The sequence below is a fragment of the Saccopteryx bilineata genome, chromosome 5 (genome assembly GCF_036850765.1).
Source record: "Saccopteryx bilineata isolate mSacBil1 chromosome 5, mSacBil1_pri_phased_curated, whole genome shotgun sequence".
In the NCBI taxonomy this organism is placed as follows: Eukaryota; Metazoa; Chordata; class Mammalia; order Chiroptera; family Emballonuridae; genus Saccopteryx; species Saccopteryx bilineata.
Genome location: NC_089494.1, coordinates 219,838,189 through 219,982,367, shown reverse-complemented (window position 1 = coordinate 219,982,367; position 144,179 = coordinate 219,838,189).

Genomic DNA, 144,179 nt, shown 5'->3' with positions numbered 1-144,179 from the left:
TCTCTCTCTCTCTTTATTTTGTGTAAACTAACTATTTTAATTCCAGGGAAACATTGTAGTGTTATCTTTTGGAGGCATTTAAAATGTCACTGAAATTCACCAGTGTGTTTGAAATAATACAGATAAGTCAAACTAAGTGACAACAGTGGACAGCTCAGTCCTATTCTGACAATGGAATTGTATGATGACTGCTGCCTGGCTGGCATTCACAGATTATAAAACACATTGATTGTTAAGGCACAACAGAATGATGACATACAATAAAATGTGAAAAAAATGTGTTTTAAAACTGATAAAATTCTGCATATAATTGTATGTGTTTATTATTTATTTAACGTCTGCCTTATGGCTACACTGAAAACCATGTGGCTTTTGTGAACCATTTGATTTCTTTTTTTTTTTTTTTTTGAGTTTCTTTTTTTTTTTTTTTTTAAATAATTTTATTTTTTTAATGGGGTGACATCAATAAATCAGGATACATATATTCAAAGATAACAAGACCAGGGTATATTGTCATTCAATTATGAGGCATACCCGTCACCCAAAGTCAGATTGTCCTCTGTCACCTTCTATCTTGTTTTCTTTGTGCCCCTCCCCCTTTCCCTCTCCCATTCCCCCCTCCCCCCCGTAACCACCACACTCTTATCAATGTCTCTTAGTTTCACTTTTATGTCCCACCTACGTATGGAATAATGCAGTTCCTGGTTTTTTCTGATTTACTTATTTCGCTTCGTATCATGTTATCTAGATCCCACCATTTTGCTGTAAATGTTCCAATGTCATCATTTCTTATGGCTGAGTAGTATTCCATAGTGTATATGTGCCACATCTTCTTTATCCAGTCATCTATTGACGGGCTTTTTGGTTGTTTCCATGTCCTGGCCACTGTGAACAATGCTGCAATAAACATGGGGCTGCATGTGTCTTTACGTATCAATGTTTCTGAGTTTTTGGGGTATATACCCAGTAGAGGGATTGCTGGGTCATAAGGTAGTTCTATTTTCAGTTTTTTGAGGAACCACCATACTTTCTTCCATAATGGTTGTACTACTTTACATTCCCACCAACAGTGTATGAGGGTTCCTTTTTCTCCACAGCCTCTCCAACATTTGCTATTACCTGTCTTGCTAATAATAGCTAATCGAACAGGTGTGAGGTGGTATCTCATTGCTGTTTTGATTTGCATTTCTCTAATAGCTAAAGAAGATGAGCATCTTTTCATATATCTGTTGGCCATTTGTATTTCTTCCTGGGAGAAGTGTCTGTTCATATCCTCTTCCCATTTTTTTATGGGATTGTTTGTTTGTTTGTTGTTGAGTTTTATGAGTTCTTTGTATATTTTGAATATTAGGCCCTTATCTGAGCTGTTGTTTGAAAATATCATTTCCCATTTAGTTGGCTTTCTGTTTATTTTGTTATCAGTTTCTCTTGCTGAGCAAAAACTCCTTAGTCTGATGTAGTCCCATTCATTAATTTTTGCCTTCACTTCTCTTGCCATTGGAGTCAAATTCATAAAATGCTCTTTAAAACCCAGGTCCATGAGTTGAGTACCTATGTCTTCTTCTATGTACTTAATTGTTTCAGGTCTTATGTTTAGATCTTTGATCCATTTTGAGTTAATTTTAGTACAGGGGGACAAACTGTAGTCCAAGAACCATTTGATTTCTAACAACTAAAGCACTTTCTGTTATTTAGGCTGTGTTCATAAATATCAGTTAGATAAACAAATACACTCAACATTTCTAAGTACTTAGTGATAAGATTCAAGCTGGTGTTTTTCTTTTCAAAGGTACAAAAAAATGGTGGCTGTTTTTAGCTAATGTGTTGACCCATACCTGTGTGGCTGACCTTGAATAACAGAGGTTACTTAAGTCGGTGCCACCAAGCCAGAGAAAAAAGTCTTTTAGTCCCACTGAAGCTTACCTCAAAGGGAGCAGAATATATTGGTTGTTGGGAGATCTTTTCCTCACTGTATTTACTCAGCAAAGCGTACAAGCTGTGACTTTAATCCTCAAAGACAAGCTATGCGTCACATAGGTGCAAAGCATTAGAGCAAGAAGGTTTACCACATACTTTTAGTGTCGAGCACTCACTGATGTATTAAATCAGCAGCTAAAAATCATCGTTTCACTTAATGTTGAGATTAGTTGTATTCAGGACCAAAAGAAAAGCACAGTAGATAGCTACCGTATTTACCGTACTTCCCCATGTATAAGACGCACATTTTTTCAATAAATTTGGGGTCTGAAAACTGGGTGTATCTTCTACAGTGGTTGTAGAAGTGTGGCATTTCAAATGCCATAGATGGAACTGAGGACAAGGTGATATAAGAAGACAGTGATTCGTCATCAGACACAGATGAGGACAAGCTAATGGATGGGAGTTTTGACAGTGATGAGGAGTTGTATGAGTTTTATGATGACTAAAACTTGAGTTCAACAACTTTATATAATACATTTTTTTTCATATTTTGGGCCCCAAAATTAAAGTGTATCTTATACATGGGAGAATCTTATACTTGGAGAAATACAGTATGTAGCCTGTTATCAGTTAGAGGGTCGCCTCCTCCTCTCCTCTAACGCCTGATTTTAAATCATGTCTGATTTATTAATATATAAGCCCTACCCATGGAAGTTGCCTTCAGAAGTCAGCATATTCAGTCACAGAGGATTTGTAAACATTTACTAATGAATAGATAAATAGAAGGGGGTTTCAATTTCTATGGAAATATTGCTTCTATTTTAAGAGGGCAGAAGAAACCTTGAATAAAATTATTTACAGAAACCCTGTATCCAAAGGTTAAAGTCAGTAAAGAAAACTTGCAAGTGGGGTGCTTTGTTGTGGAGAATCTGGCAACTAAAGGGTGTAATAAGAACTTGGAATACCAGAGACATTTCAGGATGTTAAAGGAATGAAGATCAAGAAATAATTTATTTTTATATTTATTAATTTATTTTAGAGAGAGAGAGAGAAGCATTTATTTGTTGTTCCACTTAGTTGCACATTCATTTGTTGCTTCCTGTATGTGCCCTGACTGGGGATTAAACCCACAACCTTGTCATTTATGGATGATGTTCTAACCCCAAATTATTTTAACTCTGGAAACAGCAGCAAGCACACTGGTGAAGTATCAAGGAATGTAGGGGAAACATACTTAAAAAGAGGCAAGGTGTTTGAAGCCAAACTAGGTCTAAAATATAGATTTATTTATTCATTCAAAAAATGCTTTCTTAAGTACTTTCAATATCTCACAGGAAAAAAAAAAAAGAGAGAGACAAAAATCCCTGCCCTTTTTAGAGCTAATGTTATAGCAGATTTACTGAGAACTTACTGCTTTTAAAATGGTATAAGGGCAGCAATATGTGAGTTATTACTACGTTGACTTGAGTCAGAGAAACCTATCAGACAGGAAGAGGCACGACCTCAGGGAAGAACCTGGGCTGGTGCCCAGGGGAAAGCCTGGATCCAAGGAAGTATTAAGAGATCCCTGTTAAACTTCAGACATGAAATTAAATAATTAAAACTCTTGGGCTAATCATTTATTGAGGAAAGAGAGACATTAACATGGTAAGAAAAAAAAATTAGGATAGATTTGTAAGAAGCCTGTGAAAATAGTACTGATGTAGCAACATCCTTCAATAGTACACATAGGTGGTTAGGACTCTAAGGAAAGGCAAAGGGAACATAAAATACACTGAAAGGAAATGAGGCAGCACATTACCAGATGAAGTTTAATCCTGGGTTTGTTACTCATTTGAATCTTAACGATAACTTAAAAAATAACATCTTGATCTAAAAGCAAAGAATGAGAATTAAAAAAAGAAAGTACACTTAGGAGAGAAGAAAAAGGAAAACTTATGAAGATTAAAATCTGATGAGCCTGACTAAAAGAAGAAACAACAGAAGGAAACCGAACACTAGGGGGATATTCCATTAAAGCAGAAGAAGGAATTAGCAAAACAGAATGTGTCTGCCACTGCTGAAGTACTAGAAGTTATTCAAGGTATTGAAAATGGAAATTTTGTCAAAAGGACAATTTTTGAGGTAAGTTTATGGTCCCCTTCAGAATTTCAAGGCACATGTTTCAGAAGGACCAGATGTACTTTTGATTGAGGATTCTGCTGATACTAATTTTCCAGTTAGGAAAAAATATAGTGAGGAGAAACTTTCTTTTAGTAGGCAGGTTTCACAGGGCTAAACAATTTGCTGAGAAAGAAGCAATAGTAAATGGGTTAAAATTCCTGATGGGAAAGCAGGGAATTTACCAAGTAAGACAAGGGACTCTGGGCATCGCCAGTGCAGACATCCACATTTTACATAAAGAACAGGTCATCACAAATGTTAATTGCCAAAAAGGAAGTCAGAAAGAATTGGTTGATCCATCCCACCTTCCTTACCCCCTGATATAAGGTAAACATGGTGACATATTAACCTCTTGTTCTATCCATTGATATTAAACTTACAGGTTGTATGCTCCATCAGTCTGCACAGGCTATTTGGCATCCAGATGAAATGACACTAAGAAGATGTTCCCTTTATTCATAGTATCTTGGTGGTCTGGACCTTCTTCAATAACAGGAAACTTTGGCAACTTTAGTATAGAATACGGACAACACTAAGAATGCACATCACTTAAAATACATGAGAATTTCTTGTATTCTCTAAATTTTGTGAGTATGGGTCTAGTATAGCAATGTCATGTCCTTGTATTTACTAAAGATTCTTTAGATACAATAGTATATACATATAATAATAATAATAATAATAATTTTATTGATCATTTTTAGTATGTGCCAAGCACTGTTGTTTTAAGGTCTTTATTTATCATCTAAAATATAAATAGATTAGAGTTTAATTAATTTAACTTTAAAGCCTGAAAGAGCTTTTTTTCATTCCTGGGAAACTGAATTGAGAGGACAAGTACCTGGGATTCCACGAGACCCATTTTGGCAGAGAATGATCAGAGGAAGAACCGGAGGATGGTAATATTGGGATTGATTTCCTGAAACTTTAGTAATTTTGAAGTGGAACTAAATTTTAGGCTTTAATTTCTTCTTGGAATTCGATAAAGGGGAGAGAAATGAGTAGTATTTCAATGTTAGACATTTATATAGTTGTGTTACTTGAGGTGTATTTTTGCCATCACTGAGCTGATTACCAAATATCAAGTCAATTTTTATCAGTCTTTGTGACAAGATATAATATTTAGGTAGGAATTATTCTAGAAAGCAATTTAACTTTTACTTCATTGGCCTGAGGGAGTACTGTGGAATTGAAATTAATTTTGCATAATATTTTGACTTAACCTAATATTTTATTAAGGCAAAAGCTAACCCCACAATCAAGTAGCCCCAGGATGATATTCAAAAATGCATGTCTCTGGTACAGGGCAATTATATTAGGAAGTGACAGCAGGACAACCTGAGAGAATAAGGGTCTCCTCCACCCAGAGGCACAGCCACACACGGCCTTTAATTATTAAGGGTTAATTGTTAGGACCCATAGGTTAAAAAAAATAAAATATGGGGAATACTCAAGTTTAACTTATTTCCCTACCAATTTATTTCCTGGAGAAATCATTTATTCCAGTCCCTGGGAGAGAACAAAATTGTGAAGTTAATTTGTGCTTTTCTTCTACCCTCCCAAATCTTCCCTTGCTAATTGCCTAAAGCAATTTAAGAAAAAACAAATTGATCATCATAATTTTTGTTGAGAACTGAGTTTCATTTACTAGTGTTTTTGAGTGTTGGCAATTTTGATGTATTATGTTGTGGTTTTGTGAATGTTTATGAGTCTCCACTTATTTTAGTTTATTTTAAAATTTACCTCTATTTTGTACTTTTTCTATTCAATATTAAGTAAATTATTCATACAATATTTGTAACATAAAAAACTTGGGCCAATTTTAATACCAAAGAGTGAGGTTTTAGTTGGAAAACCCAAAATAACTATCGCTAGTATTCTGAGTAGAGCAACTTTAATAACTGTGTCTTGGACAGAACACGTTAAATATTCCGCAATTGATGGAATGCTTAAGTGAAATATGATAGTGTGTGCCCCCCCCCAAAAAAAACTTAAACATAGAATAGAATTTAAAAATTTAAACATCAGATTTTAGAAGTGGTGGTGTCTAGACACATAACAGTATCTGGTGCATATGATTTTTCTATGACTTTTTTTTCATTTATTTATATTATATCTATTATGAACTATGTATTGCATCTGTGATAAGAAAAACTTATAATTAATCTAAAAATAAAATTTAATATAAAGGGAAAATAAGTGGGTTTGGGGAATCTTGGTGATTTATACTTCAAAATTAGAATTCATTATAAACTAATTATTTCCCTTCTGCTGGCTTGACTATGTTTTTACTTGATGCTTAGATGTGAAAAACATTTAATACGTTCCAATTAATTTCCTCTTGTTGGACATTTAATTTTACTCCTCGATTAAACCCATATTATTAAATATTGAAGCTGTGCCAAATTATTTTCAGCTAACACACTGGGCAATTGCAATGTATAACTATATAATTGAAACAAAAAATGTTTAAATTAATTAAATTAGAATATAATTAAATATAGCTATCTGTGCTTATATCTTAACTCTGCAGAATGCTATTTTATCTTGCTATTTTGATTCCATTTTAGGAACTTATGTCTTAAGTCACTAATAATAAATATTGATTATAATAATAACCATAATAATATTTGACACCAAATCAGTTGGTCTTTCTTAAAACACATGAGTTTTCTCTAGTATTTAATAGTGCTGAAATCTTCTTGTAACTTTATCACTTTGATATGGTTCTATAATATTATGCTTTTTCTTTAATATCTCTAGTTATCTTACAAAATTGGTATTTTTAAAAAAATTTATTGAACTTACTGGGGTCACATTGATTAATAAAAGTGTATAGGTTTCAAGTGCACAATTCTATATAACATCATCTGTGTAATGTATTTTGTGTTTACTACCCTAAGTCAAGTCTTATTTTATTTTATTTTTGTGTGACAGAGAGAGAGAGAGACAGACAGACAAAGAGAGGGACAGATAGGGACAAACAGACAGGAAGGGATGAGAAGCATCAACTCTTTGTTGCGGCATCTCGGTAGTTCATTGATTATTTTCTCATATGTGCCTTGACTGGGAGGCTACAGTAGACTGAGTAACCCCTTGCTCAAGTCAGTGACCTTAGGTCCAAGCTTGTGAGCTGTGCTCAAACCAGATGAAACTGTGCTCAAGCTTGCAACCTCGGGGTTTCGAACTTGGGTCCTCTGTGTCCCAGTCTGATGCTCTATCCACTGCGCCACTGCCTGGTCAGGCAGTCAAGTTTTATCCATCATCATTTATACCTTCTTTTGCAGTTGTTCTTTTCTTCTGCTATAGACACCACTTCTTTTCGTTTCTTCTCCTTATTTCCACCTTTTCTCTTTTTCCACTTGCTATTTCCTTTTTTACTTTTTACTTCTCTCATCTTCTACTCTTACATTTTTTTCTGATTTTCTTCTTTTTTATTTTTTTCTCTTATTATTCTTTTTCCTCATGCTTCTTTTTCTTTTAAATGAAGTCAATCCTGTAGTTCTTAATCTTAATTCTGTGTGAATTTTCTCCACATTAGTGAATTTCTAAGTGTGGTTCAAGGATGTCTGGGGAAGGGGAGGGAGTCTCCATTCCCTAACTAAGTATTTGTGTGAGGTAGATTTTCTGCATGTACTTCAACTGAAACAACACATCACAAAAGACCCTTAAAGTCTGTGAATGTTTTACCCTCAGTGGATTAATTTAAGGATTTTGAGTTGTGGAGATTATTCAGGGGACTCCAATGTTTCACAAGTATCTTTATAAGAAGGAAGCACAAAGGTTAGAATCAGAGAAGATATGAAGATGGGATCACAGGCTAAAGTGATTTTGCCAAGAGTTGAGGACCTCTTACAACTAGACTTCTGATTTCCTATTTCAGATTCTGATCACCAGAACAGGAAATGAATACATTTTTATTATTTTAAGCCAGTAGGTTTGTAATAATTATTTATTACAATAGCAATCAGAAAAGAACACAAGATCTGTGTCAGGCTGGTGGTTGAGGAGCTATAAAGGTTGTAGGTCTCCCTTCCTCCCTCAGAGTGAGAGTGCTTTGGATATAAAAATGAAATTGGAAATTATTACTACTATTATTTTTATTTTGTTTTTGTCCAAATAATTTGAAATGTAACCTTTATTATATATTTAAATTTCATATGTACTTAAATGTATTTCCGAATTTCCCATTTAATCACACTAGTCTATTTTGTATTTGTACTTTGGTAGCACGCCGTTTTTCTTTTTTATTTATTTATTTATTTATTTATTTATTTATTTATTTATTTATTTTTTGTATTTTTTGGAAACGGGGAGAGACAGTCAGACTCCCGCATGTACCCGACTGGGATCCACCCAGCACGCCCACCAAGGGGCGATGCTCTGCCCATCAGGGGCGTCGCTCTGTTGAGACCAGAGCCACTCTAGCACCTGAGGCAGAGGCCAAGGAGCCATCCCCAGCGCCCGGGCCATCTTTGCTCCAATGGAGCCTCGGCTGTGGGAGGGGAAGAGAGAGACAGAGAGGAAGGAGAGGGGGAAGGGTGGAGAAGGAGAGGGGAAGTGGTGGAGAAGCAGATGGGTGCTTCTCCTGTGTGCCCTGGCCGGGAATCAAACCAAGGACTTCTGCATGCCAGGCCGACGCTCTACCATTGAGCCAACCGGCCAGGGCCTGGTAGCACGCCATTTTAATTGTAAAGGTCTTACTGTATGCTTTAATTTATAGTAGGACTAATTACCTTTTCTAGTTTTTCTTTATTTAGTGTTTTCATGACTATATTTATATGCTTTTCTAATGAATTTTAAGACAAAATTTTTTACTCTATGAATTATTTTTAAGAGTTCCCCAGTTGACTCTGAAAATCAGAAAAATTTAAGAACAATTGACCAAGCCACAGGTGAGAATTAAAGGGTGGGTATATTTTGACAGTTTAGAGAAAGGTAGCTTGAATCTGTAGCAGTTGTAAATTTAAGCTATCAGTAAATAATTATTTGTAATTCGCATAATGATAATTGTTTTTAAAATCCACTTTTGGACAATTGCTTTAGGAGGTTTTTTTAATTTTAATAATCTGTACTAAAATTGAACAACTATAGCTGTAGTAATTGTCTAGCATATTATGTGAGAAAAATATAAAAGTTAATGCTGTTTACTAAACTATTGAGAATAATTTTCCATAAGCACAATCTTGTTTTCTTTCTTTCATCTCTTTAATCATTTTTTTAATCTCTTCAATTTTTAAGACTATTGATATATAATAATAAATTGAAAATGTTACTTTATTTCACTTGCAGGGATAAGAAATTCATAGCAGATGCAAAATTATTTTAAAAAGCATGGTCTTTGGGGTAAAAAAGAATTCCATTTAAAGGAAATCCCAGGTTCAAAATTCTCCAGTGGCTTCCTATCACATTCAAAAATATTCCAAATTTCTCAACATGGCCTGCGTTTGGACCTTGGCTACCACTCTGATCTCATCTCTCATACCTTTTTTGCTGCACCCTCTTCCCAGGAACCTCAAAGGCTTCCTTGCTTTCCTCAGGTCATGAGATGGCCTCAGTTTCTTACATTTGTTTCTCTTTTAACTCATTATCACACAGTTCACTTTTTTCTTTATTGGTATCTCTGCTCAAATATTAATTCCAAAGATAGAGTGTCAACGAAGGGAGACCAGTGAGGACTATTGTCGCTGGTTCAGGCAGATTATTGTGGCAAACATATGTGCATACATAGATGGAGTGTAAATGGCATGGCCAATTTGGAAAACTTTTAGCAATATTTACTAAAGCTAAATATATGTGTGTCACAGGACCCAGCCATTGTACTTCTAATTACCTACCCAAGATAAATGAACGAGTTTGTACATCAAAAAGTACCTACACGAATGCTAGAAGCAGCTTTATTCATAAGTGCTTTCAAACTGGAAATAACCCAACAGTCTCTCAATGGAAAGAATAAATAAATTGTGGTATGTTTCCAATGAAAAGTTTAGAATATAATTGTATTTCTTTTTTTTCTCAATCTGGAATAAAATGAAAAAATGAAATACATAACACATACCAACATGAATTAATCTTACAGATCTAATGTTGGCTGAGTAATACTGTATTGAATATATGTATCATATCTTCTTTTTTTATATCTTTTAAATTTTATTATTTATTTATTTAATATATTTTTAGAGTGATGCAGGAAGAGAGAGACAGGAACATCTAGCCATTCTTGTATGTGCCCTGACCGGGGACTCTAACTGGTAACTTCTGTGCCATGGGGAAGCTGAAACCAACAAAGCTATCCAGTCAAAGTTTAATTGATTTATTGATTTTTTTTCTTTTTTTTAGAAAGACTAAGAGAGGAAGGCAGAGAGAAGGGAGGAGGAAGAGAAGCATTCATTTGTTGTTCTACTCAGTTGTGCATTCATTGGTTGCTTCCCATGGTGTGCCCTGATCTGGGATCAAACCCATAAATAACATTGTCATTTCAGGTCAATGCTCTAAACTGAGCTAACCAGCCAAGAATATACCATATCTTCTTTATCTAATCACCTTTTGATGGGCATTGGGTTGCTTCCATATCTTGACTACTGTAAATAATGCTGTGATGAACATGAGGGTGCATATATATTTTTGTATTAGTGTCTTAAATTTCTTCAGAAAAATACCCAGCAGAGAATTTGATGAATCATAAGGTAGACATTCTTTAAAAATTATAATGACAAATCAAGTATCATATCCAAATAACTAATAATAAATTAAATATGATTAAACATCCAGTTAGTATTTACATTTCCTCATTATTTAAAAACACACCATTTATGTTTTTGTTTTTGTTTTTTATAATTTTATTTTTTTAATGGGGTGACATCAATAAATCAGGATACATATATTCAAAGATAACAAGTCCAGGTTATCTTGTCGTTCAATTATGTTGCATACCCACCACCCAAAGTCAGATTGTCCTCCGTCACCCTCTATCTTGTTCTCTCTGTGCCCCTCCCCCTCCCCCTCCCCCATTCCCCCCTCCCCCCCGTAACCACCACACTCTTATCAGTGTCTCTTAGTTTCACTATTATGTCCCACCTACGTATGGAATAATACAGTTCCTGTTTTTTTCTGATTTACTTATTTTGCTTCGTATCATGTTATCAAGATCCCACCATTTTGCTGTAAATGTTCCGATGTCATCATTTCTTATGGCTGAGTAGTATTCCATAGTGTATATGTGCCACATCTTCTTTATCCAGTCATCTATTGATGGGCTTTTTGGTTGTTTCCATGTCCTGGCCACTGTGAACAATGCTGCAATAAACATGGGGCTGCATGTGTCTTTACGTATCAATGTTTCTGAGTTTTGGGGATATATACCCAGTAGAGGGATTGCTGGGTCATAAGGTAGTTCTATTTTCAGTTTTTTGAGGAACCACCATACTTTCTTCCATAATGGTTGTACTACTTTACATTCCCACCAACAGTGTATGAGGGTTCCTTTTTCTCCACAGCCTCTCCAACATTTGCTATTACCTGACTTGCTAATAACAGCTAATCGAACAGGTGTGAGGTGGTATCTCATTGCCGTTTTGATTTGCATTTCTCTAATAGCTGAAGAAGATGAGCATCTTTTCATATATCTGTTGGCCATTTGTATTTCTTCCTGGGAGAAGTGTCTATTCATATCCTCTTCCCATTTTTTTATTGGATTGTTTGTTTGTTTGTTGTTGAGTTTTATGAGTTCTTTGTATATTTTGGATATTAAGCCCTTATCTGAGCTGTTGTTTGAAAATATCATTTCCCATTTAGTTGGCTTTCTGTTTATTTTGTTATCAGTTTCTCTTGCTGAGCAAAAACTTCTTAGTCTGATGTAGTCCCATTCATTAATTTTTGCCTTCACTTCTCTTGCCATTGGAGTCAAATTCATAAAATGCTCTTTAAAACCCAGGTCCATGAGTTGAGTACCTATGTCTTCTTCTATGTACTTAATTGTTTCAGGTCTTATGTTTAGATCTTTGATCCATTTTGAGTTAATTTTTGTACAGGGGGAGAGACTGTAGTCCAGTTTCATTCTTTTGAATGTGGCTTTCCAGTTTTCCCAGCACCATTTATTGAAGAGGCTTTCTTTTCTCCATTGTGTGTTGTTGGCCCCTTTATCAAAAATTATTTGACTATATATATGTGGTTTTATTTGTGGACTTTCTATTCTGTTCCATTGGTCTGAGTGTCTATTTTTCTGCCAATACCATGCTGTTTTGATTGTCGTGGCCCTATAATAGAGTTTGAAGTCAGGTATTGTTATGCCCCCAGCTTCATTCTTTTTCTTTAGGATTGCTTTGGCTATTCGAGGTTTTTTATAGTTCCATATAAATCTGATGATTTTTTGCTCTATTTATTTAAAAAATGTCATTGGAAGTTTGATGGGAATTGCATTAAATTTGTATATTGCTTTGGGTAATATAGCCATCTTGATTATATTTATTCTTCCTAGCCAAGAACAAGGTATATTCTTCCATCTCATTATATCTTTTTCAATTTCCCTTAACAATGGTTTATAGTTTTCATTATATAAGTCCTTTACATTCTTTGTTATGTTTATTCCTAAGTATTTTATTTTTTTTGTTGCAATCGTGAAGGGGATTATTCTTTTGAGTTCCTTCTCAGTTGTTTCATTGTTGGCATATAGAAAGGCTATTGACTTCTGTATGTTAATTTTGTATCCTGCGACCTTACTGTATTGGCTTATTGTTTCTAAAAGTCTTTTTGTGGATTCTTTGGGGTTTTCGATGTATAGGATCATATCATCTGCAAAAAGTGATACCTTTACTTCTTCTTTTCCGATATGGATGCCTTTTATTTCTTTGTCTTGTCTGATTGCTCTGGCTAGAACCTCTAGTACCACATTAAATAAGAGTGGAGAGAGTGGACAACCCTGTCTTGTTCCTGATTTAAGGGGGAAAGCCTTCAGTTTAGTGCTATTTAATATGATGTTAGCTGATGGTTTATCATATATGGCCTTTATCATGTTGAGATATTTTCCTTCTATACCCATTTTGTTGAGAGTCTTAAACATAAAATTGTGTTGTATTTTATCAAAAGCCTTTTCTGCATCTATTGATAAGATCATGTGGTTTTTGTTCTTTGTTTTGTTGATATGGTGTATCACGTTAACCGTTTTACGTATGTTGAACCATCCTTGAGATTCTGGGATGAATCCCACTTGATCATGATGTATTATTTTTTTAATATGTTGTTGTATTCGATTTGCTAGTATTTTGTTTAGTATTTTAGCATCTGTATTCATTAGAGATATTGGTCTGTAGTTTTCTTTTTTTGTGCCATCCTTGCCTGGTTTTGGTATGAGGGTTATGTTGGCCTCATAAAATGTGTTTGGAAGTATTGCTTCTTCTTCAATTTTTTGGAAGACTTTGAGTAGAATAGGAACCAAGTCTTCTTTGAATGTTTGATAAAATTCGCTGGTATAGCCGTCAGGGCCTGGACTTTTATTTTTGGGGAGGTTTTTAATGGTTTTTTCTATTTCTTCTCTACTGATAGGTCTGTTTAGGCTTTCTGCTTCTTCTTGACTCAGTCTAGGAAGGTTGTATTTTTCTAGGAATTTATCCATTTCTTCTAGGTTGTTGCATTTAGTGGCATAAAGTTTTTCATAGTATTCTACAATAATTCTTTGTATATCTACGGTGTCCGTGGTGATTTCTCCTCTTTCATTTTGGATTTTGTTTATATGAGATCTTTCTCTTTTTTCCTTGGTAAGTCTTGCCAAGGGTTTGTCAATTTTGTTGATCTTTTCAAACAACCAGCTCCTTGTTCTATTAATTTTTTCTATAGTTTTTCTGTTCTCTAATTCATTTATTTCTGCTCTGATTTTTATTATCTCCTTTCTTCGGCTGGTTTTGGGTTGTCTTTGTTCTTCTTTTTCTAGTTCCTTAAGATGAGAAGTTAAGTGGTTCACTTGGGCTCTCTCTTGTTTGTTCATATATGCCTGAAGCGATATGAACTTCCCTCTTATCACTGCTTTTGCTGCATCCCATACATTCTGATATGTCGTATTGTCATTTTCATTAGTCTGTATATATCTTTTGATCTCTGCACTTATTTCTTCTTTGACCCATTCATTTTTTAAAAGTATGTTGTTTAGTTTCCACATTTTTGTGGGATTTTTTTCCTCTTTTTTGCAGTTGAATTCTAGTTTCAAGGCTTTATGATCAGAAAATATGCTTGGTACAACTTCAATTTTTCTGAATTTGCTGATGTTGTTTTTGTGGCCCAACATATGGTCAATTCTTGAGAATGATCCATGTACACTGGAGAAAAATGTATACTCAGTCACTTTGGGATGAAATGTCCTGTAGATGTCTATCATATCCAGGTGCTCTAGTGTTGTTTAAGGCCACTATGTCTTTGTTGATTCTCTGTTTCGATGACCAATCTAGAGCCGTCAGTGGTGTATTGAGGTCTCCAAGTATGATTGTATTTTTGTCAGTTTTTGTTTTAAGGTCAATAAATAGCTGTCTTATATATTTTGGTGCTCCTTGGTTTGGTGCATATATATTAAGAATTGTTATGTCTTCTTGATTCAGTGTCCCCTTAGCCATTATGAAATGGCCATTTTTGTCTCTGAGTACTTTTCCTGTCTTGTAGTCAGCATTATCCGATATGAGTATTGCTACACCTGCTTTTTTTTGGATGTTATTTGCTTGGAGTATTGTTTTCCAGCCTTTCACTTTGAATTTGTTTTTATCCTTGTTACTTAGATGAGTTTCCTGTAGGCAGCATACAGTTGGATTTTCTTTTTTAATCCATTCTGCTACTCTGTGCCTTTTTATTGGTGAGTTTAATCCCTTTACATTTAGTGTAATTATTGATACTTGTGAGTTCCCTATTGCCATTTTATATCTTGCTTTCTGTTAGTTTTGTGTCTTGTTTGATCCTTCTCTTTCGTTTTCTATCTTTTGTTTTTATTTGGTTGTATTCCATACATCTTTCCTCTGTTGCTATCTTTTTTATCTCATGTGCTTCTGTGGTGGTTTTTTCAATGGTGGTTACCTTTGAGTAATGAAAAGGGTCCCTACCCTGTTCATTGTAGCGAACTATTTTGTGAGTACTTTTGCACACCATCGTCCTTTGCTACTGTTAATCTCCATCTTCTCCCCCTCTTTCTTTTTGTTGTTGTCACAGTTTACATTTGGTTTTATTGTGTTCTTCTTGGAGCTTTTACTTGTGGCTCTGTTTTTTTTTTTGTTCTTTGTATCTGATTGGAGAACCCCCTTTAGTAATTCCTGGAGTGGGGGTTTTCTGATGATCAATTCCCTCATCTTTTCTGTATCTGTGAATGTTTTTATTTCTCCTTCATATTTGAAGGATAGCTTTGATGGGTATAGTATTCGTGGCTGAAAGTTTCTCTCTTTCAGGACTTCAAATATTGGGGTCCACTCTCTTCTAGCTTGTAGAGTTTCTGCTGAGAAATCTGATGATAATCTAATGGGCCTTCCTTTATATGTTGTATTCTTCTTTTCCCTGGCTGCCTTGAGAATTTTTTCTTTGCTGTTGGTTTGTGTCAATTTCATTATGATATGCCTTGGAGTAGGTTTGTTGGGGTTAAGAAAACTCGGAGTTCTGTTTGCTTCTTGAACTTGAGGCTTTAGTTCTTTCCACAGGCTTGGGAAGTTCTCATCTATTATTTGTTTGAGTATGTTCTCCATTCCATTTTCTCTCTCTTCTCCCTCTGATATACCTATTATTCTTATGTTATTCTTTTTGATGGAGTCAGATAATTCTTGTAGGGCTATCTCATTTTTTTAAATTTTTGAGTCTCTTTCTTCTTCTCTCTGTTGTGCCTCAAGTTGCTTGTCTTCTATTTCACTAATCCTCTCTTCTATCTGACCTGTTCTATTAGCTAAGCTTGTTATTTTGTTTTTCAGCTTGTGAATTGAGTTTTTCATCTCTGTTTGGTTTGTTTTTATAGTTTCAATTTCCTTGGACATATATTCTTTGTGTTCATGGAGTTGTTTTCTGAGCTCCCTAAATTGTCTTTCTGTGTTTTCTTGTATATCTCGGAGGATTTTTAGGCTTTCTATCTTGAATTCTCTGTCATTTAGCTCCAAGGTTTCCAATATATTAAATTTTTTCTCCATAGATTTTTCCTCATCTAGCTGTGTTACCTCTCTTTCTTTTATATCCATGATATTCGATTTTCTCTTCCTTAATGGCATCTGAGGGTGGTTTTGTTGATAGTATTAATGAGATTTAATAAAGAATAAAAAGTTAAAAAAAATAACATTAAAAAAATAAAAAATCGAAAAGAGTTGTTTTTTTTAAAAGAAAATTAATAATGAAATAAAGAAAAATAAAATAAAATTAAAAAAAAAGGAAATTATTTCCCCCCTCCTTTTTTCCTCTCCTCTCCTCTCCCCTCTTTTTTGAGAAAATCTTGTGGTGGACTGTGAATTATAACAAACAATGCCTGTGATGGAGGGCCTGAATTGGGGAAAAGTAATAAAGGGGCAAAAAAAAAAAAAAAAAAAAGGAAAGAAAAAAGAAAAAAAAAGAGCGTATGGATCCACAAAAAGCAAATAAGGAAAAAATTTGGGTCAAGAATGAAATGATTTGCTTTTAGGTGTTGGTTGTCTAAGAGTTATGATGAGAGGAATAAGAGGAAAATGGAAAAATGGGGGGACAAATTAAAAAATTACTATTGTATTTAGTGGAACAAGAACTAGATAATATGGAGAGCCAGGGATGAGAGCACTGCTAGTGAGTTAAAAAGGTGAAGTAAAAAGCCCCCCAAATGCCACAAACATAGGTTTGAATCCCAGATAAGATAATTTGTTTGTTATTGAGGTTTGAATGAGAGGAGATGTAAAGGAGAAAGGAAGAAACTAATATAGAGGGAGAAAAGAAAGAGAGAGAGAGAAAAAAAGAGGGAACCACTAAAAGAAGAAAAAAGAAAGGAGAGAGAGAGAGAGAGTTAAGGGTTTTGGAGTGCAACCCTCATAGAGAGAAAGGAAGAGAAGAGAAAAGATAATGGGAGATGTAACACTTATGGGTAGTGTAGTTCAAGGAGAGGAGAGAGTAAGACCGGTAGAGAGTTAATAGGCCAAATTGGAGGAGGAAAAAAAAGTATCAAGAATGAAGATAAGAGTAACAAACGAACAAATATAATAAAATGGGATAGGTTATAAAGTCTGCAGATTATTCTTGATTTTGAGAGGTTATCTTCTTGCTTTTTCTTTTCTCTCCCTCTTCCTGGTCGGTGACTCTGTACCCTGGGTTCTGCCCCTTTGGCACGCTCAGGTAGAGGTTTGCAGTTGATAAGTCTCTATGGCAATGTCATGTATTGTGCTTTAGTCTCATTGGCAGTCGAAGCTCAATAGCATTTATAGGCTCCGACAGTGAGAGAGTCCGTGTTCCTGGAGCCTTTCTCCTAGTCTTTCCTTCCTTAATTAGTAGCCTGATAATCCAGCTATGGGGTTGCTGCTGCCTCTGCCTGGATAGTAAGAGGCTCAAAGAGCTGGCAACTCCCCACTCTATTTCCACTCAGCACAGGGCTCTGGGTAAGGCTCAGTCAGTCAGAACTGCTAGCATAATCAGGCGGGCTTTCTGCCCACTCAAAGACCTCTGGCTCTGCCACTCTGTCCGGTAACACAAGTGGGCGCCCACTTCCGGGGCGCTTGGAGGAAACTCTCACTCACTGTCTGCGACCAGGATATCTGGCCAGCAGTCTCACGCTCTGAGTGAAACCCCCAACCGCAGGGAAAAGTTGTAGCATTGGAATTGAGTCTCGCTCCGTCCCCGCGCGCGGCTTTTGCAAGGCGCTGGGGCGGCTCAAGATTCCGCTTTGGCCCACACAAAGGCCCCTGACTCTGCCCCTCTGTGCGATAACACGGGCGCGCACTGCCGAGGCACTCGGAGGAATCGCTCAATCCTTATCTGCGCACGCAAACCAGGATATGAGGCCGGCCGCGGTTCCCTCTGAGTGAAACACCCTCCAGCACGGAAAATCTCCACCGTTGGAATTAGTTCTCACTCCCTCCCGTGCGTGGCTTTCCCAGGAAGAAATTCTCGCCCACTAACTGCACACCGACCGGGAGACCGGGTAAAATGGCCGCTCTGCTTTTCTTTCTTTGTTTGGGTTTGGCACAAGTGTTAGCTTGTATTGCCCGGGTTGCCACAGGATCAGATCCTCGGCTTGGATCTCTGTGCCACAGCCTGGTTCGGCCGTTTGTGCTGCGGCGGCCTGGATCTATTCACCCCCTTTGCCCGCCTCAGTTTCTATATTCACAGTTACCAGAGAAAGCCACCCTGTTTAGGTTAGTGAGGAAGGAGGAGCATTTCTTACTCCCTATATCCTTCGGGGTTTGGTTATATATTTAGCCAATTTTTCACTCAATCATACCTTTGGGTGTATTGCGAAGCATCTGGAAGCTCCAAGTATAGGTTTTTCTGTTTCTGGTTGAAGATCTTGTTGAGTTTTGGGGGAGATTTATCGGTATCGCTTCCTACCCCGCCATTACTCTGACGTCATCCTGCCATTTATGTTTAAATTAAGATCAAAATAAGTTCCATGCACAAATATGAGAAATTGATGTTTGTTGAGTCTCTTTGATCAATGCATCCACATTGACATTTTTTCCTTAGATATTTTCTGTTAAAAAGACCTGGTGTTTTTCATGTAGAATTACCTGCAGCCTAAATTTTGCTGATTTTGGAGCATGAACTAAATACTTAATTAAAACTAAAATATTTTAAGTAATACTCCTATATTTACTCAACAAATCTATAGATAGACGTTTGATTGGTTTACAACCTTTTGTGTTTGATAATCTGTATTGAAGCTTTGTGGGTACTTGTATTTTTGACAGTATATATATTTTGAATAGGTGACTAGGCATGGGATTGTAGGGCCCCAAAGTACTGCATATGAAATTATTCTAGACATTGTCAAATTCTCTGGCATTAGGATTGTTCTCTTTTGCATTTCCACCAGCAATGTTTTTTGTTTGTTTGTTTGTTTTGTTTTTGTTTGTTTTTTTTTGAAGCTGGAAATGGGGAGAGACAGTCAGACAGGCTGACGGATGCCCCCGACCGGGATCCACCTGGCATGCCCACCAGGGGGCGACACTCTGCCCACCAGGGGGCGACGCTCTGCCCATCTGGGGCGTCGCTATGTTGAGACCAGAGCCACTCTAGCGCCTGGGGCAGAGGCCACAGAGCCATCCCCAGCGCCTGGGCCATCTTTGCTCCAGTGGAGCCTTGGCTGCGGGAGGGGAAGAGAGAGACAGAGAGGAAGGAGAGGGGAGGGGTAGAGAAGCAGATGGGCGCTTCTCCTGTGTGCCCTGGCCGGGAATCGAACCTGGGACTTCTGCACGCCAGGCCGACACTCTACCACTGAGTCAACCGGCCAGGCCTCCACCAGCAATGTTTTAAGATGCTTGTTTCCCCGCAACTTTGCCAACAGAGTAGATTGCTAAACTTTTGCCATACAATTGAGAAATACTATCTCACAGTGTTTTTTTGCATTTATCTTATTATATGTTAGGTTGAACATACAGATAACTTTATGTCAGGGCATCAAGCAATGACTTTTGGTTAAAAAAAAAGCCTTAAGAGATATAAAATAAACAGTGGTTAGCCTGAAAAGTTTATTTTATAGCTGCTGGTTTATTGGGATATTAAATGTTAAAATAATTTTGATAACCAAAATAGTAACAAAAAGTATTAATTTAATGTAAATTTTTCAATATAATCAATTGTGAGATATCTGAAAATATTTAGTAGAATGATTTTCATCTGATATCCATAAATTAATAAAAGTTGGTAAATGTGCTTTTACAGAGCCTGTCAAATATTTTCATGTTTTAAAAAGTAAAATTTAGCCTAACCAGGTGGTGGTACAGTGGATAGAGCATTGGATTGGGATGCAGAGGACTCAGGTTCAAAACCTTGAGATCACCGGCTTGAGTGCAGACTTATCCGGCTTGATCGCGGGCTCACCAGCTTGAGTGTGTAGTCGCTGGCATGAGCGTGGGATCATAGATATGACCCCATGGTCGCTGGCTTGAGCCCAAGTTCACTGGCTTGAGCAAGGGGTCACTTGCTCTGCTGTAGCCCCCCCCCCCCAACATCAAGGCACATATGAGAAAGCAACTGATGAATAACAAAGATGCTACATATTAGAATTGATGCTTCTTATCTACCTCTCTTCCTGGCTGTCTGTCCCTATCTGTCCCTCTCTCTGTCTCCTCTCACTGCCTTTGTCACAAAAAAAGTAAAATTAAAAAAGAAAATTTTAATCTTTAATACATTAATATGGCCTGTGGCCATTTTCACTTAATTTAGCAAACTTGTTAATTACCTTGTAATGGTGATTCACCAAAAATCTACAATGTGAGAAAGCAAAGGAAGTTTTTCTCCCTTTTCTCCCATCTCAGGGGTGGAAGGCTAGGTAACCAAAATGGAATACTTTATATACACAATGGGGCTCAGACTTAAGGTGGCAGAGGGAAAAGGGAAGCTGAGAAGTTAAAACTCTCTCTTCCAAAAGGAATGCCTTTTTGCAGAGGTGGATTAAGGTCGGTTGAGGCTTCAGGTGCATAAGAAAATATTGGGCCCCTTACATTAGAAAAATGTGTAAAGTTGGAGTTTTGTGGGGCCCTTCATAAGTCAGAGCCCAGGGCGCATGCCCAGTGCACCCGCCATTAAATCCGCCTCTGCCTTTTTGATATTTCTGAAAGGCTTTTTCTTTTGTAATGTTACCCTCTTTGGATTTAGCTTTTTCTCTTTTTCCCTTTTTCATGTATGGCAAGGATAGACTGGATTTTCTCCTTTCATTTAGGAAGTCCCCCAAACCCCTGGGAAACAGGGGGAGTTCTAACGGAAATCAGGTACAGGACTGGCAACTTAGGAAAATTTTGTTCAAGTGTGTTGTAAAAACTACTCAGTGTAAGTACTAATAGTAGATCCCAGAGACTGGATTTTGATGAGGAGGAAAGAGTCAAGGCTTGGCTTACTTTGGATAACTCAGTGGGTCAGAAAGCATCCTTGAAGACCACAAGGCTAAGATATTAAATGCACTCTGAGGGTGAAAGACTGGTTGTGTTCCCTAAAGAATTGAAAATGTATCAGACTATCGGCTTAGACTTTGAGTTTCCCAACCAATGTTTTTCAATGGAAGCCCAATTAATGCTTTTCATATACCTGTCACATGCTAAGTTATTAATCAGCCTCTAAGACTATAAAATGACAGTGCCTCTGTGCTAAAAAAGGTTGTAACCTACCCTAAGAGTTCCTAGAGCACAGTGGTTAAATGTGTATATTCTGGAGTGAGACCTTTAACTTGGGTGACTTTCAGGCAAGTTATTTTAACCTCACTGTAACTTACTTCATCTGAAAATTGTTAACATTAATTGACAATACTTGTGAAATGCTTACAACAGAACCTCACACACAGTATATACTTAATATTAATCATAATTATTTAAGAGACCCCCATCTTTGATTTGCCCTGTAATAATATGCATCTTCTCTTCATTTTTCTAACATCCCCAGTTCAATTCCTAAGGCCAGGTGGAGAAACTTATTCCTGTCCATTCTGCTAAAGGTCTAGGAGCATATATGTTCTTTTTTATTTTTTTATTTTTGAAGATGAATATTGTGCTCAGTGGAATAAGCACTTTTCTAGCTATGCAATCCTTTCTGTGCCATTAATTAGCTGTGCATCATGAATAAATGATTTATTATCTGGAGCTTTTAGTTTATTCATTTACATAATATGGAAGTTTATCTTTAAAAATCATCATACCTATAAAATATTATTATTAATTGCTAGCCTTGATACCAAAAAATATGCATTTTGTTAAGCAGCTATATGAAATATTCAAAAATTTTTCAAATATAGCCAAATACACTCTACCTACTGAAAATCTTGCATCAAGATACTGCTAATTCTTGGGCTTGGAGGAAATTTTAGGTCTCAAGTTTATAGTCCACTGAGCTTAAAGTAAATCACAGAGTATTTAAGACTTAAGCACTGTATTTACAAAGCTAGCAATTCTCTTAGAAAACATAATCCAATTGGGTTTGCCAAACATACCAAACAGACACTTTTGTCTAAAATGGGAGTGGATAAACTGTTCAAATCTATTGAATTTCTTTAATACATCTGAATATACAGTACAAAAAATTATTTAGACATCAATATGAAAAGGAAAAAAGGTCACTTATTATTTTATATTTTCTACATATTAAAAATCATGTCATTATTGGTATTACCTCTTCATGCATGTGAATATATATATGCATACATACAGACACAGCATATCTGGAGGGATAAATGAAATGGTGTGTATGTGTATTCACAAACCACACACATTGTAAGTTCCTGACTTACAATGGTTTGATTTATGACTTTTTAATTTTGCAGTGGTATAAAATCGATATGCATTCATTAGACACTGTACTTCATGTTTTGATCTTTTCAGACTAGTGATTTGTGGCACTATACTCTCTTGTGATGCTGGGCAGTGGCAGTGGGCCACAGCCTCCAGTCAGCTATCCAATTATGAGGGTAAACACCTGATACTCTACAGTGTACTGTGTTGCTAGCATTTTTGGATATTGCACTGTGTTTTTACATGCTGTCATGTCTAGAACGCTTCTATTGTGTGCTAGCGTTTGAGCTATGTATATTAATTGTGAGTATACCTGTACATTGAATGTGAGTCCAACTAATTGTGTCCAACTGTCAGTGTTCTGAGTACATTTAGGTAAGCCAGGCAAAGCTATGATGTTTGGTAGGTTAGGTATGTTAAATGCATTTTCACCTTACAATGAGTTTATCTGGATATTAACTGAACCATATGTCAAGTAGCATTGATCCATCTATCCATACACATACATGCACGCACACACACACACACACACACACGTGCATCCTAAGAGCATTGGAATAATTTTAAATAATTTCAGGTTTCGGATTTATAGTAACTATTAGACTATAAGTTATCATTCTGACCTTAAAAATAAAAATATCAAATTCTAACATTTTAATTATAATTATCTATAAAAAAATAACACCAAATTATATTGTAGTTTCCAGCATGCTCTACTGGGGTAAAATATAAAGATTATTTGACATTGACATTAGCAAATTCTATTACAAAAGGTTAAAAAATAAAAATGTCTACAAGGATTGGTTCATATATGCAAAAGGAGAAATTTGCACTATAGACTATATTGTTTGAAGCAGTGTAAGGCAGATAGTTTGAGAATATGAACTTTTGAGATGGGCTGCCCAAGCTAAACTGGCTTGCCATTTATTAAGAGGGTGATCTTGGCCACTCCATTTCCTCATCTGTCAAGCATATGTAAGGGGTGTAGGATAATGCCATACACAGTTAATAAAACCATAATTATAATAAGATAACTAAAATCCTTTCAGTTCTGTAATTTTGTGAAATAGTAATCATCTGTTTAAGAGAAAAAACTGAGGGCTTATTTAGCTATATGCCACTGAATAATACGAGCTCTCAATTAAATAAACTCTTTCATTCTATTGTTATCCTATGCTTTTATAATATAAAAGAGTAGTTTACAGCAGTGTTTTTCAACCACTGGTGCGCAAACCAGTTTCCCAGAAATTTTGTGCTCATCCACAAAAGAGTTAACTACCCTGATGTTGTATGAAGATTGTAGACCCAATGATCTTAGTCAAATTTTCTTATGCTCAGGTGATTTCTGACTTAGCAGTCTCTGAAATAATTCTCCTATTATCATTGGTCCCCAAGTATAAAAAGTTTGAAAACTACTGATTTACAAAACTACTTGCAACTTGGAAGAGTTAGAGGTAATTTGAGAAGAACAATGTATCTGTCAAGGTTGTCACGAGAACCAAGTTGGGAGAGGGGGCAGAGGAGATAATGAGGAAGCGGCTCATGTGATTTTATGCATGTTGAGAATTCCCATGATCTGCTACCTATAAGCTGGAGTCCCAAGAAAGTCAGTGATATAATTTATTCTAAATTCAAAGGCCTGAAAACCAGGGGAGTTGAAGTTTGTAAATCCCTGTGTAAGGGCTGGAAAAGATGAGATGAAATGTCCTAGCCTAACAATGTTCAGGAAAAAGGGCAATTTCTCTTTCCTCCATTTGTTCTGTTCAGGCCCTCAATGGACTGGATGATGCCTATCTACATTAAAGAGGGTAAGCTACTTTATGGAGTCCAAAGATTCAAATGCTAGTCTCATTCAGAAACAGTCTCAAAGACATACCCAGAAATTATGTTGATCCAGGTTCCCATTGACCAGTCAAGTTAGCACATAAAATTAACCATCACAGGTGAATATGGTAATAATTGGAGGAATTGCACCATTTTATCTTTATAATTCAAACATATAAAGTGAATAATCATATAAAAGTCTTTTATGATTTATGTACTGTTAAAGTAGTTTTGTACTGACTCTGGCTCAAAGAAAGTAAGCTGCTCTCCATTTGCTGAGTTGCATAGTATGATTTAATCTGAACTCTTTAAAAGGAGAATGAAATGAATAACCTTGAAGTGGACCAGTCCTAAACCTGAGCATCAGTTAAACAATCTATTTTAGAAAATGTACTTGATGGAAAAGAGAAGGTCAGTGCTTAACTCATCTGGCCTCTGTCTCTCTTCTTCTCTGTAGAGAGTTAACACGTTTTATAAACTGCTGGGCAATAGAGATAACACTTGATGCTTTTAATGGAACTAGTGGTTGTTTCTCTAGAGTAATTCAGTTAAAGTTGCCCTATGTTGATCATCAATGAAACATTTTTTCTTTCCTCTCAGTTTCATTCAGTATAGAGAACTATTTATTTATTTATTTAATAAATGACAAATGGAAGGAAGCCTTGCTCAGGAAGTATAGTAAATTAAGAAATATTAGACCTGATTATGATATGCAGGTGCAACTCAAACAATGTTCAACAATGTCTTCCCTCTTTATTTTCTCAACAATTATATTTCTTTTGCACTACAATATTTATACATGTTGAATTCAGTAGTTATATATTGAGTAAATAAATTACATCCTTGATCAAGACATAAGGAACTCAATAGAATGGCCAATTGCATCAATTATTTTGGTATTTTGCATGTAGTAAGACTTGATCAAAACCATTTATAAAGAAATGTGATTTAGCCTGACCATGTGGTGGCACAGTGGATAGAGCGTCAGACTGAGATGCGAAGGACCCAGGTTCGAGACCCGAGGTTGCCATCTTGAGTGCATGCTAATTGGTTTGAGCGAAAAGCTCACCAGCTTAAAAAAAAAAAAAAAAGCTCACCAGCTTGGACCCAAGGTCGCTGGCCGCTGGCTTGAGCAAGGGGTTACTCGGTCTGCTGTAGCCCCATGGTCAAGGCACATATGAGAAAGCAATCAATGAACAACTAAGGTGTCGCAACAAAAAAATAATGATTGATGCTTCTCATCTCTCTGTTACTGTCTGTCCCTATCTATTCTTCTCTTTGACTCTCTGTCTCAGTAAAAAAAAAAAAAAAAAAAATGTGATTTAAAAATAGTTTTCCATCCAAATAAAGATACAGTAACTATTTCTGAGGGAGGTTATTCAAGTCAAAAGTACAGAATTAAATGGGAAGACATTACATTTCAAATTATTTTTACAAGACCACAATCTCTGGCCAATGTTTAAACATTATGAATATTGTGTAAGTAATGATTATTTATTTAAACACTGTTCTCATTTCAACAGTAGCTCATTTCTAGTATTTAATTACATGATGTTTCAAACAATATCCAGTAAAAAAGAAAGCTTTCCAATCAGTATTGAATATTGCATCTATTTAGAGAACAGGTCTTTTATGTTGTGACTATAATCTAATGTTGTAGGATATAATAATATCTATTTTAGTATTTGGATGAAGATAAAAATGATCAAAAAAGAAATGTTTAAATAAATATTTAAGATAATGTGAAACTGATTATATTATGAAATGATCATAAATTTTGTAGTTTTACTAGTCTTTTAGGATTATGTGAATAAAATACAGACACTAAAACCTTATACCAAAGGAAAAAAGATTAGTGAGAAAATTAATATGACCATTTCAGTAATTTATTTAAATGCATATTAGACACAGAAATAGACCTACACAAATAAAGATTTTAAGATTTGATAAAGGTGTAATAGCAATGTAATGGAAAAAGAGTAGTCTTTTCAACAAATGTTGCTGAAGTAATTACACATCTATAGACAAAAAAAAAATTAACTTTGGTTTACCTGTCACAGTTTTTTCAATGACTAACTCAAAAAAGATAATTCAAAACCACAAAACTTTGAGAAGATAACGTAGGAGAAGAAGTAGGACTTGATAAAATTACCTTAGACATGAAATTAAAATTATGATCCATAAAAAATATCAATATTTAGGACTTTAAAAGAATTAAAACCATTTGCTCTAAGATTCTGTCGAGGGTTAAAAGATAAGCTAAAAATACATGTAACAAAGATTTATATCTAGAATGTACAACAACCTCTTAAAACTCAACAGTAAACAAATAAACAAATAACAAAAAAATCATTTCCAATTAAAATATGAGCAAAGAACATAAGAAAACAAAGAAATATTTTACTCAAAAAAATATAGGGATGGCAAATAAGTACATAAAAATGGTCAACATGTGTAGTCATTAACCAAATTTTAACCAAAATGAAAGCTAAAATTAAAAATAGTAATAATATCAGATGTGATGAGGATGCAGAGGAACTGTATCTCTCATACAGTGCTGGCAGGATTATAAAATCCTGAGCTCATGTGGTATTTTAGAACAAGAAAGAAAAGTCTTAAGATTATTTTAATTTTAGCCTAAAAAACCTTTATAGTGCCTCCATGATTTTATCACCATATGTTAATGCAATATTTTAGTTAGTACATACCTTGAATTTTGTTTTTATGAGGTAAACTTTCAAAAATTCTGTTAAATATAACATTTTAAAGCTTTACATATTATGTATAAAATATGGGGTGAGTCAATGTTTCCATAAATTGTTTCAATACTACAAATTATACAATTTTACTTAACTAGAAAAACTTGTAATAATGAATAATGGTTAAGAGTTTAAGCCTATAAAAACTTAAAATGTTACCAATTTATAGACTTAATGCATTCACTTCATTTTAAATTCTAGACCATTATTTAACTTTTAGGTCTTAAAAAATATTTTATTGAGTTAATAATTTAATCTTTGGATACCTAGACAATTTCTAAGAAGAAAAAATATAAAACAGTCATTAATCATTGTTTATATCTATCCTTTTTTATTTTATGTATTATGGAATATCTTATAGTAAAAGTATAGGCAATAACCTTTAAATGACCTACCTTAAAATGTATTAATCTAATAGATTTCTGCTTATGAAAAAAAAACTTTTTTGAATTTCTACATTTTTTCTTGAGTTTAGAAAAACAAAAATTTGGTTACATTAGATAAATTAGTAATTAATATAAACTATTAGATAATACTTGGTTCTAGAGTTATAGAAACATATTAATATATTATGTCAGTCAGGCCTGCCATAACAAAATATAAGAGACTGGGTGGTATAAATAACACAAATTTATTTTCTTACTATTATAGAGGCTAGAATTCCAAGTTCAAGATAGCAACAGAGTTGATATTTTCTGAAGCTTCTCCTTGGTTGTAGGTGGCCACCTTCTCCCTGTGTTTTTTTTTCTTTCATTTTCTGAAGCTGGAAACAGGGAGAGACAGTCAGACAGACTCCCGCATACGCCCGACCGGGATCCACCCGGCACGCCCACCAGGGGCGACGCTCTGCCCACCAGGGGGCAATGCTCTGCCTATCCTGGGCGTCACCATGTTGCTACCAGAGCCACTCTAGCGCCTGAGGCAGAGGCCAAGGAGCCATCCCCAGCACCCGGGCCATCTTTGCTCCAATGGAGCCTTGGCTGCGGGAGGGGAAGAGAGAGACAGAGAGGAAAGCGCGGCGGAGGGGTGGAGAAGCAAATGGGCGCTTCTTCTGTGTGCCCTGGCCAGGAATCAAACCCGGGTCCTCCGCACGCTAGGCCGATGCTCTACCGCTGAGCCAACCGGCCAGGGCCTCCCTGTGTTTTGATATGGTCTTCCCTCTGTGTCTGCGTTTGAATTTCCTCTTTTTATAAAGACACAAGTCATACTTAACTAGGGTTCACTCTAATTATCTTCTTTTAATTCAATTACTACTTTAAAGACCCTATATCCAAATGTAGCCACATTCTGATATAGTATGGGTTAGGACTTCATTACAGTATATGAATTTTGAAGAAATGCAATTCAGCTCATAGCATATATACATATGTAGTAGGCATACATACATGATACACACACAAGATGATATGTATGGTTTGGTTAATTCTCAATATGTCATTCTATGGACTTTTTAAATTGATGAAAAGATCTGTTCTCTTGGTTTAGTTTAGGCACTCTTAGCTCTTGACCTAGAAAAAAGCTAAAAACTTTGCTAATCTTTTCTTAGTAGTTGCTATGATGCAGTACTAAAAAGTGTGATCTCCAGAGTCTTAAATGCTATTGTAGAATCACTGTCCCCAAACAATCATACAACAAAAAGAACAAGAAAATCTAAACTTTATTAAAGATTGAAATGATGGCAGCCAGAAACGTGTTAGGTGATCACATTCCACAAAGAGTTAATCAGATTTGTAGTGACCATGTCCCCAGATGTTATTATTTTTTGTCTAGCACAAGTATAAGGCTAATTGTAAAAGAAGATACAAACTGTGCCTACCTATGATGACATGACACAATATTTTTGTCCCAAGAAGTTCTTTTCCAGGAAGGTAGGAGTGTAAAAAAAAAAAAAAAAGACACACACACATACACACACACATACACACGTGCGTGCACACACACACACACACATACATATGTAACTTTACTGTGAAACTGATGTAAACCAATTTGTCTGGGCAAATAGCTCTCCTATCAAGAAGATAGAATGATCACTGGTGCAAATAACTCACATGTCATGGAAAAGTTTTCTCATTAAAATCCTCAACTGAGGCCCTGGCCGGTTGGCTCAGCGGTAGAGCGTCGGCCTAGCGTGCGGAGGACCCTGGTTCGATTCCTGGCCAGGGCACATAGGAGAAGCGCTCATTTGCTTCTCCACCCCTCCGCCGCGCCTTCCTCTCTGTCTCTCTCTTCCCCTCCCGCAGCCAAGGCTCCATTGGAGCAAAGATGGCCCGGGCGTTGGGGATGGCTCTGTGGCCTCTGCCCCAGGCGCTAGAGTGGCTCTGGTCGCAACATGGCGACACCCAGGAGGGTCGCAACATGGCAACGCCCAGGATGGGCAGAGCATCGCCCCCTGGTGGGCGTGCCGGGTGGATCCCGGTCGGGCGCATGCGGGAGTCTGTCTGACTGTCTCTCCCTGTTTCCAGCTTCAGAAAAATGAAAAAAAAAAAAAAAATCCTCAACTGAGTATGCCCACCAATTTTAAATTATTATGTCACAAACTATCCTTAATACCAATCAATTTATTGTCTTGAACCTTGAACCTGGCCTCCCAACCATGGTAAGTTATCCTTCTTTGATCACATTCTTTTGAGAGGCAGGCAAAACTCTGTCAAAGTGGTGTTCTCCCTTACAGTCAAAATTCTAATAAATATAGCTTTGCCTGAATAACTAATTTTTTAATGATCTTCTGGGAGATAGCACAGTTGATATATTTTACACCTAAACTATAAATAGCATGTTAATGTTATTAAGAATAATACTTTCTATGTATTTACATTTGATATTGAGAATTTTGTTTTCATTTTCTCAAAATTACATGTCGTCTTTCAAATAAATTAAACAAGATTTTCTGTTGAATACAAAATAAAGGGAACAGATTGGAGAGGAGAGCACACCTTGGAACATTTCATCCTCAACCAGCCTGAGACCTGGGATCTGCAGCAGAAGTTTGAGAGAACTAGGATTTGAGAACATAAAGGAGATATCCCCTCATGTCTCAGGTGGTGCCCGAGAAGTGACCAGTCTCCTGGAGTTTCATTCACTACTCTTGCATGGTGCCTCAGGAGAATAGAAATGGTAGCATGTGGTTTCTAGACCAAAAAGTCCTGATATCAGCAAGTAACAGATTTCAGGGACTCCCAAAGGCAGCTTGCTCCTAATGCAAGGGCATGATATAATCCTGTGGCACTTCTTAAGTTCTACCCTGAGATGCCATCACAGGGAAGGAGAAGAGTAAAGGGCAATTCTCTATTAACAGATTTAAAAGCTAAAATTATTAGCGAACTTCAGAAATTACTTTTACTTGAGAAATGTAGGTTTAGTTTTTTTTGCAGTCATGTGAAATGGGAGTTTGAAGTAGAGACTACTTTTGGTTATAAAGATATTTAAAAAATATTTTTGTATGAATCACGGTGTTGAGAAAAAGTTATATCTGCTAAAAACTAAAATTTTAAAATTAAGGTTGGAGGGAAAAATATATGAAATGTAAAAATGTTAATAAAATTCCAGAGAATACACACAGAAATGAGAAAGTGACTAATTTCTTCATAATTCCGAGAGAATCAGTATACTCTTTCACCTTGATGACTATTTGAGAATTATAAGTCTAAACATAGGGGGTGGGGAGGGTAGGATAATGGGGGTGGAAAGATTCAGCCAGAAAGGGAAAAGAAAAAAAGAAAAAAAAAACTCATGGACATGGACAACAGTGTGGTGATTGCTGGGGGTGGGGAGATGGAAGAGTATGGGGGGACTAAAGGTGATGGACAGAGACTTGACATGGGGTGGTGAACACACAATACAGTGTAGAGACGATGTGTTATAAAACTGTAAACCAGTGTCACTCCAATAAGTTATATAAAAAGAAAAAAGTCTTTCCATAGCCCCTCAGATCACATTGGTCATTTGAACTCTAGCCAGTTTAAGCTGAGAACTTGCAAAAAAGAAAAAAAAAGTCTAAACATAAATTTAATGCTTAAACACAAGTCCTCATGAAAAGAAAAATAGCATGTATATTATGTAAATTAAAAAATTAAAAATCCAAGTAAACATTGTACACAAATAAAAACATGCGCAATGAACAAATAGCAAGAAAGTCCAAACTGTAGTAAATAAAATACAATAAAAGAAGAAATGTGTTAGCTTTGACAATAAACAGTTAAACTTGTTTATGCAACAAATAGTTCCTTGGAATGGGTTCTAAAGTAAAATTCATCTATATGATGCACACAGGGCTACATTTAAAATGTCAAAAAAAAAAAAAAGCTAAAATGCATTTTACATTTCATAAAGCAAGTCCAAAATGAAAAATTTAAGAAAATAACTTTAAAAGCAAGTATGAATACATTGTTATGAGACAAAGTAAATTCAAAGTAGAAAACATTAAATTGAAAAAAGATGGCCATTTATATTTATAAACAGTACAGTTCACAAGCAAATTATATCTCTTATGAAACTATGAACTACAATGCAAAATGTGAGAATATCAAAATCTATAAAGGAAAAGAGAAAAACTAAAGGATAGGTAGAAGAAACTTTATTGTAACAAGAAGTGTTACCTAGTTTTTTCATGGCTCGTGGAAGTAAAATTGAAATAACAAATAACAGGTTTTTATATAAACATCCTATATGCCATGTACTATTTTAAGTACTTTGCATGCATGTATATTTAATCTTCACAACCTTCCTGTCTGTTAGGCCATACAATTATTCCAATTTTTTGTATAACAAAAGTAAGACAAAGATAGTTTCAGTAACTTGCTAACTCATACTGTTAACAGTCATGGAGCTTGAAATTTGAACCGAGGCTATTAAACTCTACAATTCACATTCCTGGTCATGACATTAAAATAATTGTAGGTAACAAGAATCATTTTATAATTATCTCAAATATGAATTTCAGGCATTTAGATGCACCTTTCTAAGTATCAATTTGAAGAATCATTCATAAATGAAGTAAAATAAATCAATCAATAGAAATTGCCAACATTTTCTCAGAAAAACAAAAAAATTATTAATAAAAGTTAAGAGAATTCGACATAGTATATGATAAATATTCCTTTTGTGGCTGGCACAGATGACAAATAAGATGGCAGAGCTACTACAGAGTTCAAAGGTCAACAAACTGAAAGCTAAACTGCTCTAGGCAAGGGGCAGGATTGAAAGGAGAAAGCCCAGGGTAGAGGGAGAGTGCAAACCTACAGGGAATGAAATACACCGGGAAGAGCCAGAGAAACAAAGAGGGCCAGTTTTGGGAAACTATACGATATATAATTTAGCACTCCCGGGTCATTGGTGCAAGATGTGAAATCCGGAGAGATTATATGAAAAGATTATCAAAGCCAATCTTTTCTATAAAGGGTTTAATTCTGAAGGATTTAAAATATATTTAAGTATTTATATTATTTTTATCAAAATAATACATACAGTGGTTCCTTGGGTTACCACACAGTTCCATTCCTACGACAGTGACATAACCAGAATTTGGGTGTAACTCGAAACACACCCTGTCCTAAGTTACTTACCTATGCTAACACAGTTGAAAAATCATAATCCAGAACATAAAAATGCAACTAAACCACAGAAAAAGGAGAAGGACATAAATATACTGTACTGTACACTGTACTGCCTATTCTTCTACTGTGCACACCAAACTAGCTCGCCCACATAGTCTGTAAATATGATGCTAGCAGAGTAAGCCAAAACACTCATCTCAATTATTTTTAAGTTTTTATGAGAGTGAGCATTGAAAACTCGAAACGTTGCATGTTGAGACTGTTGTAACCTGAGAACCCCTGTATTTCAAGTTTTAAAAATAATATTCATACAATAATGCCGTGGAGCAGCATGGCTCCTAATAACGGTGCGGAATTAAGGAAATAGACTTATTAAAAAAGATGGGACCGGGAACTCTTCAATAGCTGATGGCAATAACCGAGTGCCCCATAGCCCGTTTGCTTTATTAGATAGCCATATGCAAATCAAGGAAGTCCTTGATACAAAGTTACACATCCGAGGCTAAAGCAGGAACTCTCCCAAAGCATAAACAGGAATCCCCCACTATGCATAAGTGAAATCAACCAACACCTGAACAAAGAGTAAGAGGAAGGGGATGTAAATTGCTTCCAGCAACTTAAGGAAGCAAGTGAAGTGGGTGCAAATACTCAGCATCATAGCCAATATGGAGGTGGTGGGGGGAGAACTTAGCCTTTTGCTAAGCCTCGAATCTACAAAGGCTTTTTGCAATTTACGGTCCACAGCACAATTTTGTTTGTAAAAATATACAGCAAGTTCCCAAGTTACATTCAACTTGCATATAACTTGTATTTACAAATGGAGTGCCATAAGGACTATAGGTAATCAACTGCAGTTGGATATCTGTGAAAATAATATCGTAGAGTTACTTGACTCCTATGGCAAAGAACTCACCCATGAAGAACTTATAGAACTAGAGAAGCAGATGATAGCATTTAGGGAAGAAAGCAGAAACCTAGAAACTCCAGACCCAAAAAGTTTCCTACAAAAGAGTTACCTGGTACTTTATGTCTCACTGAAGCAGGAATGGCAAAGTTAGAAGAGCAAGATCCTGATAGAAAGAGGTTTACCATATAGTTACTGAAGGCCTGAGAGGCTACAGGGCCATTTAGGATGAGAAAAAGGAAAGCTCTTTACAAACCTCCCTTGACGCAAACTTCAAGAAGTAGACTCCAGCTGCAGAATCAAACCCTGACGCTAACACCAGTCCCATCCTCTCCAACAAGTCCATCATCTTCTGCATCATCCAAGATTGTGTAAGGTTGTATTTAAATGTTTAAGTATTTATATGCACAGAAAGGTAAAACTAAATACTATGTTAAGGCAAATACCTGTCTAAATTGCATTTAATAGGCAAACGTACCTGTTCCAATTTACATACATATTTATCTTCAGGACAAACCTACAGACCATCTCATTTGTAATCCCGGGACTGCCTATAACAGCAGAGCCTAATTCCTCCTGGGTGTTTCCACTTTAGGGTGTTTATTTTAGTATTAACTCCATATTTCTAAGTAATATGCATATCCTCCACCTCACCTTAGAGAAATTACAATTCTTTTAAATAAAGCCAAGCAATATTTCCACACAAGGCACGTAAAAGCCAGTGTGATAAACTAGGAGGGCTATGCCAATATTGCTTTGTTTGGTTGGTTGTTTTTGCTGTGGGACAATAATGCCATTGGTATTTCATGGTACAGTCCTATATAAATTTTTGAATATAGTATAAATTTTTTTCCTCTTTTTTGATTAACAATAATCACACATCAAATAAACGTTATTGGCTACAATACTGCCCCTGCACAGATTTATAATGAATTCTTGAATGAAGGAAAAAATATTTAAAATATTTATTCTGTGTTGGAATCTTTTTGAAATTTATTTTGCTTTTGTAGATTTATAGAGAATATCCAGTCATTGAGATTAGATAGCATGTCTACGGCCATACCACCCTGAACGCGCCCGATCTCGTCTGATCTCGGAAGCTAAGCAGGGTCGGGCCTGGTTAGTACTTGGATGGGAGATTAGATAGCACAATGGGTTTTAGGAAAGCTTAAATATTTTGTTTGTACTGTTCACATTTGTTAAAAGTTTAGTTAGGGTTTAAAAATAGGTTTAGAAATAATGGAAATAGTCTTATAGTGAAAAATGAAATTTTATCTGTCTTTCACCCTCCATCCTTCATATAGACAACTCTACCTTCTATTGTTCCAATATACTACACCGCAATTTTTGGTTAGTCATTTAAAAAAAAACTGCATTTTTTTTTTACACCTGAGATATACCAAGTACTATAATTATTTTCTTTTTATTTTACATTTCATTTTCTTAATCTAGATAATAATGTTTTATATTTTATTTGTTTATCTTTCTATCCCATTAAATATATAATTTATCATGGAATTCTCTGATAGAATTGGAAATGTCTTCGATATGTTCATCAGGTATTTCATCCATTTAATTTTTCTTCAGCAGAAAGTATTGTCAGAGCTCTTTATTCTCCTGCTCTACTACAAACTGTTTGTTCTTTAGTTTATTTCACACACTATCATCTAGTAAATCTCTTCTTTGGACCAGTATTGTGTGTGTTGATTTTGAATTCCTATATCCTCTTTACTGATTTTCTCCATCATTTTGGTGGAGTACATTCACCATTAGCTTTCTGAAGAAAATTCCTAAGTTATGAATTGGTTAGCCTCTGTTTGGCTTTACCTCTTAAGGTTTTAGGTTTTTAGCTTTTTCTGAGCTATTAAATTATATGCTCTTAGTCCATTTACTTTCTCAATTTCTTGTCTGCTATTGTTGTTTTTTCCATTCACTTCATCCTGATGGTTTAATTCCTATTTTATCCTTTTAATATCCATTAAAGGGTTTTTTAGGCAGATGATCCCTGCCTCCTGGCCTTCATGCCTTTGTATAACTCCTTCCCCTTAAATGTAGGCTGGACCTAGTCACTCACTTCTAATGAACAGTATATGACAAACCTAATAGAATTTCACCTCTGAGATTAGGTTACAAAAAGACCATGACTTTGGTCTTGCTTACTCTCTCTCGTTTTCATTCCCGTTCTCACTCTCTCACTAGCTCTGAGGGAGTAAGTTTGCATATTGTGAGTTGCCCTATAAAGGAGCTCACATCACAAGGAAAAAGGTGAGACCTCTGGCCAATAGTCATCAAGAAATATAGGCTCTCAGTCCAAAAATCTGGGAGAAACTGAGACTTCTGCCAAAGGAATGAGGTAAGAAGAAGCTCCTCCCCTACTCAGGTCTTCAGATAAGAATGCATGCGGCCCTGCTTACACCTCAGTTGTAACCTTGCAAAAACTTTGAGGGAGAGTTATCTTGACAGGCCACCCCTAAGTTTGTGACTACTATAGGCTGAATTTTGTGCCTCTCCTCCCACAAAAAAAAAAAAGAAAAAAAAAAGAAAAAAAATGTTTATGTTGAAATTCTACTCTCCAGAGTGATGATATTAGGAGGAGGGGGCCTTTGGAGGGGGGTGAATCGATTTTGAGGGCAGACCCATCATGAATGAAGATAGCATTCCTATAAAAAAGACTGAAGAGACCTCCCTTGTATCTTCTACCACATTACTACACAGGCAGCAGACTCACCAGATCCAGAATCAGGCAGCAGACTCACCAGATCCTGAAGCTGCTGGCGTTTTGATCTTGGACTTCTTGGTCTCTAGAACAGTGAGATATAAATTTCCATTGTTTATAAGCTATTCAGTTTATGGTTTTTGTTACAGTAGCCTGAATGGATGAAGATTCTAACTCATAGCAACTGTAAGATAAATGCTTGTTGTTTCAAGCTGCTGAATTGGGTTTATTCATTTGATAGCCTTGGATAACAAATACAGAGTGATTTTAGACAAGGCTGAAAATCATTACATGTATTTTATTTGCCTTGTTTTAATAAAAACATGAAGGCTCTTCACTAGAAGTCACCATTTGATTTTTAAAAAGAAAGTAAAATGCTGATTAATTTTGTGTTACTATTTGAAAACCTAATCCAGAAGATACTGGAGGGAACAAGACTGAAAGAAAAGAGCTATTGCAGTAATCAGATAAGAAATGAAGAACACCTCAATTAAATCGGTACCAGAGGATATGGAAGAGACAGGGCAAATTTGAGAGCTATTGCCTGACCAGGCGATGGCGCAGTGGATAGAGCGTTGGACTGGGATGCTGAGGACCCAGGTTCGAAACCCCGAGGTCGCCAGTTCGGGTCGAGTGCGGGTTCATCTGGTTTGAGCAAAAGCTCACCAGCTTGGACCCAAGGTCGCTGGCTCGAGCAAGGGGTTACTCAGTCTGCTGAAGGCCCACGGTCAAGGCACATATGAGAAAGCAATCAATGAACAACTAAGGTGTCGCAATGTGCAACGAAAAACTAATGATTGATGCTTCTCAACTCTCCATTCCTGTCTGTCTGTCCCTATCTATCCCTCTCTCTGACTCTCTGTCTCTGTTAAAAAAAAAAAAAATTGAGAACTATGAAGGAGGAATCATTGACACATTATGAATGCTGAATAGATATTGTGATTAAATAACAAGCAGATTTCTCCTGGATTTCAATCTGGAGGGAATGAGTGTATCATGTGGTACTGTTAATAAAGATAAAGATAATAAAGAGGAGCAAATATGAAAAAGATGAGTATGAGTTTTGTTTTGGACATTCTGAGTTTGAAATGCCCTGGATTACCTGCACAATAATGGTAATAATAAATATCATGCTTTAAATGCTGCCCTGTTTGATGCATTCTACATAGATTATTTTGTTTTATCCTCATGACATTATTGAATAGCTGCTATCATTATTTCCATTTAACAATAAGTAATCTGAGAATTAGAGAAGTTAAAGAACTAGCCCCGAGGGCATAGAGCAATTTTGAGATAATGAAACATAAGCTGTCTTTTTCCAAAGCTTAAATCTCTTATCTTCACTCCATATTGTTCTTCTAAGACCAGTTCTCAAAAGGAAGTAATTGGGCATTGTCATCAGAAATTCTGAACTTATTTTGGTTGCCTTAAACATATTTGTAACCAGACAATTCTGGTTCTAATTACACAACTGGGCCTACAGCCTAGAGAATAATTACAGGCATTTAAAATTTTCTGGTGAATTATTATATTTTGTGAACCAATTACGTGCAAGAGATGCTGTTGATAGATATAGAAAAAGACAGGCCTGGTTTCTGGTGTTAAATTTAATCATTAAAGTACAAGCCTCCTGGGTGATATGCCTCATAGTCGTTTAAGTAGATTCTAATATTGACTTGTTTGAATCCAGGTTTTCAGTAATAAGCGGTGGTAGAACATAAGGGTCACTTTAACTTATTTATGATACTGAAAAATTATGAACAAAATAGTGTTTTATAAATATTTAACTTTGTTTATTTTGACTTTAAAGAATACTCTCTGCTTGGACTGAGCATAAAAATTCATTATATATTTTTTTCTTAATATTTTCTGAAATAATCACCATTTTAGCAGGATGTATAAATTGTAATGCTATAGCTAAAAGAAAAAATGAGAAAGAGAGAGATGCATCTCTGGGAATTCTTTTAAGACCACTAGAACATTTTTTACTATTGAAACAAGTAAACTTTCATTATGACTGTAAATGCCTAAAGAGAGTTTAGGAAGTATGCAGACAAACAATGCTATAAAGGGAGCTAATGGTCAAGGCCAAGAGTATTAGAGAATGCTTTTACACAAGCATTCATTCAAAGGATTTTAATTCATTTGGTGACCTCTTCTTTGAACTCGTTGCACTGTCTTCTGTTCTTCTTACATCCATATCCTGAACTCATCTCAATGCTTACACCTTGTAAAGGTTGATGAGTGCCTTTATCTATTCCAGCTTTTCATCATGTAAACATGAAAATATACATCAGAAAATAACATAACAAATACCCGATACTCTTCATTTAGGTTCAGCAGTTGTTAAAGTTTGCCATATTTGCTTATGTACGTGTGTATTTTAATTCATCGTTGAATATTTCAGCATGCACCTTTATATATGAGGGATTCTTTGGGATATTTTTTTTATTTAATGCCAATCATAAGAAAGAGTTTGTTGTAATAATTAATACCAAAAGCATTACAGAGCTAAGTCTGAATCCTGATCTTGCTACTTATTAGGTATGCAAAATTGCTTTACCTCTTACAGTCTCAGTTTCATTATATATGAAATGGGAATGAGGTGCTTTTCTGCCTGACAGGATTATTGTAAGATCAAATAAGGGAATACGTACAAATGTTTCAGCATAATGCCTTGTATAAAGTAAGTGCTCAGTAGAGGAGCGGTATGGTGAATAGGAACTTCTCATCTATTCTCATCCTAGCCACACTGCTCCCTCCTGAGTCCTATTGTTCAAGTAGTATATATTCCCCGCCAACAAGAAATCAAATTAAAACTGAATATGGAAATTTGGAATCTGAGGAAGAGTTTGAAGAATGTATAATTCTGTTGGTTAACTTATCTTTACTTAATTTAAAGTTACTCTCAAAAGGAAGAAAATAAGAGCACTTGAGATATTGTTCCAGTCATATATCCTCATTTTGGATCAAATAAACTCTTATAAAAATCCAAAGGAAAAAAAATTGGAAGAAAAATAACTAACAGAAAAATTTGCTTGCCTACCTTATTCTTTGCCAAGAAGTAAAAACTCTTGAGTTTCCATCTATCTGCTCAAGCTGAGTCTGCATTATTTAGGAAGGCTTTCGGAGACAGACGGGATTTGAGAATTTTTAAACAAAACACCAACAAGTGAGTTTATAGTCAGCAATCAGTGTTTGTTATCAGACAGATACCTTTGTTTTTGGCTATTTTTACAGAGAACTTAATAAGAGTAGTTGGGAGGCACCTGGAGCTCTTTGACAGCTCTTAAAGAAACTGGCAAGATTTCTTTGAGGAAGGATTACTACCCTGTTTCCCAGAAAATAAGACATCCCCTGAAAATAAGACCTAGTGTAATTTTTTTAAAGCTTAGAAATATAAGGCCTCACCTGAAAATAAGACCTAGCACATCTTTAGGAGCAAAAATTAATATAAGACACTATCTTATTTTCAGGGAAACAGGGTAATACTATATTTAAGAGAAAGAGGACCTTTCTTGGGATTAAGTCAGTAATACTGGTTTTATTGAAGCTCAGAGTAGAGAAAAAGCTGTTTGTGGAGAGACCAGCAGAGTTGGATTCAAGATTACATTTTCATCCAAAGAAAAAGTGAAGAGAGGAACATGAATAGAATATTTATTTTTGTCACATTCTGGGCTACTGCTCTGTGTATTTCTAAGTTTAACTGAATCCCAATATGACTGTAGTAGTGTTGATTACCATCTTTAATATGATATATGTAAGTAAGGCCTGAGGTGATACAGTGGATAGAACATTGATCTGGGACACTAAGGTCCTAGATTCAAAATTTAGAGGTCGCCAGCATGAGCATGGGCCCATCCAGCTTGAGTGTGGGGTCGCTGGCTTGAGAGTGGGGTCTCAGGCTTGAACATGAAATCGTAGACAGGTCCCCATTGTAAGGTCGGTGGATAATGGGGGATGGTCACGTGGGGAACTCAGACCCGCAAACTTTGGCTAGGACCGCCCACAACCAAGTGCGCCAAAGGAGGCTTCACAGGAACCGTTTGGAAAAAAGCTACCGTCTACCAGCCAGTGGGCTTTTACCACATCATAGTAGCTCCACTTCCCTAGAGGGACCCTTTAAATATCTTCCACGTGGTTTAATCCGTGCAACTTCCCTAGCCTCCATCTTTCTTTCTTTGGGGCCAGGGAACCTTGCCAGGCGGGATGCACCCTCTGTACTGAATAAAGCCATTTGTTTTTCCACACTTTGTGGCTCCGAGACCTCTTCCTTCCTTCTCGGTGGGGAAAAATACCTTACACCCATTGTCTCTGGCTTGAGTCCAAAGATCTCTGGCTCTAAACCCAAGTTTGCTCACTGGCTCAATTAAATCCCTCCATTAAGTCACATATGAGAATCAATCAGAGAACAACTAAAGTGACGAACTACAAGTTGATGCTTCTCACTTCTCTCCCTTACTGTCTGTCTGTCTCTCTTTCATAGATGTACACACACACACACACACACACACACACACACATACACACACAAAGTGAGGATGCTGAAGATTTGAGACACTGTCTTTTGCTCAGTGTCACATAGGTATCAAATAATGCAGTTGCAATTCACACTGAAGTCTCTGCTTCTCAAATTGGTACTCCTTCTGCAGAATGCAGTTAGAGAGACATGAACAGAGCAGGAGGATAGGCCAGGTACAGAGGGCCACCAGGGCAGATAGCTCTGTATACCTAGCAATGGTCAAAACTGCAAGTCCTTGCACAACTACTCCCTTAAGTATTAACCCCTGGAGATGACATCCAGGCACTGAAAACCAGCAAAACCAGATGAAGTGACCCCTGGGCTGACCTCAGGACTAGCTGTACTGTTTAATGATGCCCTGTCCTGGCACTGATTCGTCAGTGGAGACCATGACCGTGGAGGGGCACACCTGAAAGCTAATGAATAGTCTATTGATATCTTCCCTTAAGACCTCCAGATAAAAGCCCTTTGGATAAAAGACCCAGTGGAGCTATCTCTGTGGAGCATGCCCCAGTCCTCCCCACCCTCCCCTTCCCACAGGCATGCTTTCTTTGCTTCTCCCTTTCTCCTAAGCTCCAAGGGCCCTTCTTTTGCCTCTGTAACTTGTTTTCTGAGCCCATTTCTCATTTCTTCTATCTCTGTGGCTTTCTAAACAGACTTTCTCTTATAATTGAGTCTTAGCTCTGAATTGTTTCTTAGCCAGAACTCAAGTACCGAGGTTGCTGAACCCAGGTCTGATCTGACTCTGTCGGTCTGACACCTGGTGCTGTTTTATAGCAACACTTCCTCTGCAACAGTGGTTCTCAGAGTGTGAGCCTCTGCCCAGCAGCACTGAGAGCACATGTAACAAGGCACATTTTCAGGCCCCTATCCAGATCTATTGAATCAGAATTTCTGAGGATGAGGCCCAGTAATGTGTGTATTAATAAGTTCACCAAATGATTTTGCTACACATAAGAGCGTGAGTCCCCTTGTGCTTTGTTATATCTCTATACCTATTATATTATATTAGCATTTGAAATGTAGGGAAGAAAATGGGTTTGAAAGTTAGGCAGTTTCAACTTCGCACTTAATATTTGAATGACACTTCTCTGAAGGTTGCAACCATAGGCTAGAGGAAGAAGAAAATGAGCAAAGTATCTACATGTGGATATGAATAAAGCATACCTATGGGAAAGTATCACAAGGTGATATGATCAGAAGTTCCTATTTGGGTAGGTCGTGGTGAATAGACATACCCCAGGCATACTTCTATAATCTCTTTAGTAAAGGGTTTTTCTTTACCTTAAGTAAAATTCTGCCCATTGTTTCTGTGCATCCAGGTTAACACACCTTTGAAATAAGCCATAACCACCCTCAGGACAGCACATAACTTTGTTATCTATTCTGTAATCCAAACCCTGCTTGCTTTTCTCTCACCTCCAAATAATCATTCTTTATTTCAATTGCATAAAAAAAAAAACTGTTATTTTTCAGAGCACTTGAGATCTTGCTCCCTGACATATATAGTCAGTTTAACTCAAATAAAATCTAATAAAAATTCCCTACAGGTTTGGGCACTTTTTGAAGAAATCTTTTATAGTTTTAGAAGTTTATTGATTTGAGAGAGAGAAAGAAAAGGAGAGAGAGGGAGAGAGGAACATCAATTTGTTGTTCCACTTATTTATGCATTCATTGGTTGTTTCTTGTATGTGTCCTAATGGGGATTGAATGTAAACCTGATGGACTGAAATGAAGCTCTAATCAACTGACCTATCAGACCAGGGTGGTTTGGGTGTGTCTGATGTCAACGTCTAAAACCACCAGAAAACTGAGGTTTAGAGAACCCATTAAGTAAGGGCTTCTAGCAGAGGAACACATTTGTGGAGGAAGAAGGTAGTTAATGATACTGAGGAGACCATCAGATGGTTCAGAGAGAAGACCACTCAGAAGAGGGTATTTTAGCTGACTGGGAATTGTTGATTCTAATGTTGATTAGAAAAGAATTCTTCATGGACAACTTTGGAAAATATTTAGTGTTTAGGGTACGGTGGTAGCTGTGATTTGCCTGATGCAGCATACACAGCATTTCTTTCTTTTATTTTATTAACTTTTAACAGAACTTTCTTATAATTCACTGTGGCCAGCATCTTGCAAATTGGGCTCCAGAGGTCAGCCCACTACACTATCCTTGCTACTTGTCCCACATATATTGAAGGGCTGTGTATGGCAAGGCAGGGAATAAGCAGTATACATTTCCTAGTTGATACCTAATCCAAAAAAAAAAAAAGAGGGAAGAACACATATGGAAAAAAATCTAATGTTTGTGACCCTAAAATCTTAGACAAATGCAGGAGAGTAAAATTTTGTTCTTTTGTTTATGCATACTAACTCTAATCTGTAAGAAGCTAAAGAGTTAGGCATGGAATTGCCACGTATCACAAATCAATTAAAAATAAAGATGGTAAACAGATGTGACATTATAACTAGAGGAAATAGAAGCAAAAATTAGATGATTTTACTTAAACAAATGAACAGATGCATAAAAGAAAACAAAAAAAGCAAAACAAACAAATGTTTGGAATAAGAACTTTTAAATTAAAAAATGAAGTGAAAAAGAGCCATGGTCTTAAATTGGGATATTGGATGTGGTAGAGTGTTGTCCATTCATATTCTTGGCTAGTTTTTTTAGCCATCTGTGATTAGCATAAAAACTTTTAAGTTTCCAGCTCTGTGTTTCTCTCCAATTGAGATTCACTCATGCTTGAATGTGGGGAAGTATAGCCACTCATTCATAGCTTATGGACATTTAATATTCAAGATGTCAAGTGAATGTAGCAAAGCCTGAAATGTGGCCCCTGGGGCCATGCTTGTGGCTCCCACACTTGCAGAGTTCTTTGGACTGCCAAAATTAATTTGGCAATTGTGAGGTGCATTCTCACCAACCAGTATGTACTAGGTTTGAGCCTTGTTTGGACCTGTTTTCTGAGTATCTGGTTGATTGAGATTTTCCGTCTTATCACTAGCATACTGTACAAAAAATATATAAAAATAAGTTTAAACATTTTAAGAAGATTAAAAGGATGTAGGGAAAAACTCTCTTCTAGGTCTTCTATAAGTAAAGTTATAGAGTGACAGATATCAATCAGCTCCCTTTAAATGCTTTTCCCATCTTTGAGCAACCTGTGTATTAACAGGTCTTCCAGATAATTTTGATGTCCAATCAAGTGTGAAAAGCATGTGGAAAGACACACCCTATTCAAATATATACTCTTTCTTCTGTAATAGCAGTACTGAATTTTCACATTCAGTATTATATCTCTGTAACAAAATGACATTCTTATAAAAAAAGTGCTATATTATATGATACTTGAATACTACCAGTCAGTGCAGTATAGCTGGAAAAGTGTAGGGTTTGTAGGAAAAGATCCAGTTTTGAATCCTGCCTGGGTTCAATGTATCTGCTACATTAGAAAAGTCATTTAATATTTCTTATACTGTACTAAGTTGTCCTGGTTGTGAAGTGGGATAATAATTACTTCTAACTCACAGAATGGTCGTGTTACTAACAAAAAAATTATTAATGTATTTCTCTGATAATTTTTGAGAACCTACTATGTGTCTTGTATGGTGCTGGAAGCTGGAGATATGACAGTGAACATGACATAGTCTTTTTCCTTAAGAAATAATAGGCAATTCCAAGAGTGTGTAAATACTGCTGGGGGTTAAGCTAAGCACATAACCTATTTTGTGTACATAGTTTTGGGCAATAACCAGGGATAACTTCCCAGGGATAACTCTATAATGGAAGTGGGTTTTGGGGGGGCATTCCGAGTAGAGTGAATAATATGCACAAACTTGAAGGCAATAAAGAGCATTAAGCATTAAGGTACTACTAGTAGATGATGTGCTAATTGAGGCAAAGTTGGAATTTTGAGATCAATATGGATATATAAACAAAAGAAGCAGTAAGTGCTTTATATACTATGCCCTGTGGAAAGTTGAGCCTACAGTGAGGAATTTCAAAGGACATTAGCACAATTAGTTTCACATTTTATAAAGGTCATTTGGCTGCATTACATAAAATGAGTCAGGGATTCTATTTGGGTACTTGTTACAATAATATAGCCAAGAAATAATAATGGCCAAACTAAGACAGTAGCAATGGGTAAAGTAAAATACAGTCCTTTGAGGGTTTGAAGATAGAGCTTCAATGGCATTTAGAAATTAATTGGATATGACTAAGTTTTTCAGACATTACCATCCCATATATTTTTAATTATTCATAACTAAAATAATTATAAAATTAAAAATAATTATAAAATTATTTTTGATGCCTAGATTATCATAGGTTGAGATCTCACAAGCCTAATTGTTAGCAATCCATCCTGTTCAAAAGCACTTTTAGCCCCAAGAAGTTTTCTAGGGTGCTGCCTCTTATGTGCTCAAGGTCAGGTCCCTGAAATCCTTCTGCACTCTCTGCCATGCCAACCTATGACCACCTGTTTTACAGGTCATTCTCCAGTCTCCCGTCTTAGGACACACAGGCCCTTTGCTGGATTGGTTGTTCCTTTCCTGGCTCCTTCTATCATTTAAGTATCTGCTGCTGTAAGAGAGGCATTGGAGGGAATATGCTTTGGGGATCCTAAGTCTCTAAAGCACAGCTATGACCAGGCCAGGGAACCAGGTTCTAGAAAAATATAGCACAGAAATTAATTTATGACAATATGTGGATTTTAATATGCAATATTAATTTAATAAAAATATAGTTTAATAAAAATATAATTATATACCGTATAAATATCCAAACTGTATTGTAATCAAACAAAACAATATTTAATTAATAGAATGAGCTTGAAGGGGTTATATGGCAAATAAAACAATTATTTCATTTTACAAACAGCCTGGACATGTTTTCAGTTATCAACTGCAACTATTGTCTATGTTATAATGCTACTTGATTCAGCACACTTGACCACAAAAATAACAAATTGTTTGACCTTGGGCGTGCACTGGCAAACTCCGCCTAAAAGAACGTCAAACAGTTCATATCAAGTACAGATGAGTACAAAAGTTGAAAATCTTTATAATGAAAATTTTTTTAAAAAATAAAGAAGTATTGCGAATCCATTTGACCAATTATTAGAAGTTAACCCTAGATTAGTCACACGCGGAATTCTTTTCTGTGTATCATTCTCTTCTTAAATATCTCGATTTCCAATAATCAAAGACACTTCTGCTTCTGAGTAGCTGAGATTTTAAAGTAGTGGAGAATATTAAAAATTTAATCTCAGGCCACATAAACTCATTATGTGGGCTGGATCTGGCCCTCGAGCCGTATGTTGGCCATGCCTGACCTAGGTCATTAACTTTCCACCTTCAAGACCTTCTTGGCTCTAGCTTCCCAATAGGACTTCTTCCCCTATTAATTCTCAACCAACTGGAATTATATTCTGTCTTATTGAGAGTCTTACCTTTCTAGCCCTCTACGTTCTGACTCTAGATTTAGTTTCTCTGGTTCCTCTACTCCCGTTGTTGATAGGAAATGACAGATGTGGGTGAGGTTGAAAATGGTACTCTGACCGTGGACTGGATTCAGAATGGAGTAAATAAAAGATCCAAGTTTTCTCATTGTCCCCTATAAAGACTCTCAGTTTCCCTCTATGATGTGAAAATGATGTAATTCTCTTTCCAAGAAGCAGAGGGCAGGGAAGCAAACTGAAAGCTGCTCTATTACCTCCTGTCCTCATAAGACTCCTCAGGCTTTAACACTCTCTCTTCATAGTAGATAAAAATAAACTCATGTGAACCACAGCTACCACACAGAAGGGAGTTTATAGTTCCCTGCACACTTAGCAAACTGGGTTTAGGTCCGCTGTCTGTAGGCAGCTGTCATTTATTGCTTTGCTGTATAAATTGGCTCTTTTAGCCATCATTCTTCGAATGTAATACTGATCCTTTTGCAGTCGTCGGGGCTTTTTAAGTTTTCTTCTTAAGATACATTGATTTCATTCAAAGCCCAAATTTTCTTTAATGTGTTCTACCAAAGAGAGCTTGCACCCAGCAGATGCTGAAGAAGAAAATGTTCCATCATAATTTATGCTTGAGAAGATCTAGACCCTCTCACAAGTTTCTACACTCATTACCCATTTTCTTCCCAGTATCTACCCTTTCCTATCTGTTGCATATGCCATAGTTATTGCCAAATTGTGAAGTGGCATAAATTCTCCTGTGGGCTAGTTTATAAAAACTACAGATATTTCGGTACACAGCCTTAACATTCCTGGTCATGGCTTTAGACTTTACATTGCATATTAGCCAGAATTTTAACTGTTCTAATGCGAAATATAAATCTTCTTGCATTTGTCTGCTGAAAATGTGTTGTGAGACTAAACAAACTTCTCACAACTTCTGATTCTGTGTCTATAACATCATAGAATTCTCCTCTGTTACACATACAACCAAGAGCAGATGTATTTGCTAGCATATCTCCTCTATATTTTTTTGGTTAAAAGAATAACTTTCTCTGTTTAGTCGAGATTTAATGTTGTAAATGACAAAATCCAAATCAAAATTGGCGTAAGCCATATTAAATATGTTGGGCCCTATAAGTAGAAAGTCCAATCACTTCACTATTCAAAAAATGTCATTAGAACTCACTTTATCTTTTGTGAATTTTTGGCTTGCTTTCACGTGCTTGATCCAAGTGGTAACAAGATGATTGTAAATCTCTGGGTTGTAGATAATCTTAGGCCTCACAGAAAAAAGCAGGAATATCTTTTCCAGAAATTAGAGCAAAATCTCCTTTGATATCACAAGCTCAGTTTGGGTTATGTGTTCATTTCTTAACCATCCTTAACCAGGCAAGCGCAGTAATCCAAATTCCCAAGTCTAAGCTACATGGTATTGGGAGATAAATTTGGCTGTAACAGAAGCAAATGAAATGAGAAAAAAGTCTGGATGTAGTTATCAGAAAGTGCTGGGCAGCCTAAACAACAGACATTCATGGTTGTCTTTCTAACCTCATATATGGTATTACATGGAAAAGAAATGGGTTCACTCAAATATGAAAGATGGCACACAGAGACTATTTAGTTTAGCAAATATTTGGAATAAAGATAACTTGGCACAGTGTGGTATTCTGGACATTAAGGTTTTGAGAAAGACAAAAATATAGTAGGGAGTTATTGAGTATGCAATACATGATATAATATATATTTTATCAAAGCCCAGCTATTGTCCTATGCAAAAAATATCTCCAACATCAAGAAGCAATGTTTGAAAATGATAAAGCAATTGCAATTATTCCAATAATTATCTACTTTTAAGTTGTACAAATTTGCTCATTTTTATTGACATAGGTAACATTTTAAAATGCCATTGCCTATTAAAAACAGTCTATGTATTCATTAAAAAATACCTTTGACATATACTCTAGGGTACTGCTACAAATAACAGCTGAAAAGAACATATTGCCTACATTTTATTTTATTAAAATAATAAAAAAACAGTTCCAGAGGGAACAAGTAAAATATAAATAATAAAAAATATATTTTATCCACTAATAGAAACTGGAGTATATGAATTAATTTTGGCAAATAAAAACCTTCCAAAGCTTTGGGATTCAGACAAAAAAAATCACATTTTACCTCCACATACACAGTTTTTTATACTTTATTTTCTAGCAGGCAGGTAATTTTTCAGCCAATATTTGTATTTTTAGCTGAGGGAAAATTATGTCACGTGAATGTCAGTGAAATCCTATGTTAGGGTTACCTTTCTTTCTTTCTTTCTCTCTCTCTCTCTCTTTCTTTCTTTTTTTTAACAGAGACAGAGAGAGAGAGTCAGAGAGAGGGATAGATAGGGACAGACACACAGGAACAGTGAGAGATGAGAAGCATCAATCATTAGTTTTATTGTTGCGACACCTTAGTTGTTCATTGATTGCTTTCTCATATGTGCCTTGACCGTGGGCTACAGCAGACCGAGTAACCCCTTGCTCGAGCCAGTGACCTTGGGTCCAAGTTGGTGAGCTTTGCTCAAACCAGATGAGCCCACACTCAAGGTGGTGACCTTGGAGTCTCGAACTTGGGTCCTCCACATCCCAGTCCGACACTTTATCCACTGTGCCACTGCCTGGACAGGCAGGGTTACCTTTCTTATTGGGAGGAATCCAAATCTTTAAAATCCTGAGTTGAAAAGTTTGAATTTTAGAGAGCATTATGAGTAAACTTATTATAATTTGAATTATGTCCCTCAAAAATTTATATTTTAAATTATTAACCCCAGTACCTCAGAAGGTAACCATATTTGGAGATAAGGTTTTAAAATATGTGATTAACCCGGGTTCGATTCCCGGCCACGGCACATAAGAGAAGCGCCCATTTGCTTCTCCACCCCCCCCCCTCCTTCCTCTCTGTCTCTCTCTTCCCCTCCCACAGCCAAGGCTCCATTGGAGCAAAGATGGCCCGGGTGCTGGGGATGGCTCCTTGGCCTCTGCCCCAGGCTCTAGAGTGGCTCTGGTCGCCGCATAGCGACGCCCCGGAGGGGCAGAGCATTGCCCCCTGGTGGGCAGAGCATCGCCCCTGGTGGGCGTGCCATGGATCCCGGTCGGGCGCATGCGGGAGTCTGTCTGTCTCTCCCCGTTTCCAGCTTCAGAAAAATACAAAAAAAGAAAAAAAAAGTAAAATATGTGATTAAGTTAAAATGAGGTCTTTAGGGTAGGCCCTAATCCAATATGACTGGTGTCCTTATAAGTAAAGGAACTTTGAATACAAAGACAGACACTGGAAAACCATGTGAAAACATGGAAAGAAGATCACATCTACAAACCAAAAAACGAGGCCTCAGGAGAAATAATAACTTGCTGATATTTTTATCTTAAATGTCTAACTTGCTGAACTGTGAAAAAAGCAATATGTAACTTTTAGCTATATATTATCCTGGTCTAGATAACCCATCACCATTCAATGAACAAAATGTGACTGGAACATAAAGAACAAAAGAAAAATTGTGTAAGATAAAAAAAATATATATTAATTCAGAGAATGTAGTGCCTTATTGACTACTGAACTTTATCTGAAAGATAGCTTACAGAAGAGAGTGACCAAATCAGATATGCTTTTTAGGAAGTTCAATCAAAAAGAAGAATAAATTAGACAAGATCAAAAGTGGATTTATAAAAACCAGAAAGGATTATAAATATGAGGTAAAAAGTATGGTCTTTCTCCACAAGAAGTAATGGGAATGAAAAAGAATGGATGAATTTAAGTAGTATATGTAAGAATTGCATTGAGAAGACTTGGTTAGAAGAAATGAGTGAAGAGAAATACTGAAGAGGAAGGAGTCAAGGACAATAATCAGATTCTAACTGAAGAACTGGGTAGACAGTATGAACATTTAGTGAGATAGAAAAACTGGAATAGAAAGCTTCAGGGAAATAATTCTACATTCAGTTGAAGAAGATTAATTACTAATTAAAAATACTTATTAATTAATAATAATTACTTTTGATTAGTAATTAATATTAATAATTGGTATAGTTATCAAATATTCTATGAAAGAACAGCCAGAAAGATAGGAGAAAAATTAAGGAAATATTTTGTTTTTAAAGCTAAGGAAAGGATGTGCTAGCATTAGCTGAAGAATTAACTAGAGATGAACCTTTTCAAGTGACACTGGGGAAGGGTGGGAAGGGTAAAATAAAGCGTGATCTGAAAGATGGCAATTAGACAAGCTGATATAGAGATTTCAAGAGACATTGAAAAGTTTCTGTTGGGGAAAAATTAGTGTTTTTCTTTGTATTGGAAAGAATTGAGGAGTGAGAGGAGTAGATATATAGACAAAAAAGTTAGCTTAGACAGTTGCACCTCTCTTCCCTTATTCTGCCTCTATTGATCTCTTTACTATTTTGTTTTTCTCTACCCTCAAGAAAAGAGGAGACATTAGTGTTATTGGTTACAGCACAGGGCATTAATTAAGTGATATTTTATTCAAGGGATAGTTGAATACCTGTTAAATTTAGCATCTCTTCAATGCCTTAGTTTTTCAATCACAGTGCTACATAGGAAATACATAGTAGGCAAATAGTGATTGATCTGTATTTATTCTCTATTTTATGACCACCTGAAAATGGGCATGCCTCTGTTCTCCAAACCTGTTTTTTCTTATTCAGCAGACAAGCAAATGTGGCCTCAAATAGGCCTTAAAAAACAACTAATTTTCCAGACCACATTGGAGCATGTGAGTTAGCTAGTTGATCAGATTCTTGTCTACACTTTAAAAAGTGATATGCTGCATCTTTTGCCACAATTCTTTATATCCAGGTCATTCTGTTGAGACTCTACTGTGGAATGTTAATAGATTAGATTTAAGCAATTTCAGGTTCTTGTTCTGAAAACCATGTAATTTCAAACAAAAATTGCACCTAAATTTTTAACAACGTGTGCAGGAATAGAAAAGAACAGTATTTAAGGATATTTAAATTCAAATATAAAGGAGAAAGTAGACATGGAGAGATTAATAATATTGGAGAGAAGATAACTGAATATATTATTTTCCTTAAAGGAGTGAGATTAGGCACAACTAGAGACTGCATATTTACTCCATTGTAACATGACAAAAGTAACAAAGAACAGGTGCATATACAGTTATGAGGTTAGGAATTGTTTGGATCTGGTAAGTTCTAGTTCCTATGTGAAATAGTAGGCAAGGTCATTTATTTGTCTTGGGTGAAAGATGAAGAAGGCTTGTCAGAGGGTTGAGGAGAGTAGAGACGCTTTGAAATCATTGTTGAAAGAATGGGAAAATGAAAAGACTAGAAAAAGACGATTGTTTTGCCAGGGTTATTGGGTGTGTAGCTAAGTTTGAGAAGCAAGTACCAGTTTGTCTGGTTATGCTTTTTTTTTTTTTTTTTCTCAACGGCACTCAGAGACCTGGAAGGTGGGTGATCAGATAAATAAATAGGTTTGGTATTTTGAAGGTAGGGTAGAAAAAAATAACAAAGGGCATTTAAGAAAAGAAAAGAAAGGTAGATGATATATAGAAAGCAAAGGCCAATGGAGTAGGTCCAAAATCAGTAGTGGTATGAAAAGTACTTAAGCACACTAAAATGATGAGTTTCTTCTTAGAAACTGAAATGTATGAATTAATGGTGGAACCATTTGACTTATCTGAACTGGAGAAAAAAGAGTTCTGGGAATTTTTTTATAATCAAGAGGAGTTGCCTAAATAATCTTACTCTATTACCAAAATCCAGAGCCCCTTGTCTTTATACTTAAAATTCTTATTGGAGTCTAATTTACCTTAATAGTAAAACAGGAATCAAGTAATTCATTTTTAAAAGCTGTGACTTCATTATATGATAGCATGCCAATTCCAGAATTTTGAAAGAATTAGCTACTTGGAAGAGTCTTTTAATTCTTAGATAGTCTTATATCATATAGAACCTCTTTTTAATTTTTGATCATACTTTTCCAAAATGATGCCAGGATTTCTGAAAAATATATTGTCAATGTTTTCCAATGTCTGGATTTAATCAACAAGCATAACTGAACATCCAATTGTGCTAGATATAAATGAGTCTTTCTTTTTTATTTAAAAGTGTTTTTCTACTAAATTAGGCTTTATAGTGTGCTTTAGTTAATTATAACATATAGATATGGAAAAATATGTATTGGAACTTAAATTTTAGTGCAACACATGGGTTACAAATAATTTAATGTAGGAATATCTTAAGAATGTATTGTGTTATTATTTTCTTCTGCTGAAGAAGAATTAAGTTATATTGGGTTGGGGAATAAGTTCATAGCGTTTTTATATTTTCTTTTATTTTACAGCGATTTGTTTGCTGTTTGGCAAAGGGTATTCATTCGATAAAACTCTTTATGCTCTATAAAACTATGTTAATTGTATTTTTGAGTTATTTAATTTTTTATTAGTTTTGAGACTTAGAAATGGAATACCCAGGAGGCAAAAATCAACATTTTCGACACCTGCTCTTCTTTGCTTTTCATCGAGGTCAAAAAGCTGCTGAAGCAGCCCGGGACATTTGCGACATGTATGGAGAAGGTGTCATAGGCGAGTCTACAGCACGGAAATGGTTTGCAAAGTTAAAAAATGGCAACTTTGATGTCGATGACACGTGCCACAGCAGAAGGCCTTCTGAATTTGATGAAGAACTGGGAAATGCTCGAAAAGAATGCCACGGTCAACAAGGAGCTCTACATTGCCCAGCTACACCGCGTGAATGAGGCTATTTGACTGAAAAGACCTGATCGACATGGTCAAACCATACTCCTTCACGACAACGCCAGGCCCCATGTTGCACAAGTCACCAAAGCCGCACTCCAAGAGCTCGAATGGGAGGTCCTTCAGCATCTGCCGTATTCTCCGGACCTTGCACTGACCGATTACTATCTTTTCCGCTCCCTGTCAAACCATATGAAGGGCGTTACCTTCGATAACAAAGAGGTCCTTAAAAACTGGCTCAACAACTTCTTTGACACCAGACCAGGCGATTTTTGGCAGAACGGCATCAACAAATTGGTCGAGAGGTGGGAAGAGGTTGTAAACAGCAACGGCAAATATATAATTGATTAACTTATTGATATAATTATTGGTTTTTGTTTAAATAAAAGTCTTCGGTAAAAACGCTACGAACTTATTCCCCAACCCAATATATCATTAATTGATGGAATAATGTTCATTTCATTTTCCCAACTTATGTACTTATGTAGCAACTATGACTGATATTACATGTATGTATGTATATATTTGTATATATGTATGTATATATAGGTATGTATGTGTGTGTGTGTGTGTATATATATATATATATATATATATATGAAATATATAACCCTGGCCAGATATCTCAGTTGGTTAGAAGATCATCCTGAAGTGCAGAGGTTGCTAGTTTGATCCCTAGTCTGAGCCCATATAGGAGCAACTTGATGTTCCTGTCACTTTCTCCCCCTCTCTCTTCCTAAAATCAATACATATATAGTGCTTGATATATCTACACATATAATTTAAGTTATAATTTTGATTATAAAATCATGTAATTCTGATTATTGAAACCATGTCAACAAAATAAATTATAAATACAAATTAAATAAAAAGAAATGATTTGATTTGGGATAATGGGCACACGATACAATCAATATATGTTTAAATGCTATAAAAATGTTCACTTGAAACCTATGTACTCTTATTAATCAATGTCACTCCATTAAATTTAATTTTAAATAAAAATGAATAAAAATTATAATTCTGAGTTCCATTGTTAACAAGTTGATAAAAACCTTAAACTCTGTACTTCCTGATGATTGCTCAGCTCTCATTTATATGGTGTCACATTTATAGGCTTGGGGTTAAGTAGGAATTAAGGGTTTATAGCCAAATAATCACATATCTCAAAATTTCAATGCAGTTTTTGTTGTTTCTCTTTTCATGGTCCCTTCTCCTTTTCCTGTGTTAGGATTGAAATGTCTCTGTTCTCAGCAGGGCAGCCCCTGGTCCCTGTTGTATTGTTGGAGCAAATCATTTTAATGTCTTGCTGCACCTCTCTTAAAAGGCTAAAGAATAAATAAATGAAAGAATGGCTATGTAAATTTTGTGTTCTGGAGAAGAGTTCAGCCACACTTGAGTTTATAATTATTTATTAATGAATAGGAATTCCTCAGGATGGATGAACTGTGGAGTCTATGAAGAATGGTACACTAAACACTATGCCTATAAAAACCAAGTTTTTAACAATTTAGAAGGCGGGGCTGGAAGGGAGTATATTTCTTACTAGGACTGGTTTCATCTGAGTACGTCAGGTAGACAATGAATAGCATCAACACCAAAAGTTGGGATTGATAAGTGGAGGTGATATCTGATACTTATTTTTCAGACTGTGAAAACTACAGAATTCTGGATCACTTGAAAAGGAAAATCTTATAATGACTTTAGTAAGTGAAAAGTTAATATATAGATCTTGCTTATTTTGGCAAAAAAAAAAAATGTTGAAGTACCTGTACATTGAGTGCTACAAAGCAACTCACATTTATTAAGTGCTTACCTTACTCTAATATTCTAGGTATTGTGGGTTGAATGTTGAACAAGAAAAAATTTCTTCTTTCATGAAATTTACATTCTAACAGGGCAGCCAGACTGTAAAAGAAATAAACAAATGGATATTTAACAATATGTCAAGTAACAATCAGTTTTTATTGACTAAAAAAGAAAACTATATAGTGTGTTGGAAGGAATGACTCTTTTACATAGGTTGTTAGATACAGTATAATGTGTGTATGTGTATATATATTTATATTTAGGTTCCATATAGAGTGAAATTTGTTTTTGAGTTTTGGAAAATGTATTCAGCTGTCTAAATAGTATCCCAGTAACTGTATTAAATATTACAATTGGGATGACGTCAGAGTAATGGCGGGATAGGAAGCGATATCGATAAATCTCCCCCAAAACTCAACAAGATCTTCAACCAGAAACAGAAAAACCTATACTTGGAGCCTCCAAATGCTTCGCAATACACCCGAAGGTATGGTCGAGTGAAAAATTGGCTAAATATCTAACCAAACCCCGAAGGAAATAGGGAGTAAGAAATGCTCCGCCTTCCTCACTAACCTAAACAGGGCGGCTTTCTCTGGTAACTGTGAATATAGAAACTGAGGCGGGCAAAGGGGGTGAATAGATCCAGGCCGCCGCAGCACAAACGGCTGAACAAGGCTGTGGAACGGAGATCCAAGCCGAGGAAAAACTGATCCTGTGGCAACCCGGGCAATACAAGCTAACACTCGCACCAAACCCAGACAAAGAAAGACAAGCGGGGCAGCCATTTTACCCGATCTCCTGGTCGGTGCGCAGTTAGTGGGCCAGAGATTTCTTCCTAAGCCCCGGGAGTGGGTGCCCGTGATACCCCACAGAGAGGCAGAGTAAGAGGCCTTTCTGTGGGCCGAAACTAGAATCTCTGGGCAGCCCCAGCGCCCTGGGAGGGCCGCGCACGGGAGGGAGCGAGAAATATTACAATTAACTCAAAACATCCCCACCTGCCCCTTTGTAGTTAATCTTCACCCTTAAAGTCAAAGATGGTCTGATATCCATCACCATAGATTAGTTTTGCCTTCACTTGAATTTCATGTGGTCATATTTTATGTCTGCTTCTTTTAATCAACTTACTGTTATTGAGATTTATGCAATTTGCATTTATTTATGTTCCATTCTTTTAAAATTATTAAATAATAATCCAAGGATGTATACAGTGGTCCCTCATTTATCACATGGGTTAGGTTTCAGAACCCCCTGCGATAAGCAAAAATCTATGAAGTAGCTAGTTTATATTTATTTTATTATTTATATATATATATATATATTTAAGGCTTTATAAACCCTCCCTGCACTCTTATAACCTTTCCCACACTTAGAACCCCCTGCGATAAGCAAAAATCTATGAAGTAGCTAGTTTATATTTATTTTATTATTTATATATATATATTTAAGGCTTTATAAACCCTCCCTGCACTCTTATAACCTTTCCCACACTGTTATTCACCTTTCCCACACTCTTATAAACACTTCCAATGCACTTAAACACTTTATACACTCTAGAAAATGCATATTTTACTACAAAAATAATTAAAATAATAAATATATAAAAAACACCTATCTACCACAAAATCACACGATATAGCAAAAAATCTATGATACAAAATTATATATATGCAATTTAAAAATCCACAATACAGCCTGATCTGTGGTGGCGCAGTGGATAAAGCGTCGGCCTGGAAATGCTGAGGTTGCCGGTTCGAAACCCTGGGCTTGCCCGGTCAAGGCACATATGGGAGTTGATGATTCCAGCTCCTTCTCTCCTCTCTCTCTCTCTCTGTCTCTCCCTCTTTTCTCTAAAATGAATAAATAATTTAAAAAAAAATCCACAATACAATGAGACTGTGAAAAGTGAACCATGATATGGTGAAGGATGACTGTATTTTAAATTTTGTTTCTTGGTCCTGGACTGGCAGCTCAGTTGGTTAGAACATTTTCAGATATGCCAAGCTTGAGGGTTTGATCCCTGGACAGGGCACACAGAAGAATAAACCGATGCATAAATAAGTGGAACAATAAATTAATGTGCCTCTCTCTCTCTCATTCTCTTTCTCATCCTTCCTCTCTGTCTAAAATCAATAAATAAAATTTAATAAAAGATTATGTGCTCTCTTGAGGGTTAACACCTCCTTTGATGGGTTTGACCTCTGGTATTTTAAAGGTGTATTGACCTAGATGTAGAAGAACAGCAGATCTGGCTTAAAACCTTTTGCTAAGTAAGTTATAGGCCTGAGTCATGGCTACCCACCATGACCCGCCCAGTTAGAAATTTATGATCAGATTACCCTGTGAATTTACTTTTTATAGAACCTCTGTTTTTCATTGGCACTACTTTTCTAACCTTATTATCTACGACTCTTCCCCTACCTAGCTCTGTTATAGGCACACTAATCTCCTTACTGTTCCATTAACAAATCAAATGTGATATCACCATAAGGCCTTAACATTTTATATTCACTCTCTGGAAAGTTCTTCCCAGAAATTCATATGACTTTCTCCCTCATGTCACTAAGGTTTTTGTTCCACAAAAAAAGCTTGCCATGACAATCCTGTCTAAAGTAGCAATACTTTCACTCTTTTATCTTTCTTCTAGTATATGTTGCCTTTTGACATTATATTATATCTCCATCAGTTATATCCTCACTGCCACGTAAGGTCGGAGAAGGCAGAGACTTTGTCTGTCTTGCTTGGTATTGCATCCCCAGAAATTTTAACACTATCTTATAGATAGTAGGCAGTCAGTAAATAAGTGCATGGATGGCTAAATGCTTTTGGGCTGTGGATACTTTATTTTCCCAATTCCGTGAGCATTGAGACTCAGATAATTTACTTTCTGATAAATTAGGATTACTTTCTAGATCAAAGAGCAGTAATCAAATCTGATTGTTAAATAAAGAGGCTTTTAACAAAGAATTTGTAGACACTGCATTTTTGCCCTTTAGAAAGAGCACTCACGGAGTGATGTCAGAGAAATGGCACCATGCAGGGTGCTCCTGATATCTCCAGTTGAAATTTCAACAAATTCAAAAATTAAAGACAGAGAAAAAAATCTCAGTACCACATGAAATATACACACACCTGACAAAGGTATGATTGGGAGAAAAGGTGGCTGAATATATAATTCACTCTGAAGGAAATAAATGAAGAATGGAGAATTTTACTTTCCTCACTGACCTGAGGAAGGGCCGCTTTCGTCTGGAACCGAGTGACACAGAGGATCTGGGGCAGAGGGAAGAAGTTGGGTTAGGGTAGATGATCAAAAAGAGGAAAGAATGCATGGGCTCTGCCTGAGATAGTAGATAGGAGGCAAGCATGGGCGGCAGGCTCTGACAAGGATTGCCTGTGCAGGGTGCCGGTGGGAGCTGGCACCAGTGCCAGCAGCTTTGTGTGCTCATAGCTCTGCTATCACAGGCAGTGTGTGAGTGGCTACACCTGGCACCTCTGGTGTGGGCCCGTACACTTACGGGCAGGAGGACTTAGCCTGAGATTATCAGTGGTGGACATCTACGTGGTGCTTTGCCAGCATCTTTGCATATTCCCAGCTCCACGACCAATAGCACTGAAATTGCACAAGGACTGGAATTTCTAGGCCTGGACCTGTTCAGGTGGGGTGCCTTCTCAAGGCTGATACAGGTTTCAAAGCACATTCCTGCATTCCCAGCTCTGACTGAGATCACAGGCATCGTGAGTCTAAGTGGTCGGGAGCAGACCTCTATGTGCACTGTGGAAGTAGTGGAGGCTGGGCATGCACATGGCTTGCTGCAAGCTACCAAACAGTGCACAAGGGAGAAGCCTGTGGAAATTAGAGCCACAGAATGCTGAGGCATACTAGACAGGCCTGGGGGCCCTTAGAAAGGCACTTGATCTGCAATCAGCTCCCAGCTCTGCCTGCTCTTACTGGTGGCTCTGGTTGGCACAGCCTTACTCATAACTGTGCTTTGAGTGGTACTAGAAGAAGAACCTGGTTGCTCTTAGAGACTCTTGCTCTGTAAGCAGTGGCTGGGGCAAACCTCACAGCTAAGTCCCCAGGCTGCTAGCTCATGTAGGAGAGACGTGAGGAGAGGTACCTGGAAAACTAACTGAGACTCCCATTGTCAGAGCCTCCAAGCCCTAACAAGCCCCACCTACCAATGAGACTGAGGCCTAGCCTATGTCATTGCAATAGTGACACAACAGCAAACCTCTGCTCAAGAGCCCCACAGGGGCAAAACATGTAGTACAGCACCACCTGCCAAAAAAAAAAAAAAAAAAAAAAGGAAGACGGTACCTCTCAAAACCAGGAAAAACAATTACATTTTTTATAACTTTTTTTTTCATTTTGGTCATTTTATCTTCTTTCCTTTTTATTCTTTCCTTTTCCTTTTGAACTTCATTATCCATAGCTGTTACATTTTCCATTCTTGTTTTTATTATGACAATTTTATTTCAAAAATCTTTACTTTTTTCTCTTTTCTTTTTCTTTTTCTCTCCTTAGATTACTTATAAAAATATTTTATTTTGGATTCATGTTTTTCTTGGTGACATTTTTCATGTTTTTACTTCATTTTTTATCCCTTGCCATTTTTCCTCAGTTCCTGCTCCTTGTCCTCTGTAGGTTTTGCTCCATTTATCATTATAGAATTTTCATTTTTTTCACTGTATCTTTTCAATTTTATTTTATTTTTAAAATTATCTCTTATTAGTGTTATTAACAATAGCAGTCTCAAATGCCATTAAGGAAAAAGAAATAAAAAATCATGGATACAAAAGACAGAGATGTAGCTCAGATAGATGATAAAAAATCTCTAGAACAAAATGTCAATTGCTTGGAAAACTTGGAGTTAAATGACAAAGAATTAAAAATTGAAATCCTAAAAATAGAGAAATATAAGAAAGCACAGAAAGGCAATTTAGAGAGTTCAACAAACAATTCAATGAACAAAAAGAATACTTCACCAAGAAAATTGAAAATATAAAAAGTAACCAAACAGAGAAGAAAAACTCAATACATGAACTGAAAAACGAGGTAACAAGCTTAGCCAATAGAACAGGCCAGATAGAAGAAAGAATTAGTGACATAGAAAAAGGCAACTAGAGGCACTACAGAGAGAAGAGATAGAGACTCACAAATTAAAAATAATGAGAAAGCCCTACAGAAATTGTCTAACTCCATCAGAAAGAGCAACATAAGAATAATGGACATATCAGGAGAAGAGAGAGAAAATGGAATGGAGAACATATTCTATTTTATTTGTTTATTTTTTTCTATTTTTCTGAAGTTGGAAATGGGGAGGCAGTCAGACAGACTCCCGCATGTGCCCGACCAGGATCCACCTGGCATGCCCACCAGGGGGCGTCACTCTGCTGCAACCAGAGCCATTCTAACACCTGAGGCAGAGGCCACAGAGCCATCTTCAGTGCCCAGGCCAACTTTGCTCCAATGGAGCCTTCACTGCAGGAGGGGAAGAGAGAGTCAGAGAGGAAGGAGAAGGGGAGGGGTGGAGAAGCAGATGGGTGCTTCTCTTGTGTGCCCTGGCTGGGAATCGAACCTGGGACTCCTGCACGCCAGGCTGACGCTCCACCACTGAGCCAACCGGCCAGGGCTCCTGGAGAACATATTCAAACAAATAATCAATGAGAACTTCTCAATCCTGTGAAAAGAATTAGAGCTTCGAATCCAAGAAGTAAACAGAACACTAAGTTACCTTAATTCAAACAGACCTACTCCAAGATACATCGTAATGAAATTATCACAAACCAATGACAGAAAAAATCCTCAAGGCAGCCAGGGAAAAGAAGAATACAACATATAAAGGAAGGCTCATTAGGCTATCATCAGATTTCTCAGAAGAAACTCTACAAGCCAGAAGAAAGTGGACCCCAATATTTAAAGTACTTCCAGCCAAGAATATTATAGCCATCAAAGCTCTTCTTCAAATGCAAAGGGGAAATAAAAACATTCACAGATATAGAAAAGATGAGGGACTTTATCACCAGAAAAACCTCACTTCAGGAAATACTAAAGGGGGTTATTTCACCAGATACAAAGAACAAAACAAAATTACAAGTAGAAGCTCCAATAAGATCACAATAAAAACAAGATTAATCTGTGAAAACAAAAACAAAAAAGGGGAGAGGACAAAGATTAATAGTAGCAAGGAAAAATGGAGTTCAGAAGCACTCATGAGATAATTTACTACAATGAATATGATATGTATCCTTTCTATTACTCAATGGTAACCACCCTTGAAAAAATCACCACAGAAATACATGGCTTAAGAAAAGAAGAAACAGAGGAAAGAAGTATAGAATACAACCAAACAAAAGCAAATGATAGAAAAACAAAATAGAAGAACCAAATAAGATATAAAGCTATCAGAAAGCAAAATATATAAAATGACAATAGGAAACCCTCAAGTGTCAATAATTACACTAAGTGTAAATGGATTGAACTCACCAATAAAAAGGCACAGAGTATCAGAATGGATTAAAAAAGAAAATCCAGCTGTATGTTGCCTTCAAGAAACACATCTAAGCTACAAGGATAAAAACAAATTCCAAATAAAAGGTTGAAAAATGATTCTCCAAGCAAATAACACATCCAAAGAAAAGCCGGTGTAGCCATACTCATATCTAACAATGCTGACTACAAGACAGCAAAGGTAATCAGAGACAAAAATGGTCATTTCATAATGATAAAGGGAACATTGAATCAAGAAGATATAACACTTCTTAATATATATGCACCAAACCAAGGATCACCAAAATTATAATCATACTTGGAGACTTCAATACACCATTGACGGCTCTAGATCGTTCATCCAAACAGAAAATCAATAAAGAAATATTGACCTTAAAAGAAACATTAGAACAATTGGATATGATAGACATCTATAGGACATTTCATCTCAGAATGTCAGAGTATACTCAGCCATAAGAAATGATGACATAGGATCATTTACAACAACATGAATGGACCTTGATAACATTATACTGAGTAAAATAAGTAAATCAGAAAAAACTAAGAACTATATTATTTTATACATAGGTGGGACACAAAATTGAGACTCATGGACATGGACAAGAATGCAGTGGTTACCAGGGGTAGGGAAAGGGCATAAAGAAAACCAAATAAAAGGTGACAGAGGACGATATGACTTTGGGTGATGGGTATACAACATAATCATATGTCGAAATGATCTGGAGATGTTTTCTCTGAATCTATGTACTCTATTTGATCAATGTCACCCCATTAAAATTAATTGTCTGAATAAAATTTTAAAAAAAGAGCACTCAGCCCTGGCCGGTTGGCTCAGTGGTGGAGCGTCGGCCTGGCATGCAGAAGTCCCAGGTTCGATTCCTGGCCAGGGCACACAGGAGAAGCGCCCATCTGCTTCTCCACCCCTCCCCTTCTCCTTCCTCTCTGTCTCTCTCTTCCCCTCCCGCAGCCGAGGCTCCATTGGAGCCAAGATGGCCCAGGCACTGGGGATGGCTCCTTGGCCTCTGCCCCAGGCGCTAGAGTGGCTCTGGTCACAACAGAGCGACGCCCCGGAGGGGCAGAGCGTCGCCCCCTGGTGGGCGTGCCGGGTCATTCCCAGTCGAGTGCATGCGGGAGTCTGACTGTCTCTCTCCGTTTCTAGCTTCAGAAAAATACAAAAAAAAAAACCCCAAAAAACAAACAAAAAAAGAGCACTCACAAACTGTTATATTTTAACATCATAGATAAAGACTATAAATACCATATGTTTTGAGGGAACAGTGGTGCCAGACTTTTAAGACTTGTATTGAAAATTTTCTAGAGGGTTTTCCAGTACCCATTCTCTACTGAGAGGTGGCTGATCCCCAAAATTTTGTCTTATTATTTTCTTTTTATTAACTTTCAAAATTATTATTATTAGAAAACACAAATAAGTACAACTGGTATGCTCTTTAAATGACAAAATGCTGATGCCATGAGAGTTTTTGAAATACAAGACAGATTTGGAGTCACATAAGTTACATTATCTCTTAGAAAGAGATCCTGTTTATAACACTGAGTCTTAGGTCATGAGGTGGATACAATTTAAACTCTTTGTTATTCTTTCTTTTTATTGACATTATTACCTTATTCTCTTTTCTTAAATGTAAAACTTCACTAAGTTTATTGAATTTGTTTATTAGATTAGCAGTTAGCAATTAAATTAAATTTCAAGGAACCAATCAAGTTTCATATTTTGATTTGTTACATTATTACTAATTAGAATAACAGTTTTTACTTAATAGATTATGTGAGAATTAAGATAGTTCAGTCAGTTTTTAAAACCAACATATATCTTACTAATTGAGATAGCAACCATTAACATACTTAAATTGAATATATCGAGTTAGTAAAAAATTATCTAACAGTTCAATTAAAGTCTGTGTAAAATATAGGGAAACTTTTAAGATAAACAAGAGTTAATTTATTTCAAAATTAACCAATTGCATCCAGATTTTAGTTAAGTGGTGAGCATTACGTAACCATGCTTTTGAAAACAGATAGGCTAAGTCCTCCAATAAGAATAAGTACAAGCAGAGTATAAAGTACAACATATTAAAAATATTTAAAGGACACTTTTTGGGGACATGGGCCTTTTGTCTAGCCTATACTGGCGGACGTGCCTTTTGGTGGGATAGTAGCTGAAAGTAAGTGGCTCTGCCAGTGGCACTTAGATGATATCATTTTTTAAAAATCTCATTGACATTTAACATCTGGACTTTGAAAGTTGTTCAAAAGTCTATTTCTGTTTACTGACTTTTAACACATATTTTGTGAACAATTCTACTGCCAGGTGTTTTCTAACTATTGTACTTGAGACATATTAGAGAAGATACATAAAATTGTAGCAGTACAATAAAATAGATATATGTCTGTATTATCCTATAAAATGAGCATAAAATGCTTATATTACATTAACACTTTACTACATTTACCACATTGGCTACATTAACTAATATTAATATGAGGTTGTCTATGTTAACTTGATTTAATGATTATTTTAGTTGCCCACAAGAATTTATACTATTGTTCAGCATAGTTCAAGTCCTAGGCCAAACAGAAATATGAGTAGAAATAAAAACAGCCTTAAACAGTTACATACTTGTAAAAATCCTGAAATTGCACTGTGTCTCACAAAAGTGTTATTAACACACTCTAGCTTTTGTTCTTGATTATGACCTTAGTATGGTAAAAGATGATGCAAATTTAAAAAAATAACAAATACATTATATAAGATAGTGATAATTAAAAGGGAGGTCTGTCAACCATTTGGGCAGCAAATATATAGCGATATGTTCTCTATGTCTCAAATTAGTTATTTGTGTATACCCCCTTACATAATCATGAGTGGTTAATATTTGCATATTAGTCTTTTTACAAGGGGATTGTTATGAAATCTATCTAAAGATCTAGCATGCAAATATAACAGGTCTACAATTTATTCCTTCCATTAGAGGGAACTTACCCTGGGAAAAAAGTTAACCAAGTCTAATCTCTTTGTAATTATATTAATGACAGGACTTTGGCAAACAAACCAATAATACTTGCTAATAGAAGAGTCCATATATACGAGATAATTTTAATGGGTTGAACCAGGTTGTCTATGATAGCTCAAGGCAAAAATAAAAAAAATAGATAAATAAATAAAATAATAATAATAGTCATCTTTGTATTTATGTGGCAGCCTTCTGGTAAATGTCCCATAAGTTATGCTACCATCTAAATAGAAGGTACAGCTATTTTACGACCCAGACAACTCTCTACTATATAGAAAGATAGTTGTTTACATTATGCTGGATCTTTCTTTGTCAACCTGTGCATTGAGAATTACTATATTATCAAAACTATTGGTAAAGCGATATTACTGTGTTAGATGTCTGCTTAGTGTGAGATTGAACAATCTGATATTTTGTGTTATTACAGTTAGCATCTAATATTTTATTTTATTTATTTTTATTATCTTTTTTTTATTACAAGCAAAGGTTTATTTGGAAAGTTACAGAGATAGAAAAAGTGAGCTATGAAAGAAGTGAGCCAGCTGAGTTGCATGGGCTCAAGGAACAAGTTACAAAGGTAAAAGAAGGGCCCTTTTAGCTTAGGAAAGAGAGACAAGAAAAATGTGCCTGGTGAAGGGGGTATGGAAATTTACAGGCATGCTCCATAAAGTTAGCCACTGCATTTAATATTTTAGGCTAACTACATAACAGGCTAAGTATAAAAAAATATGATTAGAAGAAAAATACAAAATTACAACCATCACAGTGGCTATTATTTAAGCAGATAGGAGAATAATAAGATCATGGTCTTAGGTACACATATTCTTAAAAATTCATCTTTTAGAAAAATTCCCAGAACAATACAATTTTCCTAGATTGAGTCATGTAAAAGCAGAAAGCCTAAACAGACCCATAAGCAGGGAGGAAATAGAAACAACTATTAAAAACTTCCCAAAAAATAATAGTCCAGGGCCATACAGCTATACTAGTGAATTCTAATCAAACATTCAAAGAAGACTTGGTTTCTATTCAAATCAAAGTCTTCCAAAAAATTAAAGAAGAAGCAATACTGCCAAACACATGTTATGAGCCCAACATAACCCTCATACCAAAACCTAGCAAGGACAACACAAAAAAAGAAAACTACAGACCAATATCTCTAATAAATACAGATACTAAAATACTAAACAAAATTGAATACAACAACACATTAAAAAAATAATTCATCATGATAACCTGAGATTCATCCCAGAATCACAAGGATGGTTCAACACATATAAACGGTTAATGTAATATACCATATGAACAAAACAAAGAACAAAAACAATATGATCCTATCAATAGATGCAGAAAAGGCATTTGATAAAATAAAACACCATTTTATGTTTAAAACACTCAATGAAATGGGTATATAAGGAAAATATCTCAACATAATAAAGGCTATTTATGATAAATCATCAATTAACATCATATTAAATGGCATAAAACTGAGGACTTTTCCCCTAAAATCAGTAACAAGATAAGGTTGTCCACTCTCTCTACTCTTGTTCAATGTAGTGCTGGAAGTTCTAGCTAGAGCAATCAGAAAAGGAAAAAAAAAAGCATTCATATTGAGAAAGAAGAAGTAAAGGTTTCACTTTTTGCAGATGATAGGGTCCTGTACATCGAAACCCCAAAGACTCCACAAAAGACTACTAGAAACAATAAACCAATATAGCAACATCGCAGGATACAAAATTAATATACAAAAGTTCATTGCTTCCTGTATGCCAACAGTGAAACATCAGAAAACTAGCTCAAAAAAATAATCCTCTTCATGGATGCAACAAAAAAATAAAATATCTAGGAATAAACATAACAAAGAATGTAAAGGACCTATATAATGAAAACTACAAAGCATTGTTAAGGGAAATCAAAAGAGATAAAATGAAATGGAAAAATATTTCTTATTCTTGTATTGGAAGAATAAATATAGTGAAAATGACTGTACTACCCAAAGCAATATACAAATTTAATGCAAATCCCATCAAAATTCCAATGTTATTTTTTTAAAGAAATGAAACAAAAAATCATCAGGTTTATATGGAACTATAAAAAACTCCGAATAGCCAGAGCAATTCCAAAGAAAAAGAACAAAGCTGAGGGCATTACAATACCTGACTTCAAATTGTATTATAGAGACACGATAATCAAAACAGCATGGTATTGGCAGAAAAATAGACACTCAGACTAATGGAACGGAATAGAAAGCCCAGAAATAAAACCACATGTATATGGTCAAATAATTTTTTATAAAGGGGCCAACAACACACAATGGAGAAAAGAAAGCCTCTTCAACAAATGGTGCTGGGAAAACTGGAAAGCCACATGCAAAAGAATAAAACTTGGCTACAGTTTGTCCCCTTGAACTAAAATTAATTCAAAATGAATCAAAGACCTAAACATAAGACCCAAAACAATAAAGTACATAGAAGAAACATAGGTACTAAACTCATGGACCTTGGTTACAAAGAACACTTTATGAATTTGAATCCAAAGGCAAGGAAGTAAAGGCAAAGATAAATGAATGGACTACATCAGACTAAGAAGCTTTTACACAGCAAAAGAAACTGACAACAAAACAAACAGCCAATTACATGAGAGATGATATTTTCAAACAACAGCTCAGATAAGGGCCTAATATCCAAAATATACAAAGAATTCATAAAACTCAACAACAAACAAGCAAACAATCCAATAAAAAAATGGGAAGAGGACATGAACAGATACTTCTCCCAAGAAGAAATACAAATGACCAACAGATATATAAAAAGATGCTCATCTTCATTAGCTATTAGAGAAATTCAAATCAAAACTACAATGAGAGACCACCTCACACCTATTAGATTAGCTATTATCAACAAGACAGGTAATAACAAGTGTTGGGGAGGCTGTGGAAAAAAAGGAACCCTCATCCACTGTTGGTGGGAATGAAAAATAGTACAGCTACTATGGAAGAAAGTATGGTGGTTCCTCAAAAAATCGAAAATAGAAGTACCATATGACCCAGCAATCCCTCTACTGGGAATATACCCCCCAAACTCAAAAACATTGGTATGTAAAGACACATGCAGCCCCATGTTCATTTCAGCATTGTTCACAATGACCAAGACATGGAAACAAACAAAAAGCCCTTCAATAGATGATTAGATAAAGAAGATATGGTACATATATACTATAGAATACTACTTAGCCATAAGAAATGATGACATTGGATTATTTACAACAGCATGGATGGACCTTGATAACATTATACTGAGTGAAATAAGTAAATAAAAAAAAACTAGGAACTATATGATTCCATACATAGGTGGGACATAAAAATGAGACTCAGGGACATAGACTAGAGTGTGATGGTTACTGGGGGGAGGAAAGGGGGGAAGGAGGCACACAAAGAAAACAAACCAGATGGAAGGTGATGGAAGACTATATGTCTTTGGATGATGGGTATACAACATAATCAAATGTCAAAATAACCTGGAGATGTTTTCTCTGAATCTATGTACCCTGATTGATTAAAATCACCCCATTAAAATTAATAAAAAAAATTCACCTTTTATTTTAGAACCCAACAGTTAATGCAATCAAAGATTCTTTGTCTATTCAACCTAAGTATAAATCAATTTAATTTTTATTAGAATTTTTGAAAGGTGGAATACAATACAAAAGCCTTTAACTTTTTATTTTTATTCATTTTTATTTTATTCTGAACAAAGGGTAAAAGAATAGGAAAAGAAGAACTCAATTTAAAATATTAATTTTTAGTCATCTATTTCAACACTATTATACCATATCTTCATTTTTTTTGGGGGGGGTTGATGTTCTTTTTAATTTAACTCCTAATTTCCTCCTAGTTTTTCTCTCACATTTATACATAGAGTCTGTTTTTCTCCCCTTTTTTTGAATTTATTGGAGTGAACTTGTTTAACACAATTGCACTGGCTTCAGGAACACAATTCTACAACACATCATTTGTACACTGTACTGTGTGCTCACCACCCCAAGTCCATTATCATTTATTATTTCTTATACCTTGATTGTGTTTTATTCTTAATCATATTCATTTTATGCATAATTCTCTTCCTACATTGACCTTCGTTACATTTTTACATGTGTCTTTCTGAAAATGTTCATGCCTGTGGAAATATAAATGTATCTTATTCATAAACTTTTACATTTTTCTTTTTCATTTTTTATGTCTAGAATGAGCTATTCTAGAGATGGATTGAATATCCACTCTCCAATTAGATTATGTACCCTAACTCATTATTTATTGCTGTATTGCACTCAAGCATCAATTTGTTTATATATAAGGTGGGTAAGATTAGGTATATAATTAATTATTAGGTTCTGTTACAAAGTCAATAAATCCCTATTTATTTAACCTATCAAAGAACAATTGGTTGTTGCTAGATTTTTGTATTTATAATAAGTTTTTTTTTATTTATTTTTAATGGGGTGACATCAGTAAATCAAGATACATATATTCAAAGATAACATGGGTGATGGGTATGCAACATAATTGAACGACAAGATAACCTGGACATGTTATAATAAGTTTTTTTAATGAAAATATCTGTAGCTATATTTTTGTATATTTGTATAATTTTTATCTCTAGAGTAATTTTATAAAATTGATATTGCAGAACTAAATATTTTGAACTTTAAGAATGTTATGTTTTAAGGCCCTGGCTGGTTTGCTCAGTGGTAGAGCATCGGCCTGGTGTGCAGGAGTCCTTGGTTCAATTCCCAGCCACGGAACACAGGAGAAACGCCCATCTGCTTCTCCACCCCTCCCCCTCTCTTTCCTCTCTGTCTCTCTCTTCCCCTCCTGCAGCCAAGGCTCCATTCAAGCAAAGTTGGCCAGAGTGTTGAGGATGGCTCTGTGGCCTCTGCCCCAGGTGCTAGAATGGCTCTGGTTGCAACAGAGCGATGCCCCAGATGGGCAGAGCATCGCCCCCTGGTGAACGTGCTGGGTGGATCCTGGTCGGGTGTATGTGGGAGTCTGTCTGACTGCCTTTCCGTTTCCAACTTCAGAAAAATACAAAAAAAAAAAAAAAAAAAAAAGGAATGTTATGTTTTAGATATTTTCGAATCATTGTTCAGAATTTTTCACTAATTTATTATCACAAAAATAATGTATAAAATTACTTTTTCTACTATTGTTGTAAGGTACCAAAAAGCTGAAAATTATTATTAATATTTTAGGAGGAAAGATCAGGCTTTCCTGTTCCATCCCTCCTTTAGGAAGAAGAATGTAGAAGTTTCTGGCTTGCAAGAACTATGAGTCATTCAGTTTTAAATCTAAAATTAAGGTTAACCTAGAAACTTCTTCTTTCAATAGGAGGCAGAATTTACATACCACCTTGTATTGACAGTAGTTCCTCTCCCTTCCCGGAATCTTGAGAGTAAAATACTACTAGGCTAATGAGGGAAGATGAACCCAGAAAGATTTGTAAACATCTTTGATTGTGTTACCTTGAAAGTCTTAATGTTTCTGTGTATCCCCTACCAGGAGTCCCCAAACTATGGCCCGAGGGCCGTAATGCGGCCCACTGAGGCCATTTATCCAGCCCCCACTGCACTTCTGGAAGGGGCACCTCTTTCATTGGTGGTCAGTGAGAGGACCACTGTATTTGGCAGCCCTCCAATGGTCTGAGGGACAGTGAACTGGCCCCCTGTGTAAAAAGTTTGGAGACCCCTGTTTAGCTCCTACTGTGAGGTCATGCTCCCCCCCTACCCGTATGTGATGAAGGGTATATAAGTAGCCCCTGAACTATTTTTGGGGCTCGCACACAATTTGGGTCTGTTGCCCTGTGTCAGCCATATGCGGCCAGCAATTTAATAAACTTCCTCCTCTAATAAAACTCTTCAAAACTCATCTGGGCTTGGTGTTTCTATGAGAAGCCGAAGAACTGTGAATTGATTACTTTACAACACTATGACATCTTAATGATTGTTTATATTTTTATTCATTGTATTTGCATGGGGTTGAGCGAAATTTCATATGTTTATCTTTATCTATTTTTCAGTTTCATATTTAGGCCCTATAACATGTTTCTCTATCTTTTATTTTTAAATTTTACTTGTATAAGCTACTATTATATTAAAAAATATTCTTTCTCATTGTATGTATTGTAAATAGTATTTTTTGAGTTTGCCATTTATTTTTGACATATTTCTTATATGTGTCTTTAACATAAATGTTTTATTTATTTATTTTTTTAATTTAAGTGAGAGGAGGGGAGATAGAAAGACAGACTTCTGCATGAACCCTGACCAAAATCTACCTTGCAATCCCCATCTGGAGCCATTACTTGCAACCTAGTTATTTTTAGCACCTGACACAGAGGCTCTCTGGAGCCATCCTCAGTGCCTGGGGCCAATGCATTTGAATAGATTAAACCAGGGGTCGGGAACCTTTTTGGCTGAGAGAGCCATGAATGCCACATATTTTAAAATGTAATTCCATGAGAACCATACAATCACCCATGTGTGTTATACATTATGCAATAAAAATTTGGTGTTGTCCCAGAGGACAGCTGTGATTGGCTCCAGCCACCTGCAACCGTGAACATGAGTGGTAGGAAGTGAATGGATTGTAATACATGAGAATGTTTTATATTTTAACGTTATTATTTTTTTTAACTAAAGATTTGTCTGTGAGCCATATGCAGCCATCAAAAGAGCCACATCTGGCTCGTGAGCCATAGGTTCCCAACCCCTGGATTAAACCATGGCTGGGGGAGGGGAAGAGAGAGACAAAGAGAAAGAAAGAGAAGGGGAGGGGAGGAGAAGCAGCTGATCACTCTCCTGAGTGCCCTGACTGGGAATCGAACCTGGGACTTCCACATGCCAAGCTGATACTCAACCACTGAGCCAACTGTCCAGGGCTGTTTTTAATTTTTATACAGTTAGATTTCTTCCTGTTTTTCTTTATGGCTTCATGGTCTAAGATTTGGAAAATCCTTTTTATTATTTTTAATTTTCACTTTAGAATTATACAATAGCTACCATTTTCTTAACTTGCACAATTTTCTTTGCATTGTACAGAAGACTGGGAGAAATGTAATTAACCTATTTGTTTTCAATTTTTTCTTTCTATAAATGTTGAGTAATGTTTGAATTTGGATCAAAGAAGTCAGAGAGTGAAGTAAGATGAGCCTTCTTAAGGTCCTAAAACAACCAAAACAAATGCAGAAAAAGAGTGCAAAAATAAAAAATCTTGGAACCCCGACTGGATAGCTCAGTTGCTTAGATTGTCATCCCAACATGTTAAAGGTTTCAGGTTCCATCCCCCATCAGGAAAGATATGGGAACCAACCAATGAATGCACAACTAATTGGAACAACAAATGAATGCTTTGGTTTCTCTGTCTCTCACTCTCCCTTCCTTACTCTCTCTACAATCAATAAATACAATTAAAAAAAAATCTGGGGAATATGTAGGGATCAGAAATATCTGTGACAGGGAGGAGTTGATAAGTCTCTCCGAAAAATGATGGTTCAAAAGGTTGTGTGTTTTCTGCTATTCAAAATACAGCTATAGAAGGTCAGTAATGGGTGGTACATATTTTCCTTAACAATGAATGATGGGAAAATTGTATCTATTTTCATTTCAATCTGCTCTCACTTTCAAAACAACTTTAAATACAATTCTGTACTTTATTTGAAGCTCACTCACCAATAATTCAGATTTACACAAGTATAAGAAAGTCCTTAAAATTCTAAATGTACTTACAGCTATAAATCATAAAATGAATAATACTTTTATATATGAAATATTAAAGTTTAATATGTCATTTATTATTGTAACTTTCAGCTAGAAATAGTTCTAGAGTAAAAATAGATACATTAGAATTTTTAATCAATTAAATACTTTGCATATATTTAATGTTAATAATACAGCTTATATTTAGAATGTATACTTTTAAAAATTTTTATTTAGAAAATTAAACTTAACACAGTGACACTCATCAGTAAGAATGCACAGGTTTCAGGTAAATGTTTCTATAGTGTTTGAACTGTTGATTATGTTGTATACCCATTACTCAAAGTCAAATCATTTTCTGTCACTGAATATTTGTCCCACTTTACTACCCTCTCACACATGTCATCCTCCCCCTGGTAACCACTTCACTTTTATCTATGTCCACCAGTCTCAGTTTTATATCCCACTTATGTGTGAAATCATATAGTTCTTAGCTGTTTCTGATTTACTTATTTCACTCAGTATAATGTTCTCAAGGTCCATTCATGTGGTACATATATACAATGAAATACTACTCAGCCCCAAGAAATGATGACATAGAAAATTATACTTTTGAAATAAAATATTCTATATTCATTAGATAGAAAGTTTAAATATAAATGTTTAAGCAGTAAATTATTAAAGGAAAATTTGTATAATTTTTGTGAGTGATAGAAAATAATATAGAAAAACCAAAACCAGTTTTAGAAAATAGTCATTGTTGATTATATAAAACTAATATTATTATACTTAAAAATAAACCACCCAAATCCTTGTGTCAAGGGCTAACTTTCAATAGATTGCTGTGAAAGAGCTGCTCTGCTATGTATGAATATTTTATTCTGTTTGATATGAGAAACAATGTTATATAGCAAGTAATAGAATAAGTATTTAAGATGTATATGACAGAGAGTTAATATCCTTAGTACAGAAAATACCTCAAAGTGATGAGAAAAAAATAAATCTCTTCCCAAATGAGCAAAATATTCCTGTGATCAATGTAAATTAAGGGAAATCTAATAGTTAAAATATTTATGACAGGAATCTAAACCATTTTTGAATAATGCCTATTTGAATAAAATATATTTTATTTTACCCATTATTTTAGGGAAAAAATAAAAGTACAGTGGTACCTTCAGATACGAGATTAATTCATTCTGTGACCGAGCTCGTAAGTCAGTCAACTCGTATATCAACAAATTTTCCTCATTTAAAATAACTGAAATAGATTTAATTTGTTCCAGCCCTGTGAAACATCCTCAAATCATCCAAAGTATGAAAAAAGACATGTTTTTAATTAAGAAACACATAAGTATACTTTACCAATACATAACAAAATATATGAAATAAAAGAAAAACGTGTTATTTAGTACTGTATTCTTACCTTGGAGACAGACGAGTGCGGATAATGGAGGTGAATGGCGGAGGAGGAGAGAAGGAGGAAGGGCTGCAGGCACTGTAGACACGTAAACTAAAACTGCACTTTCTTAACACTAAATGTAAACTAAAACTGCATTTTCTTTACTTTAAACAAAACTAAAACTGCACTTTTTAACTTAAAATGAAAACACAAAAACTTAATTTTGAAAAAAGCACTTTCTTAACTTTAAACTTAACCTAAGCTTAACATTATGTATTTTTCATTTAATCATCACCTGTTTTTGCCTTTTTTGCTGCATTTTTGGCACTTTCACTTGCAGGACTTTTGAATAAAAATCTATCCAAAGAGGTTTGCTTTTGTCTGCCTTTTAAAATGTTACGGAAATGTGACAAACAAGGGTCATTACAATGTGCTGAAGCATGACCAGTTAAAACTTTTTCTGGGTGTTTCTTTTCAATGAAACTTGAAAGCTTCTCCCACATTGCCAGCATGTCTTTAATTTCACTTGTAGGAATCAGTTCCTCCAACTCTACCTCCTCCTCACCACTAATCTCTTGCAGAAGCTCCGTATGTTGCATCATCTGTAGTCCTTCAACTCCTCAGTTGAGAGTTCCTCCTCATGTTCCTCGATGAGCTTATTTACATCACCCTCATCTATCTCCAGACTCATTGATTTTCCAAGGGACACAATCTCCTCCAACACTTCTACCTCGGTCTCGGTCTCTGGTTTGAATCTTTCAAAGTCCCTGTCTGCAGCAATATCAGGCCATAACTTTTTCCATGCCGAGTTCAAGGTTCTTCTTGTAACTTCTTGCCATGCCGAGTCAATAATGTGTAAACATATCATGATGTTGTAGTGATCTTTCCAAAACTCTCGATGGGTTAGATTTATATTCTCAGTCACCTCAAAGCAGCAGCGGAACAAGTGCTTTGTGTAAAGTTTTTTAAAGTTGGAAATGACTTGCTGATCCATAGGTTGTAAGATTGAAGTCGTGTTGAGTGGGAGGTAGAGGACTTCCACAAATTTGAACTCATCGAGAATGTCATCTTCAAGACCAGGTGGGTGGGCTGGAGAATTTTCAAGGATTAGTAATGCTTTCATCCAGAGTTTATTTTTTTTTTGAAGATATTTCTTCACTGCAGGACCAAAGACAAGATTTACTCATTCAATAAAAAACTGCCATGTAACCCGTGCCCTAGCATTGGTGCGCCACATAACCTGCAGTTTTTCTTTAAGAATCTTATGAGTCTTAAAGGCTAGAGGATTTTTGGAATGATACACTAGTAATGGCTTTACTTTACAGTCACCGCTAGCATTTGCACACAATGCAAGGGTCAGACAGTCCTTCATGGGTTTATAGCCTGGCAGCTTCTTCTCCTCTGCAGTGATGAAAGTCCTCTGGGGCATTTTTTTTTCAAAACAATCCTGTTTCATCACAGTTGAACACTTGTTGGGGGATGTAGCTTCCTTTGCGAAAATACAGCAAAATGTGCGATGTACTCCTCAGCTGCCTTAACAGAAGCACTCGCAGCTTCACCATACCTCACCACCGAGTGGATGCCAGATCTCTTGAAATATTCAAACCAGCCATGACTTGCCTTAAATGTATCTTCTGCTGCCTCTTTTGAGGTTGATGGTTCTTTCTTCTTCAAGTCGCCGTAAATAATACATGCCTTTTCGCATATTACAGTCTCCGTCACTGTATCTCCTGCCAGCTCTTTCTCTTTCACTCATACCAGCAGAAGCTTCTCCATTTCTTCATGGATATTTGTCCTTAATTGGGACAGACCTGTAGTTCCTTTTGCTGGATTTGCACTTTCAATGGCATCCTTTGTTTAAGGATGGTACCAATTGTAGATGTATTATGGTCGTACAGCCTTGCCAGTTTAATCACTCATACACCATGCTTGTATTTTTCTATTATTTCTTGCTTTACTTCTATCGACATCATTCTCTTCTTCTTCTCACCCCTGTCCTTTACACTCACTTTCTTCGGCCCCATGACAGCACACAAAAAAAGTTAGTAATAAATGCAAAAATGATACAAGAACTAGTACAGTGCATGAGATTCGACTTGATTCTGTGGGTAACACATGAAAAAGAACGAGATGCTGGTGTTGTTCTGCCAATACTGGACCCATGCGCCAACTAGTGGCAGCTTCCTGAATCACAACTCATATTTTGGAATTTTGCTTGGATCTCGAACAAAAATATGGACTGAGTCGCAGTTTGTATCTTAAAAAAATTCGTATGTTGGTCTGTTCATATCTCAAGGTACCATGTATAGCCTTTCCCTGACCCATGGTGGCTCAGTGGATAAAGTGTCGATCTGGAATGCTGAAATCACTGGTTTGAAACCCTGGGCTTGCCTCCTCAAGGAACATATGGGAGTTGATGCTTCTTGTTCCTCCCCACTTCTCTCTCCCTTCCTCTCTCTCTCTATCTCTCCTCTCTAAAATGAATAAAAGTCTTTATAATTAAACAAACAACAAAAAAACCTTACAGCCTTTAATTCTGGTGAAATGTGAGAAAATATACACTCTCAAACATTGTTAATAGAAGTAATTGCTGATATAGCCTTCATGAAATGTAATTTTGGCTCTTCCTTTAACATTACAAAAATAGACCAACAACTTACCATTTCTTCATAAATCCTCTTTTGGGAATTTATCATATGGTAGTAAGTGAGTACATAAATGGGTGCAGATTATGTAGATTGAGAGAGAGAAGGTGGTGGAGAGAGGTAAATATGTATATAGATATATAAATAGATACAGAAATATATTGCAGCCTTGGTTTACTGAAACAATATTTGCAAAAAATTGAATGGCTATTAACATTTACTAAAGGAGAAATCATTAGAGTGATAGAAGGTATTACATATTCTGAAACTATTAAAAAAGAGGTAGCTCTGTAATTATGGACTTAATATTTTATAAGTATATATGCAATATGTATGTAACATATATAATATATATAAAGAGTGGACAACCAACAACAATTTTAGAATAATTTAAAAAGTATTTTTTTTTATTTATTCATTTTTAGAGAGGACAGAGAGAGGGAGAGAGAGAGACAGAGAGAGAGAGAAGGGGGGAGGAGCTGGAAGCATCAACTCCCATATGTGCCTTGACCAGGCAAGCCCAGGGTTTCGAACCGGCGACCTCAGCATTTTCAGGTTGACATTTTATCCACTGCACCACCACAGGTCAGGCCTAAAAAGTATTGATTACATTTTAATAAAACAGCAAGAAAATTCCTTGAGAGAGGGAGAGTGTGTGTGTAAGTAGGTATAGTAGTGTTAAAGAAAGAAGCATATCAAACTGTTAATACTTGTTATTGAGAGTTTGGAGAAGGGGTTTATGAGTGAGATTTCTAGATGGCTACCTACTTTATGCATTGTTTAAATGTTTACAGACAGTAGGTTTCTACCATTGTAATTCCGAAATGAAATTTAGATGTGTTGTAGAATTAGGCATCTGAAACTTAACCAGTGTCAACCCAATAAATTAAATTAAAAAGGAACTTAAAAAATTTTAATGAAAATGTGGAGATAAAATACAATTGGAAAAAAAGTAAGTAATTAAGAATGTTACTCTATAAATAATTGGGTAAATAATTTCATTATAAATTGCCCATTTTGGCCCTGGCCGGTTGGCTCAGCCGTAGAGCGTCGGCCTAGCGTGCGGAGGACCCCGGTTCGATTCCAGGCCAGGGCACACAGGAGAAGCGCTCATTTGCTTCTCCACCCCTCCGCCGCACTTTCCTCTCTGTCTCTCCCTTCCCCTCCCGCAGCCAAGGCTCCATTGGAGCAAAGATGGCCCGGGCGCTGGGGATGGCTCTGTGGCCTCTGTCTCAGGCGCTAGAGTGGCTCTGGTCGCAACATGGCAACGCCCAGGATGGGCAGAGCATTGCCCCCTGGTGGGCAGAGCATCCCCCCTGGTGGGTGTGCCGGGTGGATCCCGGTCAGGTGCATGTGGGAGTCTGTCTGACTGTCTCTCCGTTTCCAGCTTCAGAAAAATGAAAAAAAAAATAAATAAATAAAAAATAAAAAAATAAATTGCCCATTTCTACTCAACTATTTGAGTAAAAATTTAACCATGTATGCTACAATATTATTAGAAAACACTTGACAAAAATATATTTAACCTATGTAGAATTTTTCTTCTAATTGATGTTGGAATGCATTCATCCTTTCATTAGTTTTTGAATTGAACTTAAAAATATATGAATAATTACAGAGTTAACAATATACTGGTTGCTACATTCAATTCAGAAAAATTAGGGACTAATTGCACAGTTGAATAGATTATCATTCTGAACCATTCTCTCTCCCAGTTAGAATGACTTAAAATGAATCTTGTAATTTTCTAAGATTCAAAAAAAATTATGTACAGACATTATTGATAGTCTGATTCAGCAGTATAAAATATTTTTAAACAAATGGAATTCTTTCTTCCAAGAGATATCACTACTCACAGTCTAATTTAAGTGGGCATAAAACTCCCCAGAGATTCCACCATTATCATCTCCTGGAGCTCACATGCTCTTACTAGGTGCTAAGATACTAAATGGACAGGGAGAAATGAAAAGGAAAAATATAGAAAAGTAGATTCATGTAACAAAAGTTTATCCCAGTTATATTTAGTCTGAATGACAGATAAAAGCAGAACTGATTTGCTATTCTCCTGAGCATCTTTCCCAGAAGTGCCGCATATCAACACTTTTAAAGGTAATATGTTGACAGGATAGTTATTAAAACTATAAAAGTAGAGGAAGTGTGTAAGTGTGAAACCCAGAAGCTGTCAGAGGATTGTGCTATTTGTACGGGCTTTCTTAACCAATCAACTGCACAGGCCCTGCTGAGATCTGTTCCCTGACTCGTCCTTCTGATGATAACACCCAACTCTTCTAAACCCAACACCTCCTTTCACCCAAATAACACAAAAGAATTTGGGGCTCCAAGGGAAAACAAGCACTGTTAAGAATAAAGCACAAAAATTACAGTTTAAATTTTATACCTAGCAAATAGTAGTTTTCTTTCATTTTTGGGTCAGAAGTTGCAGATGTTTACATGGAATATTCCTCTTTATTAATTGTTCTTTAATTCATATTCTCAATATCTTATTATTCATTAGTTTAAAATTTACTTACTGTATTAGACAGAGTTCTCCAGAGAAGCAGAACCAATAAGTACACAGAGAGAGAGAGAGAGAGAGAAGAAAGAGAGAGATGAATGGATTTTAGGGAATTATGAAATTATGGGAGCCAACAAGTCTGAAATTTTCAGGTATCCTGGCAGGCTGGAGATCCAAGGAAGAGTTGATATTGTAGCTCAACTGTGAAGACAGTCTAGAGGCAAAATTTCTTGCTCCTCGGGGGACCTCAGTCTTTTTTCTTAAAGCCTTCAACTGATTGGATGAGACTCACCATCATTGTGGAAGGCACTCTGCTTTACTCAAAGTCTACTGTTTCAAATGTTAATCACATATAAATTATTACCTTCACAGCAACATCAAGTCTGTCATTTAACCAAACATTTGGACCCTATCGTCTAGCCAAGTTGACACATAAACTTAACCACCACATTGAATTTCAAATACAAAAAGCTGAAAAATCTATTGAGTGCATAACTTTATGGCAAAGATGGGAAAGGAAAGGAACGAAGACAAGGGACAGACATAAGGTCAACTGACTAGATTGCAACAGGAGAAGCAGAGTAACAGATATTTACAAAATGTCAAGGGAACTGAGAGTAGGAAGTGAGTAATTTCACCTGAATCTAAAGAGATGCACTGATGCTCAAGATGCTTACTTCTTGTCCAGAAACTTGGCCCAGAAGAGCAATTGCTCTAGTTAGAGAGAAATTTAAAGAGATGTGTGAAGCTCCATCCTGGGGCTCATGTGGAACATGTAGGCTCAGTTCCAAAATATTTGCAAACTTAAGCTGGGATTCAATTTTATAGTGAAACCTAATATGTTTTGGGATCTTTCTTAGTCTAAGGCATCCTTTAAAAATCTCTTTCCCCCAGATAGATTTTATTTTATAATCATGATATACAATTATTTGTTTGATTAAATGTGCAGAGTTTTTGGAAGACTATTATTAACTGCTTTAAACAGTGAGCTATGCAGTTTTTACATTTGAAAATTTCTTAGTAGAATCTTTGCTTCAGCAAATCATAAAGCTTTTTTTGTTGCAGAGTTTTGGCAGCTAAATTCACTCTGAGCACAGTGGGCTGTCTTTCTTCAGCGTACTGCATTAGAGAAACAGTTCTATACCCTGAGGGTTTTTGGAGTTTCTTTGTTCAGCAAAGAATTGAATGATACTCCTAAAAGTGGATCTATTTCTTTCATGGTTTAGTTTAAATGATCATTGAAAAATCAAGCCAGACACTAATTAGCTCTCCTATCAAAATTAACATATTTTATATGTATTAATGTGCATCAGAGGAGACACACTGTCATTCTAGGTTTTATTAAGGAATGTTACATACCTTCCAAATGATTTGTACAGGCAAAAGATTCTAGAATCCTATGTCATCCTGAACTGGTCTGCTCCTTGCTGTTTGTGATTTGGTCACATAACCTCCTTGTTCCCTAAACTCTTCAAGACTTTTTCCAAGCCTTTGTACTCCTCGTTCTATTGAGCATCTCTTCATCCTTCAAGTCTTAACTTCTATTATACCTCCTAAGAGACACTGTCTTTGGCCACTCACATATAGCGGGTTTTTTCACTACTCATTTTTCATTTGTAGCCCACTGCTCTTTATTATAGCACACTCCTTATTTTCATCATAATATTATAATATTAAATTATTATGCTTATTTATTTATTTACTGAAATAGAGTTTGTTTTCCCCCATGAGATTGTATGCTTCATTGGAACAAAGACCCCACTCTGTCTTTTTCTCACAGCTGCCCCCTCAGCACAAAGTAAAAACAAATTGTGTTTCTTGATGGAATAGTAGAAACAAAACAATGTATTCATGATGATCAAACAAAATGTTATTAAATTACAGTCCTTAGAAAACTCATGTATATGATAACATTATAGTTTCTGCTTTATTTTAAATGAGATGTCAATAATAATAAACGTTAGACTCTAAAATAAATGTGAGATAAACAACATACACAGAATTTATGAAAGGGAATTTTCTATATCTTTAGACCCTTTGGCTATATCAAAAATTCAAAAAAAGGGGGGGACAGGTTATAGGAAAGGCAAGAGAACTTTGCGAAGTTATTTCTTTAAGGAAAGGTGTTGCTCTACTGGTTCTTTGGCCTCCTATGTCATTTACTTCCTTAAAGTTTAGAGAAGGACACGAACAAATCAGTCTGAGCATGGAAGATACACAAAACTGGAGTTAACTCAACCCAAGAAGTCCAAAGTCTCCTGGGCAGCAAAATGACAGCTGACAGAAATGACTGCCTTGAAAGTAACCTACCGTCTGAGAACTTTTTATTCTAGTGGAAAACACATATTCCTAGGAGCTTACAAGGAGTCACAAACAATCATTCAGAATTAGAGATACTTGCACCAAGGTTAAGGAATTGACAGAAGAGTCCCAAAACAGGGAGCTATGAAGGACTAAGGAATCTCACAAAAGAAGGTGTCAGTGTTGGTCATTTACCACGCCTGCAGAGCATAAAACCACTCACCCAAGTAAAATGATGAGGATGCAGAATAGCTTTTTTCATCCTTTAACTTTTCTTAGCATCCACATTCCCTGCTCCTTCCCCACCACTTTTCCTTCTATGTTTCTTTTAGCTTTAGCCAAGGTCCATAGCATTGGCTAGGAAGATGTAGCACAGTAGGTCAGAAAGAGAGTATACATGCTGACTTTTGCCCTTCCCCCAAAGACAGGCAACATCTATGACAAATCTTAGCTTGGAAGGTGTGAAATATTCTAATTTTGAGTAGAGATAAAGTATTTGGGTAGTAGTTGATTTGTATTTCAAGTAGAAAAAATGCGTATTCCCTAAAATGAATAAGAGAATTCATGGGCTATGACTAAATATGCATTTATGGTGATGGAAATTACCCCCACTGAATAAAGTTTCAAAGAAGGTCAAAGAAAGAAATAAATCTGTTTGCTGATCTCATCTCATGAGTCAGGCATTTTAACATAAAAGTTACAGAAAATTGTGTTATCAAATTTTTCTTTTAAAAATTTTATCTGAAATCTGTCTCTCTTTCCATCAATTCTAAATACAGCAGCTATGTTTTAAAAGTTCAGATTAGATTATGACAGTGCTCTGCTTAAAAACTTCATATTGCCCTTTCATGCCTTTAGAATAAAATCTAATCTCTTGACCATCATATGTAGGATCTACATGTTCGGATGTTGCCCAAGTCACTGAAATTTTCTTGTATTCACTACTCCAACCCCTGTTCCTCAAACACATTGCCTTACTTTTTTTTTCTACTAATTTGAAAGAGAAATAAAGGCAGACAGAGAGAGAGGGGAAGGGAAAGAGAGAGAGAGAAGTATCAACTCGCTCCACTTAGTTGTTCCATTTTAGTTGTGCGCTTATTGATCGCTTCTGACCAGGATCAAACTTACAACCTCCGTGTAACTGGATGATGCTTTATCTATTGAACCAGCTGGCCAGGGCCACATTGCCTTATTTTTTATTCTTAGAACATTCCAGGCTCATTTCTTTCAGAGAGTACTATTTCTCCAACCTGAAATGATCTAGTCCCAGTTACATGGTTGTTTACTAAAACACTCAGATCTCAGCACAAATCACCCCTCAGCAGTTAGGCCTTCTCTGAAATCAGAATTTAAATTTGATTCTTTATCCCTGGCCCCTGTGGGTCCACTCTACCCTTCTCTATTTCATCAACTAATTTTATTTTCTTCATATGATTTGTCATGTGAGATTGTTTGCTTGTTGTGGCTGTGGTTTGCATCAGATTATAAACTTCATGAGAGTAGTAAATTTGTTTGTTTACCACTGAAACCTTGGTACTTACTATGTGCTAACCATGTTTATTAAGTGAAGAATTTAAACCAATGTATTCATTTAATTACATGTATAATGGTTATATAGTTGAATTGATTTCACTTTTAAAACAGTTTGTGATCGTTAAAAATCCATGTACGTATAACTCATTACTTTTTTGATGTCATAGTAGCTTTAAATTTGTGTCTTTTAATTTTTGAGATAGTTCATTTACTCATATATAACCTATGTCCAACATATTGATAAAATACTAAAAAATTCAAACCACTAATTTTTTATAGCATCAAAAATTTAAGTGTTTTCAAACAGAATAGACTTGTGTTTATATGTATAATATATATAAAACAGCTGGCCAATAAGATAGGCCAGTTCATAGAATATTTTGATAAACTAAATGTTACCATATATTTATAGAATAGGCATTGATGAATGACTTCTCTGGAATCAGATTGAGTAAATCAATTTAAAACTAAATGTTGGTTAGTCTGGTTTTAATGACTCTAAATACACTCTGGAATTTTGCTGAATACTATAGAATCACAGGTATTGGTGCTGGATAGGGTCCTCTGCATCCCTAAGGGATCACTTGTTCCTATTTAATTTAAAATAAGTAAAATGTTGTTGTGGCATTGGTGGGGTTAGGGTAGCACTAAATTCCATCTTTCCTCTCTTCACATTGAAAGTGCTGCATAATCTTATCCAAACAGCCTGAGAATATAAATGGTTCTGTATAGGCACATCTTATTTCCTTCTTTCGCTATCTTGATAGAAATTGGTTAATTTTAGTTTTTTCCCCCAAGTCTGCAAACATGCAGAGTTGGATTAGTCTACTGTGTAACTGGCAGAATGAGATATGAATGTACCTAGTAAGCATCTAAGTGGAAATGCTACTAGAGTTCTAACTTGCTCTTGTCGTTAATTAAATGTTAATCTCCTAAATCACCATGTGTTTATAAATGTCTTCTTAATATCACTCAAATAGTGTGGCAAAAAACATCATAAAATGGTACAGTGGCTCTCTATCTACCACTTTATGGTTTTTATTATTTATGTAAAACTTGATCTTATCTTATCATCTATAAAACCGGGGAAAAGAAAGCACCAGTCTCCAAGGCGATTTTGCATGAGGATCAAATGAGATAAAGTGTGTAACAGTGTTTGGTTCCTATAAGATGTATTTTCATTTAACATGCCTGTGCTACATTGCCCTCCAATTATTTGTTGTTGTTGTTTCGCACTGTGTTGAGTGTTAGGTTATTAGGTGAAACAATTTTTTAATTAATAAAAAGTGGTATTATTAATAAAAGTTTTTATTAATTTTGTATATCGATTTGCCATTATAGGTTTTTATTTTTCAACTTTGTTTATTTATTTATTTTTAAATTAAAGATAATGGGGTGACATTGGTTAATAGGATCGTATAGGTTTCACGTGTATATCCCTATGATACATGATCTGAATAAAATTAAATATAATCTGACCATTTATAAACTATCATCTCCTCTCTCTTTTTTAAAAATTTTTCTGAAGTGAGAAACAGAGAGGCAGAGAGACAGACTCTCACATGCACCTTACTGGGGTCCATCTGGCATGCCCACCAGGGGGTGATGCTCTGACAATCTAAGGTGTTACTACATTGCAACCAGAGTTATTCTAGTACCTGAGGCGGAGGCCATGGGACCATCCTCAACACCCAGGCCAACTTTGCTCCAGTGGATTCTTGACTATGGGAGGGGAAGAAAGAGATAGATAGGAGAGAGGGAAGGGTAGAGAGGTAGATGGGCACCTCTCCTATGTGCCCTGGCCGGGAATCAAACCCAGGGCTGCCACATGTCAGGCCAATGCTCTACAACAGGGCCTATCTTCTAATTTTTTTTATTTAATATTTAATTTTTCAAGATTGTATTGTAGAATAAAAAGTTATATTTGCTGCACACTTTTATCCCATTTTCCAGTTATGATTGCATCTAGAAATTATTTAGTTTTCTTATTCATCAGTCTACTTGCCTTTATTATCAAGTAACATAAAGTTAATTGTTTATAAAAGATGCTGCCAAGAAAGGTACTTTTTGTGTATATTTGAGTGTAGTTGAATAAGTTTGTGGATTTGTTGGTAAATTTAGCAATTTAATAGCTTAGCTTTCTGATTTGTCTATGTTTTTCATGCTTGGGCAATTCTTTTCTGTACAACATGCTGTAGTATTTGTGATTCTTTTCTGAACACTTAAGCAAAATTCTGCTATCTTGTTCATTTGAATATAATTCCCTCACCTCACATCTCAGGTCATTCATCTGATATTCTCAATTCAACTTGCTATGGAAACTGTGATGGTGACATGCAAGATTTGAAATCCACCAACAAATAAATTAATATATTAATTCAATAATTCAGGATCTTTCTTGATTAAGTCAATTGCTACAGGTACTAATAGAGTATCTTTGAATTTTGTCCCTAAGCACCTGGGGTAAGTGCTAATATGTAAATAAGCAAAAGGGCAGTTCCCAAAGGAGAGCAGCAGCACAGCTAACTGAGCATGCCTCTCTGCATAATAAAGAGTGGGATGCATCCTGTTTTAGCTGTAGGACAGGAAAGCATATTATAGGTCTGTGAGGTTGAGGCAAAGGAAAGGTTAATTCTAAGAAGGTCATCATTCTCTACACTAACTGATTAGTAATAAGATTCATTAGAATTATTTAGCTTCTGGATATATGAAATTTCAATTTTGTATTTCTCCTACATTATAACTTAACATAATCCTATAGATGTCACAGGGAAACTAATTCTACATAAAGATATTTAATTTAAATTAAGGTATGTAATTTAATTAAATCGTCTCTACTTAATGACTTCTAAAATGCAGATAAGGGTTTTTAAATGCTTGAGAGTAGAAAATAATAGAGGAAAAACAAAATCCCATGCAGTGAATAGAGCATCAGACCGGGACGAAGACGATCCACATTCAAAACCCCGAACTTTCTGGCTTGAGTGAGGGCTCATCCAGCTTGAGTGTGGGCTCACCAGCTTGAGCATTGGGTTGCTGACTTGAGTGTGAGATCATAGACATGACCCCAAGGTCACTGGCTTGAGCCCAAGGACACTGGCTTGAGCAAGGTGTCACTCGGTCTGCTGTAGCCTCCCCCCACCCACGTCAAGGCACATATGAGAAAGCAATCAATAAACAACTAAGGAGATGCAACAAAGAATTGATGCTTCTCATCTCTCCCTTCCTGTCTGCTTTTATGTATCCTTTTTTCTGTCTCTCTGTCACAAAAAAAGAAAAAAAAAGAAAATTCAAAGAAAAAGATAAAATACAGAAAACAATACTTGTATGTTTTCTGCAGTAAATTTTTAATAATTGTTATGAAACCAGAGCAGTGACATAAATTGAACACAACCTAGAGATGAACTTGATAGGACTTCTACATATATTAAATTGCTCAATGAGGCAAACTTTTTTAGTGCCTGCTATGGACAAAGACATAAAATTCAAGGAACTATAGTAGAGTCGGGAAGAAAGACCAATAATAATGCTTACTCAGCCTCAGGATTGTTCTTAGAGTTTTATGTGAATTAACTCACTTGATTCTTGAACTTACTTTATAATTTAGGTTCTTCACTGTAGTTTTATGAATGAGGAAAAGTGTGACCCTGATCACTGACGTTTTAACTTGTCCAGGGAGGGCTATGTGGATATGCTATTAGCCAGGAGAGTTGAGGCCATGATGTTATGTCAAAGAAATATCAGAATTGTAAGAGCTTAACATACTAAAGGTATTGGGTCTATTTCTTGCTCATCTTCTGGTCCCATATGGTTCAGAAAGCCTTTCTCAATGTGGTGGCTCAGGGGTCAAGATTGCTTTCATCAACATCTGCAATACTTTAGCCACAACATCAGTAATATCTAGCTCTTATGGTCATTATGGATGGGTGAAGGAGATTAACAAATTTCTGAGAAATACTATGACCAGCACTAAAAATGGCAAACATCTCTTCCCTCATATCCACTGTCCATATCAGTCATATGGTTCAAATATAATAAAAAGGAACTTGGGAAATGCAGTTATCCTGTGTACTCACAGGAGAAAATAGATTGGTGAATATCTGACAAGTCTATGCCACAGTTAATGATTAGCATAGTCAACATTTTCAACCTAGACAGACATATATAGCCTACACTCTCATATCAAAATTGCATGTAACCCAACAAACAAAGTTTGGCATTTGCCTTTCTGAAAGAACAAGATAACCTATCAACACTACACTTAATTATAATAGACTATTTCATTTTAAAGGAAAAGTATTTGTATGGTTTTACAGCCTTTTTAAAATTAAATTTATTGGGATGCTTTTTATTTATTCAGCTTTAAAACAAAATTTACACATAAAGTATAAACATCTGTAAAAACAATAAAATTCAAATTAACGTTAATTTAATATGACAGATAAGATTGTTTTGCTGAAACTAAATTGCAGTTCCCGTTGTGACTATGATTTTGATTGCTATATTGCTATTCCTTTGATTTGACATGACTCAACTGCTGTTGGGCTCTGTGACTTAAAAGTACGTATCCTTTTTCCTATTTAAATAAGTGGAAAACATTTGTTCATGCAGCAGTTTCTAGTATCATTTTGCCTTCAGTTAGCTCTGGTGAAAAATACAGTATTTACATGTTAAGCTGGACTCTGTCTTATATTTGCCTGTGACATCTAGAGTTGATTTGCCTGGGGGCAGCTTAATTATAAATATAAATGCAAATATGAGCACTAAAATTGTCTAACAGAACTCACAAATGTAGTGGGTGATTTTTTTTTTAGTGTGGAACTTGCAGATTTCTAAGAATATTTGGGAACATACGGGATTTATGCATGAACTGATAATGCTCAGTGGGTGGGCTCTTTAAAAGCAAAGAAATAGCTTCACTTGATTTTTTTTTTAAAGAAATAATAGTAAGTTTCTCCACAGAAGACCAGGACCAGGACTGTATTATTTGATCCATAGATACTATGTGTAATCTCAGCCAGCTTCAAACTCAATTCTTCATTTCAACTGTTTGTCCCTTTATTGCACCTGATTTGTCATCTTTATGCTTATTTGACATAAAATATTTTATTGACTACATAGGTAAATGCAAAAAATGTGTTTGCTGTACAGGCAAATAATAATATAATTATATTATAGACAATGCTCTAACCTCATATTTGATGGATGCCTGGAGCAATAGATGATTCTAGTCCAATAATAATTCAGGATCTTCTATTTTTAGAGATCTGAATTTCTTGAAAACAAAATAATATATTATTCAATGAAATAAGAACTCAAGTCTGAATTAAAATTTAAAGAAAATACCTCCATTTTCTTCTTTTATTCCCTCAGTTTTTTTTCTACCTTTTTAAATATCTACCCCACCTTTCATCCTTTTCTTTCTTACTTCTTACTTTCTCCTTCTTCATTTGCTTCAAGAATAAAAAGAGTTACAGAATGCATACTATTTATCTAGCATTATTTTATGTGCAGTGGATTCACAGATGTGTACAGGAAGCAGTTTGGATTTCAAGAAGATTTCAGTCTATTAAGTGAAGTAGATGGAAAAACAACCACTAAAGTACTGAGGTGATGGGCTAATGGTATAATAACTAAGTTTAAATGGAGAGAGTTAAATTAAGTGAAGGTCAGGGAAGGTCTTGAGGCTAGATAGAAGTAAAAAGGTCCTCTAAAAACCCTTTTTCAGGGTGAGTTTTTACGATTTGTAGGCTACTCAAGTGGTCATGTGACCGTGAGGAGAAAGACATTACAAGGCACAGTACAGTTTAGGAACTGTATGTACAAATAGGGATCATCATTTCAATAACCTGTTAGTTCTTTTGGCCAATATTGATGGCATCACAACAAAAACACCTGAAATGTTTAGTAAACAAGGGAATATCTAGATCTTTTCTCTAACCAAACAAACTAATGAAATCTGTATTAGGACTGAGGAATCATCACTTTAAACAACTCTGGTGGTTTCTTAAGCAGGTGGTCCAAGGACTATGGTTTTATAAACTGCCACATTTGGTTTGCAAACATAATGTTAGGCTTGCAGTTGTGTTGGGTATAAAGGTTGAACATAGTTAAATAGTTCTTCATAAGTAAGTGAAAAAAATTGTTGGGATACAGAGGATAGGGGCTATAGGAACATATTTATGAAGATATAACTGGAAGAAGAGAGAAAATTCTGAGAACATGAAAAGAAGGAGTAAAACCAGAAAAACATAGTAGTTTGTGAGGCTTATCACCAACTCAGCCAAAGAGGAGACTGGGATTGAATCTTTATGGGCACCTGATTCAGATGGCCACAATCTGGGGAGAGGGTGTTTTATTCCAATCATTTCAAATCCCATTCTCCAGCCAACCTTTTTATAAGGGGAAGAAAAGGGTAATTAAGGGTTTTGGTATTTCAAGGGAGAGTTATTCATATCATATCACCCCCCATGTGTGTGTGGGGGTGTCATTTTTGGAGCACAAAGGCTTTCCTTACAGTCCCCTGGGACACAGATGGTATTACTTGCAGTTCTCTGGTTCTCAAAGCTAGGTCACTTACTGATCTCCTTCAATCATAAAGGCCGGTTCTGGTATCCCAGTTCCTGGCCAAAGACTTTACTTGCTGGAAGGCCAGTGACCAACATTATGTAGGTTCACATTAGATTCAGGCAGATGGTAAAGAAACTGTGGAGCCGGAAAATGGTGGGCCATTCTGTTTATTAAAGTCTCGTAATGGCGAGAAGAGAAGACTACTTTCTTTTCTGTTTCTGGTCTTTCCTGGACTCATAGGTCCCTCACCAACCTCAGCAGTCCCCAGGCAAACAGGCCGGGCCAGAATCTCAGGGCTCTCTAGCCCCTCAGCGCTCCTTCTCTCCCCCCTCTCTCTGCACTCTCCAGAAAAATAGGCTGGGGAAAAGAACTTCTCCAGCAAACAACGACCCCTCCCAATCAGGAAGACAATATGCAATTTGCAATCTCCTGCTCAGAGAGCAAGCACCCGCAGCCTTTCACAGACTATACACACATGGTGCTGCCCAATACAAGCAACCAAACCTAAACACACTTTACAAACTTGTTTCACCCTTGAAACACATTGGTTTGCCCAATATTCCACACCTTTAGGATTGGTCACTTCACAATCTACACCACAGGTACCTTCTGTGTGAGGAATGAGGTACATTACAAAAACAGACAGACTACAGCAGAAGCACAAGTTATATAATTACAACTACAAGGGTGCCCTTCACAATGTCTCCCTGAGCACTCTGCCAAAGTTGCAAACTGGAGGACCATCTCTAGCCCCCAATTCCACAGTAGATGGGAAGGCCTGTATAGTCCAGGGCTGTGTCCATGGAAACCTTAAAAGTATCCTTGGTGCATCTCTCCAACTGGATGTGAGCTTTCCGGTGCAGAAGGGCCTCCACCAGAGCTATTTCCCACATCAGGGTCTCTCATACCGTTCAAAAGTGGCATGTCCATCCAAGACGGGAGCTGGTGCCCCATCTGGTTGCAGCCCAAGAGTCAATGATCAGTCCACGAAAGCCCAGCTGTCTGTACAAATCACCAAGGTAAAGGTCCATTACAGACAACTAGGTTCACTTAGGACCTCAGGCCTCCCTCCTCACCCCTGCTGTCACAGCAGCTCTGAAGACCCTGCCCCATGGAGGAGCATGTGGCAACAGTGGCCAACCTCTCCATCTCTTCTCCAGAGAGCATGATCCCACCCCTATGTCTCATAAGCACAGCAAGCCAACCAGGGGAGGTACTCTTTGCTGCTGGGTATATACCTTTTTGATGACCACTCTGACTGTGTGGGTGGCAGCTTCAGCCCGAGCCTCCTCATCCTTACAAGAGGAGCTGAAAATGCTCCTCAGAGCCACTCTGCCCACACAGCTCCCTCTTTGGTTACTGCAGCTGCTGGCTCTCAGCCTGAAGCTGAAACCGCAGTTATTTCTCCAACAACTGCCGCTTCCAACATTCTACTTCCAGGGCCGACTACAACTCATGAACCTGTAGATTGCTCCAGTTCCAAGTGCTTCATTGCTCAGTAGCTCTCGAACCTGGTTGGCCTCTTTTTCCAGCACTTGCTCCAGTTCAAGCCATTGCTGGTTCTCAGCCTTAATCTCAGTTCTTAAATCTGCAGCTCTTTATGCAGGTTTTGACCTCGGACAGCCTCTCACACAGAGCTCTAGGTTTCCTCTCACAGGGCTGTAAAGCACAGCTGGCAAACAGTCCCCAGAAGGAGAGCCATGGGAACCACACTGGGGAGCAACTGCCACCCTTCATGGGTGGCTGTGGCTCCATACCAATCTGATCTGAATCCTGCCGGTTGCACCAGATGTAAGGCCAGTGGCCATTGCCATGGCCATGAAGGTTCATGTTGGATTCTGGCAGATGGTAAAGGAACTGTGGAGCCAAAAAATGGTGGGCCAATCTGTTTATTAAATTCTCGTAATGGTGAGAAAGGAAGACCACTCTCCTTTCTCTTTCCGGACTTTCCCGGATTCATAGGTCCCCACCAGCCTCAGTAGCCCCAGCCAAACAGGCTGGGCCAAAATCTCAGGGCTTCCTAGCCCCTCAGAACTCCCTCCCTTTCTCTCTCTCTCTCTCCCCTCTCCAGCAAAATAGGCTGGGGAGGGAGAAATCCCTTCTCCAGCAAACAATAGCAAACATTGGCCCCTCCGAAGCAGGAAGGCAATCCACAATTCACAATCTGCTGCCCTGAGGGCAAGCCCCCGCAGGCTTTCACAGACTACACACACATGGCACTACCCTGAGCTACATACTGCAAAATACAAGCGAGCAAACCTAAACATACTTTACAAACTTGTTTCACACTTGAAACACAGTGCTTTGCCCAACAGTTGCGTTAATCATTACGCCTACGGACCATAACTGGTCTCCATTACTTGAGGTAAAGTATAAACTCTTGCGATCCCCCTATCAGGAGTACTTCATGAGGTAAAATGAATTGTAAAAAATTGTGAAAGGTACAGTAGTTCAGGAGGTAAAAAACAGTGATATATAATGGTTTACTTGAAATTTCTGTGTTGTTTTAATTAAAAAAAAACAAAACACCAAAATCAAAAACCCTTTGCTCTACCAAATCTTTAGTGGAAATTACTGCACAAACAGTATTTAAAAAGATGTTCTGCCAGTGATAAGCTGGAGCCAGAATGTACTATCACGAAAGAGTCAATTTGTGAATTTTCAAGGGTTTTCTGAGATGGTTGTTAAACACAGCAATTATTAAAAATTAACTTATATAAACTTACAAGCTAGTAAACCATATTAAAAACAAAGTTAATCAATAGTGAAAGCTTATCACTTTCTAATTCTTTTACCACCTAGCACTATTAACATTGCTTTTGAGGTTACAATTGTCAATTGTATCTCGGTGGACATGTAGATGGAGTGTATAATAGCCCATCTCTGCAACTCTGCTTTTTAGTGTCCCCTTATCTTGAAATCAACGTGAGGGAGAATTCACGGCATAAACATTGTCAAACACTACAGCAAAAGACATTTTTTGTTTTATATTTATTTGCTTCTTTTTTTTTCTTTTATTTACTTTTTTAAGAGAGAGCTGCTTGTCAAATATTTATCTACACACAACTGTCCTATTGGACTATTGCTATTTCTTTCTTCCCTCCCTGCCTCCCACTGTCCTTCTTTCTTTCTCGTTTTGCCTTTCTCTTCCCTCTCTTCCTTCCTGCTTTTCTCTCTCTACTCTTCCCTTCCTTCTTTCCTTCCTTTTTGTTCACTTAACATTCATTCTCTTTTTCTATTGCCATAAAATGCCCATTTTACTTTTGGGAACCACCTACATATAGTAACAGCACATCTATTTTTGATGAGGTGATTCAGGGGAGCATAGGACTTAGGGTAAACCAATCCACACATTTTACTTTCAGCCACAGCTGATTCAGGGAAATGTACTTAACTCAGGTCAGGTCAGTCACAGCACAATCTTCTGCTTAAAATTCCAAGATTTCTGTTTTGAAGGCTGAGGAAACAGTCCATTTCTTTTCTTCTGTATGTGATTCTCCAGGGTAATAGCCTGGGGATTGCTGGAAGTAATTTAGTGGCTAGGAAGAAAGATGGGTTGAGATTCAAGCCAACCCTGGAAAAGGAACTAAGAACAGAAGAAAGTAAAGTGGGTCCTGATTGTATCATTTGAGCCCTAGATTAAGTTACATCTGGACTATTCACCTCCTTGAGCCAATAAATTGCTTTTTTTCATTAAGTGCATTTGGGAAAGCTTTTCTGCCTTAGTTATATAAAACCTTCCAGCTGAAACAGATTGAGGCTGTGTCTTGGTCAAAATAGCACAAAACAGAGGTGATTCCTGTGGGCTGGTGAGATAGTCCAAAATCTGAAGAAGCAAGAATCCAGATAGAGCCTATGCTGATACCAAGGGCACATGTAGAGAAAAGAAAATCTGAGCCCTCAGAATTGGCACTGGGGGTAATCACATTACTTACTATATTTACTATCTACTAATACTTGGCTTTTAAAAAGTGATTATTTTTCATTCTACTCTTATGCAGTTATAGAACCTGCATCTCTGGGTTTGTTTTATGTATTTTATTTGTGGAATCAGTTAAAATAGAAATTTCTTGAGGTCAGAGATTATATATATATAATATATATATAATTATATATATTATATATATATATAAAAGTGGTATATATATACATCTACCACTTTTTTAATTTCATTTCATGCAATGTGCTGTTTTAAAGTATTGAGAGTTTAATAAATGTTGTTGGCTGACTAACGATGTCTTATAGCATCTTAGACTGAGATATTATAATTTCAAAATTTTCCTATATGAGCATTATTTATTATATGCCTCTTCTGAAAATTATATATTACTTGAAAGTGCTTCAGTGACAAAATGGATAATAAATTGGGAAAATTAGATCAATAACCTCTACCTATGATAAATTATAAAAAAGGAGATTAGAGAAAATGATAGAAAATAAATTTTCTTGTTAAGAAGTTCATGCATCATGTGGGACTTAAAACAGTTTATTCATAGGGTGACCATACATTCTAGTTTACTTTTCATGCTGGTGAAGTTATTAATAGCACTCTCTTTTTAATTCTCAAGGATGTCCCAGTTTGGATAACACATTACTTTAGCCATTATTCCAATTGTTCCCAAATTTGAATGGTGATCTGAATTACCTGGCAAAAGAGTGTGTGTGTGTGTGTGTGTGTGTGTGTGTGAGAGAGAGAGAGAGAGAGAGAGAGAGAGAGAGAGAGAGAGAGAGAGAGAGAGATTCTTCTTTTCCAAGTGAGAGGACGGGAGGTAAAGAGACAGACTCCAGCATGCACCCTCACCAGGATCCATCCAGCTACTTCTGTCTGAGACTGATGCTTTGCCTATCTGGGCCCATGCTCACAACTGAACTATTTTTAGCACCTGAGGCAGAAGTTCCATGGAGCCATCCTCAGCACTTGGGGTCAATGGGCTTGAACCAATCAAGCTATGGCTATGGGGGGGGGGGAAGAGAGAGAGAGAGAAGTAGGAGGAGGAGGGGTGGAGAAACAGATAGTTGCCTTTCCTATGCTGTGGATAAGTCCTGCCAGGGATGAGGACAACGGAAATGCAAAGACCTGACTCCGGGGACCAGATTCAGTGATGCAGATCCAATTTATTCAGGAAGTAAGCAAGCTTATGTAGATGGGTTCAGCCAATAGGATGTTATGGTAGGGCAAATGGCCAAAAAAGGTCAGAGGGCTGCCCGGCTGGCACTGAGTCATTTCCACACAGCGGGCGAACTTCTTTCCTGGGTGTGCCCAGGAGGGTTCCAGGAGCTGGAGTATTCTCACAGCACTGCATCAGCCACAGCCACTAGGTAAATGATCGGTGCTCTACCTACACTATGCCCTGCCCAGGAATCAAACCTGGGACTTCCAATGCCCTGCTGATGCTCTACCACTAAGCCAACAAGCCTGGGCCAGCAACAGTATTTTTAAATATTATAACATATTTTAAATACATAACATAATATAAAATGACATGATAGTAACCTGTATATTTGACAAATGTTTACATGTTGTTAACATGTTTTCCTTAATGCTTTCTTTTTAAGGAAAACAATATTGCAGTTAGAATTAAAGAAATTCCCTATCCCAATCTCATTTTATTTTTACTATCACAAGAGAACACTTTTAAAGTGTTGGCATATATGCATGCTTTTATTTATTCTTTAATTGTGTCTTCTCAAAGAGTTAGACTGTAGTAATTTGCAGATAGTTTAGTACATTTTTACATATAAAAGTTTATGAAACAAACAAATCTTCAGAATAGGGGAAAATAGCTTTATAGCTGTGAATACACAAACACATAGTTCATTCTTGTATAATTATTTATTAATTATTGGATTATTGTCCATACAAACAACTATAAATCTACTTTTGCCCCACCCTGTATATATATTCCTATGGAAACATTTAAAAATATGGATTTCTCTAGTGTGTTAACTCAGAATATCCTGGGGTTGTGGCTAGGAATATATATTGTGCTATAAAGTCATCAACATTCCAGCAGACTTGGGAAATTTAATTATTGTCAGATCCAAAACTAATTTACAATGTTTATTTAGATTTACAATATCTGGTTTCATGAGCTAGAGATTCAATATTGAATATGAGCAGTAAACATCTCAAGATGAAATCTGATCAGGTTAAACAGGTCAATTTTTCAGTGATCTGTTAAAATATAGCCTGGTATATTTCCCCTTTTTAATATTAACATTTTAGTTTTCAGGAGTGAGAGAATTATGGAATTTGTACCTATTATTTCAATTCCCAAATGGGCCAATTAAATTTTGTGGTGGTCAGCATGAACAATATAGTAAAAATTAATTTGAAGTTTTATGGGAATAAAAATCAATTTTGACCTAACTGGATTTCATAAAAGAACAAAACAATTTTGGAAAACATTAATGGTTTCAGAGACTAAATTTAGAGAAAGATGCCCTTAATATATTGAATAAGAAAAGAACTGTATGAAAAGAACTAAAAAAAAGGCTTTCAGAATAGAAATAATGTAGAATTTAAAAGAATAGACCTAAATACATTGCTCATTCCTGGTACATACTGAAAGATATCTAATTTCAAAGAGTTTCACTGAACTTATTCAAATCCTTACTGTATTACATATTTGACTTCCTTAATCATCGAGTGTTTGGTCTCTCTCTAACCAAAACCAACTGATCCGGTGTGCTCTGATTATACAAGTGTTTATACATTTATCCTTCATTCCTAACACAAATTGTAGGTTCATTCTATATAGTTGCTAATGATAGAAAACAATTCAGAAGATAAACTTTGAGACTGCCATACAATTTCAAGTGACATATCCTAAATATTTACATCTGTATTTACATGAAACTTCATTGACAAAGTCTCACTGCCATCCCTCATCAATCTGGCATCCATCAGAGTTCATTGAAAAGACAGAGACACATTCCCAAAATATCATCCAAAAATTCAACAACGTCACTCTATGTTTCTAAAACTTACAGTGAATTTGGCACCTCATCTTTTTACTTAGTCTTTTGGAGTCTCAAGATAATAGAAAGGGACTAATGGAATGGATAGGATAATTTGGGAAGAAATTGTGTTTGCAACCGTGCTATCAAATAAATCGCCCTCTAAGGGAGACAACATAGAAAAGATTTTGGCTCTAGCAATCAGATAAAGGTAAGCATTCAAAATGAGACAACCAGGGCTAGAGTAGATAATAGCTTGTCCATCAGGGGCAATTGTTGCCAATTAATGTTAATAGAAGTATATAGAATTTCACAATATTACTGCTAGCCATGCCTAGAATATTGTTAATGTTAGCATGTGTATCCTTTATTAAACATCTAGAATAAAAAAGTGGAAAAAATTACATCAAAGCTTTTTTATTGATGGTATGGGAGATTTTAATTGAGAATCACTTTTAAAAGAAGTGTTTTAAAAGAAAAATAAGGTGGTTTCACATTTCCCTTTATTATCCAGATGGTTCTCAATTACAGTCTCACAAAAGTTTTGACCTCATTAATCTACTAATTAAATATTACAAGTGCCTGGATCTGTATGAAGCACTGGAGATACAGAAGTGATTAAGACAGTTGAGGCCATTGCCAATTATAGTACTCAGTGCTAAGCATACTTTAGGGGCATTGCAGGGTGCTATGAGAACAAATAAGTTACTAACTCAGGCTTAAGGGCCAGAAAATGCTTGCTAGGGAGTATTAAGTACTGAAAGAAAAGTGGAAGTTAAGCTAAAAGAGTGAGGAAGATGAGAGAGATATATGTGTTTAAGTTCCTGGTAAAATTAAAATCATGTTCAAAGACCTGTAATAAGGATAATATGCTGAAAAAACTAAGACATTTTCTCTGATAGAATCTGAAGAGGGGCAGGCAGTAAAAGTAGTTAGAAATATAGCTGATAAAGCATACCATGATAGATATTTGCCTTTTATTAGAGAACCTGTTAGTAGTTATTAAAGACCAGGCATGATCAGGCTTGGGTTTTAGAGAGATTGTTTTGATTCATTGGAGGGAATGTATTACAATGAAGGCACAGATAGAAGCAGGGGACTATTTCAGGTACATTTAGATAAGAGTAGTTACAGATGAGAAAGGTAGGCAGATTTGACAGATTTCAGTGACAGTACTGACAACTATTTGTGATAGTATTGACTATTAATCAATTTGGTGATTGGATGAGGTTGTTGGTGGGGAGTAAAAGGAATTAAGAGCAACAGGGAGTTGGATATTGCTGTAAGTAGGAATACAATATTATGAAGCCCTTGAATGATGAAGAAATCATTGAAGCAGAAGATTACAGGAGAAGATACAAATTAAGTAAGAAGCAAACATTTGCAAAAGGATTTAGATGACTGCACATTGCATCTTTTGTTCTTGGGAGTTTCTTGAGCTGAGATTATATTTTTAAGGGTCACTAACATTTGGATATTAACTGAATTTCTAGGACTGAGATCTCTTAGCATATAGAAAGAAAAGAGACAAGGCTCTAGCATAAAATTTCCCTGGGGAAAACATTGAACAGAAATTATATTTCAAAAAGGAAGAGTCAAGAATGTGGAATGAAAAATGGAAAATAGAAAACTGAAAAAATTAGGACATGTAGAGAAGTTTGTTTGCTGTGGGATGGAGCTTTCACAGAATGCAGTATATGACATAGAGTCCAAGTAGATCAAGATTTTTGTTGTCCCAATCCTGTAAGACTATAAAATTTGCATCTCAACCTCCCTGTCTCATCTTCTGGAAAGGAGATTACCTCAGAGCAAAAGTAGCCTTGAGTGTAGGGCTCATTTCATTTTTCTTAATTCCAGATAACCCAGTTTAACTCAGTCAGCTAACTTTTATGAACATATTCTTTCCTAGTACACCTAAGAATTTTTCTATTTAATTTGTCCAACTTGTAAAGTGGGAAGGTTGGTCAAAATTACCTAGAATAGATAATCGTTCCTGAAAGCAGATTTATTCTGAAAACTTTTTTTTTCAGAGTGATTAGATATTATAAAGATCCAATTAGATCTAGGGATCTTAGCTATAATTGCTATCCTTACACAGATCCAAGTACTTAATTTCTGCCTCAGTGGGCCAATGAAATCTATCCTCAGGCAGATTATTGAGTTAAAATCAGATTCTGAGGCCCCTAAAGTTATAATGGTTTTCCTTAGTGAATGTATATATCTTGCCTGATATTCCTTCTCCATTTACTCACAAGAGAAATCCTTGTTGCCTTCCTCCCTTCCTTCTTTTCTTCCTTCATTCCAAATAATTCATACCCTGGGCAAGTATGTCCTTATAAACCAGAATAGTTAGACATCTGAGGATTATAGCACTCTCAGGAGAGAGATAGAAAACCATTGGATTTATATACCATCTAGATCAGGGGTCTCAAACTCAACTCAGCATGTGAGCCGCAGAGCAAGATCACAGCCGTTCGGTGGGCCGCACTAGGTCTACAAAAGGCAACTGTTAAGCAACACTTTTCTCACTGCAGTTGAAAACAAAAAAAAATCAGTACAACAAGCACAATCGTACATGCAGTTTACTCAGTGTCACAAAACGACCAGAAACTGTAGTTCGCATCACAACTGCTGTTAACTAAGCTAATATCTAGCTAGGATGCTAGAGAAATGAAAAATACAAGTAGGCCCCTAGGCTTACTTAATTTTATCCAAAATATTTTGAACTTCGTGGATTAGTCTGCAGGCCGCACAAAATTGTTCGGCGGGCCGTGAGTTTGAGACCCCTAATCTAGATATACATTTTTGGAACAGATGAATTATGTGTAGTTAGAAGATGAAATTTCTTGTAAGTCTTTTTCTTTTTTTGTAGTGTAACTTTAGTACTTAGTATACTTGCTATAGGAAGGAATGCTAGAGAGCAGTACATGTAGGAAGGAAGTCTTAGTTTGAATTGAATGAATCATCACTAAAGATATGCCTCCATACCATAAGTGCCATTATGTTCATAAAAGTGTGAGTGTGTGTCGGGGGGGGAAATAATAAAATAAAATAGTTACCTTGTATGGATTGCTCCTATACCCGGCCCAGTGCTAGGCTGATGGCACACATTATTTCAATCTTTAGGTTAAGTATTATTCGTTCAAATGAGGAACCTAAAGTTCAGAAGTTTAAGTGACTTGTCCAGGCCCAAATCAAGAGAGAAGTTTCTCATTATTCAACCTAGACAAAGCAGTTCCTGGGGAACTTTACTATTATCTCAAGCTAAAATTCAGTTTTTGGGTAATAAAGGAGGTACTATTTCACTGTTATCTGGTAGTAATGGAAAATGAAGGAAAGAAAAGAAGATCAGACTATTGTAAATTTTTTTATTCTTCCATACTTGCCTTGATACTCTTTTAACCTGCATCTACCACAGAGTCATGTTTTTCTGGGCCCTGCATACAGTTAGAGACAACTAGTCGCTAATAGCTTGTTCACAGCAGATTCAGACTGTTGTTATTCATCCTAATGCCTGGCGTTTAACAGTGGGAATGTATGTAAGGAAATACTACCAATAGGCAATATAAAAATAAGAGTATTTGGAACTCAATGGATAAAGCACCATCACAGCACACGGAGGTCATGGGTTCAATCCCTGGTCTGGGACAGATGAGAAGCAAACAATGAGTGCACAACTAAATGTAACAATGAGTTGATACTTCTCTTTTTTTCTCTCTCCCTTCCTCACTCTCTTTGTCTCTGCCTTCCTCTCTCTCTCTCAAATCAAAAAAAAATTTAAAGAATAAAAACTAAAGTATTTCTGGGTAATAACTGTATATTTTAACCCTCTAGCTACTATAGGTGATGAAGATGGACCTTAGGATCCAGGATGAGTTCCTTTTATCTTAATCTTTGATAGCATAACATGTGTTTCTCTAGACTATTGTATTGCCAAAAGTTGATTTCATGACAGAAGATAAGTATACTGAACCAAATCAGTATTATTATTTTTATATTGTTTGCTTAAAGATGTGTAATTATAATTTTAGTGACACCAAAATAAGTTTTCAAAGTTTAAACTTGCCTTTGTAAACTTAGATTTAAAGTAAAAAAAAAAATCTAGATGCAGTTGCAATGAGTGGCTCAAGGTGTAAGGGTATTGTATAAATAAAACACTATAGTCCACTCCCAGCTATTTGTTATTATTTTGAGTTAAGTCCATGACTTTCATGATTTAGCCTCTAAAATTAAACATTTGCTTTAAAAGTAACACCTCCATCATACTATCACCTATGACAAAGTTTTTGGAAAAAAAGAAAAATAATGTAATGTGAGAAATATTGGAATATTTATCTTAGACATGCAAAAGTTTTACAAAGAAGTCTCTGCTTACTGTATACTTATAAACCAGTATCCCTGAAATTAATCTTGTGCTATCATCGTGGGGGTATACTTGTTCTACAACTTCAGGATTCAAGGAAGGACATTTTTGGTAAACACCTGGCAGTTGATGTTTTTGAGAACAAATAAACATAATCTTTTTTTTTCTTTAAATTTTATTTATTGATTTAGAGAAAAGAGAGGAAGAGAGAAATGGGGTGGGAGCAGGAAGCATCAAATCATAGTAGTTGTTTCTCTTACATGCCTTGACCGACCAAGCTCAGGCTTTCAAACCTGTGACCTCAACATTCCAGGTTGATGCTGGATACACTGCGCCACCACAAGTCAAGCATCTGTATGCATTGCTTTATTTTAGTACCAAGGAGATACTAAATATTATTGTAACAATCTGCTTTTCTTCGGCATTGTCTTTGCTTATATAACACCTTAACAGTTTTATTAATAATGGCTAAAAATGTGATCACATTAAATTGTCTCCATCAATTACTGTGTTACTATAGTTTCCTTTTTTTTTTTTATAAAATGCATACAAAGTAGGATGGTCTCAAGCAAACCACTGACAAATGTTCTTAATTTCATTGTTGGGATTGTTTTATTAAACATTGCAAGGAAAACACTCACATCATTTAATCATGAGTTGATCATCTCAGGTGCCCAAGTTGTGAAGTCAATTGATTAATTTATATTAGCTATAAGATGGTTTGGTTTCAAAATTTTACATAGCAGAAGAGTTAAAATATATAACTGAGGGAGATGACGTCAGAGTAATGGCGGGGTAGGAAGCACTACCGATAAATCTCCCCCAAAACTCAACAAGATCTTCAACCAGAAACAGAAAAACCTATACTTGGAGCTTCCAGATGCTTCGCAATATACCCAAAGGTATGATTGAGTGAAAAATTGGCTAAATATATAACCAAACCCCGAAGGAAATAGGGAGTAAGAAATGTTCCGCCTTCCTCACTAACCTAAACAGGGCGGCTTTCTCTGGTAACTGTGAATACAGAAACTGAGGCGGGCAAAGGGGGTGAATAGATGCAGGCCGCCGCGGCACAAACGGCCGAACCAGGCTGTGGCACGGAGATCCAAGCCGAGGAAAATCTGATCCTATGGCAACCCAGGCAATACAAGCTAACACTCGCGCCAAACCCAAACAAAGAAAGACAAGCGGAGCGGCCATTTTACCAGGTCTCCTGGTCGGTGCGCAGTTAGTGGGCGAGAATTTCTTCCTAGGCCCCGAGAGTGGGTGCCCGTGTTGCCCCACGGAGAGGCAGGGTAAGAGGCCTTTCTGTGGGCTGAGGGCAGAGTCTCTGGGCAGCCCCAGCGCCCTGGGAAAGCCACGCACGGGAGGGAGTGAGAACTAATTCCAACGGTGGAGAGTTTCCGTGCTGGAGAGTGTTTCACTCAGAGGGAAATGCGGCCGGCCTCATATCCTGGTTTGCGCGCGCAGATAAGGAGTGAGCAATTCCTCCAAGTGCCTCGGCAGTGCGCGCCCGTGTTATCGCACAGAGGGGCAGAGTCAGGGGCCTTTGTGTGGGCCAAAGCGGAATCTCGAGCCGCCCCAGCGCCTTGCAAAAGCTGCTCACGGTGACGGAGCGAGACTCAATTCCAACGCTGCAACATTTCCCTGCGGTTGGGGGTTTCACTCAGAGCGTGAGACTGCTGGCCAGATATCCTGGTCACAGACAGTGAGTGAGAGTTTCCTCCAAGCGCCCCGGAAGTGGGTGTCCGCTTGTATTACCGGACAGAGTGGCAGAGCCAGAGGTCTTTGAGTGGGCGGAAAGCCCGCCTGATTATGCTAGCAGCTCTGACTGACTGAGCCTTACCCAGAGCCCTGTGCTGAGTGGAAATAGAGTGGGGAGTTGCCAGCTCTTTGAGCCTCTTACTATCCAGGCAGAGGCAGTAGCAACACCATAGCTGGATTATCAGGCTACTAATTGAGGAAGGAAAGACTAGGAGAAAGGCTCCAGGAACACGGACTCTCTCACTGTCGGAGCCTATAAATGCTAATGAGCTTCGACTGCCAACGAGACTAAAGCACAATACATGACATTGCCATAGAGACTTATCAACTGCAAACCTCTACCTGAGCGTGCCAAAGGGGCAGAACCCGGGGTACAGAGTCACCGACCAGGAAGAGGGAGAGAAAAGAAAAAGCAAGAAGATAACCTCTCAAAATCAAGGATAATCTGCAGACTTTATAACCTATCCCATTTTATTATATTTGTTCATTTGTTTCTCTTATCTTCATTCTTGATACTTTTTTTTCCTCCTCCAATTTGGCCGATTAACTCTCTACCGGTCTTACTCTCTCCTCTCCTTGAACTACACTACCCATAAGTGTTACATCTCCCATTATCTTTTCTCTTCTCTTCCTTTCTCTCTATGAGGGTTGCACTCCAAAACCCTTAACTCTCTCTCTCTCTCTCTCCTTTGTTTTTTCTTCTTTTAGTGGTTCCCTCTTTTTTTCTCTCTCTCTCTTTCTTTTCTCCCTCTATATTAGTTTCTTCCTTTCTCCTTTACATCTCCTCTCATTCAAACCACAATAACAAACAAATTATCTTATCTGGGACTCAAACCTATGTTTGTGGCATTTTGGTGGGTTTTTACTTCACCTTTTTAACTCACTAGCAGTGCTCCCATCCCTGGCTTTCCATATTATCTAGTTCTTGTTCCACTAAATACAATAGTAATTTTTTAATTTGTCCCCCCATTTTTCTGTTTCCTCTTATTCCTCTCATCATAACTCTCAGACAACCAACACCTAAAAGCAAATCATTTTATTCTTGACCCAAATTTTTTCCTTATTTGCTTTTTGTGGGTCCATATGCTCTTTTTTTTTCTTTTTTCTTTTTTTTTTTCCTTTTTTTTTTTTTGCCCCTTTATTACTTTTCCCCAATTCAGGCCCTCCATCACAGGCATTGTTTGTTATAATTCACAGTCCACCACAAGATTTTCTCAAGAAAGAGGGGAGAGGAGAGGAGAGGAAAAAAGGAGGGGGAATAATTTCCTTTTTTTTAAATTTTTATTTTATTTTATTTTTCTTTATTTCATTATTAATTTTTTTTAAAAAACAACTCTTCGATTTTTTTTAACTTTTTATTCTTTATTAAATCTCATTAATACTATCAACAAAACCACCCTCAGATGCCATTAAGGAAGAGAAAATCGAATATCATGGATACAAAAGAAAGAGAGGTAACACAGCTAGATGAGGAAAAATCTATGGAGAAAAAATTTAATATATTGGAAACCTTGGAGCTAAATGACAGAGAATTCAAGATAGAAATCCTAAAAATCCTCCGAGATATACAAGAAAACACAGAAAGGCAATTTAGGGAGCTCAGAAAACAACTCAATGAACACAAAGAATATATGTCCAAGGAAATTGAAACTATAAAAACAAATCAAACAGAGATGAAAAACTCAATTCACAAGCTGAAAAACGAAGTAACAAGCTTAGCTAATAGAACAGGTCAGATAGAAAAGAGGATTAGTGAAATAGAAGACAAGCAACTTGAGGCACAACAGAGAGAAGAAGAAAGAGACTCAAAAATTTAAAAAAATGAGATAGCCCTACAAGAATTATCTGACTCCATCAAAAAGAATAACATAAGAATAATAGGTATATCAGAGGGAGAAGAGAGAGAAAATGGAATGGAGAACATACTCAAACAAATAATAGATGAGAACTTCCGAAGCCTGTGGAAAGAACTAAAGCCTCAAGTTCAAGAAGCAAACAGAACTCCGAGTTTTCTTAACCCCAACAAACCTACTCCAAGGCATATCAAAATGAAATTGACACAAACCAACAGCAAAGAAAAAATTCTCAAGGCAGCCAGGGCAAAGAAGAATACAACATATAAAGGAAGGCCCATTAGATTATCATCAGATTTCTCAGCAGAAACTCTACAAGCTAGAAGAGAGTGGACCCCAATATTTAAAGTCCTGAAAGAGGAACTTTCAGCCACGAATACTACACCCATCAAAGCTATCCTTCAAATACAAAGGAGAAATAAAAACATTCACAAATACAGAAAAGATGAGGGAATTTATCATCAGAAAACCCCCACTCCAGGAATTACTAAAGGGGGTTCTCCAATCAGATACAAAGAACAAAAAAAAAACAGAGCCACAAGTAAAAGCTCCAAGAAGAACACAATAAAACCAAATTTAAACTGTGACAACAACAAAAAGAAAGAGGGGGAGAAGATGGAGATTAACAGTAGCAAAGGACGATGGAGTGCAAAAGTACTAACAAAATAGTTTGCTACAATGAACAGGGTAGGGACCCTTTTCATTACTCAAAGGTAACCACCATTGAAAAAACCACCACAGAAGCACATGAGATAAAAAAGATAGCAACAGAGGAAAGATGTATGGAATACAACCAAATAAAAACAAAAGATAGAAAAACGAAAGAGAAGGATCAAACAAGACACAAAACTAACAGAAAGCAAGATATAAAATGGCAATAGGGAACGCACAAGTATCAATAATTACACTAAATGTAAACGGATTAAACTCACCAATAAAAAGGCACAGAGTAGCAGAATGGATTAAAAAAGAAAATCCAACTGTATGCTGCCTACAGGAAACTCATCTAAGTAACAAGGATAAAAACAAATTCAAAGTGAAAGGCTGGAAAACAATACTCCAAGCAAATAACATCCAAAAAAAAGCAGGTGTAGCAATACTCATATCGGATAATGCTGACTACAAGACAGGAAAAGTACTCAGAGATAAAAATGGCCATTTCATAATGTCTAAGGAGACACTGAATCAAGAAGACATAACAATTCTTAATATATATGCACCAAACCAAGGAGCACCAAAATATATAAGACAGCTACTTATTGACCTTAAAACAAAAACTGACAAAAATACAATCATACTTGGAGACCTCAATACACCGCTGACGGCTCTAGATCGGTCATCCAAACAGAGAATCAACAAAGACATAGTGGCCTTAAACAAAACACTAGAGCACCTGGATATGATAGACATCTACAGGACATTTCATCCCAAAGTGACTGAGTATATATTTTTCTCCAGTGTACATGGATCATTCTCAAGAATTGACCATATGTTGGGCCACAAAAACAACATCAGCAAATTCAGAAAAATTGAAGTTGTACCAAGCATATTTTCTGATCATAAAGCCTTGAAACTAGAATTCAACTGCAAAAAAGAGGAAAAAAATCCCACAAAAATGTGGAAACTAAACAACATACTTTTAAAAAATGAATGGGTCAAAGAAGAAATAAGTGCAGAGATCAAAAGATATATACAGACTAATGAAAATGACAATACGACATATCAGAATCTATGGGATGCAGCAAAAGCAGTGATAAGAGGGAAGTTCATATCGCTTCAGGCATATATGAACAAACAAGAGAGAGCCCAAGTGAACCACTTAACTTCCCACCTTAAGGAACTAGAAAAAGAAGAACAAAGACAACCCAAAACCAGCCGAAGAAAGGAGATAATAAAAATCAGAGCAGAAATAAATGAATTAGAGAACAGAAAAACTATAGAAAAAATTAATAGAACAAGGAGCTGGTTCTTTGAAAAGATCAACAAAATTGACAAACCCTTGGCAAGACTTACCAAGGAAAAAAGAGAAAGAACTCATATAAACAAAATCCAAAATGAAAGAGGAGAAATCACCACGGACACCGTAGATATACAAAGAATTATTGTAAAATACTATGAAAAACTATATGCCACTAAATTCAACAACCTAGAAGAAATGGATAAATTCCTAGAAAAATACAACCTTCCTAGACTGAGTCAAGAAGAAGCAGAAAGCCTAAACAGACCTATCAGTAGAGAAGAAATAGAAAAAACCATTAAAAACCTCCCCAAAATAAAAGTCCAGGCCCTGACGGCTATACCAGCGAATTTTATCAAACATTCAAAGACTTGGTTTCTATTCTACTCAAAGTCTTCCAAAAAATTGAAGAAGAAGCAATACTTCCAAACACATTTTATGAGGCCAACATAACCCTCATACCAAAACCAGGCAAGGATGGCACAAAAAAAGAAAACTACAGACCAATATCTCTAATGAATACAGATGCTAAAATACTAAACAAAATACTAGCAAATCGAATACAACAACATATTAAAAAAATAATACATCATGATCAAGTGGGATTCATCCCAGAATCTCAAGGATGGTTCAACATACATAAAACGGTTAATGTAATACACCATATCAACAAAACAAAGAACAAAAACCACATGATCTTATCAATAGACGCAGAAAAGGCTTTTGATAAAATACAACACAATTTTATGTTTAAGACTCTCAACAAAATGAGTATAGAAGGAAAATATCTCAACATGATAAAGGCCATATATGATAAACCATCAGCTAACATCATATTAAATGGCACTAAACTGAAGGCTTTCCCCCTTAAATCAGGAACAAGACAGGGTTGTCCACTCTCTCCACTCTTATTTAATGTGGTACTAGAGGTTCTAGCCAGAGCAATCAGACAAGACAAAGAAATAAAAGGCATCCATATCGGAAAAGAAGAAGTAAAGGTATCACTTTTTGCAGATGATATGATCCTATACATCGAAAACCTCAAAGAATCCACAAAAAGACTACTAGAAACAATAAGCCAATACAGTAAGGTCGCAGGATACAAAATTAACATTCAGAAGTCAATAGCCTTTCTATATGCCAACAATGAAACAACTGAGAAGAAACTCAAAAGAATAATCCCCTTCACGATTGCTACAAAAAAAAATAAAATACTTAGGAATAAACATAACAAAGAATGTAAAGGACTTATATAATGAAAACTATAAACCATTGTTAAGGGAAATTGAAAAAGATATAATGAGATGGAAGAATATACCTTGTTCTTGGTTAGAAAGAATAAATATAATCAAGATGGCTATATTACCCAAAGCAATATACAAATTTAATGCAATTCCCATCAAACTTTCAATGACATTTTTTAAAGAAATAGATCAAAAAATCATCAGATTTATATGGAACTATAAAAAACCCCGAATAGCCAAAGCAATCCTAAAGAAAAAGAATGAAGCTGGGGGCATAACAATACCTGACTTCAAACTCTATTATAGGGCCACGACAATCAAAACAGCATGGTATTGGCAGAAAAATAGACACTCAGACCAATGGAACAGAATAGAAAGTCCAGAAATAAAACCACATATATATAGTGAAATAATTTTTGATAAAGGGGCCAACAACACACAATGGAGAAAAGAAAGCCTCTTCAATAAATGGTGCTGGGAAAACTGGAAAGCCACATGCAAAAGAATGAAACTGGACTACAGTCTCTCCCCCTGTACAAAAATTAACTCAAAATGGATCAAAGATCTAAACATAAGACCTGAAACAATTAAGTACATAGAAGAAGACATAGGTACTCAACTCATGGACCTGGGTTTTAAAGAGCATTTTATGAATTTGACTCCAATGGCAAGAGAAGTGAAGGCAAAAATTAATGAATGGGACTACATCAGACTAAGAAGTTTTTGCTCAGCAAGAGAATCTGATAACAAAATAAACAGAAAGCCAACTAAATGGGAAATGATATTTTCAAACAACAGCTCAGATAAGGGCCTAATATTCAAAATTTACAAAGAACTCATAAAACTCAACAACAAACAAACAATCCAATAAAAAAATGGGAAGAGGATATGAATAGACACTTCCCCCAGGAAGAAATACAAATGGCCAACAGATATATGAAAAGATGCTCATCTTCTTTAGCTATTAGAGAAATGCAAATCAAAACGGCAATGAGATACCACCTCACACCTGTTACATTAGCTGTTATTAGCAAGTCAGGTAATAGCAAATGTTGGAGAGGCTGTGGAGAAAAAGGAACCCTCATCCACTGTTGGTGGGAATGTAAAGTAGTACAACCATTATGGAAGAAAGTATGGTGGTTCTTCAAAAAACTGAAAATAGAACTTCCTTATGACCCAGCAATCCCTCTACTGGGTATATATCCCCAAAACTCAGAAACATTGATACGTAAAGACACATGCAGCCCCATGTTTATTGCAGCATTGTTCACAGTGGCCAGGACATGGAAACAACCAAAAAGCCCATCAATAGATGACTGGATAAAGAAGATGTGGCACATATACACTATGGAATACTACTCAGCCATAAGAAATGATGACATCGGAACATTTACAGCAAAATGGTGGGATCTTGATAACATGATACAAAGTGAAATAAGTAAATCAGAAAAAAACAGGAACTGTATTATTCCATACGTAGGTGGGACATAATAGTGAAACTAAGAGACATTGATAAGAGTGTGGTGGTTACGGGGGGGAGGGGGGAATGGGAGAGGGATAGGGGGTGGGGAGGGGCACAAAGAAAACAAGATAGAAGGTGACAGAGGACAATCTGACTTTGGGTGGTGGGTATGCAACATAATTGAACGACAAGATAACCTGGACTTGTTATCTTTGAATATATGTATCCTGATTTATTGATGTCTCCCCATTAAAAAAATAAAATTATAAAAAAATAAAAAAATAAAAAAATAAAATAAAATAAAAAAAATATATAGATAACTGAGAGAGTTTATACTTTGTCTGATCTGTGGTAGTGCAGTGGATACAGCATCAACCTGGAATGCTGAGGTTGATGGTTTGAAACCAAACATATAAGAAGTTGATATTTATGACTTGATATTTAGCCTGACTGGTGGTGCACAGTGTATAGAGACCTGGGATGCTGAGGATCCAGGTTTGAAACCCTAAGTTGGAGGCTTAAGCGTGCGTGGGCTCATCTGGCTTGAGTGCAGGCTCAGCAGCTTGAGCACAGGATCACTGGCTTAAGTGTGGGATCATCAACTTGAAGTCAAGGTTGCTGACTTGAGCAAGGGGTCACTAACTGTGCTGGAGTGCCTCTGCCCCCACTATCATCAAAACATTTATGAAAAACAATCAATAAACAGCTAAAGTGTGACTACTATGAGTTGATGCTCCTCATCTCTCTCCCTTCCTCTCTCTCTCTCTCTCCCTCTCTCTCTCTCTCACATACACACACATAAAAAAGAAGAAAAAAGAAAAGTATGTACTTATACTGTATTTCTACTATGTATGGAAATTCTCCCCCTTCATCCCTATTCCTAAGAGTGCCCTAAAGCCAGTGGTGAAAGAAACAATTGAATAAGATCCACCTCTATCTTGCAGCTGGCACAGAGAGTTAAATCTACCTATCCAATTTATACAGAACTCTAAGAAATTATTTGCTTTAGATCTATGACTTTTGATTTAAATGACTAGTAATAATAGGGGGAAAGAATTGTGGCAATCCATCCTCATAATCCAGTAACCTCTGAACTAAACTGTAACATCTAGTATCACTAACAAGAACAGAGAGGGAGAAAAAAATAAGTGTACATTCTATATATTACTGGAACTTGCGTTGATTATCATTATAAAAATGTAATTAAAATGTATGTAAAATACAAGACCCTGGCCGGTTGGCTCAGTGGTAGAGCATCGGCCTGGCGTGCAGGAGTCCTGGGTTCGATTCCTGGACAGGGCACACAGGAGAAGCACCCATCTGCCTCTTCACTCCTCCCCCTCTCCTTCCTCTCTGTCTCTCTCTTCCCCTCCCGCAGCCAAGGCTCCATTGGAGCAAAGTTGGCCCGGGTGCTGGGGATGGCTCTATGGCCTCTGCCTCAGGTGCTGGAATGGCTCTGGTTGCGGCAGAGCAACGCCCCAGCTGGGCAGAGCATTGCCCCCTGGTGGGCATGCCGGGTGGATCCTGGTCGGGCACATGTGGGAGTCTGTCTGACTGCCTCCCTGTTTTTAACTTCAGAAAATAAAACAAAATGAAAAAATGTATGTAAAATACATGTTCATGTTTTAATTGAACCAAAGAAAGTTTTAATTGAACAAAAAGATATTTTGTTTTATTAAAGAGACTGAAAGTTCAAACAACTGCAAGATGCCTCTCTCCTTTCCTTAAGTCAAAGAGGCAAGTTAAATAAAATAGGTATTTTAACCCTATGCATCTTTCAACTCATCGATGTTATTCTTAATCTCTGTGGATCTTTTAGAAATGGGACATTGTTTTAGCTTTATTACTTTGGCATGGAAATGTGGTTTCAGAAGTTTTCACTTGCCCTTTTCTTTGAAAATAACCTTTATTTTTATGAGTTAAAGAACCAATGTGATGATATTGCCAGCCTGCTAGGATCACTGTAAGATTATATCAGAGCAAACTTCGTAAATTCCCACTTTCACTGCTGGATCACCGCAACATCCTATGTGGCCAGAAACTGTTAGTTTAGAGCCTGGTGGCAGAAAGAATAATGGCACCCCCATATGTACCTACACTCTACTCTCTAGAACCTGTGAGTATGTTAGAGAATTAAGTTTGTAGTTAGAATAAGTGTTGCTAATTAACTGGCCTTGGGAAGGGAAGAGTATACTGGACTATCCAGGTGGGCCCCATATATCACAAGGTTCCACATAAAGGGGAAGAGGGAAGCGAGATGATTGTGTTAGTGATGTAATGGGAGAAAGACTTGATTCCACTCATGGTTGGTTTTGAAGATGGAAGTGGGCCAGGAGCCAAGAAATATGGGCAACTTCTAGAAGCTAGAAAATCAAGAACACAGACCCTCCCCTAGAGCCTTCAGAAATGAATGAAGTCCCACTCACACTCATATATTTGTAGCTTATTTTATTTTCCAACTGTGTATGTATATATAAATAGTTAAATTTATTTTAAAATTATATGTGACAGTCAGTATTATATTAATTATATTAGTTTCAGGTGTACAACATACTGATTAGATATTTATGTACCTTACAAAGTGATCTACATAGTGAGTCTAGTAACAATCTGATGCCATACATAATTATTACAGTATTATTGACAAAATTCTCTATATTGTACATCACATCCCCATGGCTTATTCTATAAGTGGCAATCTGTACTTTTTAGTACCCTTCGACTTTTTTGTCCATTCCCTCACCCCCCTCTCTTCTGGCTACCATCAATTTGTTCTCTGTATTTATAAGTTTTTTTCTATTTTGTTTGTGTTATTTTTTAGATTCCACATATAAATGAAATCATATGGTATTTTGCTTTTTGCCCAGCAAGGCCTATTTCCGACTCCTGGTTTTGGGAACTCTAAGTTTGTGCAATTTGTTGCAGTAGCAATAGAAAACTAATACAGAGCCTGCACCAAATAAATCCTGAAAAGTCTGGACATTTCTCTTTTCCCAATGTGCAGTTAACTTGTTTAATATCAGCAAGATCTTTTATAAAGGAAAATTTATAGCAAGAACTTAATATGTTGTTTATTTCTTTCTCCTGAGTACCAATTCTCCTCTTTATTCAAGGAGCTCTGGGTTTTTGTACTGATTTAGAGGCTCTAGTTCTCTGTTTTAATGGATCAACCAACTTAGGTTTTGTTCATTGTAGAGGGTTTTTTTGTATATACTGAAATAGCTGGGCCTTGTGCTTCTTATCTAGGTTGACCTTAGAAACCAAATAATATATCTGCATTTCAGACAAGTTTGTTTAGTACTCTGCCCTTAGTAATACAATACCAACACTCTCTTTGCCTTAATAGGAAATGGTGCAGTTTGGCAACATTTGTGGAGTCCATGATCTTTCTGGAATTTATTTCAATGACATTATCTCCCATCTTCATCTACCCTGGAAAATTATTATGGTGCTTTTTAATAATGCCATTAGTATAATTCTCAATAACTTTATGAAGCCAGATCTTATGCAGCCTTATTCAGATTAGGCTGCTATAATAAAACACTAAAGGCTGGTTAGCTTAAACAACAAGTATTTATTTCACACAGTTTTAGAGGCTGGAAAGTCCAAGATCAAGATACTGGCAAATTCAATGTCTAAGAAGAATTCTTTTCCTGGCTTGTAGATAGCTACCCACTTGCCATATTCTCACAAGAAGAGAGAGAGAGAAAGACAGAGACAGAGAATGTTATCACACTTTGGTCTCTTCTTATAAGGAAACTTACTCTATCACCCTCATAACTTATCCAAACCTAGTTACCTCACAGTGAAGATTCCATTTCCTAACACCATCACAGTGGGGTTAGTGCTTGAACATACGAGTTTTGGGAAACACAAACTTTCAACCCATAACACAACCTTTCCAGGACAAGATTAAAGGCTGTTTGTATATATTTATAATAAATCTTCTCCAACTATTCTATATCACTAAATCTATAGATCTTTTAAAAAGTTTCCGGTGCCTCAATTTCATTTATAATACATTTCCTCAAGAACTGCCTCTTCCAAGTTTTTGAATTCTTCATGTTTCTCTTAGTCATTTGTTCTGACAGCTCTTCACTCTGCCAAAGCTTTTCTTTAAGTCATTTAACTCTATACGCCCATAGTTTAATGAAATTAAATGACTATTTCTTGCATATCATAGTCCCATCTTTTAATGTCAGCTGGATCCTAACTATCTTCAAACTCAATTGGGTTGAAAAAATAATCCACATTTCCTCATTGCTAGATAATCCGTTGTTGCCAATCACTTTTCTTCTTAATTGTCTCCTTGGTCTGTATTTTTACTTGTGGGCACCATACCCACTGTAACTGGTTTTGCAGGTAGGGGCTTATCAAAAAGTATGAGTTCCCTGACAACATTTCTAGGAGCATCAAGGAACCAAGTGTTCATGGTGCAGGAGCACTGTAGACATGAGAAAGCATTCAGCTGTCATGAGATTGATTAGCCAGACTCAATCTTGTTATTACTGCCTACCTTCAGGGACTCATAAAATAGAAGGAAAATGAAAAGGTCAGAAGGACAAGAGGACCTCTGTTACAACTGTTGCAAAATAATTAATTGCATCTCCACAGTGCATATGAGAAGAGATGAGATACATTTGCTTAATAGAACTCTAGTCACTATGGAACTTGAGTTATAAAAAAATTCTAAGAAATTTAATCTTTTTTTTTGAGAAATAACATGTTCTATTTAAAGGTGTCTATTACAGAAGAATAACTTGTTTTATCAACTATAATAGAGCAGTATTTATGGGTGTGCATACATTTATTCACAAAGACCCACACATGCAGACACATGCACATGAATGGAATATATTCTTTTCTTCTGTAGCCTTTTTATGTTTTATTAAGAAATATGTTTGTTATTCAAAAGTTGTTTATTGAGTATCTATTACACCTTTGCACTTTTCTAAATTTTGGTGCTACATTTTCTAAATACTGAGTAAAGCCTAAACAGAAAAAAATATGAAGAAAATCATATATATACACATCAAGTCAAATAACTAAAATAATAATAATAATAATAACATCAAAATATAATTCTAAAAAATAGATAATCTAATAAAAATAACATACAAACAGAGGAACATAAATTCAAATTTCAAATTACTATTAACTTCTCTTAAGAAACAAAGATAATGTATGGCATGAAATAAGACCTTGTCAAATCAAACTCTTAAAATAAATTAAAATATACTTTATAAATTAAGGCAAAATAAAGAATTGTAACAGCCAGCATGAAAATGCTCAGATGGCTATATTAATATGAGATAAAATACATTTTAAGGTTGAGTATTATGAGATATAAGGGGATGTTTCATAATGATAAAAAGGGATAATTAATAAGAAGGCATTATTATAATTGTGGGTGCATCTAGTAACAGAGCTTCAAAATATATGAGGCAAAAACAAACAGAATTAAAGTGAAATAAAATGTCATCTATGATATCAATCATTAATTGCTTAAACAGACAAAAACAATATCATCTGAATGATACTTTTACTCACCTTGACCTAATTAATGTTTATTAAACAATGACTCATGATAATTAAAAATACATACTTTTAAAGTACACATGACATTTTTACCAAGATAGAATATATGTTGGAGTATAAATCTAGTCTCACTGAATAAAAGATTTAAAACTATATAAAGTATGTTCTCTGATTACAGAAAACAATAAATAGAAATCAATAACTATAAGATGTCTAGGAAAAAACCTCAAAAGATTTAGAAGTTAAATAACATAATTCTCAACAATCCACGGGCCAAGGAAAGCATCACATAGGAATTCATAAAATGTTTCAAACTACCTGAAAATGAAACAGAAGAAAATCTAGCCTGCAGCGTAGTTTCTGGAACATTTGTTTACATAGTCACTGGCTGCTTTCCTTCTATGGCCGAATGCAGAAGTTGAGACAAAGAGCGTATAGAACAGCCATAGAGTCTAAAGTATTTACTATCTGGCTCTTTACCAAAATAATTGGGAGCTCTTGTCTCCATCATTAAGAACAGGTCCCTCTTTTGGTAGGTTGGAGATTTTAGCATATTGATTATCTCGTTTCCACACCGCATTAACTAAAAGTGACAAAAGCCAGTGTCAGTTGGGTGAACGTTGGAGGTTTTCAAGTTTAGGGGATCCGAAAGGTCATTAATATGTACCCAGCGCTAAATGATATCAGTTGGGTTCTGAGTGCAGACAGCATTGCTGCACCGAGCAGCAATGGATTCAAGGTAATGGCCATGCCCTATCTCAGGGGTCCTCAAACTATGGCCTGCGGGGCCGCATGCGGCCCCCTGAGACCATTTATCCACCCCCCTGCCGCACTTCCGAAGGGGCACCTCTTTCATTGGTGGATGCATCCTGTGCTCCTGGAGTACTGTATGTGGCAGCACCACTAAGCGTGGCGTCATTCACATACAGCACTACTTTCGGTGATGCCCACGCACACGTCATGGCTCCGGAAGCACGTCATATCACTTGTTACGGCTAGCAGTGACAAATATGGAACCAGACATTGACCATCTCATTAGCCAAAAGCAGGCCCATAGTTCCCATTGAAATACTAGTCAGTTTGTTGATTTAAATTTACTTTTTCTTTATTTTAAATATTGTAATTTTTCCCGTTTTGTTTTTTTACTTTAAAATAAGATATGTGCAGTGTGCATAGGGATTTGTTCAAGTTTTTTTTATAGTCCGGCCCTCCAATGGTCTGAGGGACAGTGAACTGGCCCCCTGTGTAAAAAGTTTGGGGACCCCTGCCCTACTGAATGTTTTTGTTAAAGCAGATATAATTCTAGTGTATTTTTTTGAAAAATACAAAATGTATGTAAACAGAATTAAAATCTCTTCATTGAATGTGGCTAAAAAAAGGGAAGAAAGAGAACTTGGAGAAAAAAACACCTTTAAACTATGTTAGAAAATGTAATTCCAAATGTTATTGTGCATTAGAAATTAAAGAGAAGTTTGCTGTTTTTAAATTTGAGTTTAATTTTCTACTAATTGACAAGTTACTTAAGATTAAAGTCAGAAAGGCAAAGCAAAATTTGATTTTAAAATTTACATAGCCAGTGTAAAGTAACTGATTAACATTCAGGACACAGGAGAGTCTAATCTAGACAAACTTAGATCTCGGCCACACCTTTGCATGAGTTTTGTAAAGCTTTGAGGTGATAGCATGCCTGTGGAGTATCTATGCTTGGCACATGATAGGCATTCAATAATTTTAATAGTTTTTATTGTAATTATTTTTATTTTCCTCCAATACATTAAACTATTGCTACCATTCCTATCACTGCCACTATGATATGGTCTCACTTATAAGATACTTTGTGAAAAAGTTTAGAATAACAGTATTTGGTATGTATTAAGAATGCTTTGTAGCTGTTTGAGTTTTGTGATTCTTGTGTTCATTCCTAGAAACAATAAGATATCTATGAAGCCCTAGTATATTTCTCAGTTGGCTTTATATTAAGGCAAAAATGAACCATCATACAGAGAATAACACGTGTATCCATATGTGTGCAATAGACTCACGGTTCTTCAGCATTAGAAGTGCTCTTAAGGGAAAGATGGTAAACACTGAATCTTGTGAATGTCATACAGCTTTTAGAAGACAGATTTTTTTTTTTTTAATTTCACCATAAAAGCTAACGTAATGTCAGTGACATTTTGCAAACAAATGAACATTGCTCCCTCCGGGGTTGCTAAATTTGAAATCAGAAAAGAGATGATAAGTAGCACTCATCGTATATTCAAGTTATGCTCACAAGGTATTGAATAAGAAAATGTATTTTTGGCAATCAATCAATCTTGCATCATATTTTTAATTTCTCCAGATATTTGTAGGAATTGATTGCTACTGTTCCGTTAGGTGTCATCATTGCATTATTTTAAGGGTGATATCATTAGCTGCAGGCCCAGGCAAAATATAAAAACTAAATGTTAAAAGAAAAGGTGACCTTCTGTCTTAGAACACATATAAATAGTAAATGAGCTCTATACCCTCCAACACTGATGTTTCAAGGTAATTTAATAACAAGACCCTTAACTAAAAATACTGAAGTGTGATACTATATATCACACTTTGAGGCATTCACTGCTTGTAAGCACAATTAGTTACAGTGACTATTCCAATCCCACCATATTAAATTCAATTAATCTATCATCCGTTGAAAGATACCTTGGTTTTATTAGACATTTTCTAGACATTGGGAGTCATTAATAACACTCATATATTCATAGTTGTAGCCTGGAGAGACAGGTGTTTATTCATGTCCAAGACAATAGTTCAGACATTATATTTAGTTTCTACAGTGGCTGTCTGTTGGTCAAGGTCAAGTGCTTGTGTGTGTGTGTGTGTGTGTGTGTGTGTGTGTGTGTGTGTGTGAGAGAGAGAGAGAGAGTGTGTGTGTGTGAGAGAGAGAGAGAGAAAGAGAGAGAGAGAGAGAAGATAGAAGACAGAAATAATTTTATTGTTAAGATCTTTTTGACTTTGAAAATAATCCCGTCCCCCTCCTCCTTACACCATGCTGGATTTTCATTCTAGTCTACTATCTCCAAAAAAGGCAGAAACTAGATCATGGTGTTTTATACATGAGATACTTTTAACAGCATTCTGTTCTTATGGATATTAATTCTGATTCCAAAGGGACAACAGTTGATAATAAAACTCTTACAAAGTACAGAGGGGGAATACAAGAAATAAGGATTTAACTCAATTATTCTAAATTGCAGTCCTCAAGAGACATTTAGGTAGTGTATGTTAGTCATTAAGAACTCCAGCTTTACAGTCAGAGAAACTTGACCTTAGTCCCAGCTTACACTCAGGTTCTTTGCTGAGATGACTGAGATTTGCTGTGGGCAAGGTAATTATGTTCTTCAAATCTTATTTTCCTCATAGATTAATGGGAAAACCTATTGTACTGGCTTGTGTGAATTATTATTACCATCATCACGTATTTGTTTCATGATGTCTAAACAAGCAATTACATCATTGCAGTGTGTTGCATCTCTAAGATGTTTGAAGAATGAACAACACTCTCCCTAGGATATGATGGAGAGAGAGTATTACGGAAATTGCACCTGCTGTTGCTAGTTGTCTAACCATTAGTCATTTTCCCTTTTATTTTTGCAAATGGAATTCTAATTTTATTCACATTTAAGAGAGTAATATGCTTTTCACCATGCATAACTAGTGATAAATTAGTCAATTTTATTAGTCATGTATCTCTATACCTAGTTTAGGATTAAGCATGTGATCTTGTTCTGGCTAAAATGACAAAACAGTAGCTCTGTTGAGAGACTTTGGGGGGAAAATTCCCTCTCTAATTAAAAGAGAGAAATGGCCCTTCCACACTCTCTTCCCACCTTTGCTTTTGAACACAGTTTTACGCGACTATGGAGTTTGCAGTAGCCTCCGGCAATCATGAGGGAAGAGTCCAGAGAATCATAAATGACAGAAAGGCCTGACATGGCTGTGCTGCTGAATTAACCTCTGAACATTTTGTCATTCAAGATTTATTAATATAGCCATATGTGTGAGTCACTGGACAGTAGGTATGCTATTACTTAAAGCTCAAAGTATTTGAAAGCTACAGCTATAGTTATAATGCATGATTGTATTAAGTTCTTTTTTGGAAGGACCCCAAATAAAAAAATAATCCTCTAAAATACTTAAATTTCATAATTGATATGTTTCATTTTTACATTTATTTAACACCTTTTTTAAGATTCAAAAGTGAAACAAAACTTATTAGGTACCAGAAGGCGGCAGATAACAAACAAATTAGGATAGTTAGTGAACAGCAGCACCTTGTTCTACAATCCCGTGGGACTTGGATATACGCAGAACAGAATGCTAATCTGGTATTGCCAGAGCAAGCTTTCTCAGAGTCCCTGAACATTGAGGTAAATTGAGCCCTCTGTCTAGTGTTACTTCAAAATATAAGCTTAATCTTATCATTTATTTTTTTAGACATTATCTCTATCCTCATTAAATAACAGTGAATAAATGAGCAAGTGGTACATTTTCTCATTGGTACTAATAATGAAATATTTTGTCTAAAGTTTAGCTCTCTAGCCTGACCTGTGGTGGTGCAGTGGATAAACCGTCGACCTGGAAATGCTGAGATTGCTGGTTCGAAACTCTGGGCTTGCCTGGTCAAGGCACACATGGGAGTTGATGCTTCCAGCTCCTCCTCCCTTCTCTCTCTCTGTCTCTCTCCCCTCTGTCTCTCTCTCTCTTCTCTAAAAATGAATAAATAAGAAAAATTAAAAAAAAAGAATAAAAAGTTTAGCTCTCTAAAGAGAATGGAGCATAATTTATTTTAAAGGACATCATTTAAAAACCAGTTATCAGAAATTTAAATAAACTTGTAGATACGTTCATGAACCCGAGGCCCTTGGGAGGATAACATCTATGCTTCTTTTATTTTCTTGGGAATTTTCTACACTGCCATATCTTGCAGCATTAATTACATGTCTTTTGCTTCAACAATTTAGGCTCAAGTAATATTTATGTGTCTTCCCTTCTTTTGTTTGAAAATAGCAGCCAAAGATGATCAAATAAAATTTTCTCACTTTAAAAGAGTCAGATAAGTATAACTTCACATACAAACTTCAATTAATGCACATAAAAATTTTATTGAAACAAAATTCAGTATATATAATGACTCTTAGAACATCAATATATGTGTAATCTTTATTAATTTTTTATTTGCATATGCACAAAATTATGTACAGGAAAATTAGATGCAGCTAAAGAATTTGAAGCCATATTGAATTTAACTTAAAAATAAGATATATTCTCAAATCACTTAAGCGATTATTAACAATAATAATCAAAGTTAACATTTATTGAGCGTCAATCATGTGCTAGACCCTGTTCTGAGCACTATATGTGAGTTAAGTCACTTAAACCCACAGAGGCAGATTAAGGTTGGTTGAGGCCCCAGGCACAGAAGAAAATATTAGGCCCCTTAAAAAAGAGAGAGAGAGAGAGACAGGAAAAATAAAAATACATGTTAACCATATTTTTAAATAAATAAAAAATATTATCTACTATTAATGTTAAAAGTGCACATATGAAACCAAACTTGGTGTCATTAGAAAAAAGTGTAAAGTTGGGGTTTTATGGGGCCCTTCAGAAATTGGGGCCCAGGGTGTGTGCCTGGTGTACCCGCTGTTAAATCCACCTCTGTTAAAAAGCTATGATGTTACTATTATTATATTTATTTTTACAGAAGAGGAAATTGAGGCACAAGGAAGTTTATTTGTTCAAAAATACAGCTAACAAGTGACAAATCTGGGATATAATTAGAAATAGATCTAGGCACTGCTATAAATTCTATGCTCTTAGTTACATAAATTACTTGGAGTAGGTAAGATTTGTATTAGTAAATCATTAGTAAGATCTTAAATGCTTAGGAATTCTCAGAAGTAAAAAATCAATAATGCTCTGAGTGAATATTGGTGGTTTCTTGGAGAAAGAAGAATCTTTCTAGAAACCTGAAAACATGCTTTAGATAGGCAATACATAAAGGAGGGTATGAGTTTGGGCAGAACAAAGAACATGAGAAAAGATATGAGTGCAGGAATGAGCTTGTACTATATATATACGGGACTTCAGGACATGGATGAAAATGATCTCAAGAAAAATGTTTATATAGCATTGTTATCTGTATGCTTCTCTAATTCCTCAGAGCCTCTTTATAATTAAATGATGTGGCAGACCGAATAATGACTCCCTAAAGATGCCCACACCCTAACTTAGAATAAGTTATATATTATATTGCAGAAAAGACTTTTGCAAGTGTAATTAAGATTATGAACTTTAAAACAGGCAGGTCACCCTGGATTACTTAGGTGGGGTGGGCCCAATCCCATCACCAACCCCATCACACAAGCCCTTTTCCTGGCTGGAATCAGGAAGATGCAATCAGCAGAAGACAGATGAGCTGCTGCGGAAGGGAAATCAGAGAGGTCCCAAGCCAAAGAGCGACTCAACATGCTGTGGCTGGCTCTGAGATGGACCACGTGAGGTCTGGAGCGAGGTTTCAAAGAGTTAAGGTGTCTGGCTAAGAGCCGCAAAAAAAGGGGAACTAATCCTACAGTTTTATGTAACTGAAATCTGCCAGTTAAGTGAATGAGCTCAGAAGGGCTTCTTCCCAGGACCCACAGTAAGGAACACAGCCCTGTTGACACCTTGGATTTTTGTCCAGTGAGACCCATCACACGTTTCTGACCTAAAGCAACTGTCAGATAATAATCATGTGTTTATTACCCAGTTAATCATGTGTTCATTACCCAGTTTGTGGCAATCTGTTATCAGAGTAATAGGAAACAAATACAGTTGATGTGTAGATTATATTTGGATTACAAAAGAGGCAGAGAAAGGCAAGTCATTTTTCCTTATACTTTTCACTTCAAATCATGATGATAATGTGGAGATATATATCCACACTTCAAAAATCTTTTTCTCAGATTACTGTGGAGCCTGGTATTAAAAATTGTCCTCTCTATTTTTTTTTCCATTTAGGTTGTTAACTAAAAAGGTAATTAATTTCTCAAAATGCTTTTAAAGATGGTAAATTGAGTATATCTTCTTTTTCAATTTTTTTGTACTGTAAAACTCTCTGTATCTCAGGAGTTTTCATTTAATTGGGATTTTTTTTAATCTTAATCAATACTTATAAAAAACAATGGAACAAGGATTGTGCTTACTTTGAGAGTTCTATTTGATTAAATCTTTTATGGATTTTTCTATGGAGGGAAGAAAAAGAACAGTTTTATATGTTGAAATATAAAAATAAACTATTATTCGTCATGAGAAAACTACTGGTAATCCGGATTAGTTGTGGTTTCTAAAATATAATGTTTATGCCTTTTGCCAAGGGAAAAGATCCCAGAATTGAATATGCTTTTCCTCTTGGCGCATCTCTGTGTTACTTTTCATATTTCAGGCTTAACCATAGTCTACTGCCCTCATGTGGATCTGTTAGTGAGGATTGAGAACAATTGCTTAATTAAAGATAATACTCAAGTTAATACTTCCCCTTTTCCCCTTTTACTATTAATCTGTTTAGTTTTATGTTTATGAAGTTAAAACCCACATTTTTCGGATAATTACTTTTCAACATTGAAGTTGCAAAATTGATCTGAAAGGAACATTCTGTCCTAGAAAAACTTCCATCAGTACTTTAAGAAAATAACCAGCAATTCTACTGAGTTTAGGGCAGAGGCTGTTTTATTTTGTTGATTTATTTAAATTAAATACTTTTTGTTGATTAGTTAGTTTTGTTGTTTTACATTCAAATAACTGAAACGACATTGAACAGAAATGTCTTTTTTTGATCAAACTTCTAAGATTACTTGACACTAAGAGGAATGTAGAATTAAACTGTTACAGGCTTATCCTTAAATAAAAATAGAATCACAGAGATTGTTAGAGTGAGCTGGATTCTAATGATTTAGGTTATGTTTATCTAATTTCTTTAGACAATTGCTCTCATGTTTTAATAAGTGTTTTATTTCATATGGTTTCCAGAAACTAAATTGTTGATTAACTCAGTGTTTAAAGAAAAAATGTAGTTTAAATAAATAATTTATTTTTCTTTTAATTGTTCTATTTTCAGAACCAGTTGTTTAGAATTCCCCCATGTTAACTGTGGCTAACTTTATTGTGCTTCCTTATTGTGACTCCATGACTCATGTAATAGAACCCAAACTACACATTAACTAAATAGTTATGATTCAGAATTTTAGATTTTATAAAGTATTTTCATTATTTTTTTAACCTGGTTATACGTATAATACATCATCATTTTAAAAAGTTTGGGGCAACTTGTATAAAGAAGGTAATTAAAATTACTGATAACTATACCATCAATATATACATAGTGTTAATATTTGGGGGAATGTTTATTTGAGGACTTTATTATTATGCATATGCATTGAGATACATTTTGAAAGAAAATCAATATATTTTATGCCTTTCTTATCAAAAGATTTTTTTCTTAGCTGACACAATGGCTTCTCCTGGGGGAAATATATGGATTGTAACAGATGTATAAAAAAAAGAATGATAATAAATTTTTGACATTCAAAACAAGATTTTCAGAATGTCTTCGAATTCACTCTTTATTAAAGAGAGTGATTTTTTTTCAAATTAATTTTATCTTATACTTAACCTAGCAAGGGACAGATCAGAGTTTTTATTAATTTGGAAGAAAAGCTTTGTCTTCCATTAAGACAAGATTTTAGAATTGCAAGAAGTTGGGAATGTGACCAAGGACATGCAGGAACAAGAGAAAAACATGAGAAGAAATTAAAAAAAAAAAAAAAAAAAAGAAGAAAATGAGATTGAGGCAGTCAGGATCCAGGGCTAATTATGTTCCCTAATTTTCCTGTCTCTAAATCAAGTCAAGTACTACATTCAAAATGGGTGTGGGTGGGGAGTTGAGGGTCGTGGGGGCATTGATTTTAAAATAACACAAAGGTGAGAAAAACGCTCAGGACACTTGGAATTGAACTAAAATGGGTGGTGATTTTAAGAGGTAATACTGTGAGCTGAGACAGAACTGTGAGCTGAGGCTGAGAGAAAGGGAGAGGAGAGTTTGTACGTAAGCCTCGATTAGTTTCTCTATGGTGTTGTGTTGAAACAAGTCCAGTATGCCAACAAGGCCAGGCCATTGGTGTGATGAACTGGACTCATAGCAGAGGCTACACATGGATTGGAAGATAGATGGAATATAGGAGAAAGCTTTATCATTTTAACCAGTGAGCATTATGTGGAGGCTACGTCAGGAAGAAAATCGACTGAGAAAAGATTGAAGGGGTAAAAAGGCCACTAGTTACATCTCTGATATGAGTTATATTGTCTGTGGACATCAACCTTAAACGTTAACATGAGAGCCAGGCAAAGGGTGCGTTGTTGAGACTCAGTGACCACTGGCCACCTTGCTGATGCAATGATTTGCTCCTTCTATTCAGCAAGGTCACATGAGTTTTTTGCCCACATTCATCTCAATATTCTGGATATCATCTCAAAGAGAAGCAGGACTCTGATAAGCACATTATAATATATAAAAAAATATTTAGACATCTGTTGAAATATAATTATATAAGTGTATACACACAGATATACACACACATACATACAAAGGAAATTCTCCTATTCTATTTAGTATTATAAAAATTATTTTCTCCTTTCAAGAATTAAGTTTGAGGCATGACCTGTAGTGGCACAGTGGATAAAGTGTCAACCTGGAATGCTGACATCACTGGTTCAAAACCCTGGGCTTGTCTGGTCAAGGCACATATGATAGTTGATGCTTCCCTTTCCTCCTCTACCTTCCTTTTCTCTCTATCCCTTCACTAAAAAAAAAAAAAAAAATTAAGTTAAATATTATACATTTCAAAGTACTATGTGTGTACTGTGAAATGTAATTATAAAATATATATTTTTAAAACATTTCTTGATTGATTTTAGAGAGGAAGAGAGAGAAAGAGAGAGAGAGAAACATTCATTTGTTTTTTGACTTAGTTGTGAATTCATTGGCTTCCCTTCTGTACCCTGACTGAGGATTGAACTCACAACCTTGGTGTATAGGGACAATGCTCTCTAACTAGCTGAGCTAACTGGCTAAGGCTATAAAATATATATATTTATAAGATACATTTACACTTCAAAAGTTTACTATGCATTCCATCTTAATCATAGTCCTCTCTCTACTCCAAGAAGTATTCACTAACATGCCTTTACAAAAATTATTCTCTGATTGTTATGTACTCTTTATCATCTATATATATTTCCCTAAACAATATGTTATAGTTTTGCTTTTCTTGTTCTTTATATAATAAAATTATGCTATTTGGGTTATTTTATTTTCTTCCACTCCCCCCCCCTTTTTTTTTTGAAAGGGAGAGAGAGACAAAGACATACAAACAGAGAAGGAGAGAGGAGAAGCACATCAGCCTGGAGCTGCGTCTCTTTAGTTGTTCATAGATTGCTTCTTATACATATCTTCACTAGGGGACTCCAGGCAAGTCAGTGACCCCTTGCTCAAGCTAGAGACCTTGGGCTTAAACCAGCAACTTCAGACTTCAAGCCAGTGACCTTTGGTCTCAAGCCAGTGACCATGGGGTAATAATGTCTATGATCCCACGCTCAAGCTGGTGACCCCGCACTCAAGCCGGAGAACCAATGCTCAAGCTGGTGACCCCGCGCTCAAGCAGGCTACCAGGGGATTTTGAACCTGGTTCCTCAGTGTCTCAGGTTGACACTGTATCCACTGTACCACCACCAATCAGGCTGTCTCTTCCTTTTTAAATGAAACATTTAATAACTATTTAATCCATTATATTATATGAAGTTATAAATATTTTATAGGTACATAGTATATTATATGACTATATTATGATTTTATTTATTTATTCTCTATGGATAACATGTGGTTTGCTAACACAAACCAAACTGTTCTAACATTCTTATACATGTGTATTCTAGGCATAATAGTATGTATTTCTATAGATTATATGATGTGGGTGGAATTTCTGTTTCACAGGGTAGCATATACTATATTAAAAATGTGAAACTATTTTCCAAATAGACTGGACCACCCACATCCTGCTTAATAGTTCTTCAAATTTGTTACTTGAATGGATACTCCATTGTTTGTGAATCTATTTCTATAGATGGCCATTTAGGTTGTTTTCTTTTCTTTATGACTACATATAATGCTGTGATAAATTTCTTTATCCAATTTGTTATTTTTACTTTATTTTTTCCAATTTAAATTATTTTTATTTTTTTAGTTACAGTCGACATACATTATTATATTAGTTTCAGGTGTATTCCCTAGTGATTAGACAATATTTAACTTACTAAGTGATCATCTCAATAAATCTTATACTCTTCTGGCATCATATATGAGTATTATATTATTCACCATATTCCCTATACTGTACTTTACATCCCCATGACTATTCTGTAACATACAATTTGTACCTCTTCATCCCTGCACCTTTTTCACCAATCCCTCCCCACCCTTCTCTCATCTGGCAACCATCAAAATGTGTACACCTTTCTATTGTAGTTGAGTCTTAATCCCTGTTAAAATATAATGTCAATGGAAGAGATTAAATCTCAGGTTTATCAGCTACATGAACTATCTGTGAACAGTGAATACTGACCACCAAAGTTTTATTACCACGGAGGATCAGCTGTGCAGCGGCCCACCCCACACAGCAGGACTTACTTCAGCAGGGCACTGAGGCGTGCTGAGCCCACCCCTTGAGTGTGCCACTTCTGGAGTTAGTTGGATGGTGGTGCTTTGATGTGGTCAGAAGCTGTTGTCTACTGGGTGGATTAGCCCCTGAGCCTCTCAAAAGGGGCAGGCAAAGGTTAGCCACAACCTATGTTCTGCCCAGTGCCACTGAGCATAAGCTACAAAGCAATCTGCAGATGGCTGCTACTTTTGCTGGACTTGGAGGTGCCCAGGAGAGGCCAAGCTATTAATCAAGGCTGTCTGTTGCCAGTGCCAGTCCTGGGACCACTTAGCAAGAGCTATGGGGTATGCAGATTCCAGATGCTGCTTGGTTGAGAGATTTTAGGAAAGTCCAAAGCATGAGGCAAGAGAGGCCATTTGTATGGAAAAACCATTGGAAACGTCTTGGGTGGGCCCAAAAGTTAGGCAGGGTGAGGCCTCAGGGAATTACCAGGGTGGGTCAAATAGTATGAGCCAGGTGGATGAATCTCAGCTATGGCACTCTCCTGCAGGCTCTGTGGAAGAAGAGCTCATTAAAGGAACGATGGCTCTGCCAACACTTCTGGGAGAAGCTGTGCCCCCTTCCAGCTTTTGTCCTGATGACAGACATTTCAGTACCTCCTGTATGTCTCTGGTGCCTTTCAAGCTTCTTCCCCAGGGCTGGAGCTCAGACGAGTGAGTCTGAGTAAGACTGTGTGTGCACTCTTATAAAGAGTCTGCTTGGGACTCCAGCAGCCCTCCGTCTCCTTCAGCCTCAATCTCTGCTGGTTTTTACAGCCAGAAGTTATGGGGACTTCTCCTCCTGGCACTGAAAGCCTGGGCTGGGGGCTGGGTATGTGGTTGGGGCACCTCACTTCTCAGGGGGAACCTCTGCAGCCAAGATATCTTTCCTGAAATATGTCTGTCACATGGGCATAGGACCAGGGTATTCTGCGACTCTGCCCCTGCTATCAGTTTTAACGTGGCTTCTTCATTAATTCCTTAGCTATAGGATTTTAGTTCAGCTAGAACTCAGGGGATCTGATTGATGGCTGTTCTGTAGTTGTAATTTTAGGTGGTTGTGGGAGGTGGCATTTACTCATGCTTTATCTTGCCTATAATTTCTTTACCCACTTTATATACTCTGTCAAAATTTCTATTTCTTCCCTTACAGTCAGTTCTCAGATTTTTTTTTAATTATTTGAATAATTTTAATCATTTTGTAGTTCTTGATATAATTTTATGTTTAAATATGTTATTTTTTAATAATACTCTGTGTAAGTCTCAGACACCTCGTAAAGTTTAGTGCTATTATTGAAAATCAGTTGTATAATAACATCAAAGAAGAATAGATTTGGCAGAATCGAGTATACTACTTATATATTTTCTTTTGTATAACAGTGATTTCTTATAAATAGAAGTGTTTCCAGTTCCTTATAACATTAAAATTATGTTCATCTGTTTTCAGTTAGTCTGAAACAGTTTTGTTTTTAATTGTACATAATATCTGGGATTATCTTTTGTTCAAGAAAGAAGTCTCATGTTAAAATGCCTGAGAATCCTGTTCTGATCCACAGAAAAGTCAAGAGTTTCTCTTTTTATGACTTCAGCTAAGCAAAACAATAGATGTAAAATATGTTAATATAAACAATCAGATTTCTAGGTGAAATTTTATGGCTGTCAGTAATAAAGTATACCTTGGGGAAAAAAATGACAGCTCAATTCTAAGAAGTCTCAATATATAGGCAACCCACGTTACAAATGAGATAGGTTCTGTAAGTTTGAAAATATCTATATATTTATATGCACAGAAAGGTAAAAATAAATACCTTATTAAAACAAACATCTAAGTTGCATTTAATAGGTAAATGTACTTGTTCCAACTTACACACAAATACAACTTAGGAACAAACCTATAGAACCTATCTCATTTGTAACCTGAGGACTGCCTGTATATCAAATATGTGATTGTTTTATATTAATTTAAGTGGAATTGGCTAGTCTTTAACTATTGTTAAAGACTTTTTAATAGCATAATATTTTCTCTGAAATTCTCTGAAATTTTATTTCACTATATCTTTCCCTTTGAATGCAGTTATTTTTAAAGAGTTAACCATGCAGAAAAGTCAGCTTTGACTTAAGAATGACCATGCTGGGAATTAACCTCCCAGGGAAAGGTAAATCTACTAAGACTGTACCAGACAGAACTGACTAATGCCAGTCCTTTTTTTTTTTTGGATTGAATTGCCTTCAACTAGAGCTGAGTTAACCAGAGCTCTCAATTTCCTTTTTATTTTTTTCCCCTTTAGTAGTGGCCTGACTGATTTGATTTCAAGTCACTTGGGGTTTTAAGAAACAAAATCCTCCCCCATTAAAACTGCGTGGTGTTTATGACCACCACTGGGATGGTTTAAAAAACAATGATAAAAGTGGACTTATGAAAAATAAAGCTGGCTAATTACAGCAAATGGGCTTAATTTAAAAACCACAGGTGCCTCTTTTATAAGCTTTTGTTAAGCTCTTGCCAATAGCATGTTTATATGACTAGGTTGAGCTGAAATTTTTGCTGTGGCCAGCTTTAGATGGGAAACATTTGTTTCACCTCTATTTACAGTTCAGACCACATATGATGTCATAGAAATGACAAAGCCTGGAGAGCTTGTTTCTGCTTTGAGAAATATCACGTCTGATTTGTTATTTATGAAATTTAAGTAAAATCATATCAATTAATGCCTTGGCAAAGTACTCATTGCTATGTATTTTGTTTCCAGTAGTAAAACTATAATCGGACTTACTCTGTCATAGTATTTTACTTATAGAAATCTATGATATGCAAAGTGAAAATATTTTTGCTTAAATAACTTTGGGCCAGGGGATATCCATAATCTTATAAATAAAATGTGTATAAATTTACATTCTAGGACCTAAAACATTTCCTCAATATATGTATATATTTTTGCACTGGCATTTCATCTGCACGTTTATTTTATTTAATTTGATTATTTTAGTGATGTTCATCTCTTATAACTGTAATATATTTTATTCAGAGGACCCTATAATCTCCAGAACTGAGAATATCTGTTTTATTCTCTGCCTAACTCTTGACACATATATTTTCTTTATATATATATATTTTTTTTTTCATGGGTGTGATAAGCTTTTAAATCTTCTACTGTAAATGCTTGAAGTTTAGGTTGGTTCTTGAGGTCCTTGTGTTTCTAAATCAAACAGGCATCTAATATTGTCCTTGAGTAGTTAGAATTTATGGGCTATAAACAAAGATCTAGACCAGAATTACTTAGAGAGGATCAAGGAGGAAGCCAATAAACCCCCATAAATACTACCTTCCTAAAATTAACCCAAATATTAAATGTTGCCAATTACTTTTCAAAAAAATATTATATCATAAACAAATCACATAAAATTTATTAAATAATATAATTCAGGTACCATACTGAATCTGTGCATAGATTAGAATAAGCTATGAAATATCATATATAATTACAGACATGCATATATTTGCTTTTTATATATATCTGGGAAAAATTCATGTAAGCTATTTTCTTTTGATTATCTTATATATCAGTTTTATGGTTATGTTTAGAAAACTTATGTTATGTCCCAGAACAGGACATTTAGTTGTTCATCAGTTAAGTCAAACTGGCCATTCTTTCTTGTAGAGTTCTTGGTGGAGCTGTAAGGACTCCATTAATGGTACAATTATGTTGTTTTTGCATTAATATATACATTTATAGCATTGCTTAGTTAAAATATCATTCTGCTTTGCAAGACTATTTTCTTTATCAACAATTACTAATTATACAACTTTCAGACTCACACTTGCAGGTCAAACATGAGCATATATTGATAACAATTAGTATCACCCAGATGTTACTATATTAAAAAATGTATATATAATTTTTAATCTATCAAAATATATTTCATCTTTATCATTGTTTTATATTTTTTAAGGACAATACTGACTAGTGAAGAAAATAAATAGGAAATTTCTTTATTACAATGATTAATTATTATTACCTTAATAACAGTAGTTTATTTAGCACCTATTACATTAAAAATCATATACATAATAAACATAATTGCTAGCACAACACAATATTATCTTATATTTGATATGATAAAAATGAGACGAGGAGGTTATATATTTTTCCAAAGTGACCAAAACATGAATAAAATACAGGATTCTCTGATTCTTACTTTCCTAATTTTTCTAGAAATGCAGTCATCATCTTTCTTTGAGGTTAGCTCAACTAGCCAACTGATGTGTTTAGACTTTTAAGACTAAAGCTAAGTTACCTGCATTTGGAAAGTTTAAGAATAACACTATTGCTTAACCTTTTCTGTACTACTATTGCTACAAAAATATTCAAATGATCAGTTTTGCTTTTCTTAGAATATTGCTGACAACAATAGATCTTAAATTCTTTGCTCAGCAACAACATTTTTTTTCTAGCCGTAGCTACACTGCTCACAAGAATTAGGGGATATTTTATAATTTCATATTTGTTTTTAAATATTCCCTAAGTGTTGTGAACAGTATATATAAGATACATTGAAATTACTGTATACTCTTTTAAAGAGTAGAGTCTGTAGGAAATTGAACTGTAAAACTAGTTCTAACTCAAGTTTGAATCCCAGAGGATTTGTGAGGACTTAGAGCTAGAATTTATCTTCTGGACATAAATGGTATGTACCCAGAAGACTGAGATAAATGTCTTAATGCATTAAAATTCAGGCTACATGTAAAGTTCATTTGTTCTTCTAATAATCATTAAATGTGTTCCATGTATCAGATACCTTTTCAGACACTGGAAGCCCAGTGCTGAATAAAACAGATAAGATCCCTGATATTATAGAGCTTTCTCTTTGGAGGAAGAGAAAACAATTCACAAGCCAGAGAACAAATAAATAAAAATACATTTTGATGAGTCCAGTGATGAAAAAAGTGCCTGGAAATAGAGGTGTGTGTGTGTGTGTGTGTGTGTGTGTGTGTGTATATGTATGTGGAATACTTTAGGGAAGGCCCACTCTTCCCTTATATAATATGACATGTAAGCTGAGACCCCTCTGAAAATATAATATTTGAGACTCAAGTCAAAACAATAAGCATACTATGTGAAAATGTAACATCCCAGTGTTTCAGAAAATGCAAAGGCCCTGGGGTCTGTACAAGTTTTAGTTAATAGAATTAATGGTCAATGTTGTTAAAAGATAGTGACTAAGGGGCTTAAAACTTTCTAAATAGAAGAACCCTAAAAAATAAGTCTGTTTGGTAATAAAGTTTGGGAGAGTATTCTGAGCCTTTCAAACATACTATTTTTAGTTTGAGTACAAAATTTGGGGCGGGCAGCTTTGGGAAGGCAGATAGAGATATAAGGACCTTAACGCCCCCAGTTTTGCATTCATAAGATACCCCTAGGTTACTGCATTGAGAATCAGTAGACCAAGGTTTAATCTAGTATGTCTGATTAGATCATGTAGTGCACGTTAGGTACTTTACATTTATTCTAAGTGTAGTTTAAATTATATGATATATTTTATATTTTTTAAGAATCAAAAGTCTGCTATGTAAAAATGGAAGGAGAAATATTTCTATTTAATTATTAATGTTTTATAATTTAAAACATTATTCAACATCAAGTTCTTACCATAAGCCAAGCACTACTCTTGGCACTATGGATATAGCAGTAAATTCAACAAAGTGAGGTCAGAAATACAAAAATAAACACAAATTACAGGGTAAAAAGTGTTTCATTTTGAATAGAAAGTAGGATATTATAATAAGAAGTGAAGTGGTACGAGTGTGTCTTGCTAACTTATACTAGTTGGGGAAGACTTCTTTGATTACGTAGAACTTGAGCACAAAATTAGAAGGCAATAATGAACTAAATTAAGTGAATGTATATCAGAAGGACAGTCCAAACAGAGAACCACCATCAGTACTAATGCAGTGAGGTACAGGCAATTTTTATGTATTTTTTTCCTTTATTTTGCCACAAAATGAAAAATAAGAAATTAAGAGGTAGAATTTCAGCTTTGAACTTCTGGTGTATCAGTTGATTAAATATATTTATATATTATGTGTATTTATAATTATATTTATAATTTAAATTAAAAATATATTGCAAAATCTTTAGTCACCATGTATTATAGGGTCTTTGAAAAGGCACTACCATCAGAAAGTGGAAGAATTATAGTAGTAATTCTCAAATTCTGCTGGGTAAATATTAAGTTGTACTTCTGCCCTGATGATAAGAAATATTCCTTGGGCAAAACATACTTCTGCATCTGCTATAATGCTCCAATCTATTGTTTTCCATGGCTTATGGCTCTTACTTCTAAAAAATTCATCTTTTCTATAATCCCTTTTGGCTTCATCTAGAGAGTTTACTAATGGCTATACTTCTTCTTTAGAGGCTGAACAATATCCAGCCCATAAATATTTGGGGTCTTAAAATTCCTCCTCTAAGATTGAATATTTGTCAATAATAATTCTATTTTACCATACGGGGTACTAAATAACATTTTGATTTTATTATTCATGTATTATTTTCTGATTAATTTGATTTTTTATCTGTTTTTATTATAGACTAAAATATATTTTACTCCATAAATTTTTAAGATTTAAAGTTACTTAACACAGTGGATACAAAGAAAAGATACATTCAATGTCTCAAAAAATATTCCATGAAGGAGATTGATAAGAATATCCAAAATTATAACTGAATAACAGGTACTGTATAATTGGTTGTGTTTGTTAAGCTTTGAGAGCAGAGAGGAGTACCAATCTAGCACTATAGATCGGAGATAGGTTCACATATATTATAATTTTTTTGAGACCAAATAATAAAGAATCATTAATAGGAGAAAAAAAGATGTTTTGGCAGAGAATGTAGAAAAGCAGAAAGTCCTGGGAAATTGACATTCATTTGGGAAAAGGAAAATGACCTTTCATGACTGTTGCACAGCCAATCCAGTAGGAAATTAGAGTTTAGTCGAATTAAGTATGTTAAGCGATTTGAATTTTTTATTAAAGATAATAGGAAAGAAAATGTTGTATTAAGAATAGGGATCAAATTAAAATCTGAATAAAGGATTTGCAGGTACTAAATAAAGGAAGGAATGGTGATATTGGAGGCTGAAGATAAAGGAGGAATCTAGAAATTTTGATGAACTGAATTTGGGTAGAGACACTTAGGCAATGTGGAGAGAGACTGAGAATGTAGAACTGAGAGAGCTTTTTGACTAAACAAGGGTGGGGAACAAGGACTGGGGAGCAATTCTCAGCCCTCTTATTTCACAAAGAATATTTGAAAAGGAGAAAATGATTTTGTATATATGATGAGATTATGCATGCTGAGACTGAATGGCTTCTGTTTTTCCTAAATAGATAGTTCAGTATAAATTTGGAAGTATGTATGTGTAGGACTCAAAATACAAGAAGATGTTTATATATGGGTGCTGTGAACCCAGTGAAGAGTTAGAGGATAAGGAACTGGTAGAAAAACAGTACAGGGTAGCAAGATAGCAGACATGAGAAAAGCTTTGTTGTCAAAGTACAGAGGGGAGTTATTATTGATAGAGAAGGTTGTGAATGGTATTGAAGTCAGAGAGAAGTCAATCAAGGAAAAGATCCAATGGATAGGAAATAATGGATAACTGTCGGGAGAGCTATTCCAGGATAATATACCTATCTAGATTTCTGAGGAATGAGATGGAAATGTAAGATAAGGAAATAGGGGTGTAGAGTATTAATGTTGTTACATTGATACTAATCAGTGGATTGGAGTATTATTAAACCTGATAATGAAAGAAAGAAGGACATGAAAGCAACACTAAGATTGCTTTTTTTTCCCCTTAATATTTCTTAATGTTTGGAGAGACTAGCGTTCTGTTGGGAAGACTAGGGAGGTGGGCGGAAGATATTGGATTGAGAATTGGTTCTTCTTTGAGCAAGGTGCTAAGGAAGCCATCAGGGATTGAACACGAGAGAAATTAGAACCAAGTGAAGAAACAAAAGGTGATTAATCTTTTGAAAAAGAAATAGGAAAAGTATTTCTTGTAATATACTTAGAGATTATTACTAAGTTTTTAAGTGGTATAATTAAAGTTTTTAGCTTTCAGTTAATCTAAACATATTGTTTCTTTTATTTTTACTACTGAATTAAACAGCAACCTGAATTCTCTGGAAAAAAAAATCTACCATCAGAAATAGCAGGAACAAATAAGTGTTGAAAGATATACTAAATCAATTATTCTGTTTTAGAACAGGACTGGAACATAATTGTGTTGCGAATTACACTCTGACCTCAATGAGCACAATGTGATTACCACATTTAGCCCACATTCCTATATTTTATGTATTGTCAGGCTGATCTTCTGGAGGTTGTAACTTTTCATTTATAATTTATGCAGGAAAACAACAACTTGATCTATTTTTGATAACTCATCTCGAAATGTATAGTACAAAGTGACCTTTTAGCACAATATAGTATTTTACTTTTGCCACACAGTATATTAAAATATACACCCAGCATTTAAGTTGTGATTTGATTTTTTAAATGATTATTCTTAGAAGCAGCACTTCTTAGTGGAAAATGCAGCAATAATGGCACTGTTAATAAAGACTATGTGTGCTATGGCTATATTTATTCATTCTACCTTCATAACCAATGGTAAATAGAAAGCACACAGATCAATCATGTCATTAATTGTCAGAACATTTAAAGATTATTATCAGATAAACCAAGGAATATAATTTATAAATCTGCCATTTTTGATACCTAAAGAGACGTGACTGGGTTAAGAGAAAGAATGAGAGAAGAAGGCTGGAAGAAAGGGACAGGTACCAGGGTCATGCAATTTAAACTCTGGGCGGAGGGGTGAATGGGTTCTTTCACCCTTAATAACTCCTACGATTAGGAGTCTAGATAATGTACGGGGGCCATTCTTTCGGGCTGGTCTTTTGTATGGCCATACTCACCAGTCCTATTCTATAGTGACTTATTACATGAGTCACATGACTTATTCTCCTCTCTGACGTGTGTCCCATTACTTGTACTGTCAAAAATGCCTTTACCAGAACAAAAGTCTTTTATTGTAAGGTGTAGTTAACAGACTTAAAATACAAATATGCCCAGAAAAGACAGCATTTTACATAACATAATTTTATTAGAGATAATAACCACAAGTACTGGTTGGTATGATATTTGTTTTTATTTTGAAGCTTAAATTAAAAGGGAGATTACACACATTGGGTTGGTGAAATGAGGGATAATTGCATAAAGGAAGAATGGGCTTATAAAAGACAAGATTCACATTCAGTTGTACCTGGGTTCCTGTAGAAATTCTACAGGTTATTAGAGAGCCAAATATGCAAGTATTTTTGCCTCATAGGTCTTTATTAGATATAGGGTTCTTTTTGCTTGCTTTTAACTAGTCTCACATCATATAAACATATTTTGATACCAGGGATTTATCAATGTACAAAAGAATTTATTATACAAATTTTATCCATATTTTTTCTTGCACATTTAATGAACTGAAAATAAGTCATAAATACATTGGTTCTTTTGTCTTTCTGTCAGCATAAGAGTCTTCTTAATATTTCCTAGTCCCTCAACACATTGACTATGATATAGTTATTTTCAAGTAAGGAACACACAAGTATAATTCCTTAATGCATAACAGCAGATGCTTTAGTATTAGAACTGTCTCTCAACTTCATTTCCATCTCTGATGAGTTATGAGACTTGTGGATAAGCCTCAGTTTCCATATGTTATATATACTTAGCAGCTACTTCATGCAGTTTTAATGAATATTAAATGACAGGTTGCACATGTAGCAAATAGTAAATTCTTACTAAATAGTAGTGAAGAAGAATACTGCCAACAATAAAGCAGTGAGTTGCTTGCTTCTTAACACTAGAATAGAATAGTATGCATTACCTATTAGTACACTTGAAAAATTAGCTTTTTCTTGTATTTAAAATCAGTTTACAAGAATAACCACAAAACAGCAATTCTTACTATATATGCACATAATATACATGCATTTATATGTGAAACATTTATTAGCATTTAAAAATTTTCAGCTTTTACTAGTTTCAAAATCTTAGTTTTAACTAAAATAACATCTTTACCATAAAATTCTATTTTCTACATGCGATTTTATTTTTAATAAATCATGGTAGATAATTGGAAGGAATCCAAACACCCGGACTTCTGGAAATGATTGAGGTTACTGACAATGACCCTTGCGTGATTTAGGTAGTCAATATTTGGGTCAGGAAAACTGGCATGGTAGAAGTCAAGGGTAAACATTCTGTGTCTAAGATCAGCTCCAGGCCCTGCTTTGAATATAGGAAATAGATAATACTACTTTATAGGTATTGAAAGTGGAAATACTTCAAGAGATTATTGATTTCTGCTTTTATAGAATCAAACTACTTGGACATGAAAAGGCAACCTATACTATCTTAGAGTAGCTTAGAAAAATGAAAATATATTTTTGTAATACTTTTAGAAAACGAGTTAATTAAAAAAACATGATTACAAAAAAAGTCTTTGTATATAACCACTGTACTTCATAACTAATTTTTTGTTACCTATTATGTTCTGTGTATTTTTGTATCATGATTCTATTAGAACCTTATAGGATCTATAAGCAAATTTCTTAGTTTCGGTTTAGTGGTAGAAACTTTAAAGTTCAGTTTAATAGTTATGGCTAAGGATGCACACTGGTGGACAACAAATCAAAGTTGCACTGCTAATGAGATACTAGAATTTTATGTTTTTCTATTTTTAGTAACAGTAACTAACTGGTTATACAAAACCATTTAATAGGTCCTCTTCTATGAACTATATTCCCAGCCTTTATTTCTCCTTCAAGAAAAATTCTTGAAATGTAAATAAATAAATATATGTGTATACTTTTTAAAAAGTAAGGAATATTCTATGGACTCATTCTCAGTGGCTTACAACTCAAATTTTATTTTATGGTATTTGTAATGCATATTTGTGAGACACTTCACTGTTCAGGACAAAAAGAAGAACAAATTTACATAGTTGTGGAGAGTTTAGCTTTCAAGTATCAGTCACGTCACTTCCTGGGTGAATTTTGCTAAAAAAGGGTTTTTTTGGGGGGGGGGTGTTGTTATTTATTTATTTATTTTTTTATTTAAGAGGAAGAAAGATAATGAGACAGACTCCCTTCCACATGTGCCCTTACTGGATCTATTCTGCAACCCCTATCTGGGGCTGATGCTCAATCAACCAAGCTATCCTCAGTGCCTGGGGCCAATGCTGGCTGCTAGAGAGGAAGATAGAGAGAAGGTGGAAAGGAGGGGGGAGAGAAGCAGATGGTTGCTTCTTTTTGTGCTCTGACCAGGACTCAAACTCAGGATGTCCATACACTGGGCCGATGCTCTATCCACTGAGCCAACCAACCAGAGCCAGTATGTGTGTTTCAATCCGATCCACTCTTTCTATTCTGTTCTGTTCTGTTCCATTTCATTCCATTCCATTCCATGCCACTGTGTTTCCATTTGATTTCATGTCATTTTATTCCCATTCCATTTCATGTTATTCTATTACATTCTATTTAATTTCAAGCAAAAGTAACATAAAACTATGCTCATTGAAATGACTACATAATCTACTAATGAATTAAACTACAGTTTATAGAACACTAGCAGCCCTGGCTGGTTGGCTCAGTGGTAGAGTGTCAGCCCTAGTGTAGAAGTCTCAAGTTCAATTCCCAGACAGATCACACAGGAAAAGTGAACATCTGCTTCTCCACCCCTCCTTCTCTCATTTTCTCTCTCTCTTTCTCTCTATTTCTCTCCCACAGTCATGGCTTGAATAGTTCAAGCAAGTTGGCCCTGGGCACTGAGGATGTGCATTGTCTCAGGCACTAAAACAGTTTGGGTGCTGGGCAACATTGGCCCAGATGGGCAGAGCATCACTTGGTAGGGGGCTTGCCAGGTAGATCCTGGTCAGAGCACACGCAGGAGTCTGTCTCTCTGTCTCCCTGCCTCTCAATTTAATTAATTGATTAATTAATTAATTAATTAATTTAAAAAAGATAACACTATCATAGGTATCTCAATATTCAGAGGAAAGACCTCTAGTGGATTCCTATCCCCCCACACATCATCTCTTATAATATCTAAATAATATACTACCTGTCATAAAATGAGAAATTAACTCAGATAAAAACCATTCATTGGCCCTGGCCGGTTGGCTCAGTGGTAGAGCGTTGGCCTGGCGTGCAGAAGTTCTGGGTTTGATTCCCGGCCGGGGCACACAGGAGAAGCGCCCATCTGCTTCTCCACCCCTCCCCCTCGCCTTCCTCTCTGCCTCTCTCTTCCCCTCCCGCAGCGAGGCTCAATTGGAGCAAAGATGGCCCGGGCGCTGGCGCTGGAGTGGCTCTGGTCGCGACAGAGCGACGCCCTGGAGGGGCAGAGCATCGCCCCCTGGAGGGCATGCCGGGTGGATCCCGGTCAGGCGCATGCGGGAGTCTGTCTGACTGTCTCTCCCCGTTTCCAGCTTCAGAAATAAATAAAACAAAACAAAACAAAACAAAAAAACCATTCAATAAAAATAAAAAGAAAACATAAACCTGAAATATAAAAAAAATAAAATAAAATGTTATTATAAAAACCATCTCTCCTATTCTCCACCCATTCCCATTTCCAATTTCTCCTTTACCAAGACAATTTCTTGAAACAATTGTTTGTGGTTGTAACTTCTATATTTGTAACTATTTCTTGATTTTGAACATTATCTAATTGCTTCCTGACATGGAAATTACCATTACCATCTTCCCTGACTCTTTCTTTCCTATATCTTAGACCACAATTAATATGAAAAAAGGTAAGAATGGATATTAGAAAACAGAGTTTCTCCAACAGAGAGCTTGTCTTATCCTGAGATTTCTAATTGTTTTTCTTCTTGTAAGACTGCTTTCTTATATAATCTTTACTTTTATGTGTGTTTAAGTATGTGTGTGTGTCTCAAATATGGCAAATCAAACATTTGATTATTATTATTATTATTATTATTATTATTAGAAGTCTCTCTTCCTAGAGCCCACATCCTCTAGGTTAGCTACATCTACTTTAAGCCGTTTGCTGTGTGGTTGATCATGAATTCTTTTTCATTCTCTCCTGAGAAGCAAACACTGTGTTCGATTTCATGTCCTCCTTTTTCTTTATACTTGCTTATTTTGCTATAACTCAGTATAACTGGGAGAGTGATTTCTCCTTATCTGTAAACATTTTATTTTATCATTACTGCTTCGTTAAAACTTAAAAAAAAAAATCTGAAACAATTATAAACTTACAGAAAGTTCCAAGTACAGTACAAATAACATTTTTCCTCCTTCCCCCTCTCCCATCCTTTTCTCACTCTCCATTTCCTTCTTCCCTTTTTTTCTCCAATAACTTTTCTAAAAACTTTAAGTGTAACCTGATGACATTACTACATTACTCCTAAATGCTCAATTATGTATTTCTTACAAACCAGCACATTCTCATACACAGCCATATATAATTATCAGTCAGAAAATGACAACCATTTAATCTTCAAACCTCAATTTTTCTCAGACAGGTTTCAGCTGCTGTCCCAATAATTTTCTTTATAGAGAAAAGATCAGGTCCAGAATTTCCTGTTGCTTTTAGATAGCATGTCTCTATACTTCTTCAGTCTGAAGGATTCCTCACCTCTTCTTGATGCTTTTGAAGTAGGTAGTCCAGGTCTACAGACCTGCTATATTATAGAGTGTCTTGTAATTTGAGTTTATCTGATGTTTTTTCATGTTTAGATTCAGTTTTGCATCTTTGGCAGGAAAATCACACATGTGCTGCTGTGTTCTTAACACACTATTAGGTGACAAACAATTTTGATTTTCCCATGAGTGGTGTTAACTTTGAAAACTGGGTTGAAGTGGTGTCTGCCAAGTTCCTGGTGTAATTTAGTCCTTTCCTCTTTGAAATTAATAAATATTTTGTTGGAAAGTATTTTGATTCCTATTTTATTGAATGACATAATTTATTACTACGGCTGTTTAATTAAATACTCAATTGCTCCATATTTGGCTTGTAGAAGCCCCTTGGGTTTGATTTTCTGTATCCGTTTCACATGTTTTCACAATCACACAGTGACACTGTGTTCTCAGTGCACACAACTGGGCAACAAACACACACACTCTCTCTCTCTCTGTGGCCTGATAGTCCAGGGTCATCTTGTTCTTTCTGTAACTGCACTCTGAAATCAGCCATATCTCTACGAATTTCTGCCTTGTTTTAGTAAAAAGTATGACTTATAAACAAACAGTTGGGTGTTACACTTGCCGGCCATCTAGTTCTCAGAATTAAAAATCTTGAGAATATGTGATTGTATATACATATACATTGATAACTACTGTACCGATGTGGTTTACCTGTTACAGAAAACAGTTTTCTCCAGGTGAGATAATTCCATAAACCGTTAAATAATTTTGGGGAAAGTGCTTTGTTTGTTCTGGGAAATCTCTTAAAGTGTATCTGAGAATGTACCCAGGTCAAGAGCTAACTAATAAATCAATGTCCTATTCAAGACCTTTGCCTTGCTATTTCTCTCAGTCCTAAACAATTTAAGCTAAACTGGCAAATCCTAAACTGTCTCCAATTTAATTAGTTCCCTGCCTTAAAAAGTATCCTTTAAATCACCTGAGTATAGATCACAAAAACATATAAATAGCTCACTTCCTTTAAATATCTGTCAAAGTAAAAAGTCAAATAAACTAAATTAGTTTTATTAAAAAATATCTGCTGTCATTTTAGGAGGTGACAGAGAGAGAGTCAGAGAGAGGGACAGATAGGGACAGACAGACAGGAAGGGAGACAGATGAGAAGCAACAATTCATCGGTGCGACACCTTAGTTGTTCATTGATTGCTTTCTCATATGTGCCTTGACCACAGGCCTTCAGCAGACCGAGTAACCCCTTGCTCGAGCCTGTGACCTTGAGTCCAAGCTGGTGAGCCTTGCTCAAACCAGATGAGCCCACACTCAAGATGGCGACCTCGGGGTTTTAAACCTAGGTCCTCTGCATCCCATGTTCGACGCTCTATCTACTGCACCACCGCCTGGTCTGCCAATAGATAATTTTTTTTTTTAAAGTAATAAAATCCAAGAACCCAGTTCTCTAGAAAACCGCATGTGAAATAAACATTAATTGTAAAGGTACATTTAATTCAATACATGTTATGACACTACAAATAATGAGTTAAAATGTAAAAAAAAAATTCATTTCAGAAAGGTTTTTTAGCCAAGAATTTTTGAAAGAGATGACTTTTTAGCTACTTTTAGCAGAAGAAGAGGAGAGTACTACTAGAAATCAGTAGTATGAAGATACTTTTTGTTATCTGCCAACTGAGCCTAGGTGTTAAAATCCCAGTAACTATTTAAAAGTATATATGTACTTTCTCAACATTTATGATACATTTAATTTCTGAAAGTTATTGTTTATTACCATGAAATAATTTTCTGCAATCTTTTTGATCAAAACTTTCATGTATAAATTTAATCATAGTACCGCAGTCTTTTATACTACATTTGGACCTTCCACTCATTTAAAGCATATATTTTTTAAAATAAAAGATTGCATGTATAATAGCCTCCTGTTATACACAAATTATGATGATAAAAATATCACTTCTATTTTGGTACCTGTATGGAATTATCAGCAGCATTTCATATAGATGACAAGTATGCATGACATCTAAATCTATTTTATATTATACCCTTTTCTATGTGTTTGATTTATTAATACAAATCTTCATACAACTTTTTTTTTACTATACATATTATAATTATAGGGAATAAGTTTTGTAGAATAAATTGAGCTCTAGTGAAAACTTTATTACTAGACACATCTTCTTCTGAAGGAGAATAAAGATCATATAGTCCTAAAACCACATTAATTCCAAGTTTTCAATTGCTCCTAATCTCTGTATAGATAACCCTCTCCAAAAAATAAATAATCATAATGTTTTACCTTGGCTTAAGCTAATGTTATACTCTCAGATGCTGTATCTAAATTCAGGTTTTGAGTATGATTTATAGTTATAATCCCAAGTCCTGCACTGTTGTTCTGTAAGTGTCCGAATGAAAGAACTGCCTGGTTTTTCAGTTTTCCTCGTGATAATAAAGACGTCAACTTCACCTTTAGATCTAACCTTCCGTTTGGCAAAACTTGTTATATAAGCTTTGGGAGTAGATTTGTTTCTCTGTAAAATGCTTGGGGTCTGTCATTGAATAAAGAAAGCAAACATATTCAATAGATGCTGTGCTTGCACATAAAATAAGATAGTTCACCTTTTCCATGGCTTAATTTTTTCAAGATCTCTTTATCTTGAAAAAAAAAGTCTGACTCTTGTTTCTGTTTTTTGAAGTAGCTCTGTGAAAGTTTAATAAACAGTTTCTAGAATCCTTAAAGAATTCAAGCCTTTATGTGTCTTGCTGTTGAAATATAGAACTGATTCTCACTTGATTTCAGAAGTGCCACCTCTATTTATACTTGGACAACTGTTTCAAAATCTTTTGGGAGAATATTTTTGAATTAGAGAAATATACTAGAATAGAAGCATAAATAAAACAAAAAGCAAAACATTAGTCATTTTTTTTTATTTTTCTCCTTTTTGACTGGTGGCTAGTGGCAATATGACAGTAGGCAGCCAGTCTGTTTTGTTAGTTTTAACCAACCTTCTCCAAAACTTTTTTTAAAATTCATAAAGTTTATTTCTTAGAGCAGTTTCAGGCTTATGAAGAATTAAACATTAAATACAGAGGACTCTCATATAGCTCTTCCTCTCTGCCACCTGTTGCCTCCCCTCAACAATTTTCTCTATTGTTAACATGTTGCATTACAGTTAATGAACAATATGATACATTATAATTAACTAAAATCAGTACTTTATATTTAGGTTCACTCTTTGTGTTTAACCATTCAGTAGGTTTTGACAAATACATAATGTCACATATCCACCAGTAAGGAGTCACACAGAATAGTTATACTGTCCTAAAAATACCATGTGCTCCACCTATACATTTCTTCTCTTTTCCTCCCCAACTCCTATCAGCTACTGTTAATTTTATTGTCTCCATCGTTTTGCTTTTTCCAATATATCATAGAATTAGAATCATACAGTTGTAGCCTTTCCAGACTGGCTTTTTCACTGAGCAATACATATTTAAGTTTTCTCCGTGTCATTTTGTGATAAGTCATTTACTTTTATGGCAGAATAATATTCCATTGTATGGACATGCCTTATTTTTCCATTCATCTACTGAAAGACATCTTGATTGCATCCAGTTTTTGTCACTTATGATTAAAACTGCTATAAATATTTGTGTGTAGGATTTTTGTGTGGATATAATTTTTCCACTTATTTCGGTTAATATCTATGAGCATGATTGCAGGATTGTATGGTAAAATAATGTCTTGCTTTGTCAAATAAAACAAAACCTGACAAACTGTCTTCTGAAGTGGTGGAATCATTTTCGCATGCCTATCAGCCAATGAAAGAGAATTGTTGTTCGGTCCTTATCCTCGACTACATTTGGTGTTGTCAGTATTTCGGCTGTTAGCCATTCTAGTAGGTGTGTAATGACATTTCATTGTTTTAATTTGCAATTCCCTAATGATCTATGATGTCAAGCATTATTTCATATGTGTGTTTGCCTTGTATATATTTTCTTTGGTAAGGTGATTTTTATTTGGGTAATTTGTATTTTTTATTATTTTTCAAGAGTTCCTGCATCCTTTGGGGACACACATATCTATTTTTAATCAAATCTTGATTTTGCTAATATTTTCTCTTAGTGTGTGACTTGTCTTTTCATTTTCTTTGCAGAACAGAGGTTTAAATTTTTCTTTCCTTTTTTTTAAAAAAAAATAATTTTATTTTTTTAATGGGGCGACATCAATAAATCAGGATACATATATTCAAAGATAACAAGTCCAGGTTATCTTGTCATTCAATTATATTGCATACCCATCACCCAAAGTCAGATTGTCCTCTGTCACCTTCTATCTAGTTTTCTTTGTGCCCCTCCTCCTCCCCCTTTCCCTCTCCCTTTCCCCCCTCCCCCCCGTAACCACCACACTCTTATCAATGTCTCTTAGTTTCACTTTTATGTTCCACCTACGTATGGAATAATGCAGTTTCTGGTT